Here is a 144,179-nt window from a genome sequence, read left to right as displayed (position 1 = left end):
AATAATATTGCTTAAATTATTGCTTTTCCTGCCATTAACATTTGGAATTTAATGTGGAAATGTAAAAAAATCAATTATTGCACTTCAACAGTAACAGTGCATCGTATTTTTAATATTTTTATATTGCCGATTTTCTAAAATATATGATAAATTCATAAAACAAACATGGATACCATAGATTATCTGTAACGAACAACTATGAAAATTGATAACGGGCTCATGACATGGAAACCCATACCACGTTTTTAACTCAAGACATTTGAAATTTTAGATTAGATTATCTCCCCTTACAGGGCTCTCATAATAATGATCCCCCTTCTAGACCATTTAAATATCATTCATATTATTTCTGTATTTTTTTCATTTAAATTCATTGAACACTTTAATAGTAGTTTGTCTCGTTGATTGTGAAATCTGCAAATCACCAATCTCCTATAGTATGCACTATTTTTTTTCTGATTCCTGATTCTGCTTTGGTTGTTTCTTCAGGATAATTTCTGTTTTCATTTTCTGATAACGAGCATTCTAGAAGGAAATGATGAATTACTTATTTTTTCCATAATCACATTTTGGATCCTGTGCTTTGTCAGTTTTATGTTGTAATAATTTAGGCTACAGTTGCCAGTTCTCATTTGTACAAGTACTTTGTTGCCTTGTTGATGTCTCGTATAAGATCCAAATAGTTCTTGATATTCCAGTTTAAAGTCAGAATTCATACAGCAGTCTTACTGTCTGATAGAATGTTCAGACTCTAGATCACTGAATTTATGTTTTCTGTGATAAAGAACTCGGATACAATGAGGATTGCTACTAGTTCTGCAATTTGTATTGAACCTATCTCATCTACTGTTGTGTGTAGCCTGAAAGACAGATTAAGATTTTCGCTATATGCAATACTTTGACTGCTGATCAATGGGCCCACTAGTTAATCTGCAACCTCTTAGCATATATGTTTCTGATAAAATTCCAGTATGATGGTCTCTTTAGGGTCATAATTGTTTTACAGGTTCCCTAGTAGCTTTTGATTGGATTGACACTCTCCTCAATTCATGGGACTATTGGAATAACGTCTGTTTCAATACTCCTCGGTCTGTCATTGAAGGCTCAATCAAGTACAAACTAAGTGCTTTCCGCGGTATTTTATCTAAGCCCTGGATGTTTGCTTGGTGTATGAGTTGCCATGTAAAACAGCCTTATTCTGTTATGTCTTAGTATTGAACATTTCAGACACAAACAAATGAGAAACAGAATGTAGGGGATGGGAACACCTAATTTTCCAACTGATCCAGTCAAACCACAGTAATCTCGTCCCGAATATCGTTTTTATAAAACATATAAATGCTACTCAGTGTTTCTCAGATTTCAATATTTTATTGACTCACTTTATTGTATAAATTGTATGATGATAGGCATATGGCATATACAACACCTAAAAACTGCTTAACAAATTTTAAATTTTCACGAAAAATACCTCTTTTTCAAGTGCATATAAAAGTATGAAAATTTAAAACTCAAATCTCGAAAATTTTTTGAAGCTACAGTGGTCTTTTTAAAGTGACATTATTTATTTGAAGCATAACTTCAGCTATGACATGCTTCCGAGTTATCCGTTTAAAAACAAAAGCAAAAATCATACAATACATATAAATTTGGCAGTGTGCCAATGTTCAATGTCAACTATGAAACTGACTTAATTTAGCTTAAAGAAATGTTTTCTTACACTGTTTCAAAATTAGCTTGTATTTAACATTCTAAAACTTTATTATTTTAACAATGAACATAGTCCAAATCTTATAATGAAAAAAGCGTAAAATCAACAATATTATTTAATGAATGTAACAATAGAAAAAACAATGTTTGACAAGAATAATAAGTATTTTATTTGGAAATGAAACATACCATCTTCTAACCCCATCATAGATTTTCACTCAATGCAAATAATGACTTTTGGACAAAAAATGAGTTTTTGTATGGTATTCTTAAGGATGCCAATCACAGCATCGGGTCTTTCCCATACAGAATTGTTGTATCAGTATGCATACCAACATTGTTCTCAATGAGACTAAATTGGCGAATGTGTCTTCTGTTACCAGGTTTATATTGCTAAGATAACTAAAAACAAACATGATTCCGTTATAAACAACTTTTAAGATGACATTTTTTGAAGAACTTCATGAATACATGTCATCTACTAGAATTTACTTCTGTAATTTTATTAAATAATTATAGTTGTGAGTCTTTAAAGATACAAGAACTAAATTTAATTACTTACGACTCTTATGTAAGTTCAATGTAATATACGTTTTACCTATATACAAATAAATGTATAAGACATAAACGAACATTGTCTTGCAGTAAGTCAAAACCATTTTGTGAATCTTGACTAGGTGATAGTTGCAGCAAATACGCAATTTACAATGTAACCAAAAAGTTTTTTATGCTTTGGTCATCATTTCAAGGTATTTGCTAGATTTATCAGCTTATGTAAGTAGATATAGCAATGCTTTATATATTCCAATCCAGCCATCCAGTTAAATTTTAGATTATGAAAATACTTACAGGTTTCGGAAAAAGTAAGATTTTGAAACATGCGATTTCCTAGTATACTTATTCTGTTATGACTGAGATATCTAAAAAAAAAGTAGACGTAATTTATGCATACATTTTTTATTCTTTTTTTCTTTGTGTGCACCATTCTGCTTATATGTCCTTTTACATGCATAGGAATAATATTTATTCGTCACTTAAAATGTCTTAGGTCTTGGTGTATTCATTCTAAACCACTGTTCAATTATCAATCGTGAAGGAAAATGGTAAAAGTAAGTGTAACACCCAATAACTCATTCTAAAGGAATGGTAATTAATAAAAACTTAATGTTATATTATGATCGTTCTCAATGCACTTTCCTGAGATTGTTTGCATTTCAATATGCATAAATTGGTTTTTGAAGGACCCAAAGAACATACATGCATTTGTTACACATACATGCCTAATGACTCAACACTAAAAAAGAGTACACATTTGTTATGAACTTTTACTTAAAACAATACACAAATGTAACACAAAGTCGTACTGTTTGTTCATTCATGTTGTTTTTACGCTTTGTTTGTTAATTATTAAAAATGTATATATGTTAAAAAATATGTAAAATATAGGTCTAAGAGCAGTACTTATACACTACCTGCATGGGATAAATTTCCCATTTCATGAGGCATGGGACAATGGGCATGGGAAATGGGGCAATGGGGATGGTGAAGGGGGAATGGTGCAATGGGGAAATGCGCATTGGGAATGGGGTATATCAATAAGGGCAACGGGGGATGGGGCAAAGGAATAATTCTTATTGGTCAATCAAAAAAAAAATGTTCTTGCCTTTTTCCGCAAGCAACGAACCTATCATTATTCTATGACAGTGTTTGAAAGAGTTTTTATTTTTAAAAAAGCTTGTTTAAGAGTATTTTTTAATGATTACAGGTGTTGCAGTTCATTATTCATTGACATTTTTTAAACATTTACCGGAAGTACAATTATAGATGTTCGCGCTCATACGATTTCTAAACATAATATGTCATTTTTAGAAATTTGGATTGAAATAATTTTGTCTCCGAGACACCCGGATGATTTTAATATTAACAAATTAAACATATTGAACAATAATAACAATACCATTTAAAAATAAATAATAAATATTGATCCCTTTCATTTGGCAGATATATGTCATTTGTTGCAATCTCGAAATGGATAATAATATTGCCATTTTGATATTTTAACAATAATTTTCGACCATTGTTTGAAATGAAAATTGCCTGCACTCTAACAATCTGTAGATATATGTCATTTTTGAGAAATTGGACAGAAATTAATGTCTTACAGCCATACATATGATGCTTATTTTGACCATTTTAACATTTGTAACAATAACAAGACCATACAGATAATTTCAAATGTTCGTAATCATTCAATTTGCAACAAAATATATCATTTTCAAGAATTTGGTGTGAAATATATGTATCACAGCCATCAACATAAACTAATATCGACAATTTTAACATTTTTTACAATAATTTTAGAATAATCGGTATATAAAAAGTGTTCGCACACACATATTTTGCGAAAATATGTCTTATTGAAGTTTTTTGACGGAAACACGAGTGTCGCAAACACTAACCGGATACTAATTTTGCCATTTTTATATTTTAAACAATAAATTTTGCACCAATTATTGATATTAAAATTGTTCGCACTTTAACAATCAGTAGAGATGTGTCATTTTGGAGATATTGGACTGAAATTAATGTGTTATTAGTTTAAAATTATTGTTAAAAATGTTAAAATTTTCAATATCAGTATTCTGTTGATCGTTGCAATTGATATTTGTCAAACCAAATTCTTGAAAATGAGATAGTTTTGCAAATTAAATGAGTGCGAACATTTGACATTACCTTTATGGTCTCATATTATGGTTTAAAATGTTAAAATTGTCAAAACAAGTATCATCTGTGTGGCTGTGATGCATCAATTTTTGTCGAATTTCTCAAAAATGATATATTTCAGCAGATTGTAAGGGTGCGAACAATTTTAATTTCAATAATGGTACAAAAAAGTTTTCAAAAAAATGTTTAGAAATCGTATGAGTGCGAAACTTTTCAATCTATAACCGGTGGGCACTCAACGTTGAATCAACGTACAAATATGGCAGGTATATATTGGTGACGTGGATCAACGTCAATTCCACGTAGAATCCACGTGAATAATTTCCAAGTTGATTGTTCGGACGAAATGTCTACGTTGTCTCTACGTCTATGAAATCGTTGTGGATGTGTCGACGTTGTATGAACATAGAATTCGTTTCAATGATTCCAACATTGTTTCATTCACGGTTTTTCGACTTCAGAGTCATCTTATAGAAATAATAAAAAAAATCTTACTGTTACAGAAAAGTTCCGTATTACAAACTGACTATAGTGATAGTTGTAAAGTTTTGTAGTGTTGTAAAGCACTGCAATTACACTAACACTGATTACTTGTCAAATGTGATAAAATAACCTTTTTAAATGATTTTGAAATTTACCGCCAATGTGTACTAAAAGCAATTGGAACTACTCGGCCTTGCAGTTTTTACGAAATAATCTAACGGAAATGACTGAGGATTTCCGAATTTTAAATTTCACTCCGTGCATGCGCTTTTCGACAGTATGCTTTTATTTCAAATCTGAAGATGTAAATAAACACGGATTGCGAAGAACGAGCACAAAACGCCGATTACATATCATATTGAGCATTTATTTCACAGTATGTGAGTAATTCTATTATATATATGACAAAATTGCTTATTTATAATCTAAGTTTGTGTTAATAATGATAAATTTAGCATAATTATGGTTATTCGAAAAAAAAGGAATCCTGTTTCGTTGATGCCATAAATTATGTGATTCAGATTATTGTAAGGTGATGTTGTTTGTTTTAATAGTTTATTTTGCTTTTAATCGAAATTTATCAATTTACCTTTACTTCCATGAGAATTAAGTAGTATTGAGTTGCTGAAAAGAAGATGCAGTCTTCAATGCTATAGAGAATAAAGAATGTACATCAAAATATGTAAATGTAGTAATGTTAAAAATCAGAGTTTATAACATTTATTAGATGTTTATTTATCTAAAGCATTGTTGTAAAGAAAATATACTTTTATTTCAGAGGTACAAGGTCAGAGTTTTCATATTGATTGATTAAGTAACAAGTTGTTACACAAGAACTTTTTATTCACAGATCTCATAAGAAATATTTTTGATACACGTACATTATTTTTCACATATAAACTTTGAAAGACTATTGCCGTTCATTTTATGTTGAACTAGTCAAATTATAACTAGTTATTACAATTTTTAAAAAATGAAGGTTTACAAAGTTAAAATATTGACATATCTGTTTAAATTTTCAAAGATATAAAGAATATACTTTCCTACCTTTAGTTATTTGTTGCTAATATTGCGATTTTGATTGGTATGCTGTAGACAGAATGCTGTTTTAACTTAAAGAAGAAGTATATTATTTCACACATGTTCCAAAGGCATGCGATGTTGAGTAAGATTCAATAAAATATACGAAATATTTTGTTATATCACTTACCTAAACGAGCAATGAATAAAAAAACGTCTTGATGATAACATGGCCTATTTCACTCAATCACTGCGGTTAAGGATTAGCCTTAATTCAACGTGAATATCATGTAAAGTTGCAACTTTCTTTATAAGTGGATATTAAGTCATAACGTAACATTGATTCTACGTTACATTTCTACGTCATTACAATTCTCATTTCAATACCATTTTTCAACGTTGGTTTCACGTTGAGAACTAACGTAATTTCAACATTAAATCCACGTGGCGTTCCCGCTGGGTAATAACCAGACATTAAATATTGTACTAATGTATTTCTGGTTAATCTAAAAAAAAATTGTCAATGAATAATGAACTGCGACACATGTAATCACTAAAACTTACTCTAAAACAAGATTTTAAAAAAATAAATTGCTGTAATAGAATTATCATAGGTACGTTGCTTGCGGAAAAAGACAAAACAATGTTTTTGATTGACCAATCAAAATTATTCCCTCGGCCCATTTCCTTTTCCCATATTCATATTATACCCCATTCCCCATTGCCCATGCCCCATTGCCCCATTGCCCCATACCCAATAAAATGGGAATTTTATCTCATACAGGTACTGTACAAAAAGGTATACTCACAATGTATTCAGTGAGACCAAGCTGTCGAATGTATCTTCTGGTACCACGGTTAAATTGTTACTGCTAAGATCCCTTAAACCACAAAAATGATTTGGTTGTTTATATAAATATACAATATGAAATTTCTGTTATTTTCGGAAGAATTCAAGGGGAAAAATAAGATGTATTATTCCAAATTCCCATTATCCGATGTTTTGAACAATATTTTAGGAGTTTTGAGTAAAAGTACATGTATATTTATTAACTTTTTTGTTTTGTTTTTTGTTTTTTGGTTTGTTTTTTGCAGAACGTCAGTAAATAGTATCGCCTATCATTTCATTTCTGAATAATTCATGTACATGTATGTCAGTTTTATAATTTTCAAAAGCTATATATTTGTCGTGTTCAGTTAATTATATCGGCATATCTAAGTAACTTATATAGTTTAAAAAACAAACTAAGAAATATCAAAGTAATATTTGGCATCTCTTTTTTTAAAGTGATTTTTTAAAGTGCCTCAGAGAAAACCATGCAAAATGAACAAAATCGTCCGAAAGCAAGGTTGACTATCATGCCTAGGAACTTAAGTAACAAAAAATTAGACCCTGAGAGTGTTCTATTTTTTGAAAGAAAGATTTCTATCTATAGATGCTTGAAACTTGGGAAATGTTTTTTTTTTGCAGCTTTTGAAAAAGCTTCTCTTTCCCCACCAAATATTTACACTCAAAATGAATTTTGTTGATTCAAAGTGGATTATTTAAGAAGTTTGGTGACTTAATGTGAGATTTACAAGCTTTAAAAGTCATTTTAGTCAGAATTGGCAACATCCCAAGTAATGGCAAAAACGGGGTGAATTTTAGTATTTTTTTTTTCACATGGTACCTTCAAAAAGGAATTTCTTCTAAGGAAGGTCGATTTTGTAACAATTCTGACAAATTTATATTGTTGGACAATCAACACCAAAGTATGGACCATGAATTTTAAGTTTAAATGTCTGATAAACGCATTCAAAATGGCCTTATTTTAAGGAAAGTTTATCCGTCTTTTTATTGAATATGCATGTGTACCAATATAAGTTTGAAGCTTTAAAATCTTAAAAAACTTGGTCTTTTTGAATCATTTATGTTGTCAGACTATGAAATGACATATAAGTTTAAAAAACAAATAGTTAAGAATGATTTTAATGATAAAACAAGGTCTCAGTTTAAGAGTGATGACATAAATAAATCATACAAATTAGACCGAAAAGGAAATAAGTTATATTTCACTGATCAAAGAGTTTTTTACACACAACTGGCCAAACAAAATGTTTGGAATATTCCTTTTTCACAATTCCATCTGTAGGGATATATCCGTAGAATATTAAATTTTAAGAATTGGATGAAATATGCCTTATAAAATCTGTTCTCACTCAACGTTCCTTTTCACTTGATCTAATAAATATTTTCAAATTACATTTTGTAAAAGTTTCTCTCAATAGTTTTTCTATCTTACTACAATCAATAATATATACTTTTCTCAATGAAACAAGTACTGACAAGATGAAATCAATACTCATTGTGCATGAAAAGGGAGTTGTGTCCCTTGTTTATTACTCACATGGGTTAGAAAAAAGTGATTGTGAGTTCAAAACAACCATTGCATAATCGTTAGAGCCTATTATTACACCTAAGTGCGCCTTGCATCTCACGCCCCGTTACTATGTGGAAAATCAACTAAGTATGAGGATGAAACATTAATTTTCCCTCTTTATCTTTGTCACTTTGTGACAAGGACACAAACTTCTATTTCCAGAGGCACAATAGCACATGTAATAACAATGTTCCCGAGTCAATTATTATCCTTTATCGGAGTAGTCTGTTTTACCATCTACTTTGAGCCTTAAGATTTGCCAAACACATCGTGATTATTTTGGAATTTATTGGAAAAGAACAAAAACGAAATGTGGATTCCTAAATCATCCAGCATCCAGTAAATGCAAGGCTGACAGAAGTGCATCAGTACAGGGTTGCAAAGAATACTTGATATCAACAAGGTAAACCCTCTCTGTTGGGACAGGTATGACAGAATTTTAATAGTTGTTATTGAGTCCATAATGCATATACATTTTGTACATTTACAATGTGTAACCTGATTTCGTTATCCATATACAAGTATTCTGCAAGGTCTGGCAACCTGCCAATACATGTACACATTGTTCACAATTTTCAATATTGTGAAATAATTTACCATTAATTATATAGCAGTAATTAAAAATGCTGGGACCATATGACATACATGTATATAATGATGTATATCATGTGAACTACTTGTGACCATAAATTCCGTATTGTATAAATTAAAATAAAACATGTTTGAATACTCACACATAATTTTTGACATTACAAAATACATGTACATGTACATTGTATGATACTAAATATGAATAGAATTGCATATCCCCCATTGAAATAATCGTTCTGCTTAGTAATAGCCAGCAGCGATATTATTTATGATTTTTACATACTCTATGTACCCAGGCATTGAAAATACCAAACATTTTTGCCCATGTGGCATGGCACTTGGATGTATACATTTTATACATAAACATGGCCTTTATAATACTTGTCAATATTTGCCCTGCAATGAAGTATCCAATAACAACCTAATATCTGATAACCTGTTTACACATGTGATGGCAGTGTAATTGAAATATTGATACGCCTTGCATGTATATATACAAATGTTCATGGACACAACGTAATCTCATATGACATCGTTTGAAATCTACATGTAGATGGGGTTTTTTTTCATGACATTGATTCTCATTTTACAGGGATTTGCAAATTGTGCTCTGCCAAGCTAAGAGTCTCCTTTCTCCACAGTGAAGTCACAATTAAAAATGTGTGTAGTTTACTAATCCTGTCTTTTTACCAAGATATTTAATGTTTCTATCAGTTTTCAACATTTTAATAACTGACAAAAATAAAAATTAAAAAGTATAAAAATAGAAAAAATTTATCTTACTTTTTACATTGGTTAAGTCACAGTGGAGAACACGAGTGACTCCACATTTCCATGTAATACAAACAGACTATACATGTATATGGCTAAAAATAAGGTCCTACTTGAAACAATAATAAGAATAAATACTTGTATGCATGTATAAGAAGGGTGGTTTTGTCAATACATGTATGTCAGACAATAGACTAGCTAGGACGAAAAGCTTCAGTCTAAGGTGATGCCTATAATGCAAAAAGATAATTCATATAAGTACATGTATGCATTAAATTCAAGTTCCTGTTTGCCGCAGACTTGTCTTTTTTTAAAGATGGTTATCCTATACAACATATGTATGAAATGTTTCCCATTAATCTGCAACTAAACGTCAAAGCCTACTGATACATTGTACATATACATTGTATATTGCATTACTTCATCCTGTCCAGCTTACATGTATCTTATAGTTACACAGTTACGAAAAATCATCAGCATTGTCATGTGTGAACAATTTCGATCACCTCATGTTTAATGATATTGTATTTAATTTCAGACATTTGCTTGAAAAAAAAGCACGAGTTGAGAAATGAAGAGGTGAAAAACAAAGATTCACTGAGCTCTGTCGAGTCGGATATGTTATCAGTAGGTTTTGGAAGTTATACTCTCAAAATTTATGACTGATAGATAGGTACTGATCATTAAAACAGGTTGTTGATCAGGTTAAGCAGTAACCAAAGTATTAGATAACAGATGTCAACCTATCTAATTTGATATGACAAAATATCATTATAACTCCACCAAAAATTTATATTTTTTCCTGAGTCATCATTATAAACACTTACGATGACGATTTATAACATTTTTTGCCAACGTGGCGACGCATACATGTACATAGTCGTAAACGTACAGGCCAAAATTTGCCCAACACCAAATTGACCGATGACAACAGATTATCTGATATAACAGATTATCTGATATTACATTTATCTGTGTGTTCAAACTAACCGTTGGAAATGGATTTGAAAAATATGTACCTTTATGTTTATGGTTTCTAGTACCTTTTTCAATTTCAAAAATCCATGCATTTGGATTCATTTTGAAACGGGGGTTGGGGGGTAAATTTCTTAGTTTCATAGTTACATAGTCTTATAGAGACACACTTAAATTTGCACTGCTATTTACTCTAAAAAAATTGGATTTATGGGGTTATTGAACATTGTTATTTAATTATTCAAATTATATGCGCTTATTTCACAGAATTGCATGAGAACCTAGAAATATCCGAGTCTGATAATGTACACAAGAAAAGGACATGCTTTCATGGAGTACAATAATGGAAAGTAAATGTTAAACAATGCATTGAAAATCTTTGTTCTTGTAGTATTGTCACTTTTGTCCAAATAGTATTATCATTTTCCACATACACGTTCATGTAATGAGGTTTACATTTGAGATGCACAGTCCATGCATGTCCACACCAGGTTTATGATTACATCCAACTTAGCTATAAAATAGCAACTGTATATACCAAAGTCATGTAAATATGCAAGTTTTCGGTCAGCATCCAGATAAAATTAAATCATAATGGCCTATTTGTTATAGTTCAGTGACTTGGTTAAGATTTACTCCAACTTAGCAATTTCTAAGTAACTACACATACTGAAGTAGTGTAAATTTGTCCCATGCAAGTGAATCCATGGTTGTCGATCAACATCTAAATAAAATTAGGTCATTGTGACTTACATTTTTTTTTATTTTGGCTTCGTTCACCTGGCCATAAATCATCTGAGCTAAAGCCATCTCTTGGCATCCGTCATCATTCTTCGTCAATATGATGTGAAGATTTTCGATCCATCGAAAAAACATGGTGGCTGTTACTAAATTTAGGGAATAAACCGAAGTTTTTCTGATATAATCCTTATGATAAGGCCTACAAGTCTGCATTCGATCAAAGATGTCACACGACTCCTTGTTACAGTTATTGTCCTTGAAATGCTAAAAATGACTGTTTTAGCAGTTTTTCAACTAATATCTTGAAAAGTATAATATATAGATGGAAACTCTTCATTGGTGAAGTGATCTTTATGATATGTCCTACATGTATGTATTTAAGTTCTTTTGAGTCCATATTATTGTACAACCCCTTTTTAGAGTTATTGCCCTTTGAGGCAAACATTGAACCAGGTGAGTGATTCATGCTCCTGGTTGAGCGTCCTTTTCAGCAACCACATATAATAGAATAATGTCCATTTTGTAGACTTTAAATTCAATAAATTATTTGATAAATGATAATTTACAAATAAAAAATACTTTTCTCTCTTTAGTATCACCACAGCAATCAAGTCAAAATTGATTAGAGACTCAAATTCACCTAGAGAGAAGCTGAGTTTAGCAATGAAACAACTTAATAAAAACTTTGAACCAATTGAATGTACATTGTCAAAGGCTTGGAGTGATCTGAGCAAATCAACCAAATGTTAAAATTTAAATAAAGGAATGTAATGCATTTCAATTATTCTAAAGATATTAGCACCTGGTCAAGAAGATACATTATTGCAAAATATGACGAAAGACCGCAACACACCAGAAGAGGATATGAAAACAACAGATACTGTGTTAAAGGAATATAAAAAATGTTACAGATAATAAAACAAAAACACAAATACTATCTGTTATTGCTAACAACTACACAGAAGGGGAATTTCAAAGAATGATCCCTGGTTTATCTGTCCATAAAATTGATAGTGCTCGAGAATACGCTAGGATCTTACGAGCTGGACATGTGCTAAATGCACATAAGATTTGCAGGATGCGGTTAACTAAATGTCAAGTTCAGCATTTTATTGAATTTACCGTGAACTCCATTTATTTTTCAATCGTTAGTTTTGGACAAACTGTGCTCAAGTTATGATCTAATGAGAAAATCATAGTGCCAAAAGTGATCAGAGACATAATCAATACAAGGATCATTAGTACCTATGACAAATATTGCAAGGAAGTAAGCTTCAAAGCCTTAAGCAGGGCATCATTAATCAGAATACTCAATGTATGTCGGGCATCCAAATTAAAAGCTCTCCAAGGACTTGACAATATAACAGCATCAGGGATGTCTGCAATAGACTCTATGTTAAAAATTGTATCTAAGATGGAGGCTTTTAGACTGAGTGTACAGAGATTAAAGAGTTTATCTGACGTTCTACATATCGTTAATCAATTGAATACTAGTCACATGTAAATCAGATTGATTCATGTGGTGATTATTGTACTAGTTTTGCATTAAGTGACCCCAAAAATGATAGGTTATCAACACGACGGTGATCATTCTCATAATGATATTTACGCCAAATGTTCTATGGTCGACAAAGTAGTTGATTTCATTAGACAGGAGGTCCTGAGATTACAAATTCCAGATACAATTCGTGATGAATTTGATTATGATTTGAACTATGCCGAGTGTTGTATTCTCTATTGAAAAAAAAATAAATAAAACCTCCTCAGAAATATCCACAAAGACCAGGATAAGAAGGATATGTTATGGTAAGCTCTAATTATAATCATAAATTGAAGAAAATTACCACTACTACAAAACAAAATCAAGCTCATGAGTAAAGTCACAATGATGGTTGTTAAAATCTTTTTATACTTTGCCACAGGTACATTGTAGTGACCTTGTCTGCTTTGTTGTTTCCAGTTTATCATTTGAAGATAATCAATGGTTTTTAAAAGAACGAAAGCTTTGTAAGTTTGCAAAATGTTACTACAAAGCCCAAATTCATTTTTAATGTTCCATTCATGCCTTTTTTCTATCTACAAGTTGAAGAATTTCAAACACCCAAGAACACATGTTATGTAATAGGGTGCAACCAAATAGCAAATCTCAAGAGAAAAAAACGTTACAACAAGACATCACTAACTTGTATGCATTTTGACCTTGAAATAAGAGCTCAAGGTCATTAGAATTTTCTAAATTAGAAATATTTACCTAGAAAATCTTAATGGTATTTAAGAAAGAGACACTTTATTGTCAATATTGAGTAGAAATTCAATCTATGTACTAATTACACACAAAATCAATACAAAAATATACCGCGTTTTTTTTTTTACAAAATGAGCATATTTGGATTCTGCCAAAAATATACATTTGGTTTGAATCCGCGATTGAAAGTTTGAAGAATACAAATATTAGCTTTAAATGGTATAACACTGCAGAATATGTTGCAAAAAATTTCCCACCTGAGAAGATGTAGGTTTTAGAGGCACCCATTAAAAAATGCCAAAATTACCATATTTTTTTCAAAAACTTGGCATATTGCCAATCTTCAATAAAAACAAATACTTGAATCTGATTTAGATAAGCCACATAATTAGAAATTACAAACATCTGGTATAATTTCGGTTTCAAATACTCACAGTCTTGTCAAGTGCAGTAAACTCTGAAATGTTTCAGGGTCTAAAACAGTTAGTGTTCACGTGCATTTGTATAAACTTTTAATCATTTACAAAATATTTTAAAGAATTTCTATAATGTCAGTAAGAAAAGCAATGTGTGAAAGCAAATCATTGCCAATTTATTGTAAATGTTGACGAAAAAACTATGGAATTGACTCATTGTCATATCTGATTAAAAATGAATGAGAAATTGAATCGTAAAATAAATATTACTCATATATTTAAGACTTAATGGTTTGAAAGGTGCCCATTAAACACATTTATATCCTACTGCCGTATTTTGTATATGTGCACATATTCATTACGGAGTTTCATTTCAAACTTTAAATTTATATATCAACGCATTCAAAACAGTACTTTAAACAACAAAGTAAACGCAGTTATAGTATAAACCATTAATCCATAAAAGAAATGGATTCTTATGTCATTGAAGGACTTAACAGCAGTGAAAATTACAAACCACAAACCAAAAATGACGGAAGATCTAGAGGTAGGTTGGAATGAGGGACGAATAGACATCCAGGACTATATTAATCAACTTGGGTTATGCGGAGAAACTAATCGAATAAGCTATACATTAACATAAAATGTTCTCAAAGAAGTGTTATTCCTCACTGTGTCTCTCTTGAATTCAAGTAGATTATTTCCATTCAAATATCTATATTATACAACAATAGTTATTTCACATAAATGCTGTGGTGATATACGACAAGGTTCATTCTCTCGTATAATACGACAAAAAAACGGTTGTAGTTTTGAGCCATTTAAAAAAGAAAATGATCGGCAGGTTTTTTAAAATGTATTTGGTAATATTACAAAAGTATTTATTACGGAAAAAAAAAACAAAAAAAAGAAAAAAGAAATTCGTACAATGTATTTTTAGGTAGTATGCACACATTTAAATATACTATTAACTGCAAATAATATCTAAAAATATTTCCGGCGATAGAAAAGAACAAAAATAGAGATCATGACGTCAAGATATTAATAGACCTATGGATGAATGACGAGAAACTGAGAAATTGTGCTCAATCCAATTAGCAAAAAGTAGTTGCTAACTAGTACCGGTAGCTCAACGTATAAGGGCAGGAACCAATAAGCAAACAAATAGTCAATCTAAATTAAACGGCGCTTATATCAAAATATATTCCCAGTATTTAAATCATAAAACACTGAATACTGTTCAATATGCTACGAGTATGCCATTTGTATGTATAAGTGTTAAATGCAGCAATTTTAACGAAATCAGAAATCCCTCTATTCTTTTTGTCAAACGATTGGTGGATGATAACTTTTCAAAAGACATTCATGTAGGTTACCGAATTAGAGATTTCTGCATTTTCAATGGAAATGTTTTCGTCAATTGTATTTTGCTATAACCTCGGTTCCCTTGATTACTCTTAGAAGAAGCTAAAAACACACAAATTAAGCCAAAATGTCTGCTTTATTTAAAAAAAAACTCCTCCTTGTTTTTTCGAAATCACATTCTTATATGAATTTATTGCATGACTTTTTAAAAATTGGTCGATGCAATGGAATGATTTATTGTTACGGATTGTTTTTTTATCAATTTGTCAGTAAAGTTGGCAGTCCTTTTTCTTATTATCATAAGTGCACATAATAATATTAAATCACAACAATTTCCAACTCCATACATGGCCCAATTATGATACGCACAAGTACTGTAGCTTTTGTAAACTATCAAAAGTGCCAATCTCTAAAGCTGTTATTGAATTATATCCAAGATTCCTGAAAAGATAAGTTATGATCTTTTACATGTAAATCAATATGAAAAAGAGTGCATTATTTCCTTTCAGTACTTTTAATTTAAGTTTTGAAGATAATCGTTGCTTTTGTGAGTGAAAAAACGCAGCATTTATAGTTACCTAAACATTACATTTAAAATTTTAAAGAAAAGAAATAATAAGTCATGCGTACATATTATCATTGGTCTTGTTCGGTTTCAAATACTCACAGTCTTGTCAAGTGCAGTAAACTCTCAAATGTTTCATGGTCTATAGCAGTTAGTTGGTTATTGTTAAGGTCTCAATAAAAATTCAGTTTTATAAATTATACAAAACAAACTTGTTGGTGAAAAGCATGACAAGTTTACTATGAACTATGTTCGTTTTTTAGTAAATTTTATCTGGAACTATAATATGCAATATACAATTGAAAGAGCAGGTGGCTTTTGCTCTCTATAAAATAATTATCCATATCAAATCTGTTAACATATAACGGCAAATGTAAACTAAGTATAAACTCCATACATTCTTATCAATAGATTACTTCTCTACTTTTTGTCGAAACGATGGTTGCATGACAACACTGTAACAAGCGTACATGTAGGTAACGAATTTATTAATCTTACGAGGAGGAAAGACCCAGCCAGCGGAAGCTGTATTTTATAAAGCCTTGTTGAGCGTGTTGCCTGGGGCGCTGGACTTTGTGCAGTCCGTGTTGCTATAGATGTCACAAAAACCAAACATTTGCATTGCAAATTTGATAATTCTAACATAGTTGGGAATTTTCCAGACCCTTCTATAAGTTTCTATTATCTTCCCTGTATCAATTTGATCCCATGGTGCAGTGTAGCGAGTACAGATTTGTTGTGAAATGCATCATTAACTTGATCCTCTATCCTACATAATAACACCTAAAGGAGCTGTCCCATACTACCATACATCGTGGACTAAGTTACAGCCCTATATTAATCCTTCGAGAAGGAATGACTCGGCCAGCGAAAGCTATATTTTTATATAGCCTAGCTGGCCGAGTGCTCTAGGGCGCTGGACTTGGTGTAGGCGGTGTTGCCATAGATGTCACAGCGGTATCAGTTCTGATATCGTTTGGAATTTTTCAGACCTTTCTATCTATCTATCTATCTATCTATCTATCTATCTATCTATCTATCTAATGCTGGGTGAAAGGTCAATGCAAACTACCGAAATGAGTATTGGAAAAGGATCTGAAGAGGACATTAGCGTCGAATATTTTTTTAAATATGAAAAGGTGTAGCAGCCGACAGCCAAGGCCCAGTTAACCAACTCGGTCTACGCCTATGTAGACAATTTTGGTGTGTTAAGACTTCCATAATTTTAAATTTACACAAATGTTTTGATAAAAATAGAAAACATATATACCATTCCCCGTTGTATATGTATTACCGATTTGTGTACATTTGTTCGTACTTGTTTTGTTTGCAGTCCATATTTTGTTATTCTCATATTATATTTAGTGTACTTTAACTCATACTAGAAACTTTGAGCTGAGAACACACAGGGCAATTTTGGTTATTTATTTTACGTAAATGTAAACAAAACATGCCATTATACAATTTCCTGCGCAATCTTTTATTGGTCAAGGTAAGTAAGCCTAAAACATAGTGTCTATGTCACTTACAATTCACCCTTTTTATGATATAGTCCATATTTATAACCTCAAAAGAATATTTCTCCGGCTAGTTTTAATTTCGAATTTGCCAGCTGAGTATCCCACAATACATCATTCAGATAAGGGGCTGTGCAAAGGATAACTGTAAAAACATTGTATTCCATAACATCCACAAAAGCTAAGATTCCCTAGGGACTGCACCTGAAATATCTGTTTAATAAAACATAACGGTTCTTGCAATATTTGTACTCAATTAAGTAATATGTGAAAGGAATTGTTACACTTGAACTGAAATCATCTTCAAAATTGAAAAAAAAAGAAAATGTGATATTTATTCTATATTCTTTCGATGATTTACTTTTAAAGAGTCATCAATTATATGATTTATATATGAATATGATTCCAATTAGAAGATAATAATCTTACATTATGATCGAAAGAGAAACTATGGACGAAGATATAGCTGTACATAAGTACAAAGTCCACACATAGCAACGGGAAGCACAAAAATAGCATACTATAATTAACCTGGAAATTACGTATTGTGGTTAAATGGCGCGTGTAATATTGCAGCTGATGAAACTAACTAATGTAAAGGTTTGATTGTTCATATTGTGATATCTTGAGTAGAACACGAACTTCGTTTAAGCTAAATCTTTTCGACTATTTGAAAATAATGTTAATACACTATGGTTCAAATGTTTTAAGCAGTATGAAGTCGTATGATTCATGTTGTGTACAAAACGTATATTGTCTATTTGTTTACAAAATACATCTCTTATAATTTTGTGCAAAACACGTGATATGAACATTATCAACATATTGTTTGTTATTTTTTAGTCTTTACTTCAAAGATGTATCTCCAATTACATGGATTCAGTTGTACTAAGACACATGTCTTACTTGTAAAACAGTTAAAAACTCATAACGTGTTAGGGAAGTTGTTAACTGATATAAACGTGTTTGTCTTTATTAAGGCCATTAGTTATTTAAATGAATCTATAGCTAACATGTAGAAATATTGGGTACTTAGGTATCCCAGAAGGGCGTTACAGTTATTTACATTTCTTGGTTTAATCTAAGACTATTTAGATATATTAATTTGGAAATGGATTCTCTAGTTATTTATATCTTTGTTCAATTGCATTTTATTATACAATACATAAAAGCAGTATGTGGTACATTATGAAACTTATTAATATAAAGGTCTGATTGTTAATATTGTGACATCTAAGGTAAAACACGAACTGCATTTAAAGCTTAATCGTTTCGAATATTTGAAAATAATGTTAATACATTTTTGTTCAAAAGTTTTAAGGCTATGAAGTTGTATGATTTATGTGTACAAAACGCATATTGCCTATTTGTTTATAACATACGTCTCTCATGTTTATGCGGAGTCACGTCATATGAACACTGCGAACATATTTGTTGTACTTTTTTCAGTTTTGACTTCAAACATGTAGAATACATACTTCTCTGATTAAATGAATGAAGTTGTGATAAGACACATGCCTTACTAGAAAAGCAGCTTAAAGTTTAAGGTAAGTTGTAAAAATTTGGGTTTGTGTATTATTTCATAATTCCCGTGCAATCGCGTGTTATGATATAGTTAAAATCTAATACATTTGAACTTGCATTTTAAAACTACAACATTTTTGTATCATAACAACGATTACACATAACACAGGTGTCTGTGTGCTACTTTTAGGTGCGGGTATCGATGTGATTGCATATATGTTTGTCAAATTGTGATTATGCAATGAATCTGCTTTATCCCCATTATTCTAGAAGGCATCCCGTGTAAATATATAGACTTTGGCTATTATCAGGAATGCAACAATATAAAATTTGTGCAATTAAGTAATTGAATATCATTTGTAGAGAGTGTCGAAAATCTTGGGTAGGAAATGTGATGCATTTGTAAATACAGGAAATAGATAAAATGTTCATATCGTGACTTAAATGGGAGGTACATAGCTATGTTTATCATTTATTAAAGCATATAGACAGAAAATGAAAATATGTGTTAATTTAGTGTGCGTTGTAAAACTAGTAAAGAATTAGAATAGAATTAGGATATTTTTATTTCCAAATTACAGGGCTCATATGTAGTATATACAATGATTAAAGTAATTAAGTAAACAATAAGACATCACACAATATTATAAGTATTATTTTATATTCTAAGCAAATAATATACATTAATGATAATTCTGATGAATTATTACGATTTGCATTTTATCATTTTTGGTTTGCATTATTAGTTATGCTAGTAATAAACCTGTTGTCAAAACGTATATTTGTGTACTTATATGACCTAAGGTTGGAAACACAATCCAAACAACAGTGGTAAATATTAACAAATAGTTAAATTTCACAAAACATGGTTATATCTATATCTGCGAAAAAAAACATGCAGACAAATAAGTCATAAGTGGGTAACTAATATGTAAAACATTATGAAAATAACTTCTATCTGTAAAAAAGTAAATTCCTCGTGTATTAACAACTCCTTTAACTGCCTAAGTAAATGTAAATGACTACAAATGATTGTGCTCTTGTACTATTTTACATTTTAAGAGCATCACCATTCTAAAAGTCAAAACATATGCAGCATTTTGGCAAATATCGCATTTAAGTAAGACATGTATTCAACAGAAATTTAAAAAAGCATGTAATATTGACTGCCTTTTTCAATATTTTGCGTATTGAGTAGATGTATACAATAGTTTTGATTAAGATTTTCCGGTGTATTTGGTTCCAATGACTCTGTTAAGAGATCATGGATGAAAACAAATGTACAGCAAAGTGAAAATGGCAATACTTATATGATTTTTTGTACTTGACAAATGAAAATATACTTCACTTTTAAACCACATCTTGTTTTATAAAGATCATTGAATTCCTACAATACAAAATTAATGTTTGTTTTTTCTTATGTTCATTGCAGGAAATAACAAGACAGCCATTAATGCCCTTTTAAAACCTGACAACACTTTGTTTATGTTTTGCCAGACTACACTTAGTAATTGAGACAGGGTTGTCTGATTTATACAACTGTTGCAGAGAATAAAAATAATTCGTGTAAAATACTACCTGTATGTACATTAAGACGTATATGAAACTATAGCTCTTACCATTTAACCGAAAAGATAGAATGTATTTCTGAGAAATGTAAAAGAGGGTGTTTTCAATATCCCAGCTTAGTACAAGTCTACTTGTGACCTGTGCATTGAAATGAACAATGCGCCGAGAAAATTATGATTTGTAATGGACAAAATCATAACGTACTTGTAGAAACAACTTCACGGAATACACTTAATACTTAATACTGAGAACAGTAAAATATGTTTTTATGGACTAGGGGAGGTAATAAATATTCAAGCCCACAGACTGCCCACGTTTTCACCCAAACCCACCACTTCTCCCATCGATCCCAACTCTTCATATGTATACAACGATTCTGCTGCTGTTTTGTTAATTTTTCAGAATTGATAGCCATGATCTCGATCGTCCTACCAGTGCAGCGCAAAAGACATTTCAGAAACGTGAAAATGAAAGATGAATCTAAAGACTGACAATTAGAAATTCGCTGCTCGAAGATTGTATCCATACCCATGGAGTTGAAGATTATGGACTTTACTTCTATGATGTGAAAGGTTGAATTTGGACGGTTGAAGTAAATGATGTGTTTAAAAATATGAACGTTTAATATTCCTAATGTTTACCAGAATATACATATACATTTATTATTATTTTTAATCATAATATATATGTCACATCTTTGTTCGGGCGATATAAGCCACAATAATATATGGGACTTGTCGGCAGCCCCAAAATTGTACAGAAGGTTATATTTTTTTGTTTATCTTGTGTTAACGCAAAGATTGGTATTTACTGTAATGTAAAATGGTGGTCTTCTTTGTTACCAGAGAGACCGGTTCCTGAATTGTTACCTATCGTCTGAATATAGCTGAAATATTGTTACTCGGACGTTAAACCCCAACAAACAAACCTATTCGGAATTTGAACTTCTTCGAAAACCCCGGAGAGTCCGGGTAAATATATCTATTGTATCGGGGTTTGTGTTCCTTGGTCTCTCTCTTACCGTATGTTATTATGGTAAGGGACCAAGAAGATTGTAGCTTTTACTGGTACCAGTAAAGGAGGTCTAGGCTTGCTCTATCACTAATATAAATGGGCGGTCTAACTTTTGTCATCTTGCCATATCCTTTTCACACAATTAATTTTCACTGTGGCCGTATCTTCCACCTAAAATTTGTTTTTTGTGATGAAAATCTTTCACAAACCCTCAATGCAGAGCTGAAAATCAAAGCACTTAACACATAATTACATTTCTATTGAAATAAAACTTCAAAATCTCCATATAATTCCATTGGTAATTTGCACTTAATGCCAAACTGTAATTCAACTAAAAAGCATTCAGTTCAAGTTTGTAATTTTAATGAAAACCATTGCACTTAGTTCCAAACTGCATATAACTTTAATGAAAAGAATTACACTACTCGACAAAAGTTCCAATGAAAATATTACTTAATTCATACCTTAAATTTCATTGAAAATCATACCTTTCATACTCCAAAGTTGCATTTAATTCTGAAATATTAAAACCAGTGCAGTAAATCTCTAACAATATTGTTAATTTGGAACTGATCACATTTTATAAAGCACTACATTAACAACTGCGCATCTAAAAATCATAGAACCTATAATATTCATGAAATTCAATTGGTATGCATTTTATACAACCCTTGTTCTTTAACAATAATAGGAATCGTACTTATTTCTTTAAAAGGGCACCTTGAAAGGACTACGTTTTATCATGTTACAGAAGAAATATGCGAAATGGGGTTGATAAATGTAATAATTTTAGTTTGCTTTACTGTATCATGTTTTTTTTTATTATTATTCTGCATTTAAAATAAAAAAAAAAAGTATGCATCATAATTGAACTCACCTAACAAATGGCAAATAGAACAATCAGAAGCTGAGTATTCATCAACTCTTTTAATGTCGCAACCAATAGCTTTATCTATCCTTTGCTTTATTACAAAAAATATCCGATAAAGTATAACTACTATTGAAAGAATGACAAAAAGTAATAACTGATTTCGAAATGCTGCCATTATAGCCGTTTGAAAAGACAAGTTTTTGCTAATTAGGAGAAAATTCCTGGTGTGTACATGTCACCACAAAACTAGTTATGTAGAAGTATTTGCAAGCACAATTGTGTTCTATAAATCAATGACCCTTCCACTACATTTTAGAGTATTTTTACCTTGATTATTGTTCTGTGTATGTTAGATGTCTTAACAACCGACATTCTACTGACTAGATACATTTATCAGATTAATTGCGAGATTGTTTTTTCTATATATGGTTGCCCTGTTCAATTTTTCATAGTTCTTTTCCAGGAAAGACCTGTTTGAGATTTGCATAATTTTGGAAAGGAGTAATCAAGGTCACCAAGCCTTAGCAGAAATCAAAAGACCGAATGTAATCCAGGGACAAAGACCAGATATGGAAAACAGACACGTACAACAAAGAAACAAAAGCATAAAATAGCCAAAACAGTACATACAATTTCAAGTAAGCCAAGTAAATGAGCAACTCGGAATCAACAAAATACTTGGAGCATGGACCAGACACCCCGGCACCCCGGTTGGGTAAGCGTCCTCTGCTTTACCAGAAACATCCAACGAGTTGCTCATTAAAAAATAAAAACGAAAGAGGAAAGAAAAACTATGACACGTTGAACAAATCGGTTTTAATGGTGCAGGTGTATACACCTTAACGATCCAAGATTTCATGATGACGACGATACAACTTCTGTAATGATGACTTCAATCTTGTAGCAAAATAACCCTATTCCAGTAGCCTAATTGTAAGAAGTCTAGAGCAATACAAAAAGTTTGCGAAGGTACGGCAAACTGTGGTATAAAGTATCAGTTGTGATATGAATACGCAATTGCTGAAGGGATGTTGCCACAGATGAAAGGAAAGTTGATAATACGGAATGAAAAATAATCGCGTTTGTCTTATAGTTTGGTCGAAAGTTTTGCTTTACCATCGATTGTTAAGTTATGGTCAAGATATGAGACTGACTTCACATTATCTGTAGTATCCTTTTTTAGCTAAAGTTATTTTGGGCAGATGCGATGACTGAAATCACCGAAACTAGATTTGTTTAACGATAATACGTCATCTATGTAGCTGAAACTAAGTTTAAATGATCTAGCTACACGATTTTCCTTCTTTTGGATCAGATAAGCCTCAAAAGAGTGAAGGAATAGGTCAATAAGTAGAAGGGCACATTTTGTTCACATCGGAATCCCGACCGTTCGTTGAAAAATGCATCCACCACACTGGACAAATATGTTGTCGACAAAAAATTCCAGCATTTTGAAAACATCTTCTTCGGTATATTTGAAAGATGATTTTGAATCATTTTACGAAGTATGAGGAATCTCTACCAAGAACTACATATTTGTATTTGATGGTACGTACGTTTTGCAGATTCAGCTATGTATGGAGTTTAGTAATCCAGTACATAGATGGTAAACCACATACATCGTATTTGGTAGAGAGACCATAAAAGTGACATTACTAAATGGAAGGTGTAAATGTTACCAAAATATCACAAGACATAAACATCAATTATCTGTATTTTTCTGTAGACTTATTGGGACCATATTTGTTTTTACTTTCTTTATCACTGTTTTAACGAGAGTTGGCTTGTTTGCAAACTTGCAATTACTGCAAATTATGAACAATTTGTAGTTACAACTGACGTGACTTTTTTCTCACTGTTCACATTAACAACTATAATTACAGTTTCTTTGTCCATTTACTCTAGGCTATCCTCCAATAATTCTGCTTTAGGATGAATCCAAATGTTTTAACGTTTATACATGTATAATTTCAGGAAAAAAAGCTACCCCTACCCCAAAACAAGACAGTAATTTTATGTATACAAATACTTGTTTGTACCCGTAAATAATGTAACTTCTAAAAATAAATTAAAACTAGATAACATGGAGTTAAAACATAAATTTGAATATACAAGACTTAATACAGTTTAAAATATGAAAGCATGAAAATGTAGCAACATTTTGAAAAATGATCAAATTTCATATTTAAGAAATTCGCACGAAGCATTGTTTTATAAATTGCTTTGACTTTTTATTTTGTTGTTGTTGATTATTTTACTTTTAATATAGATTTAAATCATATCTCATGTCGTTTCCAACCTTGGACTCGTTTTTTAGCAACTCGGTTGGTGTTTCTAGAAAAGCATAGAACGCTTACCCTACCGGCACTCTGCTTCTTACTCTAAGTTGTAAGTGGAGTCCGAGTTGCTCATTTACTTGTGTAAATTTGTTTGTATTATTTTGATTATTTTATGTTAAGTTGTTCTTTGTTGGGTGTCTGTTTTTCATGTCTGCTTTCTGTCCCGGAATTACATTCTTTTGGTTTCCACTGGAATCTTGGTTCCCCTAATTACTCGTTAAGCATATTAGAAGAACAATTGTCATCTCTTACGATGAATTTTAAATTTTGTTGTGGTCTTGGTACAACCAGTGTTTGTATAAATACAGTTAAATATTATCTCGAGTAGTATTGAGCGCATACTACGAGGAATAACATTAATTTATTTTTCATTTGTTTAATGTGATAGCAAAGCTAGAGTTTTGTTAAATGTCTAAATGCTGCCGATATCAATAATTTCATCAATTTTACGTAGTATTATAACAATATTATTTTGTTTTATGTTTTATTACTGTTTTGGTAAACATGAAAGCACTTAACACTTATACGTTTCTTTATTTTGACGAATTTATATTGTATGACACTTATCACCAGTTGACAAGTGATGAAAAAAATACATCGCAAGAACTGCAAGGTATATTTTTCAGGATAAAAAAAGATAAGAATTATAAGCAAATCGGTTCAGCTGTGTTTGAAACTTAATAATTCAAACTTTAATTATGAATTATCATTGAATTGTCGACCCAAGCGCAATTTGTGTTCACAACACTATCCTGGAAGCCATACCTTATAATATTTTCGAAATATACACGTCATCTATATTTGAACTGTAAACTGTACAATAATTTATTTTCGTCCGGATAAAAAATCGTGGTTTTGTCTTAGAAATTAATTTCGCGGTTACAAATTTAATAGGAGTTTCGATTTATTTTGTTAATTGAAATGCACTACTGATTCAAGTTCTTTGATTTCGCGTGTTCTTCCGTATAAAGTGCACAATTCCCAGTCTCATTTGGCAAGACATATTGTCGACTCGATTGAATTCAATATGTTTTGCTGATACTACGTTCAATAATTAAAATAATACGATGTTGGTTCATTTTATCTAAAATATTTAAGTTTCCTTCTCTTTCCGGTTATGTGCCAATCAAGAGTTTTACTGAAACAATTACATCGGCTCCGACATCGTCACAGTTGATGACAAAGTTATTTTGAATATGACAAGCTCATTTGTTAAAGTTTTGACATCTGCAGACATACAATTAAGTGGATTAAAGGATTAGGGAGAATTGTTTTCAATTTTGCAAACAATGCTTTATTATCTGCTAATTAGATGACAAAAGGCTTAAGGAGAGCTTTGCACCCCATTATTGTTTCTTTCACATTCTACCACACAAGTAGATGAAGTAAATTACGGCCGCGTGTTTTGAGGGAATATAATTAGAATAATTAATTTTATATACATAACAAAAATATGTATGGTGTAAATGACAAAAACTCCACTGTCAGCCCAAGACTACCCATTGAACTTCCATAAACGAGGAGGAAATCATCATACCACAGGGCCGGCTGCAGCTTGCCCCAAATATCATTATACACAGGTTCAGCGAAAGAGTTGCCGCTATGTACTCAAGTAACATACAAAAATATACAAAATATACAGAGGCCAGAAATTCCTGACTTGTGCCAGGCGAAATAAATGCGGCGGGGATAAAGTCTTTTGGTGTGATCACAATTTTCCCCTTTTAAAATCTGGCCACTGTGGAAAAAAAATATTTAACAATTAAACACACCTTAAAATCAGTTTAAAAAAGTCCTAGTTCCTTGTAACGACGGAAATAAAGGAAGGAACTGAATATGCACAAATGTACTAACTGAGGACTAGTAGCAGTTAACTGATATGCCAGCTCCAGACAAGTTTAAACCTACAAAAGGGTTATGTTCCCATCGTATGTTAAATCAATTCCGATTCTTGTCATGCAGGGTTGAGAATCACGGTACATCATAAGTCCTACAATAATGGCACAATCCATGTTATGCCAAAAACTGCTTTAAAATATAGTGTTTTAATTGTCTGTGTAAATACCTAATAAATCTGTGCTATCCTCTTTTGGTCTCTCTACCAAGGACGATGATTGTGATTTACCGTCTATGTACTGGATTCCTAAACTCCACAAGAATCCATAAAACGTTTCGTAGCTGCATCTGCAAAATGTACCACCAAACCTCTTTCAAAACTTTTAACTTCTATACTCACAACTGTCAAAGAGGGTCTACAGTCCTACTATAATACTTGTTACTCTTGTAGTGATATTAATTGAATGTGGATCCTGAAAAATTCGAAAGATCTTCTGGAGACAATCAGTTCAACACTATTTTCTGAATATAATAGCATTAAAACCTATGATTGTTCAACACTGCATACTTCTATTCCCCATATTCAGTTAAAATGCCGACTTAAAAACATCATACATCGTTTTTTTCCCAATAAAGATGGAACACCTACATACAAATATATAGTTCTTGGTAAAGATTCCTCATACTGTGTAAGAAATAATTCCAAATCATCTTCAAATATACAGGAGAAGATGTATACAAAATGCTGGATTTTTTAATCGACAACATATTTGTCCAGTGTGGTGGACGTGTTTTTCAACAAACGGTCGACATTCCAATGGGAACAAATTGTGCTCCTTTACTTTCTGACCTTTTCCGTCACTCTTATGAGGTTGACTTTATAGTTGATCTGATCCGAAAGAAAGAATATTGTTAAGCTAGATCTAATCTCAGTTTCCGTTGTATAGATGACGTATTATCTTTAAACAATCCTAATTTTGGGGATTTGATACATCACATCTACCCCAAAGAACATGAGATAAAGGATACTACAGACACTGTGAAGTCAGCCTCATATCTTGACCTACACTTAGAAATCGATGGTAAAGGAAAACTATTGACCAAACTATACGACAAACATGGTGACTTTTCATTCAAAATTGTCAATTTTCCTTTCATCTGTGGCAACATCCCTTCAGCACCTGCGTATAGAGTGTTCATATCACAACTCATACGTTATGCCAGAGCTTGCTGAACCTACGAAGACATTTTAAATCGCTCTAGAACTCAAACAAATAGGCTTCTGGGACAGAGTTATGTTGCTACAAGATTGAAGTCATCACTACAGAAGTTTTATGGTCGTCATCGTGAATTCGTGGATTGTTATGGTGTATCCATTTGCACCATGCAACCTAATTCATTCAACGGGTCATAGTTTTCCTTTCCTCGTTTGTCTATACCGGACTTTACTTTTTATGAGCAATTCGGCGGGTGTTTCTAGAAAAGCAGAGAACGCTCACCCTACTGGTGCACCTGGTCCATGCTCCCAGTTTTTAGTGGAATCCGATTTGCTCATTTGCTTTTGTTACTTTGTATGTATGATTTTAGTTACTTTATGTTCTATGTTGTGTATGTCTATTTTCCATGTCTTGTCTTTGTCACTGGATTACATTCTTTTGATTACCGCTGTAACCTTGGTTCCCTTGATCACTCTTCCTTTTATCGGTTGAAAAAAAATATACTTTTCACGAGCTTGAGATATCGAAACCCTTGACGTAGTAATATCTCTATGTAAACACCATATGATTGTCATAAATTGTATTTAAAAACGGATAGATTACAATACAGAAAGAAAAATCATACCTTTTATATTACATTTTATAATTGAGTTAACCTTTATGGATCAAGAAAAGGACATTCTTTTTTTTCAAGACAGTTCTAAAGGTTATATATATTTACTATAAATATTAAAGTCATCGTTGTTTACAACCAACATATCGTCCAAATATCTGAGGGTTGTTTGGAAGGGTCTTTATGTATTCTAGCCATGTAATTATGATTCGTAACAGTACAGAAAGAGGTCTGCAATAAGTGTTGCACAATTGATCCCCATGAGAATTCCAATAACTTGACGATAAATGGTTTCGTCGAAGCGCACAAAAATATTGTCATACAGGAATTCGAGTGCTGTAAGCATATTACAAAAAGTCCAATATACGTCGTTTTTTATGTTTTTCGTACCTAAAAATGATTTAAAAGAATTCGAACTGATATATTCACATCCCACATGTTTTTTGTTTAGGTATAAGTGCATTTGAATTATGTTTTATTTGAAATATATATTTAGAGATAATTTGTATGGTGGGGACTTGTTTTAGTGAATTTGTTCCATCCAGGAAATAAACGAACTAAAAATTACCAACGAAAAATTCTGTTTTTTACAGTATATGTTAGCTCCTGTTACAAATTTCGTGTGCGCATGAGTTTCTTGAATAAAGTGTTCAAAACAGTGTTCGTGTATCGTATAACACAAAATAAAATACACCATAGACATATCGACAAAAATAGAAATCCTATATGATAAAGGTAAAAAACATGTAAATAAGTAAGAGAGAACATGTGTTAAAATCATTGTTTGAAAGAATGAAACATAGAACAAGTATAAAAATAAGTTGATATCGTTTTATTATCATTTCTAAATATCAAACGTCATTTTTTAAAATTTTACATTAATACTTTATTCCTTGTTTTAATATATATCTTGATTGTCCATTTGTTTAATTTTGTGCAATTAAAGATACTTCATTTTTGTAACAATCCCGTTGTTCAAAGTATATCATAAATATCTGCTGGATAGCCTGATTTCTTAACAATGATAATAGCATTATGATAAGATTATAGATTAAAACATCGTTTCTTTAGCGTTGCCCAAGCTTTATCTCGAGAGGTTTCGCAAAAGGGCTGATCACAATGTCACCACTAAAAAAGTCATGTATTAATCTGTTTACAACTATAAATGTACAAGTAATGATTGTTTACCCATTTGTAGCTCACCTGGCCTTCGCCATCATAAACTCGTGGATCGTTACGGTGCAATCTGCGCTATGAAAATTGTTTTGTTCAACATGTCATAGTTTTCCTGTCCTCTTTCGACTTCCCCGGACTTGACGTTTTATGAACAACTCGGCGGTTGTTTCTAGAAAAGCAGAGGACGCTTTCCATACCGATGCTCCAGGGCAATGCTCCCAGTGGTTAGTGGAGTCCGAATTGTTCATTTGCTTTTGTTACTTTGTATGTATGATTTCAGTTACTTTTTTTTCTTTGTTGTGTATGTCTGTTTTCCATGTCTGGTCTTTGTTCCTGGATTCCATTCTTTTGATTACTGCTATAACATTGATTCCCTTGATAAATGCAATAACGTCGTTTAGGGGTTTTATAAATCATAAAAATAATGGTTTTTCAAAACCATCCAATACCGTTTGTTTAGTATTGTATATCCTTATGGACCCAATAAAAGACAATAAAAGTGCACTGACAAGTTATGCAAAGCATTTTCACCGGTTTGGGCCGAATTCGTATATTAAAGTTTTTGTCAAGTGAACGCACTTCATTCTCTTTATACTGCAAAAAGTTCTTTCAACTAAAAATGACGTTTAAGCAAAAGAAACATTTGTTATTCGAAGCGGCTGACATCCGAGCAACCTATAAACATTGTAACGTTTGTGACGTCACAACGGAAAGTTATATTCAGTCAGATGTTACTTTTAAATATACAGTCAATGCATTTTGACTGCTCAAATAGAATGGTTGCAGTATAGAATTAATACAACAAGAGGGGTGAAAGGTAACTATGTGCACATCCATATCCTTGGTGAAACATGTTTCAACATCTGCGACACAATGTGTTCATTTTCTTCCAGATCATTCTACTTGCTTTGCGTTTTTCTGATTAAGTTAATTGGACTTTGAACTGCACAAGGCAATCCAAATTTATCAATGCATAGCTATCAAGATGTAGAACATCCATATAGTTGAGTTGTCTAATCTTTATACGTCCAAAGTTTAATACATGTATTAAAACTCAAAACTATCTTTGATACTTTTACCAAATATATTAATCAGAAGTAGTAGTACTGCGTTATAGGCAATAGCAAATTTCGTCTTACAAAAAAAAAGAAAACACCTTAAATCGCCAACAAATATAAAGATGACGAAAAATTAACAATGGCCAGTCTATATTTCGTTTTTTTTTATAACGTGCACCAAAAATCTATATAAATTAAGTTTTCCTTTTTCATTGAAAATGAAAGTAAGAAATATTAAGACGAATATCAGCCAAAAGCAGTAGGTGTTCGGCCTAATAAAGCACAACAATCCCTTTATTTTTGTTGTGTTCTGTTGCCTGTATCAATTTTAAATCCTCGGGTTCGTTTATATTAAATTCAATGTCAGTTAATTGTCTTTTCTAGTGTTACTTGCTTGTCAATTTCCATTTTTTTTTGTCATTGCCTTATTAAGGTAAAGTTGAATTGTCAACTAAAGTGACTGAAAAAAGTTCCTTCCAGTATACCTCCGATTTTGTTATCTTAATGTATGAGTTAAACGCATTTGGAAATACTTTGTCACTAAAGCAAAACATTTGTGGAACTGATTTAAATGTATATGAATATATGGAACGTGTAAAAAGAACTGATGCGTGTAGGTAATATTGGCACTACCATTGTAAAGTGTTAAAAGGTCAAGTGATATCATATACAGTGAAGAGTAAGATATTTATTTTCATAATCATGTTTTCGCTCGAAAATATGGTATAATTACATGATCAAACCAAACAATATCTTAATAAAACACGAGAGGCACTTATTTTATTAAATTTCTGATGAAACAAAGTTATTTTTCAAAATATGTTGTCACTCCAAAAACAGTCATGTATTCAATATGATGATGATGAATGTACTACAGGAAATAGCAATCATCGAAAATTGATATCAATATGAGTATGAGTATTGTTTTGTTTTAGTTTATGTCCGCAAATATATCAATAAAGTAAATTTTCTGTATCCTGTATATACTGTAGTCCTTTATTTCCGTATGATTTATAAATCAACTAGAGAGAAGGGCTTACATATTTCTTATCGAATTTTATACTCTGAATTGGCAGGTAAGTTGAAAGTTGAATTATTTCTACAAAAATCAACTCCAATAAGATAACAAAATCTTCTTTCTAATAAACGTCGAGAAATGAACTGTAAAAACATCATTCTGATATTTGGAAAAGACGGATTCTGGAGGTCAATCATGGTGTATATGGCTTATAGGATATAGAAAAAAAAAAGATTAACTCGACAGTCTAGGCTAACAAGGCGTATTTCCGTTAAAATATGACAAGATGACTACTAAGATATAAATTCCTCTCAACATGATTTTCGAACAAATAATCACCAGAGGCTTTCAAAAAATGTATGTGAAAACTAACTTAATCTGCTTTTAAAACACTACAAAAGTTATTTTATTTTGTTAAATTTTAAACTTTTGCATAAACCAATTTTTCAGTTTAATTTAACCAATGTCTTTTATCATGAGACTGCTAATTTATCAAATATACTGAAAATTCCATTATGAGCGTTAAGCACCATATTTAAACACATCGTTAAGAATCAAGAGGAACAGTACTCCCAACGTCTGGAAACATTTCTGATACTTTGGAGCCACACTTTGAACATTCTGTTATAGCATGTCTTCCTTCTGTTAAATGTCCACATGGGAACAATATGACAGTCCTCAGCCTATGATTACTATATTGTTGAGTATATGAATACATTAGTCTGTTTGAATTTCCAGTCCAAGCTTCACAAAAAAGAACAAAAAATCAAATGACGTTTGAAAATATTTTACTAATTCAAGGAGTTTCTAATTTAATTTTGTTAAAAATAAAAGTTTATGTTTATTTTATTCGGATACAATAAAAAAACACGTTTAGTTACGATGTGTATCACATGATCAAATCAGTTTGTTTTTGCACATGGCTAATTCAACTATATAATAAATACTTCTGTGTCATGATTCTTTTGAATATTATTTCTCTTTTTGTTTTTATTTCCTTTTCAAATGTTACATCCTAATTAGAATTTGATGATTACACTTAAGCAAGCATTTGGTGAAAGACAATAGGTACAAATCTTCGAAAATACACGCATTTAAAACAATATGAATCCAAAGACTTTATGTTTTTTGTTGTGTATGTATGTTTTCCATGTCTGGTTTTTGTCCCTGGATAACATTCTTTTGATTACTTCCCTTGATTACTCTTTGTACATCTTGAACTTTCATATAAAATATGCATTTTCAATATGGAAATATTTGTTTTGGTATTGATGTGATGTTAAAGATCATCCATCTATAAATTAGTTCTTTAAAAATTTATGCGTTCAAAATACAAGCAGTTTTCTTTCTAAAAAGCCTCTTCCAAATTGGAGATTATTGAGAGTAAAATACAAATACCCTTTCCATCCGAAATTTGATGAACTACAATTTTTAATTTGAATATTGTTCCTTTAACATATAGTTAACATTATATTGGTTTTTCACACCAAATTTGAGATATTTATTAAATATGAAACAAAAACAACAACAAAAAGACAAAAACAAAAACAAAAACAAAAAACACAAACACAAAAAAAGGACAGAAAAGCATACACGGAAACAACAAATAAACTGCCACAAACAGAACAGAAGTAAACGAACAAACAAACGAAATGATCCAAAAAGAAATATTCCTTAATTAAATTACGTGGGCTGATTGTGTCAGAATTATTGAAGTAGGAATGGGTTTCATCATTATTTTTTTTAATGATATTTTTACTTTCCGTTTGTGTCTAAATATAAACTATGTGTTATTCAAAATATTAAATGATTGTGCGATTATTCATATTCAATCTTGAAGTTTGTTAGTTAGTTTGTTTGTTTGTTTGTTGGGGTTTAATGCCCGAGCAGCAATATGTCAGCATTATTCAGGGGATGAGCATGACAGTGATGATAAAATGAACATGCAAATATGATGATGAAATGAAAAAAGAGGATGGGACACAAGGATAATAGTGTTTACAAATTTTGATCGCCTCAAGATAAAAGGGGGATGGATAAGGTCGGGCAATTAGCCTCCTGTGGCGGAGCGCAAAGGTTCATACTCCTATCGAATACCACAGCAGGGTTCTTTAACGTGCGAGAAACATGGCATCTTTCCCAACGCGTTGTACCTCTATGCTTTTCCGTATTATAGCCTGAAAACCCCAGCATGTAACACGCCAGGGGTAGCCCATTCCACAATCTGGGGCACACATCCCAGTTGCTCTGTGGGCAGAGCGCCTAGCCACCAGCTAGGTTTCTATGCACTACTTGGTCGCCTTTTACGACAGGCTTAGCGCTGTTGCCGGCCTATTCTTTTTAACACCCGGACCTGCACGGGGCCAATCTTGAAGTGGAAAAATATTTGTTATATTTTTTAGATATTTGAATGGGAATGACTTGTCAGTATTCCATAAAGAAACATTGAGAAACAATTCTTCTCTGAGAACACTGTATGTAAATATACAGCTTATCTCATTATATTCCTGCTGAAGGCAAACCGATAATAAAAAACTCAGGATGTCTGTCCGTCTTTCCATCCGCACGATGATCAGAATTTTTGTAAAGAAATTGGACTTAAGAGAACATAATGTGGATTTTTAATCTAGCTGTTCAATCCTAATGTTTGTTTCAAGTGTTTGAAAAAGCGGTTTTGCAATTTCAGGTTTCATTTGAATGCAATATTTGGCTCTGTATGCCCAGAGTCTACTTTTTCGTTGTCTTAGATAGATGATAAAAGGCACTTGTTACATACTCACACATTTTCAAGGCTTTCTAGGTACCTCTACTACGCAATAAAACCTATTAAGATAGACTACACCTATTGCATCGACTATTTAATACTCATTCAACGATTTCTTCAAATAAAAATATGCATACGAAGAGGCAAACACGTGTTTCAGATGATACACAAATTTTAGTTTAATTTTGTTCTTATTTGTTTTTAGTAATTTATTTTTTTTTTAAGAATTATTTTACATAACAATCTACATTGATTAGTCAAAACATTTACTAAGGAATATGAATAAGTCAGCAAGCAGAGGAGCACAATTTGTTCCTATTTGAATACCGACAATTTGTTGAAATAACGTCCACCACACTGGACAAATATGTTGTCCATTAAATTGAAACACTGTTTATTTTAAGACATGCCTTTTTATACAAATCATGTTCTGGTTTGTTTTTTCATGATTTTTAGGGATCTCAGCAAAAATCCGATAAATGGTCTTGACCCTGAATCATTTGAAAGTTTAGCACAGTTGACAACCTTGTGATTACTTTAAACATAGTGTAAACTACAATGTTATGTCCCATAACCGAAATTTTTGTTTGAAGAATTGTTTACTTGCTTAATTATTGTTTGTACGGCTATGTCATTGGCAAATTTTAATCGCTTTATCTTCAAAGAAACTTCATTGTACAATAAAGAAATATTGTACTGGAACTATTTATAAGAGTTCCACATATAGATAAAATTAAAACGCTTTTCATCTTTGAACTTGCCCGTTTTGATCCAAATTGTTTCATGGTATGTTCTACATACTGCTTTTGTAGGAACCTTGGCGGTAACCATATAAATGATCTACACAACAAAACATTTGAGAGTTTAGGACAGTTGACATCTTTGTGAGTATGTTAAAATTAGTTGTTAACTACAATGGTATCTTTAAATAACCAAATTTTAACTTGATGACTTGTTTAATTTTGAATTGAGTTTACATCAGTTTGTTTTAATGATTTATTGGAGTCCCGCGGAGGGAACAACCAAAAATTTGCTTCGCAAATTTGACAGTTCTAACATCGTTGGAAACTTTTCAGACCCTCCTATAAATTTACGTTATCTTCCCTGTATCAATTTAATCCGATGGAGCAGTGTAGAGAATAGAGTCGTCACATTCTGAGACGTTGTATAATATTGATTTGTTGTGACATGCATCATTAATTTGATCCTCTATCCTACATAATTACACCTAGATGAACTGTCCCGTACTACCTTACGTCGTGTACTAAGTTACAGCCCTAGATTAATCATACGAGGAGGAATCACCAGGCCAGCGAAAGCTATATTTTATATAGCCTAGCTGGCCGAGTGGTCTACGGCGCTGGACTTAGTGCAGGCGGTGTTGCCATAGATGTCACAGCGATACGAGTTCGAGTCCCGCGGAGGGAACGACAAAAGTTTGCTTCGCAAATTTGACAGTTCTAACATCGTTGGGAATTTTTCAGACCCTTCTATAAGTTTACGTTATCTTCCCTGTATCAATTTGATCCGATGGAGTGTTTGTCAACTTTAATTAAAAATCAAATCAAAGGTTGGCTCGAAAACAAAGTTATTGTTTCCAAGAGAGAGTACTACTTAATTTTATTCACTCCCTTGTTATTTTTCCGACCTTTTAAATATCATCCAGTCAAATTCTTAAATTCATTAATAACTTTTTTCAACGTCATATCATGCAATGGTATATACTGTATTCAAATGGTAAGACGCCATATTTTGTTTTATATTTGTGTACAGTTTGTTGATCTATAATGTCTGAACATGTTCATCAGACAATATAGATCAGCTTAATTTATCATGTAGAAATATGATCTGATGTTCAGAACAACATGCCAAAACGCCATATCAATTTATGAACGACTACAATGTATTTATATAGGTAATTTTATTGATTGTTTGTGTTTACTAAATGATAAATAAAAAAAAACAAGTAAAGGTTTTGGCAATATTAACGACATGATGATAAGAAATCAGGAAGTGAGATATCAAAAGTTAAAATCAAGGAGAAATTGAAAACATGAAATTATGTTTACACTACATTCCTTATTTGGTACAGGCAAATCACAAAGAAATTACAAGCAGTATTCCAAAAGGTTCTGCTCATGCCAAATAAGAACTTTAATTTAGTTCTTTTCTTGCTGTTTGAATATATTGTCAAAGTGCAATATAATCCAAATGAGAAAAGCGCCATATAAATCAATCATTAGTTTTCATCACTTCCGTCGTATTATCAAGACCAATGTCGTCACGTCCGAAACATGAATAAGTATAAACAACTTGGATTATTTTAAGATTTAAAATTAAATACTTTTCCAACAATTCTTTTTAAAATGGCAAATATCTGCAACATGTTATGACTTGCTAATGCTATTTCGAATAAAGTCAAATCAGTCTGATGATGTATATATAATTTCTAAAGATATATTTCTTCTGTCATAACAACTAGAACTTTATTTTATCCGTTTTCCAAAAGAAAGACAACGCTATCACAGTGAGAATATATGAATTTACTTTACAGCAGTGCAGTAGGGATCACTCATGTTTGCTTAATTTCACTTTTTCAAATAATAAAAAAAGATAAATAAGATATGACAAAATCGCAAAGCCAGTTTCAAACAGTGTTATTTCAATAACCCTATATAAACGTTCAAAAGTCTGTTCAAAATTACGTTTATGCTCGTATATATAACAGAGGGATTTATAAATAATTAAAAGTAAATAACAGAAACTAAACTCTGAACATTGAAGTTAGTCTCAAGCATTTTTTTTCACTTGCAAAAATTAATTTGCCAAACTTTTTAGACGTTCTAGTACAAATGAATTAGCTTGACTTACCATCGATGATGGTAATACCAGTAGAATTTTGTATTAGTCCTGCTCGTCAACTTACTATTCAATTACGAGTATAAAATCCTAAACGAACTATATCTGTCATTTAATTTTGTGAATATGACTGGATTAAAAATTTCGGACTAAACCTTTGTGTAAACAACTGTTTTTACACATATATGCGGAAAGAAAACTGTTAATCAATTTTGGATGATTGTCATTTCCTTATGTATTGCCATTTTCATATTTATGAATATGCAAATACTGATGACCGAGAGTAATAAGAAATGTAGAAACAGTTTATATACATAAGAAAAAGTATGTAACCATCACGTGATATTCTATTTTAAAGCTAAATCATGAAAAATAAACTTTGTACACTTTGTTATATTTAAAAGTAGTAAACTTGACTATTTTGTCAAAACCTTAGCTACCCACAAGAGTTACTAAGATTTGATTAAAATGGGGATCAACCAGAAGCCAAAATGATATGACTTTGTAGCAAAAATATTTGTTAGAATACATTTGACCTAAATTGAAGCAATTTACAATAAAAATGCTTCCAAATTCGTCTCTATGCTCTAATATTGTAATAAACCTCTTAACAATTTTCTTACAGTCAAAAAAGACACTTAACCATATCCTTAAATGTATTTGCCCATCTCAGGGTGTACAAAAATATACCTGCCTGCCTGTCGTATTCATAGCAAACGTCCATCAAGGCAAGAAAGGTGCACAAATGACACACCCAACATGGTAAGTGACACAACAAATACAATAGATGAGGTCCAAGGTACAAATAACACGAAATGAATCGAATGTGGTGTTAACGAGCAGAACAAATTTAGACACACATATGCTCTCGAAGGGGAACAGTTTTGTGTTTGACCGGCCTCTGTTTTCCTTATTAACTTTCGATCACAATAAAAGTCCTTTTGTCATTTAAGTCAATCTCTCAAGCAGTCAAACGGACCATCTAGATGACGATAACATCTTTGAAAGAACGACCGGTCTTAAAATACATATGTGTAGGAAACACTTTGATATAAAAAATATCATTTATACCAAGACAAGAAATTGGACATAACTGGTCCTTTTTGGCTTAAAATACAACAACATTTTACCGTTAAGTGTTAAAACTGCTCACTGTTAATTTGGAAACTTGAATCCATGACAACGAGGGATGGTTACATGAAGTAGGGCTTATAAAGTATATAATGTGATAAATACTATGTAGTTATAAGTTTATCATATACTCCAAAACTAAGTCAAATGCATTGGAAAATATAAAGGAAGGCTCCCTCCATTGTGTCAATTTCCTAAAAAGTGTCTGTAAAATCGTTAATGAAGAATAAGTGGATACACTTACACATTCTTGTTATGATGACGTAGGGGCCTTATCAAACAGGCAATAACAGAAACAAGACAAATGAAAGTAAACAAGTGAAAAAAGTAAACAACTGCTTTTATATCAATATGTATGTACCAACAGGGGACCATGGGTAATCCGGTGTTATATCTATATGTATGTTCCTAAAGGGGACCAATGGTCATCCAATGTTATATCTATATATATGTTTCTTTAGGGGACCATGGGTAACACAGTGTAATATCTATATGTATATACCAACAGGGAATCATTGGTAACCCAGTGTTATATCCATATGTATATTCCTATAGGGACCATGGGGAACCAAATGTTATACCTTTATGTATGTTCCAATAGGGGACCATGGGTAACCCAGTGTTATATCTGTATGTATGTTCCAATAGGTGACCATGGGTAACCTAGTCGTATATATATATGTATATCTCTATAAGGGACCAATGTTCATCCAATCTTATATCCATATATGTTTGCTTCTGTAGGCGATGAAGGGTAACTAAGTGTTCTATCTTTATCTGTGTTCCAATAAGGGACAATGGTTAACCCAGTGTAATATCTATATGTTTGTTCCAATAACGGACCAATTGTAACCCAATGCTATATCTATATATGTTTGTTCCAGTAGGGCACCACGTGTAACCAAGTGTTATATCTATATTAATGTTCGAATAGGGGACCATAGGTAACCCAGTGTTATATCTATTTGTATGTTCCTCTAAGGGACCAATGGTCACACAATGTTATATCTATAAGTATGTTCCTACAGGGGACCAACGGTCAGCCGATGTTATATCTCAATATATATATAGTCCTATAGGGGACCATGGGTAACCCAGTGTAATATCTATATATGTATATTTCTATAGGGTACCCTGGGTAACCCAATGTTATATCTATGTATATGTTCCTATAGAGGACCATGGGCAACCAAACGTAATATCTGTATATATGTTCCTATAGGGGACCAAAGGTAACCCAGTGTTATATCTATTTGTATGTTCCTCTAAGGGACCAATGGTCATACAATGTTATATCTATATATATCTGTTCCTGTAGGGGACTATGGGTAAACAAGTGTTATATCTATATCTATGTTCCAATAGGGGACCATCGGGAACCAAATGTTATATCTATGTGTATGTTCCTATTGGAGACCAAAGGTCACCCATTGTTATATCTTTATATGTATATTCCTATAGGGCACAATTGGTAACCCAGTGTTATATCTATATGTATGTTCCGACAGGAGACCATGGGAAACGCAATTTTATATCCATATTTATGTTCCCATAGGGGACCAATGGTCACCCAATGTTATATCTATACATGTTTGTTCCTGTAGGGGACCATGTGTAACCAAGTGTTATATCTATATTAATGATCCAAAAGGGGACCATGGGTAACCAAGTGTTATATCTATATTAATGTTCCAAAAGGGGACCATAGGTAACCCAGTGTAAGATCTATCTATGTATGTTCCTACAGGGGACCAATGGTCAGCCAATGTTATATCTTAATATATATATGGTCCTATAGGGGACCATGTGTAACCCAATGCTATATCTATCTGTATGTACCTATAAGAGACCATGGGTAACCCAGTGTAGTATCTATATATGTATATTCCTATAGGGGACCATAGGTAACCAAGTGTTATATCTATATGTATGGTAAATGTTCAAAATAGAGGACAATGGGCAATAAATGTTATACCTTTATTTATGTTCCAATAGGGGACCATGGATAATTCAATGTTATATCTGTATGTTTATTCCAAAAGGGGACCATGGGTAACCTAGTCTTCTATCTATATATATATATATGTTCCTATAGGGGACCAATGGTCATCCAATGTTATATCATAGGTGTTTGCTTCTGTAGGGGATCAAGGGGAACTCAGTGTTATATCTTTATCTATGTTTCATTAAGGGACAATGATTAACACAGTATAATATCTATATGTGTGTACCAATAACGGACCAATAGTCACCCAATGCTATATCTATACATGTTTGTTCCTGCAGGGCACAATGGGTAACGAAGTGTTATATCTATATGTACGTTCCAATAAGGGACCATGGGGAACAAAATGTTTTATATATATATGTATATTCCTATAGGGGATAATGGGTGACAAAATGTTATGTCTTGATCTATGTTCCAATAAGGGACCGTGGGTAAACTTATGTTATATCTATATATATGTTCCCATAGGGGACCAATGGTCAATCAATGTTATACTTATCTATGTTTGTTCCTGTAGAAGACCATGGGTAACCCAGTGTTATATCTATGTGTATGTTCATAAAGGCGACTATAGGCAACCAAATAATATATCTATATGTATGTTTCAATAGTGGACCATGGGCAAGGAAATGGTTTATCTATATATGTATATTCCTATAGGGGAGAACGGGTAACCCTGTGTGCATATGTATATTCCTATAGGGGACCATTGGCAACCAAATTTTATATTTATGTGTATGTTCCTACAGGGGACCATGGGAAACCCAGTGGAATATCTATATGTATGTTCCAATAAGGGACCATGGGTAACCAAGTGTTATATCTATATGTATGTTCCTATAGGGGACCAATGGTCACCTAATGTTATATCTATATATGTATATTCCTATAGGGGACCATAGGCAACCCAATGTTATATCCGATAGGACAGCATGGGTAACGCAATGTTATATTCAAATGTATGTTCCCATAGGCGACCAATGGTCTCCCAATGTTATATCTATATATGTTTGTTCCAGTAGGGGACCATAGGTAACCCAGTGTTATATCAATTTGTATATTCCTATAGGGGATCATGGGTAACACAGTGTAATATCTATGTGTATGTTCCAAAAGAGGACCTTGGGTAACCCAATGTAATATCTATATATATGTACCTATAAGATACCATGGGTAACTCAGTGTAATATCTATATATGTTTATTCCTATAGGGGAACATGGGTAACCCAGTGTTTTATCTATATGTATGTTCATATAGAGGACCATGGGCAACTAAATACCTTTATTTATGTTCCAATAGGGGACCATGAGTAACCAAGTGTTATATGTATGTTCCGATAGGAGACAATGGGTAACGCAATGTCATATCAATATGTATGTTTCCATAGGGGATCAATTTTCATCCAATGTTATATCTATATATGTTTGTTCCTGTAGGGGACCATGGGTAACAAAGTGTTATATTGATATTAATGTTTCAATATGGGACAATAGGTAACCAAGTGTTATATCGATATTAATGTTCCAATAGGGGACCATAGGTAACCCAGTGTTATATCTGTATATGTATGTTCCAATAGAGGACCATGGGGAACCAAATTTTATATCTATGTGTATGTTCCAATAGGAGACCATTGGTAACACATTGTAATATCTATATGTATGTTCCAATAGGGGACCATGGGTAACCCAGTGTTATATCTATATATATGTCCCTATAGGAGACCATGGGTAACGCAATGTTATATCTATATGTATATTCATATAGAGGACCATGGGCAACTGAATATTAAACCTTTATTTATATTCCAAACGGGGACCATGGGTAACCCAGTGTTTTATCTATATGTATGTCCATATAGAGGACCATGGGCAACTAAATATTAAACCTTTATTTATGTTCCAATAGGGGACCATGGGTAACCAAATATTATATCTTTATCTATGTTCCAATAAGGGACCGTATGTTACCAAGTGTTTTACCTATATGTATGTTCTTAAAGGGGACCAATGGTCATCCAATGTTATATCTACATATGTTTGCTCCTGTAGGGGATCAAAAGTAACCAAATGTTATATCTATATGTATGTTCCAATAGGGGACCATAGATAACCCAGTGTTATATCTATTTGTATGTTCCTATAGGGGACCAATGGTCACTCAATGTTATATCTATCTATGATTGTTCTTGTAGGGGACCATGGGTAAATAAGTGTAATATTTATATGTATGTTCCAATAGGGGACTATAGATAACCCAGTGTTATATCTATCTGTATGTTTCCATAGGGGACTAATGGTCACCCAATGTTATAACTATATATGTATATTCCTATAGGGGATCATGGGCAACCAAATGTCATATCTATATGTATGTTCCAATAGGGGACCATGGGTAACCCAGTGTAATATCTATATGTATGTTCCAATAGGGGACCATGGGTAACCCAGTGTTATATCTATGTGTATGTTCCTGTAGGGGACCATGGGTAACCCAGTGTAATATCTACATGTATGTACAAATAGGGGACCATGAGTAACCCAGTGTTATATCTATATGTATGTTTCTATAGGGGACCAACTTTCATCCTGGTTTGAAGACTCCCCTTGTAACACATAATGCATGGCTCTATGGTAGGTTGGGTGTTAAAACTATCCCGTTGTTGGAGCAGAAAAACAATGCAAAAACAAACAAAACCAAAAGATATTATTTGGGTCAACATTTATTAAGGATCCATAACATGTATTATATCAACAAAATGCTATATTTAGCGAAATGAAATATCTCAAATTCAGACATAAATAATCAAATTACTGTTATTAATTATAACTTGATTAATATACACCCTTACATGTAATTTAATCATAGAAAATAACTTACAAATTCAGATTTTTTAAATTTTCCCACTTTTCAAATATTAACTGCTGATCAGAAAACATGGCTGACAAGGTTAGTCCTCGGTTAGTTGTAGCAGTTGGCTGGGAGGGAATAATATGTTTGTGGAAGAATTGTCAAATGTGTTTCTGGTTCATGCTCTGATGTCAAATTGATCTTTTAAGAGTCAGGTCATAGTATGAACACTTGCAAAGATTGCGGGGATAATGCATGCAAGTTGGGCGATCTCTTTAGATGCTTCTTTAAAATTATGCTGTATATTCGTAGATTCCAACCTATTGTTAGTATTGAAATGCTTGCTAAAGTTCATTCATCATATTTGAATTAGAATATATCATTTGAATGGGAAATAAATACACTTGACGAGAAACAAATATGATCGGGATGCGGAAGTATTTTTATATGGTTGGATTGGCCATATAGAAAGACATATTGATTTATAATGTTAGATACGTCCTAGAAGTTCAGACAAAAATATGCCAAATAACACGCAATTAATTTTCAATACATACACCAAAAATCCTGATGACTTATTCTATAAATATATTTTTGTAGAATTGTGTTATTCAATTTTTGTTGTCTGTTGTCATATTCTTAGGATTTAAATTCAGGTATTGAAAATCTGTTTCCTCATTCTACAAATGATCTCTTTGTCTTTACTTAACTTTAAACCTCGTTCTGATGTAATTTTATAATAATAGCCTTAAGAGAATATTTTATGAAACAAAAATCATATCTTGTTCGAATACTCTAATGCTGCGACAACTATACTCGAATTCACCTCAGCCAATTTGCAGTTGTTTTAGATTAATTATTTTATTACTCAAAAGTCCCTTTAAAAAAATTCAAAATTTATTTCTCCTACGAGAATTGTGCTCTGAACGTATTGTTTATCCGCCATCGTGTTTCTATGGATATTTTGATATGTTCCCTATTACCTCACAATTGAAGAGCTGAAATACCATGATTTCCCGCCATATTTCTGGTTCCCTGCCAATTCCATACTTTTGTGGTAAGTCTCATATTAAGTACCAGTTGTAGCATTTTCATTCGGAACTTCTGGTTTTTTTCTTTTACTGAAGATGAAGAGCAGAAATATGGCGGGAAATCATGGTATTTCAGCTCTTCAATGGTGAGGTAATAGGGAACATCTCAAAATATACATAGAAACAAGATGGGGAATGAACAATATGTTCAGTGCAAACTTCTCGTAGAAAAAATAAATATGGAAATATTTCGATCTTGGAGGTAAAAACGAGAAATAATTGTATGAAAGTTGTAGTACGGAACAACATGAATTAAATGGCAATTTTAAAAAAAAACTGATGAGTATCTTAAAAGATAAAAAAAAATGCGAACAGGCTGAGGATAATTCGAGTATAAGTTTTAAGTTAATTATTTCCGTAAAAAATGTTTGTATCAAGTACGTTGGTGTTAATCCAAGATGGATGAAAAAAATATCAGTATCAACTTACCATTTAATCAGAATAACTAATGCAAAAACACAAAACTTCTAACATGAAGAGCATTTGGACGTGTAAACGATCCATTCTTTTGTAGTTCAGGTTTTTGTATACCTAAAGTTTTTCTATCTATATGTCGCTTATATGTAAAATTTAAATATCTCAATTATATTATTTTCCAAAAAAACTTTCGAAAAGGCGTATTGAATTTTCTATGTCATTTAAAATTCATTTTGAAAATTTTCTTTAGATTTGTTTAGTGAATCATTAGTTATTTATATACAGAACTTAGTAAATAATTATATGTTAGTGGTATGTTAGGTTTCTGGTTTGTATACAGATTTTTAAAAAGGCATTTGAGCAAAACCAATATTTTAATATTGTTAACTGTATACTGTAGATATATAAAGACTCCTATATTACCCCTTCCGTATATCAAATTAATGTTTGATTTAACTTTTTACTCCGAAACTTATCTTAAAGAAGAGTTTGTTAGAGTTATCTTATTAAAGGTATTTTTATGTAATGGTAGCAATAACAAAATATTTTCAAATCAAGTTGAAATAAATTATGTGTATACGAAACGCATTCAATCCTGTATGCATTCGAACGACACTCGGGTTGATAAATGACTAATTCAAGGCTATAACTAAATATCTATGACTTAAAGTATGCATTTTGCAGTGGCGGATCCGGAAGGGGTCCGGGGTATGAAAACCCTTTACTTTTGGAAACGTTTCCTAACTTAATGCACAATTAGGACAAAACAAGCCATTCATACCTTGTAGCCCGCTTTTTCTCCCGTTCCCCCTCCCTTTTTTAATCACTGGAACAGCCGCTGCTGTCGCATTTATCTGCTTATCGGAAGAACTGCACATAATATGAGATTTAATATTGTTTAATATTGTCTCATTAATCTATGGAACAGATATGAATATACTAGATAGTCGTCATACATATTAGACACCCTTGTGAAGTTTACAGGGCTCTCTGATATAAGAAATGTCCACTCCATTTCAAAATATTTTCTTCTATATTTGATGTTTATTTCTGATATGGCGATTGTCACTTGAATTGTGAAATGCATCAATATTCACTGAATGATTAGCAATGAGAGATAAACTTTGCATTAAACCTTTTTTGTAATGCCTTATAATAATAGAAAGTTAAATTGTCCTTGTTTAGTGTTTAGTTAACTACATGTTATATTCTACATTACTTAATTTTATATTGAAATTAGTTTTAGTAATTTCATATCCTAGCCGTATCTCAAAATAGAATCTCCTCTGATTATATTGAGTTATAGTTAAAGTTTTAGTATCATAAATATACGTTTCTGATATAATTGTAGGCTGACCTTCTTGACCCTTTACCAAACAATGGAAAAACATTTCCTACTGCCAACAACGGAGGGGACCTTGGCTACACCGTAGGTAAGTAATCTTTAATTTTCAGAGGTTTTGTGCTGGTGCGCATACATAAACATCATAAGCAACCTCTTCGTATTGGTATTAACACGCCAATATACACGTAGTATATCTTTACTTGTACTGTGCCTTTCGTCAACATTTTAAGCATAAATTATAAACATAATATATCAATGTTAATAAAATACATTTTACTTATGTGCTACAACTGTCTTGCAGATTGGTAAATCAAACAAGTTGTATTATAATGTAATGATAACATAGCTTCACCTGTTCGTTTCTTTTTTTGTTTCACATAGCTCGAAGAAGAGTTAATAGTCCACGGACTACTATTGTGTTTCCGTGTGGGCATAGAACGGGATACAGACCTGCACTATGGGCAGAGTGCTCTTTTTGTGGATCCTCAATAAAAGCAGTATTTTCAGATGTTGGAAGCACTATCCCGTTCAATTCTTAGTCATAACTACAAATATGAGGCCATTAAATGGATGCATATATAGAGACGATCTAGGCATTTTAACAACTCAGCTGCCCGAAGATTAAAAGGACACACCAATAACTCAATTGATAGAAAGCAATAAGAATCGGTTGTAAGCGTTGAATATCATATTCATGACTTGGTTAAATTATAAAACAATTCAAAGTAACGCATGGTTTTCTCATTTTAGCTAGATCTGCAAAATGTACTACCAAACCTCTTTCAAAACCTGAAACTTCTATACTCACAGTTGTCAAATAAGGTCTCCGGCCCTACCACAAGACATGTTACTCCCGTAGTGGTATTAATTTATTTTGGATACTGATCTTCTGAAAATTTTCAATTCAAGATTATCATCAAAATACAATACTAGTAGCATTAACATCTACGATTTTTCAACTCTTTATACTTCTATTCTCCATATTCAGTTAAAATCCCGACTTTAAAACATTATACATTATTGATACTCCAATCAGACGGTAGACCTAATTATACTTAGTTTCCTCGTATTTTGTAAAAGATAATTTCAAATCATCTTCCAAATGTACAGAAGTTGCATTTGATTTTTTTTCATTGACAACATATTTGTCCAATGTGGTGGACGCGTTTTTCAACAAAGGTCAGCGTTCCAATGGGAATAAATTGAACTTAACTTCTTTTTGACCTATTTCATTACTCTTATGAGGCTGACTTTATAGCTGATCTGACCCAAAAGAATGAAAATTGTAGATCCTTTAATCTCAGTTGCCGCTATATAAATGACGTATTATTGTTAAACATGTTAGTTTTGTGGATTTTCGGTGATTTTATAGATCGCATCTACCAACAAAGAACTTGAGATAAAAGATATTATATACCCTGCGAAATCAGCCTCATATCTTATCCTACACCAATAGATCAAAGGTAACGGACCAAACTATAGGACAAATGCGATGAATTTTCATTCCGTATTGCCAATTTTCCTTTCATATGTGGCAGCATCCTTTCAGCACCTGCTTATGGAGTGTTCATATCCCAACTCATACGGCATTCATTGGCTTGTTTATTTACTTTTGTTTCTTGTATGTATTTTTTTATTTTTTTGGTCATTTTATGTTCTTTGTTTTCAAAGTTTGGTCTTTTTCCCTGGATTACATGCTTTTGATTTCCGCTGAAGTCATGGTTCCACGAATACTCTTGTTCTATATCCTGATCTCATTTTAGGCATATATTATAAACTTATGAATTTCCATAGGTGAATCCAATACTTTTTGTCAAATTATTAAGCATTTAAACTTTTAACTGGTTATGAAAACAGTCACTCATGCAGTGTTACCATGTAGTCGAGGAAATAACGATAACACAAGATTTGTATATTTGACTCATCTCTGTTGTTTATGTTTTCAACGGAACATACTGTGAGACTCGATGGTCACCGAATTTAATTCAAGTTTGATTCAAGTACGGGAGACAAAAATGATTAATTGCCTAAAGGTTTCTAAAATGTAGAAGTAAAGGTACGAATGCAGATATTTTTTTTAGCGCTGAGTGCTCGTTTGTACCAATTTGGAACTACCCAACGAACTATTTCATCAGGTACTTAAGATAATCGATATAAATATATGCGCTTATATGCCTCCTCAGTTTGAAACTTCAATGCTCAATTCATGTGCAGACATAAACACTACATAAAACATTTTTCTGGCCAATTCTAAAACGCAAAATCATTAAATTTTAACATTACATGCATGGTTTATTAAAATATAGTGTTATCAGAAGTCCATTCATCTTAATTTTTTTTGTCAGCAAGAGTATCGGATATTTAGCTGATTCATCAATTGGTGCATTTTGTATTCTCCCATTGCATCAGATGATTTCATTTTCCTCGAGGAGCTTCAGTTGTTTCGCAAGGCAGTTGTTAGGTTTTCAATTCGTGGTCAAGTCGTTTAGTATGTCCGCAAAATGTTGTTGAGCATATTTAAATCCCCTTTCTTTCACACGTAATGTTCCAGTACATCTGTTGTATTTCTACAATTTTTTACGTGCTTGATTAGGAAGGCTGTGACTCGTAAGAGTTTGAGGTAACTGCTATGTTTGTTATATATATTAACTTGAAAAAATGTAAACCTATGTTGTTTTTTTTTAAATGTAGATCGTATTATTTTGAGTTGCATCATCATCTACTAAATTTGCTTGAGTTAGCGTTTCGTTCCATGCTTGCCATTTTTTTTTTTTTTTTTTTTTGGTTTTTGTTTTTGTTTTTGTTTTTGTTTTTTTGGGGGTTTTTTTTGCTTTTTTTTTTTGCTTGTTATCCATTCTGGTTCTTTGAACCATAAGGTGTTCAGTGTAAGTTTGTCAGCTGTCATACCTCGTGTTAGTAGATCAGTAGGATTAGCAACTCGATTTATCAAATTTAGTTTTACTTGACTGTTTGTCCGATACCTTGTTAAATTTTGAATATTGCTATTCGTTATGAATTCTAGAATTCTGGCTCCAACTATGCTCCGATATGCTCAAGCTTAGGTAAAGTCATTTTGTTTGCCGTAAATAAAGAACTCTGGTCGTGTGTAGTTATATAGGTGCATATGCTATAGGCTTCAATGCTTGAATTAGTAAATATATGCAATATTTCATATGTTTTGCTTGATTCCATTTGAATATAAGAACGGGGTAGTTTCAAACTTGTCACATTCTCCGTGTCAGAGGCGATATCGGCCCATTCTTGCATAAGGTCTAGAGATAATGATTGGTCTCATTCGAGTACTTTTTTCCATAATTTTTGAATTATTTTGCTTCTTGTGTTGATACGGCTGATGAGTTGCAACGGGCCGTAGATCTTGAATGCTTGTTTCTACTCTTTTCGTTTTGCCATTCTTGTTGTATCAATTGGTTTCTGCCAAGCAAACGAGAGCAAATCGTTCTTTACATTTAAATACATGCCTAGTACTTTGGTTTCCTGATCGTCATCCAATACATTGTAAGTTATTGCTTTGTCTGCTAGTGCTTTGTCGTTGGACGCCCATGATCTAAGGATGAAACCAGCTTTCGCAAGTAATGTTAGGTGTTCTTTGTAGTAGTTCTCCAATAGCCCTATAGTTGGAAAACTCGACATTAAATTGTCAACGTCCAAGGCCTGTGTAAGTCTCTCTAACCATGGACAAGAGTTGTCTTTCAGGTGTTTCATGATTACGGCATTTAGAAAAAAAATGGAGAGCATTAGGAACTAAAGATAACACATTTAAATCTGAAGAATAATAATTCAAGTGTCGTATCTGTAGGGTTTTCAACCAGAAAAATTAAGTTACGTCCCTCTCCTCCTTTTCATGATCTAAATTTTCTATTTAGCAGTTGCGATGGCATATTAGTCACATCGGAATCTCAAAAGAATTGATGCAGCATCATTTAGTTTTGTAGGAATATTCATCAAGCCTCCTCTATCTTGTTCCTTGATAATCTCTCCGTAATTTGTAAGCATTTAAGGTTTATTACCTTAGACGTTCGAATACGTTTTCCTGTTCTTCGAATGGCTATTTGTCGGTTCACGTGTAAAACATCAGGATCTTCCTTTCATGGCAATTTGGCGTAATATTTGTTATCGTCTTTGCAGATTGAAGTTTTGTCCTACGATTTCTGAAACTCGGTGTTTTGTGTGGAAGAGTAATCACGGGAACTAAGACTCTAGCGGAAATCAAAAGAATGTAACCAAGGGACAAAGACCAGATATGGAAAACAGGCAAACACAACAAAAAACATAAAGTAACTAAAGCAATACATACACAGCAACAAAAGTAAATAAGCAACCCAGACTCCACTACAAACTGGGAGAATGGACCAGGTACACTGGTAGAGTAAGCGTCTTCTGCTTTTCTAGAACCACCCATCGAGTTGCTCATAAAAAGTCAGACCGGGGTTGGCTGAACGAGGAAAGGAAATAACCATATATTCAGCTCCCAAAAATTGAATAAATTAAACCATACTAGACTAAATCAAAAAAAATATTTCCCTATTTTTGATGAACCGCTGGACCAAGTGATCTAAAGTAATTAATTCCCTGGGAAAGCATGGTGCAGTTGATTTACTCAACAAACCAACATTCAACAGATAATGTTCTACGAAAAAACCCCATAAACCTTATTTTCATGATTTATTTCCATCAATGTTTAATTATTACCCCTACCCCTAGAAAAATGGTCTCAGTTTCAACCAAAATGCTCATTCAAAACATACCGACACGGTAAAACTCATTTGGCATTCAATTGAAATAATGATGTATCCAATATATTTGATCAATTCAGCCGATTAGATTATCCTTTTACGTTATTATAAAATGTTAAAAACGACAATTTTCAGAAGTTCAGATTTCTTCCTACATAATCTGCTATTGTCATTTTTGTATTAATTCAGTAGGTAAACAAGCCTTTGTATGACACAGTAAATTTATATATAGTATCGTATCCTAGCTTTCAAATGAGCCCAAGTTATGTATATATCCCCTAATTTCAGGCGCTCATATTTCAGTTTCAAGGTGAAAATAATGATTTTTCGGAATGTCTTATTGCCTTCCATTTCACCTGTAATGGGTAATTGTTTTCAAAAATCGTACTTCAGACAACAAGCTTTTGTATTTTGAAATGCATTTATACAGCATATAGCTTTCGAATGTGCCGAAGGTTGGTACCCCCTACCCCAGTAAAATCTGTCCCAATATGAAAGAAAATGATCGTTTTTAACGTACATAAACTGTACATAATGTCTTTCTGACATTCATTAAAAAGAACTTTAAATTTTAATGTGTCAATCGTATTGCCTAGCATACATGCTTAATTCCTCTGCTTCAATACTCCAAAGACTACATAATAGTGAAAAAAGGGAAATTTCAGACTTACAGATTATCACTTTTTTTAGTACATTGTTTTTTTTTTCCTGTGTCAAAACTCAGTTTTAATATGATTTTCTTTGCTATCACTATTTTGATAGCCTATTGAAATATCAATACCCGTCGCCTTTTGAAAATGCAAACCTAACACATAATAACTATATGCTTTTTTAAGAAAATCAAAGTTATTTTCTCATTCAGTCAATAATTAGAAAGCACATGTTTTCAATTAATTATTTTTGTCAGTTCCTTTTTTGTCTCATTTTCGTATTTAAGATTCACACAAACTGGGCAGTTTCAGTCTAATGAGTATAGGGATTTTTCTTTATAAATGATGAATGGACGACGTTTCAAATCATAAATAAACATGACTACCACGCTTCGACAAAATTAAAAAGCCGATTAAAAGCATAAATTCAGTGCTCATTTGCAATGTTTACTTTTGTTACTTTGTATGTATTATTTTAGAAAAACTATTGACCAAACTTTAAGACACACGTTATGACTTTTCATTCAGCATTGTCAACTTTCCTTTCATCTGTGATAACATCTCTTCAGCATCTGCGTATGGAGTTTTCATATCACAACTCATACGTTATGCCACAGCTTGCCGTAACTACGCAGACTTTTTGTATCGTGCCAAACTTCTTACAAGTAGACGTCTGGAACAGGGTTATGTTGCCACAAGAATGAAGTCATCACTACTGAAGTTTTATGGTCGTTACGGTTTATCCATCTGTGCCGTGAAATCTGATTTGTTCAACGTGTAATAGTTTTCCTTTCCCTTTTGTCTACCCCGAACTTGATTTTTATGAACAACTAGGCGGGTGTTCCCAGAAAAGCAGAGGACGCTTACCCTACGGTGCACCTGGTTGATGTTCCCAGTTTTTAGTGGAGTCCAAGTTGCACATTTACTTTTGTTACTTTGTCTGTATTCATGTTCTTTGTTGTGTTTGAATGTTTTTGCATGTCAGGTCTTTGTCCCTGGATTACATTCTTTTGATTACCGCTGTAACCTTGGTTCTCTCGGTTACTCCTTCAGTGGAAAATGAAGATATGGTTTTCACAAAAATACAGATCTAATGAAAAGGAACGTAATTGTTATGTAGATACCCAAAATAAAATTGTTTTTTTCAGTAATTTTTTTTCTTGCACCATGAACCACCTCTGCCATAAGCAGTGTCTATTCTTTTTTACCAAATTACTGAATTGTTAAGCAAACAGGAAATGCATTATTAAGCATGACAGTAATATAAAGTATATTTTTAATAATGCATTCATTTTATAGTATAATTAAATCCTCATAACGGATTACTAATAAACGTATAAGAGCAGGCATACAATATATTACTCCGCACAGCGATTTTTTCTTTCAGGAATAGGTCTATATCCATTTCAATAACTTTAAAATTTAAGTATAGCATAAAGCCATCAAAGAATAAATTATATATGTATATTTAATTGTAAAAATAATTTTAGTAAACAGAATCACTAAAATACTGGTTTTACCATAATCAAATTTTTATATTTTGTAATATTTTCAAAACGAATGAGCGAACACACCAGAAATATGAAACAATATGTAGGTGTGTTGCTTAACTATTTACAAATTCAGAAAATGCGTAGTGTTAGCAAATTGTTCAGGATTGAAATGATTGCGTTGTTGGATTTTAGATAGCCCTGCAGTTTAAGAATAACAATAAGCATTTTGTATTTTTTGGCTACTTTTTATACCTCGTTGAGGCAAAAATCTATTTTTATAGTTTTTTTTTATTCTACGAACTTCTTCTTTCTACAGAACGAAGTAAACTGACAAATGTATGTATCATCATGTAGCTCAATGTCTCAGCTTTGCAATAGTGCTAGGAAAATTGCGGTAACACCTAGGTTTTAGCGGTAAAGTGAAAAAATGTACCTCTTCTAAGCGAAAAATTGCTTAAATTGACTAAAAGGCATATTTAGTATTTTCTGTTTAGTATTTTTCAACGTCAAAACCCCCAGAGTATTTATGCTCCAGTAAAAAAAGGCTTATTTGGTATTTTCTGTTTAGAATTATCACATTTAATACTTCTGTTGTTTTTCTTTTTTCTTTTGTTTTTGTTTTTTGTTTTTGTTTTTTGTTATTTTTTATGAATTTTGGAGATTTTCGTAGTAAGAATTTATCAAAAAATGGGATTTACGATTTTTCGGTCAAAAGTCACAAAAATTCGACTCTACATTATATTCTCAAATAAAACGTCTTACTTTTGATATCATTCGATAGAAAAATTCAATTTCCTGCATAGATAAATCACGAAAAACTAATTTTCAAGAGTAAAATTTTAACAATGTTAAAATTATGACCTTACTCCTAGAAAACTGGTCACGGTATCAATCATAATTCTCATTCACAACATAATGACACCGTAACACTCATATTTTAGGCATTCATAATTAAGTTAATGATGTACCTAACATATCTGGTTTATTCAGATGCTTAGAGTTTCTTTTCGGGGTGACAATTACTATACATTTGGAAGAAGGGGAACTTTCAGAATTTCAGAATTTCTTCTATATCATCCGTTATTTTTACCGTAGCTCAATCAAGCGTTTTGGTGATACAGTACAATAATACGATGTCTTAGCTTCAAAATGAGCCCAATTAATAAATATTTGAACTTTTCTAAATCACGCTACCCATAAAAAAAGGCATCAACATGAACCTAAATGTTAATAATTAGTATATAAATGGTGTACAATAGACATGTGGGCACTTTTGTTTTATTCATCGATGTATCCAACATATTTCCTGATTTCAGGGGCGTATTGTTCAATGTGACAATAATGAGTTTTTCATAAAAAGAAGAATTTTCAGAATTCCAAATTTCCTTCCATTTTACCCATAATTGGTATTTATTTTTCAAATACCGTACTTCAAAAAAGCTTTGGTATATTCAAATACAATTATATAGTGTCTTAGCTTTGCAATGTGCCCAATTAATAAGCATTTGGAATTTTCCAAGTCCAATTAGGTATTTTTTTTTATTTTAATGTTTTCTTCCATTTCTCCTGTAATGGGCAATGTTTTACAATTATATAGTGTCTTAGCTTTGCAATGAGCCCAATTAATAAACATTTGAAATTTTCCAAGTCCAATTAGGTAATTTTTTTTTTATTTTAATGTTTTCTTCCAATTCGCCTGTAATGGGCAATGTTTTTCAAGTCCACTACTTCTAACAAGTTTTTGTTTATTCAAACACATTTATGTAGCATCTTATCATTCTAAAGACCCAAAGCAAAACATTATTAAACGTATTCCAGGCCATTTGGGCGAAAGAATGGTACCCCTACCCACTAAGATCTGCCCCAATTTTGAAAGGAAATAATCGTTTATAGCATACACGAACTGTACGTAATGTCTGTCTGGCATTTATTATGGAGATCTTCTTGTATAAATCATATTTTCAAGCAAACTTATGCTTTTATTGTCCCGAAGACGACAAAATATTACAAAAAGGGAAAATTTATGAATAAAAGAGATAATCACGCATTTTAGCACATAAATTGTATAGTTTTTGTTTAAAATATCACAGTTTTTACATGGTTTGATTTTGTTTGCTATCATTATTTTTATACATATATGGCTTCAAAGAATCAACTACGATGAATGATTGGCATACATATATCCAACAACATTTAAAAAATGCTAATCTACCACATACGTATTCTGGGTTTTTCACGGAACTTTTAGTGGGTATGGGGTACCATTCTTTCGCCTTTATGACTTTGAATTCGTTAAAGTATGCGATACCTTGGCTCATAATAAAGCTTATAAGCTACGTAGATGTGTGCGTATATACAAAATTTTGTTTGAAAAAAATGCCAATTACCGTTGCAATGGAAGAAAATATGAAAATCCGAAAATTTCAATGCAATGAAAAACGCATTATTGTCACATGAAACTGAAAAATACACCACTGAAATGAGAAAATACATCGATAATTAAAACAATAGCACCCAACATGTCTATTGTTTACCGTTTATACGCCAAACAAAAACCTTTTTAGTTCATGATGAGGCATTTTTTATCATAGGTAGGTGTGGCAATTTTCCACCAAACTTGTCTTAAACAAGTTCAAATATTTATTACATGGGCTTATTTTAAAGCTAAGACATTATGTTAATGAACCGTATCACACAAAAGTTTTTTTAAACTACAGTATTCTGAAAATAAAACAATGTCGGGTGATACAGTAAAAAATTCTAAAATTCTGAAAATTCCCATTTTTTCGATTTTATAGTAATTTCACCCCAAAAGAAAAATCTAAGCGCCTGAATTAATGTTAGGTACATCATTATCTTAATTATGAATGTCTCAAATATGAGTTCTACATTGTCAGTATGCTGTGAATGAGAATTCTGTTTGATACTGAGACAAGTTTTCGTAGGGTTGGGGTAATATTTTTAACATTTTTTTGAAAATCCTGTCTTGAAAGAGTAATCGAGTGAACCAAGAGTATAGCGGTAATTAAAATAATGCAATCCAGATACGAAGACTAGACAGCAAAACAGACATACACAACAAAGAACATAAAGTAACTAAAGTCATACATACAAAGTAACAAAAGCAAATGAGTAACTTGGACTTAAAAAAAACTGGGAGCATAGACCAGGTGCACCGGTAGGGTAAGCGTCCTCTGTTTTTTCTAAACACCCACCGAGTTATTCATAAAAAGTCAAGTACGGGGTAGACAAACGAGGGAAGGAAAACTATGACCAGTTGAATAAATCAGTTTTCATGGTGCTGATGGATACATCATAACAATCCACGAGTTCATGATGACGACCATAAAACTTCTGTAGTGATGACTTCTATCTTGTTACAATAGAACCCTGTTCCAGAAGCCTATTTATTAGAGTACTAGTGCGATACAAAAAGTCTGCGTAGTTTCGGTAAGCTCTGGCATAACGCATGAGTTGTGATATGAACACTCCATACGAAGGTGCTGAAGTGAGATGAAAGGAAGGTTGACAATTCTGAATGAAAAGTCATCACGTTTGTTGTAAAGTTTGGTCAATAGCTTTCCTTTTAATTATTCGATGTTTCATGAAATTGTGAAACCATTATATTTGTGCATTCTACTTTTTGTCTGCGTTGTATCATCGTTTCGTTGTAGCATAAATTGATTTAACCTTTTAGGCAATTGGTCTACGGTAATAGGAAATCCGAAAATACCAATATCTGTCAACAGAATCGCATATATGTCGGCTTTCGAAGCGGAAGTTTATGATTTAAAGGTGTGCCCGATTCTTAACTGTCAAGAGATGGCCTGTACAATTTTAAAAAGGGTCATCACATGTTCGTTCGGATCCTTCGTTTTCCATCTTCCTTATACATCTTTAGAAGACACCGTCTGCAACAGATTTCTACAATCTGTAAAAAAGACCTAATCGATATAATGGAAAAATGATAAAAGGGACAAAACGAATATCAATATACTGGAGTAATGTAAACGTGCATAATAATAACTTTTGTTATAAGAGGAATCTTTATATATCTTGTTCCATCGCACACAACTTTTGTGTGACAGAATAAAACATTGTAGTTGATTTGAAAAAAATCATAGTATAATATAATGAATATACAGTGGAGCCTCTGAAAACCGGCTGCCCATGGGACCAAAGAAATCGACCGGTTTTCAGAGGTGCCGGTTTTCGGAGGTTCCGGAAATTTTCATATCCGTTCCGTATATGGATACCGGAAGTACAATGTTATTGATCTTGTGATCGATCCGATCCTATTGATGATTATCTGATTGCACTGTTTGTATGTTTCTACACACATCCTTTGATAGGTATTTGTGTATGTTTGTGTTCAAATCAAGAATAAACGTAAAAGTTGTATAGTTGTTTTTAATTAAAGAGTAATCGTACTCTTTACAAGGTTCAAAATCTGAGCAAATTTCTGGAATACGCGAGCGATATTCATCAACAGTTTCTTCATTTACACCGGCACTTTCTCCACTAACGGTAAACGCTTTAATAGCATGGCGACTCTTAAATTTTTCTAACCACCCGTTTGAGGCTTTGAAATCGGAAATGTCTAACTGACTGGCAAATTCTAAGGCTTTGCTTTGTAAAATAGGCCCGGAAATCGGAATAGCCTTGTCTCGAGCTTGACGGAACCAGTCCCACATCAGATCGTTCAAATTGTCATGTTCACTTTTGTTACCAAATCTAAATTTCTTCAAATTGTCATTGTTATCATAATTTGCAAGATATTCTGATTTTCTCTTTAAAATATCGGAAACGGTCGTTTTTCCTACACCGAATTTTTCACTTAACGATTTCTGAGATGGTTTTGGAAAACTGTTTTACAGTTAGCATGTTTGTGGTAGTATGCATTCTGACATCAAATAAATAAGATAATTATGGAACATTTTTAAATTTATTTACAGTTATAGATTGGTTAATAGATCCAAAGCAATTTCATCGATATATCTTTCTACGTCCGTTGAGGTCTGTGATCTGAAAATAAAACAAGCAGAAAAGGTTTTAAGAGCGATGAAATACAAGTGAATTATATCATACAGAATATAACAAATGGGTTTTTATAGAAAACAAGGTTCTTTAAACTTACATTTCCATAAAAAGTTGATCCAGGTTTAATAGAATAATTATATAAAACGACTTCTCTGCTTATAATGCAAAGCGTGTAGATTTTAAGAATCTACATATACACTGTAAATATTGACAATAAAACAGATTACTTTTCCTGGTTATCTTCAATCGATGCAATGAAATTTATGGCAATTTAATTTTTCTCACGATTCTTTACAATGATCATTATTGAACTGGTTTTTAATAATAAAATGCGTATTACATGTTATCTCAATTATTTTCTCGAACGTTTTTTTTATATGAAAGTTTTTCTATGCAACAATATATAAGTGAAATTAACGTAAGTAGTAGAAAGCAAACATAATCAGAACTAAAGACAGAAATTATATTGCAGAGTAATTCTTAAACATTTATTTAATAAAATACGAACACAGTTACTACAAGACAGGACAGATGTAAACAGGAGATATGATGTCAACTTTCATTGGTTTAACCATAAAAATCAAAGCATCAAAATGTTTTGCTTATAGGATTGTTTATTTGCAAAACCCTTCAATTCTTATATTACTTTTTAAAAACTACTAAATCAACAAATTAACTTACTTGAAAGCACACAAAAGTTTGTTTGCTCTTATTTCATTCAGTAGTCGTATTTGTGTTAAATATCCACACATTTATCTGGGTAAACCGATTAAGTTTACAGCATTGTCAATAAAGAATGTTTGTTAAAAAATGTCTCATAAATCATGAAATACGTGTATGTAAACATGTCATATCAGATCACCAACCAAAAGGATATATCTGATCTTCATTTTAACTTGAAGCAATACATAAACTAGTGCTTAGAATAATGGAACTTACTAATTCATGAGGAATAATTTATCTTTTTCTTGAACAATTCATAAACGTTCTTAATTTTATTTTCAACTCATTTACGTTCTTGGAGACATATTAACTAATATGAAAAAGCAAATTAAACAAAACAAATTTAGAAGTTCAATCTCATCCATTATTATTTTTACCTTAGCATTGTTGAAAGTCGAATGAAGTCAAACTGGTAAATACTGGAACTTTCTGTCATAGCATCTTACAAGGAAACGGAGGGATATTACTAAAACATCATGACCTTTTTAAATATTAGTAGTAATATTTCTCGCAATTGAATTTTTAAACCGAAAATTTTGTTGCCAATTCACTACTCGCTTATTTTGTTAAGTGTTATGAGAAAACGTTACTGTCCATACATTGACACACCTGGGTCTTTGCGCATGAACCAAATTGAATTACCGCCTACCCTTTTAAATTTGGATTAAACTTTTTTTCATGTCTATTAAACATGAACTACAACTACCAAAAACAACAGGTAATGACGAAATACAGCAAACATATTAGGTTACTTACAAATATTTTAAACTTGTTAGGTCAAAGAATTCATCAGGTTTACGATTACTTAGATTGTTGCTTTGTAAGTATCTGTTTAAGTGTTGAATACTATCAGTATGATACCCTTAAAGGTCTTGAATGAATTCATATATTTTGTATATTGAACAACACAGCATAAAAAAATAACCATAAACATGTTTAAATTGTTCTTTGCTTGACACAGTTATGTAATAAATTTGAATATATCTAACATCAAAAATGTAACGCTTGTATTTGCCAGTACAGTTAGTAAAATGTGTCGAATATATTATTTAGAATCTATTCATAATAGTTTAAGAACATTTTTAATTGGGGAAAGTAATAAAAAATGAATAATTCAGCTTAAGCTTTATGACAACTATGCCTCACTTTCTTTTAAACATACAAAAGTCAGTTAGAATATGTATTGACGATTTTGCACTAAAATATTACACATTGATAAAAGCAATGAAACTTGTATAATTAAACTTGTATTTTTGTCCTCAAACGAGTTCAAAAAGTAGGAAAAAAGGTTATATCAAAATATCATTTTCTTCAACTTAAAAAAAAAAAACATTATCAAATGTTCAAGTATATGTGGGTCAATAGTCACCTTACTTAAAAAAGTAACAAGTACGCATGCTTAATATATCAGTTACATTAGAGCATCATGAACATGTTTGAAAATCAAATTCTCAGACAAAATGGGGCTATTGACCCAATGAGCAACAACAAAAGTAAATTGATTTTGAGTGCTTTCCTAGTGATATCGGGAAATCCAATCAACGCTGAGATTTTGCTTCTCTAATTGTAATCATGAAATAACATAAAATGCTAGCAAATATCTCTATCATAAATTTTTGATTGTATTGTAGTCGCTATGTATTTTTAATTGATGATGTACAATGTACGCTAGGTTATACATGCATGGTTAATAATGGTATACGATAGAAGATCTCCAAAGCGAATCTCGGAGGACTTCTTTTATCCACAGTAAAACTGTTTTAGCTCATAACTTTTTTGACTTTTCATTGATGATTAATGATTGGGGATTAAAAAGGGATTACCATTGGCATAGTACAATAGTTCAGAAAGTTCATCTGAAAGGGAAATATTTGTTGAATATTTATACTTGCATTGAGCATGTGAGATGTTTGATCGAGGTAATCAAGATTGTCTATTTGTAATTAACGTGGAAAATGCTTTTAGAATGTATTCAAGATTTTATTGTTATTTTTTAAGTTAATTTGCTGTTTAGCTGTATTTCAATTTGACGGAATAACGTAACAAGGGTGCACAAATGATTTCTGGTAATGGGCGTAAGTAAGACAGAACGAAGCGAAACAAGACAAACTTAGGGTAGAACTTGTGAAATTGCGTACTCAAAATCTACTCTCTATGAACTCACACCTGCACATGGCGGATCCGGAGAATTTGAAAGAAGTGTGTTCAATGCTATTTTTTCCCTTAAAATTAAACTTTTGCTTTGAATTTAGTAACATTTTCGAAAATCCCTTGAGATGCCACTGCATATGGATTCAGTTACTGTAAAATGCTCTTTTTTTAGTTGTTGAGTGGAATGTCAACATACATTTGATTGTTTTGAAGGATTGAATATTTTAATTTTTACAGTCTAAAATCTATTTTCAATTTAATTCCAAGAATCTATTGTAGGATTGATATGTAATTCAAACACTATTCAAGTGGTTATATGTCATTGAGACTTTTTATCGGTTTTTTGGATATATAAATACCCATGTACAGACCCTCCAAATCATATCTAAAATATACGTGAAATAAGCTGAAAAAACTTAGTCAAGTACTTTCCTCCGGAAAAATCCGATGCGATCTATAATTTTCTAATTAACAAACAATGCGGCATAGTATTCACTGAAGCTAAACACGACCAAAAATGTACATCTATAGGCGCAACTAAATCTTCCAAACTGTAATAACATGAAAGTTTTGTCTCTTTTCTAAAAGGGGACTTTGGTTTGGCTTTCTCCATAAATGGACGTTGGGTAACTTCAATAATGTTACACTTGTTGCTCACTCTGGTTGTGCTGAACGACATTAATATGGCAATGGAAAAACAGTTTGAGCCCGTTAGTAGTCATAGCATTTCCTTAAGTGTAACCCCGGTAAAGCAAATACATAATACATGGGCAGATCCAAAGACTCTGAAAAGGGGATCGAGCTAGGTAACTGGCTGTTGTATTTGCACATTTTTGCTCTAATTTTACACAAATTAACATAATTGTAACAATAAATATAGAGTATTACACTAAAACCAACGGTATCTGCCACTGGAATATGTCATAAGAATTACATGCACATTATTTTAGTAAATTCTCGAAACATCGGTTGTTGCCAGATTAACAGTCTAAGATGAGAAGTATAACTATAATGATGTTACTAATACATGCACCTTGCATGCGTAGGAATGTTGAATGTTGTTCTTGCTGAAATTTCTTTGAATTACAGGATGTCATACAATGTTTAATTAATACGTCACAAACGTTGCGTGTTCTCATCTCATGAATGGGTGAGGTAAATACATCTCACGTGGCTAGAAATAGGAACATAATTGTCTCCTTAGTGAGAAATATAAAAAGCGACAAATGTGTCTGAAAAAAAATATATCCCCTTTATATATCGCTGGGCTTTCCCTGTGTTTTATAAAACTATAAGATATTCAAACAATTGTCATCTCATTGATAGTAAACCAATACAAACATAGTTTAAACCAAATGCGTAAATTAATATACATAATTAACTCTTCGAATAACATAAAGAGATGTAAAGGGCTTGGTTTTTATACATGATGATATACCTTGAAGTTTGCTTTGTTTGCTATTTCTAGTTAGTAAATCAAATGATGATGTTACTTGATTTAATTGATAAATCAAGTATTACTTAAAAGTATTGAAGACCAGTCAAATTCTTGACTGCATGAGACATATAAAAAAGAACTAATTAAGAAGACTAAGTGGTTCTTACAGTTATGGTTAGTCTTTTCAATCTTACTAGTGTCAAGGTTGGAGTGTAGTGTCATTATCGATATCAATAATTAATATCAATATTTAGTATTATGCTAAAGAGGAACCTTCAACACAGATAAATAATTTAGTTTTCTTTTCTCATAAATAACAAATATAGAGCAACAGAGGCGGTCAAAACACCTTCCACAATACTAAACACAGCAGATAAACGTATCGACATTCGTGGGCGTGATTAATGAAATATTATATTTTTCCGCGTTGCTTTTATACTAATTTCTTCTTCAATTGAAATGCTTTTGATCATGTTTATGTCATTAACTAAAATTACATTGTTTTTATTGTAAAGTTTCCTAAATACATGGGAAGAAAAAAGCCGACAACATAAAACAACCAACACATTAGAAAGAACTGAGAACCCATAAAAAAACCAAAAATACCAATAGATAAAAAAAACCATAACAACCAGAGAGGTACACATGACAAATAAAAAATTGCATTAAAACCAAATATGGCAGTTCAAAATATACACTTTATTCTTGGTAAGAGCGTGAAAGGATATGAAATATTTGATTGACACACAAATTTAATGCAGGAGAAGCCCAATAAAACTTTACTAAATATTACAGTTTTTATGCAAATTTCAAAAGAAGTAAACTGCCAACCATATTCTTTATCATTTATTTCGATGTATACCATTCAGAAATGCTATTGTGTGAAAAATTTAGCAGATCTGGATACATGTCATTGTGTATCCAACACTGTGTATTTCATATCCACAACTAAAATAATCAATTGATATCAGCAAGTCATATTTATGTTATTCTACTACATTTTGTACATATGCTGATGTTTGTATGAAAGAGGAAATAGTGACACTTGTTTTATTTTTTGTTTTGTTCTGTTTTGATTGTGTTTTTATTTGCCAGTGTTTAGGATATGTCGTGGTTACAAAACATAAGCAAACTGTGAAGAGTACTTTCAAATAAACATTTACATTAAAGGAAACAAAAGAACGTTTTAACAAATTATACAATAAAATGTTGTTTAAAAGGGAAACAATATACTATTGCGACCCTCCGAGAAGGTGAATATCCAAAATTGTGAACCCAAGCAAGGGTTGTTTCCCTGAGGGCTTTAGCCCTAGGGGAATAATCTTAATAAGGTTGAGAACTTTTGATATTTACCGACTTATACTGCCGTAATTGTTTTATTATACCGAACAAATAAAAGACTGACAAAAAATGCATGGTTTCAAATGTGCCAGGCCATCGTAATTTGCAAAGATAGGCTTTTCACAAGCTCTTGTATTTTTGATGGGTTATTCACCGGTGAATGATAGGGTTATTCAATGATGGCATGAATTTTGGGGGTTATTCAACATTTCTTGCGATTAAACCAAGAAAAAAAATCCAAATAAATCTATGCCACGTGTGTTTATTTCATCCAATAGAATTAGTCCTTTATTATGTAGGGTATAATAATAGGTGATATTGTCTTAAATCCCGAGATTTTATACAGAAATTGAGTATAAATCATAAAATGACAACTTCACATGAACTAATAACAAACATTGAATTGAAATAATTTTACCAAAACAATAAATTAAATAAACTGAAAATACCAGTCATTGAAGAAAACTAATTTTACAATTATTTGCTAATGTTAAATCTGCTATGCATGAACTTACAATGATCGTAGATTTGCAAGACTGTAAAATACACCAGTGTCTAACATTCAAATTGTGTTATAATGTATCTATCTGAAAGTATTTAGTCAATACATCCGAATTATAAGATCACATTATCCGATAAAAATCTTAGAAAGTGACATTAACTGATACAAACATATCTAAAAATTCAGTCGTTATTTTAACAAACTTGGAAAACTATATGGACAATAACAAAAGCATACATTTTTGTGATTGTTTAGGGAACTGGAGCACCGATTTAAATGCATCCTATCTCGTTGACCAAGATTCATCAATGTAAACACTAAAAGTAATCGCTAATAGGCTATGGGTTTTCTGCGAATTAGTTTTGTTTGCTTAGACTTTTTAGGAAATTGCTTGCTAAGTCGATGATGCAATCATGCTTAGTTACGATGTTTGACAAACAAAATGCTGCAAAAGTATATATTGATGAATGTTGTAAATTTAACTGAGTGGCTAAGGCACTGTAAAATGCTGGAAATGCCTTTAAATTGTTTTAGAGCCTCTGCCAGAGGTCCCCCTATGCCCTGTTATTCCAACCGATTTTAGGCGGCATTAGTAAACATTTGCTGAAAAAGGACATAAAATGAAGTTGAACCATGTCTATACAACATTTTCATCAGCACCATTCAACTCAAAAGACCATATTTACTATATAAACCAAATATAGTTGATATCAAAGCAAGTGAAACAATTTGCGGAAAATGTCCGCCCAGAACAAACTTTCGTCATCACCATTCAACTTAGAACACATTATGTCCATAAGAATAAAAAATCATTGGAATCCGAGGAACTGGTAAAAATGATCATAAAATTTTGACCCACAAGTTTTTTTTTAGTAACGACGGCCATGTTTTTGACCGATGAAGATTTCAAACAGTTTGTGAAGGATACACTAAAACAGTATGCCGTTTGTCGCATGGTTTCAGAGATTTTCAAAGTCATACACGTAAAAAACGACAACAGAATCTGTTTCAGTTGCCATAACTACTACATCGGTTGACGAACAAAAAAGTAAAAGAAGTAAAGTAAGGATATGATCAACAATTTGAACAGCATATGATGGAAATGTATAACGATTGAATATTAAGGGCAAATTGTTTCGTAATTTGTAACATAATCTTTAATTTCGCTGCAAATCGTGACAATCTGTTTTTTAATTCTCTAATTTTCAAAACTTTACTATAAATTTTTTAAAGAATTTGCAGAAGCAGGTAATATTTTTTTTCCAAACGTATGATACAAAAATCATCTTTAACTCACAAGAGTCGACATAGATCATGAGATTGTCAAATTTTCAATTTTCAATTCTAAAAATGTGTTATTATCATTATGACTTAAAAATAAAGGACTATTCTATTGATTGAAATATGCAACTCGGCGGGTGTTTCTAGAAAAGCAGAGGACGCTTACCCTACCGGTGCACCTGGTCCATGCTCCCAGTTTTTAGTGGAGTCTGAGTTGCTCATTTACTTTTGTTACTTTGTATTTATGATTTTAGTTACTGTATGTTCTTTGTTGTGTATGTCTGCTTTCCATGTCTGGTCTTTGTCCCTGGATTACATTCTTTTGATTACCGCTATAACCTTGGTTCCCTTGATTACTCTTTTACCTCTGATAGTTTGAAGCGTAAATACTTTTAGCTTTCAAGTAGATTTAAAAAAACATTTATTGTTATTACCATTTTTTTAAATGTAACAAGGGAAAAAAACATATGTATTTTGTTGTCATATTTTCTTATTAGTGTAAGGAAACAAAGGTCAGATAACCCATGTAGCTTTATTGTCATTTTTTAAGACATGCATGTTTAGTAAACAAAATATTTATTGTCATTTTTCGTCATTATTTGTCTAATTAATGTGAAGAAACCAAAGTAAATTTTTTTTCAACCTCATGTTTTCTAATAGATGAGATGATACTCCAATAAATGTGAACAAACAAAAGAGTAATCAAAGGCAATTAAATAAAGAAGAAACAGAGAATAGAAATAACAAATGTAAAAAAAAACCATAAAATAATAACCCAAATATACAAAACAACCACACACACACATATAAATACCCAAATAAAAAAATGACAGTGAGGCCAAATGTAAAAATTAAAATAGTACAACATTTAAAGTACTAATACAAATAAGTCAACAGAATTACTGATACTCACAGGTATTGAAGAGAATGGAGATTTTTGAATACACTACTCCCTATCATGAATATTCTGTTGTTACTAAGATCCCTAAATTATGAACATTGTAGACCTAATAATTGTTTAGTAGAAGCTACTAAGAAAAAAAACAAAACAACTGTACAAAAGAACATGCTCGTTGCCAGGAACTAATTGCCCGAATTGGATAGTGTATTAAACAAATGACAAATGACCTCTGTTTATCATTGAGATTTTTCCTGTTTCACTGTAAGGGTTATTGAAGCACGGAAGAGCTATTGCAAGGGAAAAGAGCTGATTACCAGTCCTGACCGCCTAATATCATCTCTGTTAAGATGGGGTTTGCACTGTTCATGTTTATTGTATTTAAGGAGAATTGATATGGTGAATATGTCAAAGATACAATCCCATTGGAACCCCCTAACCTGATTGATAAAGTATGATATTTAAGAATATTTTAATATTATAATGTGACGAATCTATGATAAGCGAACTTAAATCACATTTGAAAGCTTAGTAATATGTAATCTGATTCATTTTGTGATTTCCAGAATTTTAAGTATGTATGATTTAATTTTCTTTAGGTGTGCAATGTGTCCTTCGTTTATGGTAATATTACTGTTCCCGATATAGGTTTTACCCAGCTTACCACTCGTTTATACCTCAGGAATTTTAATTCGTTTAAACTAAAAATTAACTTATTTATTTCAATTTTCATGATTATTTGTTGAACAACTAGCCAAATGTACTTTATTAGATCATTTGACTCATTTTGTATAACGATTCCATGCACATAGTTTTTAACTTTTTAAAGCACATGCAACCGCACAATATTATCTGTAGAGTGTGAGAACAAAGCACAAAATGTTGTAAATGAAAAAGTAAATGTAAGCATAAATAACATGATGTTTTAGTTAATCTAAAAGTAAATTACTATCTTCCACTTCATACGCCTATCCCGTTTGCTTTATCTCTGATGTTTTCTACAGCCTTTGTTGTGTGTTTATCATAAATTAAAAAAAAAGTAATTTGCTTCATTTTGAGATATTAAGGACTTTAAATACTAAAAATATTTTCACATTTAATGAATGGCTGTTATAATTTTTGGTCTATGAAGAAAAAAACATAAGCACGTTATACACACTAAATACGGCCATTGGCGTTATTACAAAAAGACCGAAAAAATATAACAGTCATTCCTTATTTTGAATTCTATTATCAAAATCCAACTATTAAATCGTAAACAAATGGTTGATGACGTCATATTTACTTTACAAAATTGTGTCTTTCAGATGATGGACGAGTTGTTTTATCCAACCAAAAAATCAAGTTTCTTCTGAAATTAAATCATAACACAATAACGATTTTTTTGTGTAGTGCAATATAATTGCATAATGATATGTGTTCTTGAATTGAAAGTCTGCATTGAGACAATTTGAAAACATTGTCTACCTGTATTTCTATATATATATATACTGCAATTCCTTTGTTTACTATTTTTCTTTTTCAACAAATGTATTTAGATTCGAAAGTTCGCGGCACATGGTCACAACACCACAGTTTATGTATCTCAGTCACAAAGTTTAAATGTTACCGGCTTATGGGCGATTGGCAATTTAACGACCTTTGAGTTATCTCCCCTTACACCGATTTTTAAAAAAAAAATTTTATTTTATTTTATTTTATTTTTTTGTATATGGAAAACACCGTTCCAACAGAGACAATTTGAGTGCATATTGTTTGTTTAGTAAATGGTTTGGTCAAAGCAATGAAACTTATCTAACTTTGACCGAAATCTGCTCCCTTAATTTCTTCATTTCGAAAACATAAGTCGTAGCAATATGATACTATCACCATTCATCCTAGGGGACATATGGTGTAGCCACACATGTATCATTCGATGACCAACGGTGACCCTGATCGCTGACCTTGAGCTACATCATTCAAACTACTTGAAAATCTGCAATAATTATTTCTATCATCACACACTTTTCGACCACTGTTAGTAAAAGATTGTCCATTAATAGATTTGTAACTCAAAACTTCCCATGTATAGAACCAAAAAAACAATACGAGATAGAGGTGTTATGTTAAGAACAATGTTTTCACTAAAAAAAATTTTTTTCAAGAACATTATAAGGTTTAATTCAGTATTTTGTAAACTGAAGAGGGTATGGTCGAACTGGGTAATGTTTTTGACTTGGCAACGGCCATATCCATTGGGAAAAGTACCTAGCATTTATGCACATCACAGATACAACGGCTAAAGATCAAAGTCATTCGATAATTCATAAAAAAAAAACATATCGAATAAGTTTTTTATTTTAAAAAAAAAAGATAAATGACTCTAACTGCTTCCAAGCGATCTTTTCTGCGTCGTTTGATATTCGAAACCGTATTCAAAGTCATGTCTCATACAAATTTCAGATGAGTACATGCGAAAAAAAAAGTTATTATTTAACGAATTTTAGAACCGAAACACATTACGGAAACGAAATGTAACATTTTGCAAATTGATAGTAATAGTACTGAAACGAAATACTGATATAGAAGGAAACCATTGTGTTTGGTTTGTTGATAAAGTAGTCCTCTACGGAATATTCCTTGAAAATGTTTTGATTTATAACACATCACTTAAACATTATGGTTCTAATTTATTTTTGGCTTAAATTTAATAAATCCCTGAAAGTCAATTGAATAAATACCTTCGCAATCGTTCACGAACGATTTTTTTAATGATAAATATGATTTGATTAGATCGCCCTAATTTATGTACACCTTGTTAGATAACTGTTAATAATGCCCAATCTGTATCGCAATAATTGTTCATTTTAAACTGCGGAAGAAAGATAGAAACTATATATTACATTTATAACAAGCAATTTATGGTAAATACTTAACAATATCCGTAATATATAGTTGGACGTTGAACTTCAAGTGATTAGCATATCCCATTCAATACTTCAATATTATTAATTCAGACAATGCAAACAAATACAGAATATGTGAAAGATGAAAATTTAATTTCTTTGTCTGTATAGGACGATTTCCTTAAAAGATGTTGATTTTCACAGAATTCGTTTGCACTTAAGAAAATGTTTAACTATTCAAATGAACAAAAACTAGATTTTGTTTGTTTGGGTTTAACGTCCGAGCAGCAATATTTCAGCTATATTCAGACGATCAAAAACTAGACAAACTTCTGTCAACACAAGTTGCAGGAAACCAGACAGATTACATTCTGTATGACCGGCTTCATGTTGCATAAGCTGTATTTACATTGACGTGCAATTATTACCAGTAGCAACAAGTAAGTAGCTTTTATCTGCACAAATAATCAAATAAATGTAAAAATGTGAAAAGATGTGCTCAAAAATCCATATACATACTTTCATTAGTAGAAATATTAATATGCAACAACTGTCATTTGTTCGTATATTACATGACATAACCGTTCGATATTAAGGGTGTCTACACAAGTGTGGTTGTAGAACAATCATAGCACTCTTAGACCAATAATCATAAGGTAGGATATTTTTCTTGTGACTATTCAACAAAGACTACATTGAGTCTATACTTTCTGCTCATAACGTTTCCAGGCCTATGTGAGAAAAAATGTTTCCCTTGAATTTCGTTGTTCTCGACAGACAATTTGTTTCAGGTCCACTGTAATATTATCAAATCAAATGGCTTCACTTGAAGGTTGGGTGATTTTGACATTACCTTCAAATTTCGTGTTATTTAAGTAAGAGGATAGACATTTTACGATATAATTTGTGCATTATGAATTTTCGCAAATGTTTTAATTATTATGTGGCGGTATTCTACTATCTCGTTAGGAGAATTAAGAAATAAATCAGAGAAAATTCCATTTTATCATTTACCTCGGGCGGGTAAAACAATGATAAAATGGAGTGTCCATGATTTATTTCCATTCTAAGAAGACTAGTTTCTCCATATTGTTGAATAGATGCAGGCTATGTGTCGGACGAAATGCTTTTTATAACTTTTATTGTCCATGGCTATGGTTTAAAAGCTTTGAAGCACTTTTGATTTTTTACTTGCTGTAATGAACTATACTTCTTGACCTTCCTACTTGGTCTTGAGGTTACTGTACTTATCAATTTTCGCGGTTGCTAATATAATTAACGCGGATCCTGTAAAGTGAACATACAGGTATTCGCAGGTATCAATTGTACTGTTTCAAAAATATGATTAACGTTATATAGTGTTAAAAATAAATTTTGCGTGTACATTTTTCACAATTGCAATTGATGTTTTTGTATTCCATCTATAACGGTACGATTTTACGTACATATCTTACTTTGCTGTTTGATATAGTTAATCTTCCAAACTTAAACTGAATAAAGACATTATCAAAATATATATTTCTTGTTTATGTTTTATGGATATATTGTTGTTTTTTTAATTGCACTTGCTCCTCGGTGTCTTTTTAAGATTTGATGTTGTTTCTTATTAGGTAGTAGTCTTTATTAAAATCATGCAGATTTTGTAATATTTGATACACCCTGAGAAAGGCTATTTATACGTATAGATCTTTACAATGAAATGTATAATTATTCATTCCAATCTGTCTGCAATTAGGAGATAATCCACAATGGAAATCAAACCGTTTCTATTGTATTTTCAGTGCTATTTACAGAGTTGTTCCCCTTAATGTTGAATTTCACAGTACATTCTATATATGTTTTTGTTTTTATCTCCTTAGGACAAGGGTTATACTTGTATATTATATATATGAAAAGCCACATGTTGATATTTGTTTACTATAACATTTTTAACAAAATATAATAAAAATAAAAATATGCTGGTTTTAACAACTCTGAATAACATTTTGCATGATTCTTCTCTTGAATGCTACTTAATAATTTGTTTCTTTTTACAATGTACAATCGCTTATAACTGATAAGTCCATCTATGGAAAATTTTCTGAGCAAATCCACTCATACAGAGATCAAATAATGGTCAAATAGAGAAAGCATTCTTGACTGAAGTTATATTATCAGACCTTTTGAATTTTGATATGCATGTTTCTGATTTTTTAAATTCTGTCTTATTCTTAAAACATTATATCTAACAAAATGGCTTACATATATGACTAAACATTATTTTTTTCACTTTTCACAAATGTACTTCCTGTGAGCCAATAGAAATATATATTCGAAAAGAACCTCACCAATGACATATAAAATTAATCTTTTTTTTTTTTTGGAAGTACTTATACATATATTTGATGCTTTATTAGAGCATATAAACATAAAACGTAATGTGTGACCTATAAGAAGCGACAAAATTTTCTTACCATGGTTCACCTTTTCTGTTTCCTTTCCTCCTTTAGTCTACGCCGGACTTGACTATTAATGAGCAACTCGGCGGGTGTTTTTAGAAAAGCAGAGGACGCTTATCCTATCGGTACATCTGATCCATGCTCCCAGTTTTTAGTGGAGTCCGTGTTGCTCATTTGGTTTTCTTACTTTGTATGTACGATTTATTGATATTTTCACGACGACCTTATTAATATGGATTAATGAAAACAAGAAGTAACACTCATTGCCATATAAGGAAATGCAACGACATTTTCGTAAATTGAAAATATATACAAGTGCCCGAAAAAATTAATACATCTTCAAAAAAGATAGTATATACGGTGAGGACTAGGCTACTTATCTGTGTATCGGTGCGATAATTGTGATAAGAAAGCAAGAATACTAAAGTTCATCTCGTTTTCTGTCAGATTTTCATTTTTGTCAGAAAAACATCTCATTGACGAATCCACAACCATTTTACACACTATATTTTAGGACTTGAACAGGAGGATGCAACTTAAAAATTGGCCATCTATATATCGTTCTTTGTTTGCCACTTCGTTATATTAATAATCAAGCTCTGTAGACTTAATTATATATGACCAAGAGAGAGCGTGGGCGACTTCTTTCATCTTTACAAGGTTTGGCGTTCCGTGACACAGGTGTCGACTTGCGATTGACATGCCGGTGTGTTACTTCGATAATAATTGAAATACAATTGAATTTCTTCTGTCCTACGGAATGTGTAATAAAACATCGAGAAATTGACATATTACACAGTGTATAATAAGTGACCTCCGGTGAGTTTTAAGGAACTTTTTTGGTACGAACAAAGTTTTCTTATAGGTCAGTTAAAATATTGACACGGAGAAGCCTCAGAACGATACCCTTTTGAGTAGATCAATTAATCATCAAAAACCAATGAAAATAACCAGCTTCGTATTAAACTTACATACAAAATCATCTGCACTCGTAAACTTGCAAGGAATGTAGACCTGTAATTAGATTTAATTGCAGGAGTTACATACAAAAAAAAAATGGAAAAACCAATATTTTCAAATATGATCGAGATTGGACAGAAGTGGAATTATCACAATGTGGAATTAGTGGTCTTCAAAAGAATGTAATCAAGGGACAAAGACCAGACATGGAAAACAGACATACACAACAAAGAACATAAAGTAACTAAAATCATGCATACAAAGTAACGAAAGCAAATGAGCAACTCGGACTCCACTAAAAACTGGGATCATGGACCAGATGCACCGGTAGGATGAGCGCCCTCTGCTCTTCTAGAAACACCCGCCGAGTTGCTCATAATGCACACATATGAAAATCGTTCATATGGGAAAATTCTAGTCAATTACCAATTATTTATTGGTTTGTTTATTCCTATTATTCTCTTGTTACTGTTCTAACCACCCTTTCCAAATGGTTTGTCTCCCACAGTGTTCAGTCTATAATTCAATTGAATTAAGTGTAAGTGTAAAAATCAGGCAAAACGAGAAAAATCAGAAACATGCATTTCCAAACCCCACCGATCTGATAATGTAATATCACTCAAGGATACTTGCTCTGTTTGAAATGGCCATTATTCGATCTCTGCATCACTGGCTTTGCGCAGATTTTTTCCATGGAATCTGAGAAAAATGAGGTTTTTGACAGCGTTATCTGCTCATGTAATGTTCATTTTCAGTGAATTTCAATGACATATTAACTCAATGGGCCAGCATGATATGGAGAATTTTGTCTGTTTTCTTGATTCTGGTTGTGCAAATAGTCAAATTACACTATCAAATGATAGGTTTCTATACCCTACTGCATGATTCTAACATGGCCTGACACTTAAATATCATATAATTGTTCATACTGGTCAGTAATAAAGCGAGAGGGCACCAGGCAAAAGAAAATATGGAGGATAAATAGCTGAAACAATAAAAACAAAATTAAAATATTTGAAAAAAAAAAGATTTATTTGAATATGTTTGTTTGTCCGTTAAAGGATATTTCTTTTAGAAATGATTGAAAATCTCAGAATTCGTTTGCATTATTCAGATGAACAAAAACACTAGACAAACTTCTGTCCCCACAAGTAGGAGGAAACCAGACAAATTCCTATCTATATGACTATTCAAATGTTGAATCAGGTGAATTGTGAGTGACGTGCATTTATTTCAAGTAGTATCAGATAAATAGCTTTTATCTGAACAAATAATCAAATAAATGTAAAAATGCGAAAAGATGTGCCCAAAACTCAATACATGCACTTTGATAAGTAGAAATATTAAGAAGCAACAACTGTTATTTGTTCGTATATTTTATGACGTAACCGTTCTATATCACAAGTGTCTACACAATGTGATTGTAGAACAATCATAGCACTCTTACACCAGTTACCAGAAGGTATGTAGAACAATCATAGCACTCTTACCCCAGTAACCAGAAGGTATGTAGAACAATCATAGCACTCTTATCCCAGTAACCAGAAGGTATGTAGAACAATCATAGCACTCTTATCCCAGGAACCAGAAGGTATGTTTTGTTTCTTGTGATTATTCTACATAGAACACATTGATTCAAAGTTCAAGGTTCTGCTCAAAACGTCTCCTGGCCTTTGTGACAAAAATAATGTTTCTCTTGACATCTTTTGTTTTTGACATATGATTAGTTTGAGATCTAGTATTATATAATAAAATCAAGTTGTACACTTGAAACATTACACACAAAGTTGGGAGATTTGGGACTTCATATTCAAATTTTCCTTTTATAAGTAAAATAAAGGGCGGTTTACAATAATTTTTTAATAATAATTTCGTGCATAATAAAATTTCTCATATCTTAACTAATATATGGTAGTATTGTAACTATCACGTGTGGAGAATTAAGAAATAAATGACGGAATCCAAGTTTTTCATGTTTTATCAGAGTAGTGAAAAACAATGAAAAAATTGGGTTTCCGTCAATTATTAAAATGATTCGTTTCTTCCTTTTTTGAAAAGACACAGCCTATGTGTTGCAAGAAATGTTGGTCATGTGTTAATCACTCTTTTACCATATGGCTTTGAAGCTCATCAAATTAGAACTTGGTATTTTACACGCTGTAATGAACTATACTTCTTAACCTTTCTAATTATTTTCTTTTGTATGCCACCTATAACGGTACGAATTTGCGTACATATCATATTGCGCTGTTTGGTAAAATAAGTAAACCTTGCAATTTGAAACCAAATATAGACATTATCACAATATATATTTCTATATTTCTATAGTATGTTTTAATGTTGATCGTAATTTTTTATCATTATTGTCGCTTGCCTCTCATTGTCTTTTCAAGAGTTGAGGTCGTTTCTTATTAATTATTTGATTTTTTTACAACAAACGAAGCATTAAATCTGTATTTCACAAATGCGTTTCTTAATTAATAATACCGATTTCTACTCTTCCGTGTAAGCCAATAGAAACATATCAGAACAGAACCTTACCAATCACATGTAAAATTGTTATCTTTTATTTTTTGAATTTTTAAATTATTTTGTTAATATTTATATTTGATAAATTGATGGTTTGTGAGTGTATATACAAATGAAAGGTAATGTTCGAACTGTATCAAGTGATAAATGTTCAAACTATCGTTCACCTTTTTTACTATCTTTTTTTTTTTTTTTTTTTGTTTTGATAAGTGTGTCTATTTTCCATATCGGGTCTTTGTCCCTGAATTACATTCTTTTGATTTCCGCTAGAATCTTCTTTCTCCTGATTTCTAATCAACATATTTATATAGACCGTTGTGTTCTTATTGACTGTTTTACAATTATTTGAAGCAATTTTGATATTTCATGTCCTTTGCTTATGTGATGCAAAAAATTCTCAATCTATCAAATACAGGAACTTGTTTTTCATACATTGAACTGTTAACTGTTTCATGTTTTTTATGACTTGTCTATTCGACGTAGATATATTTGACCAGGAAAAGTTGATTGATAACTACAAATTTCCTGAAAACATTTTATACTATAGAAAATGGATTTGTCGTATTGAATGACGATTTTTTAATATAAGACAATGATTTTGTATTATTACAAAATGTGACTGATTTTCTTATATTACAAAATGTGTGATATTTTATAATATTACTAAATCAGGAATTTGTAATATTAGAAAAAAAATTAACATAACAAAATGAAATTCTAATATTACACAATCTTTTCTAATATTAGAAAAATGATTTTGTAATATTAAAAATTCATTTTCTAATATTACAAACTATTGATTTTTGTCCACCTTGGCTTGCCATATACGTGTGTGATAATTTCAAGCGTTCACCAACATTTATTCCTGATATCTTAATTTTAGTATCAAAGTGAAAAAGAGTAAATGGGAAAAGAGAGTTGTTGAAGAGTAATTTAAGGGAACCAACATTCTAGCGGAAATAAAAAAGAATGAAATATGGGGATGAAGACTAGACTATGAAAGCAGACATACATAACAAATAGAAGGAAATAACCATAATAACACGTACAATAAACAAACCTACATGAGAAACTCCATTTAAAAATGGGAATATGGGTGTACGGGAGGTATTCACGTAGAAAAAGTTGGTTTATGATATAATCGACAACTTTTTTATTATCTAATCATAATTCGTGAAACTATTTTTAGGCGAAATTACAAGTACAAAGATGCAGTTCATCTACATTTGTCATCCTATGTTACTCCTAACGAGGACACTGCAAATCTCAGCATCAAACACCATCTGTAAAACATGTTATTGTAACAGTAATACAATAACTTGCACAGAGAAGAATTTAACCAGCATTCCGAATGATATAACGTCTTTCAAGGGCTTATTGTATTTGTGAGTTTATGATGAAAGAACATTATTTTATTATGTAAAATCTTTGTAAGAATCTGGGAAAATGTAAGAAATGCCCGCTAAAAGATTAACAATATGGTTCAGACGTTGTATGATTATTAATTGATTATTATGTGGTAAATATGAGTTTGTTACAAATATATTATAAGAATATGTAAGCAAGAAACGTTTACATATGATATATATATATGATTATAATATGGATATCATGTTTAAATTATCATTTAATCATCGGATGAATTTAGCTGTTAATGTTTTACAACACTTTTGTTGTAAACGATATGAGACAAAGTAATTTCTTCGGGCCAGATAATAATAGTATAATTAATTGGAATGTGAATAACCATAATGACCACGAGTGCCAAAAAACGCTAAGATTTAACGAGTGTCCGGAACCTGTTCTGTGCACGAGTAAAAAATACTTAAAAAGAAAACGTTCTATGCCATCTATATTACTGATGTCGTTTCAGTGACTATTTCATGGTCACCTATGTTACCTCAGGTTATATAGAGACAACGAAATACTAGCCTTTGTATACCGTAGTGCTGATATGGAACCACATAAAGCGACGTAGAATGGTAAAAAGGACAAAAACGCGTCTAATAAAATTTGATAAGATAATAATATAAAATAAACTGTATAGGTGCATAAACAAACATGTACTTGTAGGTATTTCGACGATAACCAGATATCAAGCATAAATGAAAACTCCTTCAAAGACCTCGCTAAACTTCAAGTTTTGTAAGTTAATCAACCTGGTATTATGATTGTTAAGTAAGAGACGTTTGTTTTCAAAGACCAAAATGCAGTACCTACATTTGAGAAAAATACAGAATAGGGATAGTGTTTTGGAGATGGGGATCTAGAATTTGGAGAACGGAGAAATTAACTTTTAATATATTCATTGATATAAAAAGTGTAATAATTTAAATAAAAAGGACACACAAAATGTCGAAGCCTTAAAAAATGTAAATTTAAACGTGGTAATATAAATAGTTGAAAAAGAAAAATGCAAAGGGGATTGGAATTTTTCAATTTATACTGGAGAATGGTTTGTGATATTAATATAAATGACAAGTTTATAACATTCAACATCTATGTCTAGCATCTATTACCCAAATTCAATTTTGTTTCAGTTCATAGACTGATTTCCATTCAGTACATTTGTTAATATTATCAGGATCAGTCCAACTGAATATCAGGAAGCGAGATTTTTGATGTTATAGTTCACAAACGTTCTCTTGCTTCGTGAACATTGGTGTACTCTTTACATCTAAACAGTAGCGACCAAGAATTAAAAAGTAGATTGATGGGGCGCACACAAATCTACCTGTAATATGTAATATTAGTACTTTAATATATGCCATATTAATATATTGAAACAAAGTGGCGTCCTCTTTCTGATCATACAATGTAAAAAATGATTAGCTGACCACTATTCACCAATAAATCATTATATGTCGAAGAAAATATAATAGTCTCAATGCACTGTAATTGTCAAATTAACATGAATGTGTTGGTGTATTTTAATTTGTTTTAGGTTCCTGGATAGGAACATGATATCAACTGTACCAAAAGATTCATTTAAATATTGCACAAGTCTAATAAATTTGTAAGTTTTTTTTCACGTTTTTTAGTTATTTTGGTTTTTTTTTTTTTCGTGTTTTGTGTACCTTACTTTATTTTGCATTTAACATTCGTAAGAATATTTCACGTTTTACGAAATTATAGTAGTTTTCATAGTAAATGCATGTATGAACTTCTGACTATCAAATATTCATCTCATTTAACACGTCTTGGAGTTTTCCATGAAAGTATTTGAATGGCAGCATCTAACATGGCGTTCGAAAATTTCAGACAAATTGCAGATAATCAAATATCCGATATAGATACAGATGCCTTCAGTGGACTTGTTAGTTTGAAATATTTGTAAGTGTTACGGTATATTTCACGACTCCTTTTAAAGGCAAATCTATTTGATTGCTTAAAAATGGGTTCGTTCGTTCAAAATCAAATTTGGTCATAAGAAAAAAAACCTTTGATACAGTTAACTCACGAATAACAATTTCACCTTTGTATTAGTTACAGTCACATTCTTTCAAATTTTTAGGAAAAGAAGATTGTAGCGTGGTTATCTGGATCGACAAACCATCAGCAAACCTATTTTGCATGAAGCAAAAATGATAAAATGTGTATTGTGGTATTTCGACAAGAAAACAGCTCGTTAATTTTTTGTTTGATTTCAGTAATATTTCCATCACAAAAATACAATAAGTCCTATGTGACAGTAAGCTAAAAGTTTTAGTCATTTAAAGGTCGAAAACTAGAACAAACGAATATACCCCTTGAATGCGTATCTTACAGATTAAACATTTATACCATAATAGTTTGAAATAAAATACTGAATTTTGACACGTGATAGAAATCTATTTTTATACACTGAATTTCTTACCCACTAAAACAACTGAAATTCTTCAAAATACTATAACAATACAAAAGCATATCCAAAAGTAGGTGAAACTGTATTACTTTGACAACAACACAGCGGATATTGAAACCATTTTTTTTTTATTTCCAGGACTTTACATAACAACCTAATATCTAGTCTTGAAGTTAAATGGTTTAAAGATCTAGGAAAGCTTGAATGGCTGTAAGTATAACTGATATACGACAAATTTGGAAGATTAAACGATCATATTACTGTTTAAAGTGGTATATCAAATTAATTGTTTTAATATAAAGTTACAATTGTATTCATGAGATAACGGGATGATGGAATAATGGCGTAAAATTTCAGTTTTGAAACTGGCTGACCGGTCATATGGTAGTCGTTTCAGCCAAAATATTTCTGTTAGTACATGTATATCTCTTTCTTTGTTTTTGAGTTATTCCTTGGTGGAAATGTTCTTATGTACTCTAACGCTGATGTGTCTAAAGGTTGAGGACTGATTACAATGTATTATGTGTGATTTAGTTGTTATTTCAACCTGAAAATGTCAAAAACAATCACCACCTAATGTTGAACTTAAAGTTATTTAAAGAAGTATTGATTGACTTTAATTTCAGGATTGTCGCTGGGAACAAAATTCCAAAAAGCAACCTGGACGTAATTAAATGTCTCAATTCTGTAACAGTAATGTGAGCAAATTAGAGATGAAGGGAAAATGTTCCATTGCTCTTTAAAAGAACAAAATCTTGTATCGCTGTCTTTTATTGTGTTAAGATTATTTCACAGTGGCTGTCAATTTCTTATCTCTTAAATTTAGTAAAAGCCAGTTCATATTTAGAAGTAAAGTGGTTGCCAAGAACACAAAAAAAAACTGGAGGATAAATGTTTTTACAGGCAACAATACACGTTATACGTTTATATATGAAAATCTAACCTAACATTGTGTCAAAATTGTAGTTTTATTCATTATTTATATGTTAATTTTTAAGACTTAATTGAGTAGAAAAATCTATTTTCAAAGATTTGGTCCTCTTAATGGCCCTGAGTCAGAACGATATGTCCCGAATGATGCCACATATAAATGGAAACAAAGTAGAATTTATATATTTGATCGACCGTTTCCTTGTCCATGTTCCCAATTTACAGTTAATGTCATGCTTTGTACGTAATATTTTGGTTATGTTATGTTCTTTATAATGTGTGTCTGTTTTCCCTAACTGGTCTTTGCCCCTTGATTTCATTCCTTTAATTTCCGCTAGAATCTTGATTCCCTCTATTACCCCTTCCGTCTTAAAATGTATTAAACTTCTTTCAAAGGAAGTCAAACTCTGTTCGTTTGATCTGTTTCTTTGTATTATGTCCTTAGAAATCGAGTTTCAAAATTATTTTCTTTGTCTAATTCATTTTTGCAAATCACTTTATAAGATAATACTATTGTAGATTCATTTACGGGAACCTAATTACCTGCGATAGTGCGATGATAGCATTCCTGGCTTGGTTGGATACAAATAAAAAACGAGCTGATGTAAAATGTGATGGTACGGTATTAAAAAGGCTGGATCCTTTTCCAATGAGAAAATGATGTTATCATATGTAAGTATCGGTCGGACTTTATTTATATTATCTCACATATCGGTTGAAATTGCAAGACGGTATCATCTATGTAAGTATCGAACCAAAATACACATGTAACTATTGGTTGCAATTATAACAATTTTTCCCTTATATATAGTATTTGATCTGTAATTATTGGTCGAAAATATAATGATTCGGCGAAAACACAATATATGATCAAATGTGTAGTGATTGATAGAGAATAAAATATATCATCACATATGTACATTGTAATTATTTTGCCAAAAAAATACAATACATTTTATTCTAATTTTTGTAGTTATTGGTCGGAAACACGATATATTACAGTACCTGTATGGGATAAACTTCCCATTTTATGGGGTATAGGGTAATGGGGCATAGGGAATGGGGAATGGGGGATGGAGTATATGAATAAAGCAATGGGGAATGGGGCGAATGATTGATCTGATTGGTCAATAAAAAATAATTGTTCTGCCTTTTTCAGCAAGCAAATTACCTATCATAATTCTATCCAAAACAGCATTCCTACGTTGGGTCAATGTAGGGAACCCAATATTGACTCAATGTTGTTAGTGCAAAGAGAGCTAACGTTGGCCCAAAGGAGGCAGACAATAGTTGGGGCAACGTTGACCCAACGTAATGCCAACATTAACCCAATGTTGACCCAACATAAACCCATCTTTTACCGAACCATATGGTCCGACGATTGCATTCCTTAAGATATTAGAACAAAATTGTATATTTTGCTTTCCTAGTTCTGTCGCAGAGTACTTATTCTATGCACTCCTTCAGAGTATAAGCGCTTAAAATTCACCCAGTTTATCATAAACAAAATTACAGGAACAATATACCAATGACAAGCTGATTTTAGTTTACAATATTAAAACAATAAAAATCTATTATAAAGTCAGCAGATACTACAAGTACATGAAGTATACTGAAATTGATATGAAAGTATTTAAAATTTCAAAATTGCTTGTCTACTAGAAACCATTTTGGAAAAATTAATCAAAAAGCGATATTTCCATAACCACCGACTAGTACATTGGACCGACGTTGGGCCAACGTCATCATGCCATCGCAGCTACCATTTTTTGTTTTTGTTTTGATAAGCATGTTTTAGAGTAATTTTTAATGATCCCAGGTGTCATAATTTGTTGACATTTTTTTTTTTAATATTTACCGGAAGTACATTTTATTTCCGGTCATTACAGATTGAAATTTTGATTCCCTTTCAATTGGCAGAAATATGTCATTTGTCGCAACCTCGAAAAAGATAATAATATTGTTATTTTTATATTTTTAACAATACTTTTGGAACATTATTGAAATTAAAATTGTTCGCACCCTAACAATCTGTAAAAAATAAGTCATTTTTAAGCAATTAGACTAAAATTAATGTGCCACAGCCACACATACGATCTATATTTTTGACAATTTTAACATTTTAAACAATTATATAAGACCATAAAGGTAATTCGAAGGGATAACACTCATTTGATCTGCAAAAATATCTCATTTTCAATTATTTGGTTTGAAATATACGTAGTACAACCATCAACATAATATGATATTGACAATATTAACATTATTGAATATACTTTTAGACTAATATGTATATTAAAAGTGTTCGCACACATACACTTTTCAAAAATATATCATTTTGAAGATTTTTGACTGAAATATGAGAGTCACAACCACCAACCGGATACTAATATTGCCATTTTTAATATTTTAAGCAATAATTTTGGACCATTTTTTAAATCAAAATTGTTAGCACCCTTACATCTGCATGAGAAATTGGACTGAAATTGATGTGTCACAACCACATATATGATGTTTATTCTTGCCATTTCAACATTTTAAACAATGATATAAGACCATTAAAGTAATTTCATGTGTTCGCACTAATCTTATTTGCAAAAATATCTCATTTTCAAGAATTTGAATTGAAATATATGTATCACAGCCATCAACATAATACTGATATTGACAATTTTAACATTTTTTACAATAATTTTAGACTAACAGGGACATTAGCTGGCCGGGTCATTCCTTCTCGTAGGATATAGCTAGGATATATTAGTGGTCTAGGGCGCTGGACTTAGTGCAGGCGGTGTTGCCATAGATGTCACAGCGGTACGAGTTGGAGTCCCGCGGAGGAAACGACCAAAAATTTGCATCGCAAATTTGACAGTTCTTACATCGTTGGAATTTTTTTCAGACCCTTCTATATATATACAGCATGTGACGACTCTGGCGGATCAAATTCATACAGGGGAAAATAATGTGAACGTATAGAAAAGTCTGAAAATTCCAAACGATGTTAGAACTGTCAATGTTTTTGTGGTTTCCCCCGCGGGACTCGAACTCGTACCGCTGTGACATTTATGGCAACACCGCCAGCACAATGTCATAGACCACTCGCACAGCTAGGCTTTATAAAAATATAGCTTTCGCGCTGGCCGGGTCATTCCTCTTCATATGATTAATCTTGGGCTGTAACTTAGTACACGATGTATTTTAGTACGGTACAGCTCATTTAGATGGTCTTATGTAGGATAGAGGATCGAATTAATGATGCATGTCAAACAAATCAAATCAAATATATATATATGTACGTCTCAGAATGTGACGACTCTATTCGCTACACGGCTCCAACGGATTAAATTGATACACGGAAGATACATAAACGTATAGAAAGGTTTGAACAATTCTCAACGATGTTAGAACTGTCAAATTTGCGATGCAAATTTTTGGTCGCTCCCTCCGCGGGACTCGAACTCGTACCGTTGTGACATCTATGGCAACACCGCCTGCATTAAGTCCAGCGCTCTAGACCACTCGGCCAGCTAGGCTATATAAAAGCACAGCTTTCGCTGGCCGGGTCATTCCTCCTCGTAGGATTAATCTAGGGCTGTAACAGTATACGATGTATGGTAGTACGGGACCGTTCATTTTATATGTTATTATGTAGGATATAGGATCAAATTAATGATGCATGTCACAACAAATCAATATTATACAAACGTCCCAGAATGTGACGACTCTATTCGCTACACTGCTCCATCGGATCAAATTGATACAGGGAAGATACATAAACGTATAGAAAGGTCTGAAAAATTCCCAACGATGTTAGATCTGTCAAATTTGCAATGCAAATTTTTGGTCGCTCCCTCCGCGGGACTCGAACTCGTACCGTTGTGACATTTATATATATATATAGTTTTAAGAATATTTTGGATGATAATTTCTCATGAAAACAATACAATTATCGCGTGATCTCGAACTCGGCAAAACTTTTACATCCTTATTCATTATATGTGTTTGATAAAACATTTATTAACTTTCTGTTCGAAATGCGTCGATGCAATAGGAGATGGAGCAGTGGGAGAATGGGCTATTGGGAATGTAATATGGGGCAATGGGGGTTGGGGCTATGGGGCGTGGGACAATGGGCAATGTGTTATGGGGCAATTGGGGAACGTGGTATTGGGCTAGTAGAAATTTTGTCCCATACAGGGACTGTTTTTCATATGTATGGATTTGTCGAAAATACAAAATATAAACTCATATGCAATGAATTGTCGAAAATACAATAGATTTTCTCATATACCACAACAATTGTAAAATTGTCCCTCCGTCATATATTTAATTTTTTTTCTTCTTTCTTTTTTGGTTTAGAGAAAGTGGATCTACGTCATCGATTGAACAGCACAAACACACTCCTTTGAGCATCCACGTTAACGTTTTCACCTACTGAATTTGTATTTTGTAAACTGATTACATGCCTATCAAATATCTGCTTTGATATCAATAAACATTACACTGATGGAGATGGATTATAAAACGCATAATTTCAACTTCTTTCAACTTCTACTAAGTCATTGTGATTCATACTGATATAAAGATTTATCACAAAACTCATTTTCAAGAATTCATTTTTTTCCTTACTTTTCCTACTGCCTGAGGCTTACTAAATCCATATTTAGTCAAACGTGTTTTGTTTATGATTTCTTTATGAAAATGTCAGTTCACTTTACACACATATTGTCCGTAGTTAAAGAAAGGCAGCAAGCAAGCTGGTTTCAATACATGTACCACACATTATCATGGTAAAATTAATCTTAAGTGGATAATTTAACATTCTAAACATTTATGTGAAATCTCGTACAGAATTAGAATATGAAAGATGGTAAATACTTCAATTTCACGTACAGACATATTGTCCATTTACAATCATGCTTTTGGTCAGAACTTATCCTCAATATACCCACCAGAGATTGAGATAAAAGAAACAGCTTTTTTCAGCAACTTTTATGGAATAACAACTCGAATTCGACAATAGTGGTCATCTCAGTAATAACATTAATGGAAAAAAAGAGACGACTTTAGTTTAAAATCATAAATTGTCTTTACTTGTGCAACAACATACCTTCATCGCCTGAAAATTGGATTTATATGTTACAATTGACTCCTTGCCCTCCAGTGAGTACTAGCTACTCTGATTTCATTGAACGTCATAAATATATACGAGTAACAGACTCTTGAATCATGATTCAGAGGTATGAGGAAAAGTGCATTTTATAATTGTTATTTAATCACCACTGGTATATTCATACCTCAATGGGGTTTTGCATCGTAAAACTTAGGTTTAACCAAACTGTTTGTTTGAAATGCTTGCACCAAGTCAGGGTCATTGCGGTATCAGCTACTCCAACGTTGTAGTGTCTATTATGTCTGATTTAGATCTTGACGTTGATTATGAGTCGGATGGTGATATTGTTGTTCTCTTATTGATATGATGAATAAAAGCAATGTTGTTTCTAAAACTTATAATCAAGACAATAATGACGACATTAGTGTCAATTTATATTTAAAATGTCTTTGTAATTCGGAAGAAAATGTTTAAAAAAAAACTTTCTCAAACATTTTCTTTACTCGAACTTGATGATTTAAAAACAAGCACAAGGATTTTATGGAACTCTCAATTTGGTATTTTATAAAACCAATACAAGACCTATTTAAAAATAATACCACCCTGTACTCAGCTCAGTCGTAAAGAGACAGCTCTACATTGAAGAAAAACGCTCAAGTGTAATAATTTATGGCATGCATATTTGTTGATATAAGTGATATTCTATGCTAACTCAGTGTACAAAAAAATGCGTCGATGAGAGGTTAAACCTACATGTAGGGTGCTTCTTATGTGCGCCGGGATATGTCATGTTTGATAAATTTGTCTACCGTGCTCCAATAATTCTGAATAATATTATATATTATAATTATCAATCAAGTTATTGATACCAAACCCTGACACTCTTCAGAATGAAATACGGAATTGGCAAATGAACGGAATTTTATTGATATGAAGTTAGTTACATTCTAAAATGCAACATACGAAAGAACAGGCCACAATACACTTGGATAAAATAGTAATGAAAGAAAGAAGCTGATTGATTTCTAAACAAAAAACAAAGACGAAACATAAAAATAACTCAAACAGAATAAAAATTAACTTGAACTTAGGTGATCCGAAAGGGATTTAGTTAATGCAAATTATATTCCTCAAATCGAGTTTTTCAAACTCCTGTTTTCTTTTTTTATGCTTTACTGGATAGTGATCTAGCTGGTCGCAAAGATAATACAATATGGGAAAAGAGGCCGTGAATACATCGAGAAATAGGATGGTCGTGAACAAACTAGACAAAAAAGAGATAAATATTTACGCGGACACCTTGGAAACCAATATTATGTAAGCAACATTGTTTCAGAAAAACTGGGAAATAAAAATGAGTATATGATATATAGTGACCGATGAGTATACGACGTCGTCATTCGTAAAAACGTTTGAAGTGATGACTTCTGAATTATTCCTAATGTAATGTAATACAAATGTATGTTATGTAGTAGAGAAGTTTGTTCAATTACTGCTGTTGTATACCAGCAATAAGATATGTTTAAATTAAATTAGACAGACGCCAATGTTTGTAGTTCAACACTCAATCAAGTAAATGGTTCACGATGCAAATATATTAATCACCACCTTCACCATCATTGTACGTATAATTCGGACTTTTTAAAAGCTTATCAAAATAATAAAAAAACAATATTATATACCATATCTTACATGTCATTCCTCAATAAAAAAAAACACGGACTGTAAATCTATAATTGCCTGCAAAGTTGGGGACAATTGTAGAAATCTTTATTGTAGAAAAAAAAATATGTTCATTCTCATGACAAAATGCATAGAGCGAAGTTTGAGAATGCACTTTCAGAAAACAAAAAAACAAAAAACAAAAAACAAAAAAAAAACAAAAAACAAACAAAAAAAACAAAAAAAACCCACATTTTAATCAAAATCAAAAAAAGTATGATTTTCTGTACTTCGGTGATGGTTGTAATTTCAACAGACACAGTTGTTTTGTTTTTTTATAGTTGTATTTTGCTTTCATTACTGATAAAGGATACAAATGAATTGTAAAGCTCCAAATTAGTGGTTAACGATTCTTTTAGTACTTGACTCATATCATCGATCAGTTCACGTTCATTTCTCTCACTTGTCAGTGCGACGGGGGTGCCTATAATATGTTGTTATTCACAAGAAACCTAACATCCTGTCTGGTAAAATAAATATATTAATCAAAAATAAAAGTAGATATTTGGAATTACAACAACAATTAGGGAATGTAACGGAGCCTTGCGGTTTCAAGAGAACGCATCTTGCACTCTTTTGAAAAATATAGCAATTGTGAGATAAAGCTTAAAAAGTTAACAGTTTTGTTATCTTTTTGATAGTAACTTTATTAACATAAATATTTTGTTGATCCTTCCATCAGAAGAAAATGTGAAATATGAAATAAGTGCTACTGATTACACTTGTGTTGTGTATTACATTTATATATATGTGCATTTAATGAATATCAAATATGACAATTAATCTTCAATATTCGTACCATTTAGAATGTTTTTAAATTTTCTTAAGCCCTGATATTTTAAAAGACGAATACTCGAAGAATCATTATTTTCAATGAAAAGTTGTCATTTTTTAAAATTCTTTTTAAAATTGCAGTTGGTTCAAATATCTAAGTCCACTTAAGGTTCCAACATTAAGTACAGGAAGCCTACTGCTTTGACGATACCTTGAATGAAAGTAACATTTATATAATGCAGATGAAGAGCAAAACAAATATTTCTGCAGTGTTAACATTTTTTTATCGGTACACTAGTACTGAGGAATTAATCTTTGCATGGCTTTGTGTAAATTGTATTCTTTATCTAATCAACAAGTTTTTATCTCATAACAGACGTGTTTCCATCGTATTGGATATGCAATAAACTAACGAAACCATGATGACTAAAATGCCATTTATTAAAATTTAATGCACGTAAGTATCTTGAATCATCTACATTAAAACCTAAACATTATTTTACGAAAGTTTTGATAATTCATTTAACCGTGAAGGTAGGTATATATATTTGGCACTCTCAGTTGTCCGTTAAACATTAGATTAAAATTTTACAAATATTTATTTTTAACACTTCTCATACTTAGTGTTTACGTAAAGATATAAGGTCCCTAAAGGTTCCATCGTAAAGTACGTTAAGATATAAGAGCCCTAAGGATTTCATCGTAAAATACGTACAATCTATTGTTATGAAGGTATCTGAAACAAATATTTAAATTCTAAAACTTTTTTGTTTTGCATAATGCATACAAAATTTAAAACTCTAAAATTCACCTTCGGGTGCTCCGTATTACTGAAATTTGAGTTGAGAAAGGATTTGAGGATTTTTCTTAATTTGAGAGTTTTTTTTATGAAACATGCGTCTTTATTACTGTGTTTTTAATTTCGAATAAATTTGAACAAAGACGTGTTCTTGATTGTCAGAAATCAACAACCGAAATGTAAAAACAGCTCATGTCTCATTCTAAAGGAATCATGGTTCCTTTACATTGGCAGAATTGTAATTTTTCTTCAGATTCCAAGTCTTACAAAAATGAATATACGATTTTTTATTGTGTTGTCAAAAGAGTAATCAAGGGAAATGTGTGACGAATGGATTTCCATAAACATAAGAAATATTATCATTTTAAGCAAGCTACGCATTGGGTTAGAAAACATAATTTTATGAACTTGTTATCACTTTACCTTAACTAAATGGTGTTCCAATTGTCCAATGGTTAACATGTACATAAGGGACAACTGAAATCAGTCTAAATATTTTTAACAGAAAACACGACTGGGTGTGAAATATTCATATAAATAGAGTCAGGTCCTAAAATTAATGCCAATAATATATATTTACTACACTCATGTAACAATTCAAGCTTACTAAAGGCTCGCTAATCAACAGATATAACATTGTTGTAAAACAAGTACCTGAATAATAATTCGAAGTACATACATATTTATGTCCACGTTTAAGACTTTTAGATGACAGTATCACTTTTAATTGATATAGCTTGACAGGTATGGCGGAGCAGCATTATTTCCATTGTTGCTGTTGTTAGATAATTATCTTATTATAATCACTTGCAATGTGACGGGTGACGATGGTAGAGCAGGACATGCTTACTCTTCCTAGGCACTTGGTACTCTTTGTGGAAGTTCATATTTCTAGTCCTTTATTTTTTGTTGGACCTCTTGTTTCCCATATCTTCCGTTTTTAGGTATAATTTATTATATTCGGTTTGCTACATTGACGATCGTCTATGGTTTATGTGTTCACGTTTAAGCCACTTTTTATGGTTTTTTTTATAATCATCTCAATACTGAAGTGTCGGCATTTTTTGCCGATATTTTGAACACGAAGTTTATAATATTAATCAAAAGCAAAATTAAGAGCAATTGCGGCATTAAAACATAGAAAAGAACATATTACCCCACCTCAGCACAAAAATATTACATTTATGGACAATATGTTATCATCAGTATGACACTCGTCTTCTCATGTTTTACGTATCTAGGTATTTCAACAGCTAGCTAAAGTCATTGCTGGTATATCATTTAGAAAGAAGGATACTGTGTCAAATTAAGAAATCTGAACTCTTGATGGACTTTCAAAAGATTTAGAAACCAAACCATGTATACTGTATAGACTTTATCTGATAATCTTATTGGAGATATTTTCACTTCTTATTGTTAATTCTTTTGTCATATTTAGCCAGGAAGAGATAGAATAAGACAATTTTGTATTTATAAATGTAAGACTCGGAACCGCGATGGGGAGCGGAGGTCCGATGGTCGCGCGAAAGTGCGATGGTAGTACGCCGAGGTGCGTTTATGATCAGGCTGAACTGCGATGATTAGACATGATTGTTGACTGCCAATAGCAACGCTGCAATGCGTTGGCCACTACGAGGAGGTGCGTTTTTTCTTGTGTGCTTCGCTAAAATGTTTTGAATATCATGTAGATTTTTTTCCGTTGAAACCGTAAATATACGATTATCTGTAAATTCGACAGATATGATATTAGTATGAATGCAATCAGAAAAGCGTTTGCTTTCATTTTATTCATACTTCCAACTACTGAGAAAATCTGAAGAAATTATAGAAACAAAGTTAATAATTTTACTTCATTTTTTCCTACACCCGGTGGAAATTTTAAAAAAAACTTGTAGTCTCTTTTAGAGGACGAGTACTCTTAAATATATTTTATTACCTTAGCTCTGAACGTTTGTGAATAGCTTTAATACTTCTGTATTAGCGTATAAACTACATGTACTACATAAAAGATATCAGATCGATAATACCTGTAGAAGTTGCAAATATAAATGTAATGTAGTATAAGACGGTGCTTTTCTCTCTCTCTCTCTCTCTCTCTCTCTCTCTCTCTCTCTCTCTCTCTCTGTGTGTGTGTGTGTGTGTGTGTGTGTGTGTGTGTGTGTGTGTGTGTGTGTGTGTGTCATTCTATACACTGGCTAAGGTTATCAAAGATTATTGATGCTACAGAGGGTCTAGATTTGATGGATTAACGGACTTGACGTAATATGAAGAGAAACGTGCTAGTCTGGTCCACCGGAACTTAATTCGTGTCTTCGACATTCTAATACTCTCTTTGGACTCGTATATTGCAGTTTCTATTTCACCTTTCAACTATAGAATACGCTCCATGATTCGGTGTCTTTCTTTTCTAATGGTAAAAATCCATGATATCAAAATTGATAAAAAAGCAACATTTTTCAGATTTTCAAAACAATAATAACGAAGTTGTCCCGGTAAATCTTTCATAGTTTCCACGACTTTCAGTGTCCGCTATCTTTTGTAACCCGTACCTATAGTTTACGTTTCTCGAATTACCTCGAGTAACGTAACGTATATTTTAAGTTTTGATACTGCATTAAATACATGTAATGTTAACACTCAAAATTAGTAATTATGTACGCTACGTTTGTTTATACAGGCAACAATATACTAGCTACTTTCATGACTTTCCTTTCAGTTTGTTATTTTTCTCTGTAATGTTGTACGCGCTTATGGACGTAAAATTTCGTAGCAATGTTGAATGGGGTATACCAACGCACTTCCGCGCCTTTGCGTTAGACATCCAACGTACTACAGCGTTGACCATCGCAGATCAGCGCGACCATCACACTTCGGCGTCCCCATCGCACATCCGAGCATATATATATATATATATATATATATATATATATATATATATATATATATATATATATGGAAAGGTATGTATATAGCCTAGTTGGCCGAGTGGTCTAGGGCACTGGACTGTGCAGGCGGTATTGTCATAGATGTCACTGCGATACGAGTTCAAGTCCCGCTGAGGTAACGACCAAAAATTTGCATCACAAATTTGACAGTTCTAACATCGTTAGTAATTTTTCAGACCTTTCTATACGTTTATATGTCTATCTTCCCTGTATCAATTTGATCCGATGGAGCAGTTTAGCAAATAGCGGTCGTCATATTCTGTAGGGTCTGTTATTATGTAGGATAGAGGATCAAATTAATGATACATGTCACAACAAATCAATATTATACAACGTCTCAGAATGTGACGACTCTATTCGCTACACTGTTCCATCGGATCAAATTGATACACGGAAGATAACGTAAGCTGGTAGGTGGGTCTGAAAAATTCCCAAAGATGTTTTTTTTTTTTTTTTCACAGTTAAGTTTTTGTATTGCCGTTTTGATATTCTATTTCTTCTTTCTGTGTCAGTGACTATGACATAATGTTACATAACATTTGCAATAGGACACTGCCATTGACCAAACAAACTATAAGCAGAAATGAGGCACACATGTGATTATCTTTCTTATATAATCGGTAATACCCGCATTTTAAAGAGTTTATACCATCAGCTAGTTGATATCTTTTCATACCACAAGTTCGAAAAAATTCTTAACTTAAGTATTTTTCAGATTACTGTGAATATGGTTTAAATGTTAGTGTTTCTTTAGGGGGGAATGATAAAAGGTTCTTTTTCGGCGGATACAGTTCATTGCATTTTTTAAATTGCTTTTAGAATGAAGTAGAAAAAAAATCCAATCTAGTGGTGTATGGCATGTGTAAGTCGTAAAAATATTGACCGCGTCTGAATTGAATTCGGAAAATGACTTTTACTCCCGACTTTACGAATTTTTGGAAGAGTAATCAAGGAAACCAGGACTCTAGTGGAAATCAAAAGGATGTAATCCAGGGACAAATACCAAACACGGAAACAATAATTACATCGAAGAACGTAAATTAACTTAAATAATACATAAAAAGTAACAAAAGTAAATGAGCGACTCGGACTAAAGAAGGGTGAATAACCAATATATGATCACGAATGCCAAAGAATGGTTAGAAGTAATGAGTATGGGAAACTTATTCCGCTAACAAGTTAAATTATAATGCGTTCTTGTCGCGAGTGATCATATTTTCGTTATTCACGATAACCAATCGATTATCCTATTTATCAATATATTTTCACCGTTATTGGTAGCTGGTTTCTACCTAAATTGTACCAAACAGGTACAAATCACAAAACAAATTTGAATTTGTTATTGGTTCGTTGCACTTTTGAGATAAACATCGTATATTATAAGCATTAATCTGGCACTTTGCAAGAATTATCTTTTCATAATTTGTTTAATTAAAACAGTAGACCTGAGTGCCACCAATATTTTTCCATAATGTTTGTACATGATGTTAAACTGATTGTACTACATCTTTCGGTAATTGATGCTGATCCTCGTCGTGCATGACATGTATCTACATGGTAATGTACTAGCAAGTTAAAATGGTAAAGTTGCCTCACTCCATTAGACTTCTTACATATACTATATACTTATTGTGGATGTAGTTGTATACTGTTACAAATCCTAGAGCATTGGACTAGGTGCATGCGGTGTCGCCATAGATATCATAGAAGAGAAGGGTTCGAATCCCGCTTAGGGAGTGACCATATTTGCATCGCAAATTGGCAACCTTGCATCGATTATAGAGTTGGCGTGTAGTTCGGATCGAATTTGGTACAGGGAAGATAATGTAAGCATAGAGGGGTCTGAAAAATTCCCAACTTTGTTTGAACTGCGAAGCCAATTTTTTGGTCGTTCCCACCGCGTGCTGCTGTGACATATTTTGAAAAACTAGGCTATATAAAAATAGAGCTTTCGCTGGTTGGGTCAATCCTCCTCGTAGGATTAATCTAGAGCTGTAATTTAATTAACGATGTATGGTAGTATGGAACAGTGCATCTAGGTGTTACTATGCGGGATAGAGGATCAAATTAACGATACATCCACAACAAATCATTGTTATACAACGTCTAAGAATGACTTAAGATTTCAACTGCCTGGAATTTACTACATTCACTTTTTTCATTTGAAGAGAAATATTAATACTGTGTATCTTCGAAAGCATTTTAATCGATATGTAGTTCAAGTGGTATTCAAATAATCGTCCCTCTCTGTTTTTAACTGTGAAGTTGTGTTTTTAATAATTTATTTATTTTTCCCAAGTACCACACATATATATAACGTTTGTCATAGCAAGTGTCCATTGTCTGCCTGGTTGGGTATAAAGTGATAGATTTGGCTTTGAGTTCTTCTTGTAAACAATTTTGGTTTAATTTAGGTCTTCCTTTGTATTTGAGTATCATATTCATAATGGGAGGTTAAACCTTGAAACATGTATACGGCAAATCAAATTGATTATTTATTTATCTTTCTACATTGCTTCTACCATAAATTGTGGTGTTTTGTATGCACTGATAAATGTACACTGCTCTTTTAGTTAAATAACAAAGACATACATATGTACTTCATTCATTCCACACTTTTAATAGCTATAGATTGTTGTTATGTGTACAGTTTATATTGAACGTTCTCATAATAACATTAAAATATAATTTAAAAAGGTAAATACAGAAAAAAAAACAAATGTATTACTGTAGTTTGTTATCTCCTGAAGAAGTACATTTTGTGTGAAAATTCTTATTGGAGTATAAAATAATAAACAACAAAGAAAGTTTATTCCAAGAATAAGTCTTACATGTGACTCTTGGGCTTTTACTTTACTGTATCAAAGGCTTTTTTAAATTCTTTTTTTTTGGAAGACCTGACAATTTTGTTTTCCTATTCTAACTTGTCAGATTGCCTCTTTAGTTGTCAAAACTCGAAAATCCACATACGCCATATGTAAATTCACGTTTTTATCATTAAAAAATATCGTTTAAGGTGAGGTGAAGCTTTGTCTAATTTGTCATTTGTATATTCCATTGATATAGAGCACAAGCAACAATATTCTTTTGCATCTTAAATGATATAGTTATCAAAGTAGCTGGCAATCAGTAACAAAATTTTAACTGTATAATAAATATTCCTATATGAATCATGTATATCCTAGTCCACTTCACGTGGTAAATAGTAATTCTGCAGCAAATTTTCAATTTGAACTGTCTAATAAGTTCAAGAAAGGCTTGCTAAACATTATTAAGAGCATATGTGTCCCTTAACAGATTTATAATGAATCTCCGTGTACCCCGCATACATACTTGATTAGTGATTCCAAAAACAATTGTAGACATTTGAAAACTTAAAAATCAAGTTTCCACTCATTTTAGCAGGAAAGCATTTTACTCCAAACTGGCACATACAGGTTCACAAAGCTAAAAATGAACTCACTTTATTTTCTTCTATAATAATAATAACAATGAATTGAACAAAATAACAAACCAGATTGTTTTTTTTTTTTATTTTCACAGAATTCCAATTTTATCATTGTTTGTCTGAATTGCTCTTAGATAGACAGCTATTTAAAGTGTATAAATTATCTAACCCACATTTATGTATAAAAACACAACAAAATGCTAACACTTTTTGTAGAGCATATTATTCAACTCTACCGGATTAATTGCTCTAAATAAGTTTCAATACTCAAGTACATGGCAAATCAGTTTGTGAATATAAATTAATCACAAGAAAAGCATTCTGTATTTGAAAGAAATAAGTTCTGATAGTATGCAATGATATACTAGAAATGCATGATAAATTACCACAAGTTCTTAAGTTGACAATAATATCGCAAAATCGAGTCATAGGACGTGTTCTGTTTAACATTGAACAAGTAAGTGATAACTGCACAACCAACAATCATTGGTATCAACATAGCAGCAGTTTTGTAACCCCCTCCCCCTAGCAGGCCTTGCATCTAAGTTCTGTTTACTTTAAAATACAGTTTAAAACAAGTATTTCGATACATTTGCAAAATTCAAAACCATGATTTTCTCATCAAAAAGATAAAGATGTTTTATAATCTTCATATTATAATTTTTTTTTAAGAACAAACATAATATTTAATTTTCGATGGATAGGGGGTGGGGTGCTCATTTATACAAGGAATGATCTAGGTCAATATGACCTCTGACCTCAGTTGAATCGACACAATTAAGTGAAGTGTTTTATTCTGGATTACACTATCCAAGGACCGTTTGAAAAAATTGTTTTGTGACACTTTTTTTAACAAAATAAAATCCAGTCTAATGATGGTAAACTGATATTCACCCTTATTCGAAAGTAACCGGTCGACGCCATATGCTTTATTTTAATAAGCAGGGTAAGTATTCTTTAAAGTTTTTCTCTTTTTATACAGACTTGTTGGCTAACGTTCTTGCATAATACAACTTGATATAGATTCATCATAATACTGAGAAATACTGGCTTTTACTATGCATCTTTCCATGCATCTGCAAATCCAATGTTAGTTTTAAAAATACCTTTTGCACAATTTTGTTTATATCCAAATTAATAAGTTTCTACTATTATCAGTTATGTATCTGGTAATTTGAAAAAGGATAACACAAATTTGATTAAAAACAGCATTGTGAAAGGCAATACTTGAGAAAAAGGCGAGCGAATTAAATAAGCAAAACTGCAACTCCGTAGATGCTCTATTGGTCAAATTCTACCATAAATTGGCATTGACCCCTTACTTATTACAAAAACTATGCAGGACTTTTATTTTTATGTATTTTATGGACAGAAATACTTTATTATGGTGGTAATTTATTAAATGTTCCAAAATCATATTTTCTGAAACCAAAATAAAAAAAAATATGAATACGTCTTGAACCCCTTTTATTTAGAATTTTTGGAATGCTTGGACATTTTTATGGTAAAGATATTTTTTCAAAATTTCATCAGCTGACCATTTTCCCAAATTGCAACATAGAACGCCCTTTAGTATATTTCTAATTTCTAACAAGTTTTGATATTTTGATAACACAAAGAAGTACATTTTACAATGTTTTCCATGTTTTCGCAATTCCGAACGCCATTATACTTGGATTCGTCCCGCGATTCAGCTGACTTGTTAAACATAGTTTTTGTAATTCTATTGAAAATGTAAACTTCGTTCCCCTCGCATGATTTTTTTCTCTTTAAATCATTTGAATATCAGTTGAATAGATCATTATTGTCGAAAGTTTTTTTTTGGTTTAAATTTTATAATTACTTATATAAACTGTGTACAAGATATATCCAGTTTAAAGTTTTATCTACAAAAAAAATCAATATCAAATTTTAATTTGGAAATGAATCCACATTGCTACAAATTTTGATTGAGATTAACTTCAACACATGAAATGCGCATCATGACTATTTGGATGGATATATATTTTTATGTTATTAATCGTTCAATGAATTTTTTTTTCTCTTTTCTCGTTACATTTTTTTTTTTCTGAATTCTACTTTTATTTTATGGGGTATGCATTTTTGTTCAACTACATATATCCATGGTGTTTTGGGAGGTAAATGTTCTACTCTTAACTCATATCGTTGCAGTCTTTGAACCGATCCGTGCAACGATTTGACGGAGGATCGATGGCCGCTGACTGATTAATCGCTGACGGATCGATAATCGGTTACCGGTGACCGATCTGATCGCAAATTGGTTATCTTAAATGACGGATGATCAGTTGAAAATAAAACAAATGTAAAAATAAAAGTATAAATTGTTGTTTTAATTTATTGCATTATGTCTATATGTGCAAAATTGACAACAAAAACAATGGAAACCGTAAAATACATAGACCGCTCTGTGGTCTCGGGATTCGATCACCGGTTTTTTGGATCAGTTGGACGGATCGATGACTGATCGGTGATCGATGACGCATCGCAATTTTACTTGCACGGATCGGTTCAGGTACTGTATCTGATTTGGTATACCCGTTTCTAAAAATCATGTCAAGTGGGTAGTTGAAGTCTCCGTTTTATTTCATCTGTATATTTAATGGTAAGCGTGTATAAGCACCAATACCGTTGCTACATAGAGAACACATTCTGTCTTGTCTATTTGCAGTGGTCCACCTTCCTGATTCTATCGGATTTTTTTTCAATTTTTTTCATAAAACTGACCACGCAATAAGTTGGACATTTAACTAGACCATGAAGTAATGAATTGATCACATAAAAGTTTATTTAACATAATTTTTATCAAAATATCCGTCCTAGAATGAAATTTTGACTAAGACAAGCATACGTAAATACAGGGTCCACGATGCGACTCTATTTAGAAATGCTCTGACATTGACGATGCAAGCTAAACAAACGTTTATTCTCTAAACTCCTGAGCTTGTTATCATTATTAACCAGTTTACAACAAAATGACAACATTCTGATTTTATTTTTTTTTAATTAATTGTGGCTTACCAAATAAAAACCGTTAAAAGTTGTAACGTCACCATGCGGGAAACGTCTTTAATGCTAGTGCCATCATATATTAAAGGCAGAAAGTAATACCCTAGGAATACCAATAACAACAAAAGTTCCAGTCAGCTATAAGATGCAATAATAAACCTGTGTGTTTCCGCAAACTGAAGTACCCGATACTTATTTTTTACCCATCCGTATTCCGCCCAGAAACTGTCTCAGACATAATTTAAGTTACACTGTTACGTAGAACCTTAAAAACACATATTCGATCTATTAAAAGGTTGTCCATGAAAAAGGCAGACAAGTGTTTTGATCTTAGTGGCATTGTTTTTGTTCCAATGCAATTTATATATCATACGTTTTTCAAATAAAAATTTGCTTTAAATCGAAAATGGATGGCTAAGAAAATGTTCGTAAATTTTCATACAATGCAACCAAAGATGTAGGAGCATTAAGCAATAAATATTGCAAAAAAAATATCAACTTAAAAGTCGTTCATAACATAGTATACAAACATAAGAAAAAATAATCATTTGTGGCATTAGTTTATTGTAATGACGTCATAAGGGTGCCATAATCATACGTCATTTAGCAAAAACTGCTGAGAATTGTAAGTTTTTGGAATCTTTTTTTCAGACATATTTTATATCCAGATAACTATGCCCTCTCCCAAAAAAACCCAACATATTATTTTCACGTATGATAGTATGATAAGCTATGTAATAATGAATGTGAATGTATTTACTAAACGTGAAGTTGTTTCTTGAATGTGGACACATAGTTCCTTCCCAAAATATGACAAAAATTTGGCAGTACATCTGAATATTGGTAAACTTCTAGTATTTTTCGGTCTATTTAATGCAAGAAATATCTGAGGTCCTTATATTTTCTCATTCTTGATAGATTCAAGTCTCCAACTTTACAATTAAATCAGTCAACACTTTATTATAAATTTTAGTTGAATTTTAGGTCAATAAGACCCTTTATCACCCCTTCTCCTTTTGTTCAAATTAAAGAGTAATCTTTTTTTTTCAAAGAATGTCATTGCATTCTGTGTAATTTATTTCTTTTTAGTCGTTGAACTTAATCAAATGTTTTGAGAAAGGATGCATTTGTGATAAGAAATACGGACAACCATTTTGAAAACAAAACTTGGCATGTGCCATCAACTGCCTGGTTTTTGCACGGACATCATCTAAAATGTTATTGGTATTAATTTAAATATTGTATCATTACTTGTATTTACTTGTATATTTGAATATGTCAGAACGTAATTTGTTTTCATAAAAATCATAAATATAAGGGAATTAACGTGAATATTGCACAATATTTAATATTACAGGCTGAAAGTCTGGATCCAATTCCAGAAAGACGAATTACAATTCCAAAACTAGGGCATACTATACCGGTTCTAAAAACAGGACATTTGTTTAACTCTGGTGCTTACAGGTGCAATAAAGGTTAGTTTTGAATAAACTGTAAATTATCTCTTTCATGTTTAAATTCAAGTTATGTATAGTTTGGAAATTAAAACAAACTTCCGGAAATGGCTAGTTTTTATTGACACATAGCAAATCGATTTGCTCGAATTGATGTTACATGGCTTTTCATCTCATTTTCAATGGATATTTTTAAGACGTCAAAAAAATTATAGTTCGAATACAGACTGGTATATTCCATGTGTACAAGGAAATAGACAATGTGTCGGGTTTCTTATTTTTGTAATGTTTTATCAAGAGTTGTGTGACGGTGGTTTCCTCTCGCTGGATTATCTATGACATGAAGCTTTATTCAGAATAGATTCTAGTCACACGTCGCGTCACGTGAAACCACTGCCAAAGAAAAAGTAAAAATACATAGTTTGTATAAATTTTAGCATATGCTCCTTTATAATAAGGAAATACACTCCTTGAAACGTTCAGGTTTCCCATTTTAGCGTTCGTGCATCATTTATCGTGCGTTTACACATCGTTTTGCTTTCGTTTAAAAGCAAATAAACGCACGATAGAAGCTTTCGTTCAAACGAACGATACAAGCGTTCGTTTATTTTTGTACTTTGATTATTTTCTTGATTTAACTTTTATTTTTATATTGTTTGCTATTACTAATCTTTATATTCTCATTACTTTCAATTTCTATTTTTTCTTTCGTCATTATTTTTTATTATTATTATTTTAATCGTTCGTTTATCGTGCATGTAAACGTTTTTGCTTTAGTTAATTGTAATGACGTCAAAATGGTATCACAATTTTACGTCAATGAGCGGAAATGGCTGAGAACCGAAAATTTTGTTGTTTTCTGGACATATTTACATCTAAAAAATTATGCCCATTCCAATGAAACAACTTTAATTTTTCACATATAATAGACTATATTATAATGTATGTATTCACTAAATATGAAGTTCTTTCTTTGGTGCGGTCACCATTTCTTTGCCAAAAAACATGACCAGAAAGTGACCAAAGGTATCAACTTTGAAGAAAAGATATCTCGATAAAGTTCAAGCAAATTTTCTGTCCATTCAATACAAGAATAATCCTTATGTTTTCACATTTGTGACTGGTTAAAAAAATATAATAAATAATAATTAAATAGATTTATTTTCAGTCCAATTTTATGCCAATAAGATCCTTTATCTCCCCTTCTCCTTCCATCATTTTGGCCAAATAAACACTTTTGTTTTTCGTACAGGTATATTTTAATTAACTTCCTTTCAATTATGTATACATATATTGGTGATTAAAGAATAACGGAAAATAAATACCATACTAAACAAGTTACAAACTATGTTTTGCTTAGAATATCACCTCTCAAACAGTCATTTACCCAACTGAAATTATTTGAGAATTAAACTTGCCTTGTTTGTGTCTCTGGATTACATTCTTTTGACCCAACCATGACCCAGTATCTATTGTTTTAATAAAAAGGACAAAAGGGAACAAAACTATAATGAGCATGTTGTGTTGGTTTTGTTACTTTGGAATTTTACTTGTAGAGGAAAAATTAATTGTATTAATAATAAAATAAATGAATAATTGATACTCCTCCAGATCATCGTTATTTTTTGTAAGCCTTGAATAATTATACTAATTTCCATATCAAATTGTTTCCCATGTGTTTGTGAAATTTGGCATCCTCGTTTTGACCCAAAGTTCATGTAAAACTCTAAGGAATTGCAAAGCCCACAAGTAACCACCATTTCATCATTATCATCATCATCATCATCACGCAAAAATTTTTTATGTTTTCTGTACAACACTGCAAAATAGACTTTTGTTTTACTAGAGGTTTTTTGTGCATACTAAAGGGTTGGTTGAAAAATAATTTCGAGGTTTTCTGGGATCACCAAACAAAGTTTTTGCGAGGTTATGAAAAAAAAGTCATGTTTTATCAGGCGAATAAGGAAACGCGAAATACTTATACTGCAGTGTATCATGTAATGAATAACAGTTCGTTGTTGGTTTTCAGTTTATATACGGGAGGGTAAGCTGGAATCTCAGGCATGGCGTTCAATGTATTTCTTGACTATATAATATCTCCCCAGTCGTGGATCAACTTAACATTTTACACGAATAACACTTAATAACTTTTCAAACAGAATCAAAGATAAGTTTCCGATCAACTTAGTGGATGGCTACTAAAATAGATAAATAGCTGAAACAAATCAAATATAAAAAAAAAAAATTTATTCGTATAAGCTTGTTTACCTGTTCCGGAACATTCGCTTTGTTTAAAAATAAATGAATGTTTCCGAAATTGCATGTGCCTATGGAATTTAATGAGCTTTAAAATGACTTTAAAAGACAAACAACTGTCAGCATCAGTTTCTTGAAAACAGACGTATTCCAATCTGCTATAGTATTTGAACGGTCAAATGTTGCATGAACAGAATGTTCAATTAATTTATTTCAAGTAGCAACAAAATGACAGCTTTTATTGCATATACATGAAGGTTAATAGAAATCAATACATATACTTTGAAAAATAGAAATATTATCAAATTGCAAAAAAAAAGTTATATGCAATATTTCTTATTTGTTCGTATATTTCATGGCATAGCCGTTTGATATCAGGTTTTTACACAAATATGGTTGTAGAAACATCGTTACAATGTATACAGTACTTGTATAGGGAAAACTTCCCATTTCCATATGGCATATAGGGGATGGGTAATAGGGGATATGGAATGCAGATGGGGGATAAGTTTTGAAGAATTTAAAAAAAAAAAAAAACATAATTCAATATGATCATGTAAATGTTTGATAGGAAATACGCAATTAGGATTCAATGGGGGAATGGGGATTTTGAATTTTTCACTGGGGAATAAGAGATGGTATATGGTGTAAGTGGGAAGTTCATACCATTCAATATTTGTACATGTATCTTTACGACTTTTATAAACATTACGCACGCTGTATTATTCTAAATTCGACTTTTTCTTGATTCGGTGATCATCGAGAGTGTTCCGCTGAAAACGGAATAAACAGAGAAGAGACAAAAATACAAATTATGTGTTACCGTTGTCTCCTGAACTACATGGTAGCACTGCTTGAGAGACTGTATCTTCAACATATACAGTTATAGTCACTGATGTTTATTGTACTTAACTACTCACAAATGGACAGATAAAAAGATCCCTGCTGTAATGTGCTTAATATTTTAAATTTTTAAATTAAAAAGGTGCAATATAATTTATTGGATTTTCGAATTTTTTTTTTTTTTTTTTTTTTTTTTTCAATAATAGATTGAAATGGATAACTACACATTTCATCACATACACCCAAAAAGTACCTTACTGACAAAAATTGAAATGTGTTGCTTGGGGGAGGAGGGGTAATCATATATCTGATAATTTGCATGATTCTTAGTAACACTGCTACTTAGAATATAAACATAAATATATATTTAATATATATAAAAATTCAGATTTTCAGACATTACGTACATATACAGTAATACATCAGGAATTGAGTAGCTTGATCTTGCTGATCATAAAGAAAAATCATCTATAGAACAATTGACAAGTGGTAAGAAATAGAATGTTGTTGCTTCTGTGTGTATTAAAAGACTTGGGAGGCCATTTCACTTATCAACATTACTTTTCCTCCATTTCTGTCACTCAATTACAATAAAAATATTTATCGTCAGAGCCGTTTGGATAACTGTTGGCACCAAACGTTGATACAAGGTACTAGTACTAATAGAAAAACTTCGAAAAATTCATTGCTTAAGATTCATGGTTTGAAAACCTAGTAAACAAAAATTAACATGTTGAACATCATGGAAACTTTTTTGTAAGAGATACAAAAATATAATTGTATTGTAGATTTCATAATTACGAGAAATAACCCTGTAAATGACACTGAAATACAATAGAAAGAGTAATCAGGGGAACAAAGCTTCCAGCGGTAATCAAAATAGTATAATCCATGGACATGGGCCAGATTTAGAAAACAGACATACACAACAAAGAACATATAGTAACTAAAATAATACAAAGTTTCAAAAGTAAATGAGCAAATCGGACTCCACTTAAAACTGGGGCCAGGTATATGTGCATCTGTGGGAAAAACGTCGTCTGCATTTCTAAAAACACCCGTCGAATTGTTCATTAAAATCAAGTCCAGGAAAGTGGAAAGATGAAAGGAAAACTATGACATTTACTTGAACATACCAGTAAAGTGAATCAGAAAAAACTACCTTAATCAGTGTTCTAGGATTTTTCAGAAATTGAGGTTTCCTCTGGGAAAAATCCATATAAAATCAACCTTCCCACAGTCATTGACTGTTTTCCGAACAAAACAAATCCATACAGTATATAAAGTTTTCAACTTGCCACGGGAAAGTGTAACTAAGTAGCTAAATTTCCCTGACCCAAATTTCACTTGCCCCGGGTAACGGGAAATAGGAATCCTAGAACACTGCCTTAGCGCTATTAAGTCAATTCTGCATTGTTTAATCTCATTAAATCTGCTATTAATAATCTGCGTTCACTTTCAATGAGGATATCTTTAGGTTGTGAGTAGTAAATTATAGCTTTATCATCAGGGTGCAGATCTTCATTCCTTTTCAGTTTCTGATAATGTTTCCAAGTCATCTCTAACACAGTAAAAAACACCTACAAAAGTAATATAATAGATTCGTATAGTGAACGCCACATAACAGTAACTATGGGCAAAAGTAACGTCTTCACAGAACTAGGGGCTCTAGCGAGCTTGAATTGCTCACCTGGTCAAAAATAGTCTTTACAGCTTTCTAAAGTTAGACTCCTGACCTTACCCCACTTTTGCCAAAAGAATCATTTCATCAATACCGACCACCTTAATTATCCACCCAGTTTTCATATTATAAAATAATCTCTGATAGTATTTTTTTACTCTTCAAGGGCAATAACTCCAACATTGAACAACAGATTTTTATGAAAATTTCGGCATAGGTCCGCTTTACCATGCTGATCATTTTTTTCCCCTAGACAACCAGGATAAACCCTTTGTTTTTTTTTTTTTAAGTAATTTCAACAAGTCGTCAACTTTAGTAGTGGTGGCCATGTTTTCAACAGATAACAAATTGTTAAAGATATCCTAACATATATTAATGCCATATTTGGTTTCAATCCATCCAAAAGTTGTCTGAGAGGAGATTTAAAAAAAAATAAAAAAATCCATTTCAGGGCCAATAACTCGTTCATTCTTCAAAGGATATTTCTAAAAATTTTGGCATAGGACAATCCCATCATGCTGAACATTTTACACCCTGCTGAATTTAGCTAAGATAAAAAATTCCCATGCAAAGATTGTTAAAAATGTTGTTCTACATAACATTCAAGCATAGTTATGTTTCAATCGTTTCGGAGGAAAAGATTTAAAAAGTTAAAAATGTTAAATTGGGAAAAAAAGAAGTCCATTTCTTGACCCACAACTCATTCATTCTTCAACAGATCTTTCAAAAACTTTGGCATACGTCCATCCCATCATGCTGAACAATATTACCCCCTACCAGATTTTAGCTAAACATTACTGTTTTAAGTTATCTGCATAATTCTACAATTTGACCCCTATGGTCTATTTTTCTGTAACTGTGGCCATATTTTTTGCCAGATCAAAAATCCCTACAAAAGAATTGTTGAAATACCATAAGAAACATTCAAAAGTTTTGTTAAGATCTGTTGGGTAGTTTCAGACGAGACAATGTTTGAAAAAATAAGTAAACAGACAAAGACGGACACATGGTGATTGCAACAGCTCATATGGCCTTTTGGCCAGGTAAAAGGGTGCACTGATTCGCCATTCATCTAACAGTATTAAGGTCATTAACTTCTTTGCTTTTGGGTCTTAATGTAACGATCAAAATAGAACTAGTTTTCGGCTTGCATTACTTTCTTTCATATTCTTATTTAGTATGATGGTGTTTTTTTTTTTTTCTTTCTTTGTAGTGGTAGGACTGGAGACCCTCCTTGACAGCTGTGAGTATAGAAGTTAAAAGTTTAGAAAGAGGTTTGGTGACACATTTTGCAGATGCAGCTATGTAACGTTGTGGCTACAATTCAGGAGCTTTTTCAAATGTTCAATATCAAACTGTTATTACCTGCATTCCTAAGGAAGGGAAAGATAGAAGATTCATAAAAAAATGGAGACCAATCAGTGTGATGAACACTCATATGAAAATAGCATCACCTGTCATTTCCTTTTGAATAAAACAGGTTCTTTCTTCCATTATTTGTGATTCTCAAAAAGGGTTTATGAAAAATAGTTCATTGGAGAGAATACCAGATTACTTTATGACCTGATGCATTTTTTTGAAGAAAATAATGAGGAAGGTCTATTGTTACTTATTGATTTTGAGAAGGCTTTTGATTCAATTGAATGGGATTTCATTAAAAAAGCACTACAAAGTTTTAATTTTGGTGAATCTCTTTGTTACTCATGGTTGATATTTTATATAAAGGGGCAAAAAGTTGTGTGATAAATAATGGACACTTATCATATTTCTTTGAATTAGAAAGAGGTTGTCGTCTAGGTAATGCTCTCTCACCTTACTTGTTTATAATTGGAGTCGAACTGTTAGCTATGAAGCTTAAATTAACACTGGTATAAAAGGAGTACATGTGCCTGACAGTAAACCCAAAGTAAGCCAATATGCAGATGATACATTTTTATTACTAGATGGTAGATATTCATCTTTAAGAGAATCACTAAAATGTTTTAATGATTTTTATTTGATATCTGGGTTAAGAATGAACACTTCAAAGACAAAAGTGCTATGGGTAGGTAGTAAAAAGTTTTCTAATTTGATATTATGCCGTAACATTAAACTTGATTGGTCTATTTTAAATTTTAGGTATCTTGGCACAGATTTTTCATTAGATTTAAGAGGTATTATTGAACTTTAAAAGGAAAATAAGAGAATTAAAAGGTTTACTGAAAAGCTGGCAACATAGAAAGCTGCCACTTCAAGGTAAAATCACTGTAATAAAACATCTTGCATTTCCAAAGCTTATACATTTATTTACAGCATTGCCTAATATAAATCAATCTTTGATTAATGACTTAGAATGTTTTACAGTATTATATGGGATGGAAAAACAGAAAAGATAAAGCGTAAAACACTCATAGCTGACATAGAAGATGGGGGATTGAAGATGGTCCATCTACATTCTTTTGTTATGTATTTGAAAATTTGGTGGGTGAGAAGGCTCTTTTTACAAAAAGGAGAGTTGGAAAGTTTGCTTAATATTGAATTAAAAGACTTTTGGGAAGTTGAGAGCCTTTTCTTTACAAATGGGGAAGTTATTAAAAGTATCAAAAAACATTAAAAATCTGTTTTGGAAAGATGTGTTTTATGCCTTATCATTATCTCAACCAATACAAAACCTGATAGATATTAATGAGTGCTTAAGCTTAGATATTTTAAATTTTAAGCCTTTACAAGATTTTTCTTACTTTATTAAGTGGGAAGACTCAAACGTCAAATATCTAAGTGATGTATTTGATATTGTGAGGAAAAATGTCCTCACCTTTTATGGAACTGAAATGCAAGGTACATACACAAAATTTTGTAAAATATTTTTCCTTAATATCAAGTATTCCGTCTGATTTAAGACAATTTATTTAAAAAAATATAGACAACACAGTGATACACACTGTTGAGGATTCATTTTTGAAACTGCTTGTTAATAATAAATGTATTAGATTTATTTATCGTCATTCAGTGAAATTACAATGCTATCTTCCCAATAAAAAATTATTGAAATGAGAAAGTGAATTATATACTGAAATTCCAGATTGGAAAAAAAATATTTTGTCCTGAATAAGAAGTATTGTCGTAATGATTATCTTGCCAAATTCCAAATTTAAGTTTTTACATCGAATTGTACCTACAAATATGTTTTTGTACATGTATATGATTCATATAAAATATTCTAATTTGTGTTCTTTTTGTTATCAGAGTACAGAGACTATAGAACATCTGTTTTTGACTGCTTAGTTACTTCAAATGTCTTATATGATTTTCAGATTTTCTTTAGAAAACACTATTCTGATTTTGTAATGAAAAAAATCACTTTCTTTTTTTTTTGGTGTTCCTGAGCCAGATATCAAATTAAATCTCTTGTTACTTTATTGGAAAAAAGTACATATTCAAATGCAAATTGGCAGAAAAACTGCCTAACATGGTTGGTTAAAAACAAAGAATTCGACATTACTATCGTATTGAACATTTTATTGCCAAGAAAAATAATGTTTTGCATCAATCTGAGAAGATATGGGCCCCTATTACAAATATTTCAGATATTTGATAACGAAAATGTGTTTATTAAACTTTAAAATACAAGACAGTATATTTCGTCTTTTTTTTTTTTTTTTATTTTAAATTATAAATTGAAATGTATATATCATAGAATGATTGTCTTTTGAGCATAAGAGAGTGTGAGAGTGAGAGTGGTTAAGGATAAGTGTAGTCTTTCAAATTATTATAATATAGTGAGGATTATATTGATGTTTACAATACCCTATTACACTCTAGTCAGGTAGTGATGTAGGGGGATGTTGTAAAACCCTGACTATATTCAAAAAGAAATAAACAACAAAAAAATGTAACACTGTTTGTATGGATTCTTGTAGAGTTTAGGAATCCAGTGCATAGACAGTAAATCACGATCACCGTCTCTGGTAGAGAGACCAAAAGAGGATAGCAGATGTATAGTTTTCCACTATCTCCTCTTTCGAGAGTGTAGTTGCAGTATAGGTCTTATCACTGGTAGTATTTTCTATGTCTACCTATGATAATAAACAATGAATGTAATATGTTTTGTAGACAAAAACAATGTTGTGTTTGGCTTTGTCTGCTGGTACATCGGCATATTTGTCATGTATAGTAGACAATGTTTTACCTACATCAGGGTCTTTGAAAACTGATGTAACATTGACACTTATTGACCTACTTAAAGCTTTCATTCGTTTCTGACAAAGAACCAAAGTCGTCTTGTTCTCATTTTACCCATTTCTCATGTAGTCCACGGCATCCATAAGAAAATTAAACCTATAATTCTAATTTATGGAGCATGATTCACGGTACTTGGGACCTTTAGTTTTTGTTGTCAACAATGCTTAAATCTCCTGTAACAACAAGACAGGGAAGTCACATAGTCATTGCCAATTAAATAAGGACGAGATCTTGTTTCCCACTGCATGTTATTGTGAGATTTCAGTTCGTTTCAAATCTCTTTAATTACAGGTCTATGTTCACGCACATTCAAAATTTTCTTTCATTTCAATTTTTTTTACAATTATTAAAACTGGTCTAAAATTGAAAAAAATTATTTTTGCAATCAGAATTACAATCATTATTAAGAAAACAAACTCCTAGACAGATGCTCTTAACTTCCTGTTTATCAATTATAAAAATACTGACGAAAGAATGAAGATTAAGACAGATAACTGTGTTAAATAGAACATGTTTAGCACCTCTAATGCTTCTTGACACATTTTGCAAAAAACAAAGTTTTCCAAAAAGCAAATTTATAATTAAACATCATTCATGGCCAAAATTAGAAAAAAGAAGTCCCTCCAATATTCATTTGTTTTAATTGGCATTTAATATAACTAAGCTAAATGATTGCCTGATACATTTTCAATGATTTTGAAAGATATAAAAGGAATTATACATGGACTAAGTATTCTGTGAATTGTCCAGAAACAGTAAGGAAGTTCCTGACAAAAACGAGCAACATAAAGTATTTTGAAGGACCAAAAATCCCAAAACAATTCTATGGACAGACGCCTTACTGAACCTTGACCTTTAGCTTTCTAAAGCAATAACTCATATTTGTACTCTTGTCATTGCTGTACTATTGTCATAAGAATCATTCAATCAACAGAGAGCATCTTAGTTTATCATTGTTCATGATCCTGTTTTTCAAATTACAAAATAAATCTCTAAAGATTAGTCATTTTTTGACTCTCCATGGGCAATAACTCTTAACATCGGTCAACAAATCTTTATGAAAATTTAGGCATTGGTCCATTTCACCATACTGATTACTTTTACGCCAAAAGAATTTTGTTATACCTGTTGATTTTTGACTTATTCCCAAAAAATCTTCCATTTGATCCCTATTGCATATTTTCAGGAACAGTGGTCATGTTTTCGCCAGATCAAAAATCACAACATACTGATTGTAAAGGACTTTGCAAAATTCTGTAAATTTACCCTCATGGTATATTTTTAGGAACAACAACAATGTTTTTTTTTTTGTTTGCTAAATCAAAATTCCCAACAAACAGAATGCAGAACCTTCAAGCCAAGTTTGGTTACAATTGTTGAGAAATTTCAGAATTTTTGTAAAATTCAAAACAAAAATCCATTTCAGGAGCCATAACTTAAACATCTGTTGGCCATGATTTTTGCCAGATCAAAAATCCCCATACACAGACTGTTTAACATTCCCCAAGGAACATTCAAGCATTGTGCTAAAAAGACAGCATACTATTATCTAGAAGGTTTACACTTTATGGTTATAAGCTCCCAGGTGAAGGTCTATGACTATTCAGCCAGTCTACTGAGTGTCTAAATTAGCATATATGGTTACGGCAGCTTACAATATTTTGTGTACAATTTTGCCTATCTATGTTATGGGAAAATGAATTAATCTTTGTATCGAACTGTATTTCTTCGAAGTTATTTTGGAAATCATTCAGTGGTTACTAGGTAAAATGGTCTATTTTTATCTTGGCATCCAGGCCGAATATACACACTGGCCTGTACTTTTTTTTGTTTTTTTTTTTGGCCAGTGGGGTGATTGAACTAATCAAGTCAAATTGTTTAAAAGTGCATGCTTAGGCTGCAGTGTTTCATTAATAGAACTGTATTAAGTCTCAACATCGTTCTTCAACTAATGTTTTAATTGCTGGATGGATTTTCCTTTTATGGTCATTTGCATATAGTTCATTCAAATATTTTCATCAATAGTGGATGGATTTTTATTTATTTGCATACTGCTGCTTCGGTTCTTTGGACAAATGGTTTTTATCCAATATCAAGTGGTCAACACAGCCCAAAATTGTACAAATCTTGTTGACCTTCACTTATGACATCATTTGTATTATTAAATACTCATACAAACACATGTTCAAATCTAGGTTACTTCTTTTCATGATTTAAGTAGCTGTCTTTGTAAGAATCATGCAAAATCTGAAAAAAATGTGATACACCTTAAAAAAGGCTACATATTTTTATTTTTGTAATTAAATTGTTTTATGGGTCTGTACTATGAAATATGTAATTATTCATTCAAATCTGCCTGCTCTTAGGAGATAATCAGCATTGAAAATCCAGTAGATTCTATTATATTTGAGCATCATTTACAGAGTTATCTCCCTTAATTTTGAAATCTACAGTGCATTCTATACAATTTTTATCTCCTAAGAGAACAGGTTATATGAAAAACCACATGTTAATTTCTGTTTACTAAGACATTTCAAACAAAATATCAAAAATAAAAATATGTAGGCTTTTTACCCAGGAATCACATTTTGCATGATCCATAGCTGGAGTGCTACTTAATATGCATGAACTTGCATACATTGTCATACTAAGGATACCCCCACTTGTACAAGAAGTTGAAATTGGATAGCACCCAAAATTACTTATAACATATGCCCAGTCTATGTACAGCAACATACTAAATCTGAACAACTCCATCTACAGGGAAATAAGATAACTTTGACAAAATCTGAATGAACAGACAAATGGAAAGATGAAGGACAAGGCAAAAAGCATTAAAACTAGAAAGGGGAGGCCATCATAAATGACAAAGTCTTATACCAAAGATGAAATATTTTCCTTCAGTAGAAGTTGATTAATCTTTTAAGAAAATGGGTAAAAGATAGATGGACAGATAAGATGATTGCAATATAGCCACCAATCATTGAGTGGAGGTATAAAATTAAAAAAATAGATGTTTCATACTACTTACACTTGTCCCATCAACAATCATGCCAAAAATATTAAGATTTTTTCCTCCTTCATATTTTCCTTCCTCATCTTTCCGATATTTATCATGTAGATCTAAAAGAAGCTCTCCAGCATGTTGCCCAAGGACTCTGTCATGAAGTTGTAATTCTATGGCGTCCTCTTCAATAATTTTAGACATGGAATCATGGTCTCCAGTATCTGAGGAAGATATTCTATGACTTCCTTTAAATTTCTTTCTTGGTGGTACCATAGGCTCTGGACTATAACAGGAGTCTAGTTTTACCTAGAATTAAACATAATAAAAGAACAACATTTCGTGTCAACTGTCCAAACTTGTCAATTTAAAAGTAGTATCTGTAGTAAGGAGTTGTCATAAAAAAAAAATTTGTAGGCCTTTTCATTTCATCATTCTTTCTGTCAAGGTTTTCCTAGCACTCTGATAAATGTATGCTTACAACCTCAATTTTTTTGGAAAGGACCACAACTGAAGTAAAATTTCAGTGATATTATAAGCAAAAAAAGTCGAAAAAGGGCATTAACTCTATGGCTTTATAGATTAAAATGAAAATTAGACCACAGATACATGTAGATCTCATGCTGAACACTTTTACCTAGTCAGAATTGGCTAAACCTAATGGTTCTGGAGATACATGTATATTAAGAAAACTACTGTCTAACCCATATATTCTACTTTAAATAATGGCATTTATGTGTTTCGACAAATTGAAAATCCCAATGAATTTCTATGCAGGATACCCCAAGAAACATTTATATTAAGTTTGGTTCCAGTTGGTCAAGTAGTGTCAGGGGGGAATATTTTTTAAAGAAATACCATAAAAATAGCAAAACAATATCGGAAAATGGCAATAACTCAAACATGGCTTTACAGATTAAAATGAAAATTTGACCATAGATACATGTAGATCTCATCATGCTGAACACTACCCTATGCCAGAACTTGGCTAAACCTAACAGTTTTGAAGATAAATGCAAAAAACTACTGTCCAACCCCTATGTTCTATTTTTAGTAACAGCAGTCATGTTTTTCATCAGATCAAAAATCATCCTAATCAGAAGCGCGGAAATTGGGAGTAAGAAAATAAAAAAAAAGAATAATAATAATCAGAATAAATACAAGGTTTTTTCCAATGAAATGACTTTCATAAACAAATAAAAGGTCAATCATTTAAGAGCAAGTAAAAGGTCTTTCTCAACCATTGACCTTTCCCAACCAACGCTAATCCTAATAAATATTGTGTTCTGAAACACATAACATATGGCCCACAGTCATATTGGCAAAGGGGATAGCTCCTGATGTATATAGATGTTATGACTTATCTCATGCATATATTTTTAAATTGTAAGGTTTATGACAATTATCTACATTACAAAATAAGAAACATAATTGAAGTAGGAATGTTAATAGAGCATTTGGCTATGTGTACGTATAATGATTTAAGATATTTTTAAAAAATTAGATTTTCTGCTCTCAGACAGACAACTGTTGATTGACAAATGATCCCATTTCAGTGGGTGAATTTCAAAGTTCTATCTTAGATAGCAAAATCTTGTCTTGATGCAATTTAATCAGAAGCTGGGGCCCCCGCCTCATTTGTTAGTAGTGATTTTTTTTTAGTAAATCAAATGTGTCTGTAAGACACTAATGATGCCCCTGTTCCCTAAATTTGCCAAATTAGGAACATGTTTTTTTTTTTTAATGAAGACATGGTTTGCAGATTCAGAAATCCTTCCAAGACTTGTGTTACTCATGGTCTGGGGATCAATTTGGGGATCAGAATTTCCTAAATATATGCATATCTACATACTGTATCCTGGCAACATAGTGTCATGAAATTCTGTTTGGTAGTGTCAGACTAGCTACGATGGAAAAAAGAGGACCAATGGACGTATTAATGGACACATAAAAAATGTTAATACCCCATAACAAATCCCTAACTTTGAAGCTTGGGATATATTTGTGACAAAAATAAAAGAGTCTAACTATCACCCCGTTCAAAAGTATTTCATGAAAATCAAGATCCTATGACCTGGCACACCATCATTATGTGAAGAAACATCCTGCAAAAAACACTTTAGATGACGAGAGAACCATACAATCCATATAGTCCTATTTCTGATAAAATTGACTAAGTCTAACTTTCACAAATTTCTGTAATATTTCACAAAAAATCAAGATCCTATGACTTTGCACACCATCATTATGTGTAGAAACATCCTGCAAAAAATATTTTAGATGTAGTTCAAAATTTACAGAAAGAGATAGCCTGACAAGCCGTATAGCCCTATTTTTGACGAAAATAAGTAAGTCTAACTTTCACCAATTTCCTTAATATTTCACGAAAAATCTAAATCCTTTGACCCTATGCACCTTCATCATGTGTAGAAATATCCTGCAAAATATTTTAGATGTAGTTCAAAAACTGTAAAAGGAGATAGCCAGACAAGCCATGATCCATATATTTCTGAGTAAAATGACCAAGTGTAACTATCACCAATTTCCGTAATATTACACGAAAAATCAAAATACTTTGACCCTGTACACCTTTATCATGTGTAGAAATATCCTACAAAATATTTTAGATGTAGTTCAAAAACTGTACGAGGAGATAGCCGGACAAGCCATATAGCCTTGTTTCTGAGTAAAATGACTAAGTGTAACTATCACCAATTTTATACTATTTCATGAAAATCAAAATCCTTTGTCCATGCACACCTTCATCATGTGTAGAAATATCCTGTAAAATATTTTAGATGTAGTTCAAAATTGTACGAGATGAAAGCCAGAAAAGCCGTGATCATGTGTAATCCGGACGGACTAAGACGGAAGAACCGACAGACACACTGTCGTGGGGGCATAAAAAAAAAATAGTAAAAATTAGAAGAAATACAAGAAGGTCTTCCCCTTGAAATGGGAAAGAAATTTGGTATGTCAACATGAGAACAGTAATGGGGCATCTCAAAATGAAAAATAAAAACATTTAAGAATACAAACAACACAGAGAAGTGGGTGTGGAATAAATTCTCATTTTTGGTCCCTTTCTATGCCCAATGGATGACATTGTGGTTTTTACCTTCACCAGTGCTAGAAGTGGTATGGAATAAAACACTTTATAATTGAAATATTGACTGCAGGTTTGCTTTATGTGGCTTCCTGATCGCAATATGTTTATGCTTGTGGAACGGTCCATTTATACTCGAATACTAAATTGATATTCCAATTCTCACCATAGATACATGTAGACCTCATCATGTTTGCCATGTGTGGGTTGTATCGAATCTTGAACATTTATCGTAATTTTCTCATTTGATTGTGATCTCAATTCTGACAATTTGAAAATTGTGATTGTGTCACATTAGATCATATCTTCTGGTACTCATAACCAAGCACATCTATTCACAACACAATTCTATAAAAAGTTTCAAGATCACTTATAATTTAACAACCATTTTGCAATTAACTGCACAATAGTAAGAACCTAGCATTAATTAAATTCTGAAACTTTTATATTGGGGTACATGTATTTACAAAAGGATTTCATAAATGGCGATAATTTTTAGATTATTTTCGTCACTTAAAATTTGAAAAGTGTATAAAAAAATTCCATACAAAAAGTATTTCAGATAAATTTAGAAATTACCACCCAACAGTTTGACATCATGGAGCAACCACTTATAGAGTTCAAAATTCAAAGCAGAATAGAAGCTAATTCTATTTCTTACTTAAATACAAGATACTATCGAAGAAGTTTACAAATGCTACCATCATTCATATAAACATATGTCAGAGTTAAAAGCTAAGACCACTATTTTTTACAAGGCAGAAAAGAGGATTCAACAGTCAGTGATCTACAGTAACAGAAGTCAAGTAGTCCTCTGCCACCCTAATATAATGAAGTTACTGATGTGGACAACATATAAAGTGCAGAATCATTTTAAGGTCTCCTTCTACTTCTAAAAGGCAAAGTTCAATATCTTTTTTACCTCGACTACAGATATCATGGTCTCAGAATAGGTATCATCAAGTCCACTTTTGAAGAGTCGAAGATCTGGTATTGATGTGACTTTTACTCCTCTTAAATTTTCCCAAACCACCTGGTGTGCGTTATTGCAATATCTGAAACAAGAGACTCCAAGGAGCCTGAATCGCTCACATGGTTGAATTTTACCTTTCAAGGGCAATAAATTTAACAAGTAGTTGTCCAACAATTTTGATTCAAAAAGACTTTGATGGGACTTATCATAAGGATCATTTCAACAATTGAAAGTTTCTTTCTTTCTATCATTGATTTGAAGACATTGGCTGAAAACTGTTAAAAAAAGATAACATCATTTTTCACCTTTCAAGGTCAATAACTCAAACAAAGATTCAAGGAGTCCTCTGACAACTTTTATCCCTGAAGACTTTGTAGTCCTAACAATAAGGATCATTTCAGCTATTTGAAGAATTTGGGCTAAACCTAACAGTTTTGGAGATATATGCCAAAAACTAATGACCCCTATATTCTATTTTTAGTAACCGTGGCCATGTTTTTCCACAAATCAACATTTGCCAAAGCAGTTCTATGCAAAATATCCCTAGGAACATCCGTACCAAGTTTGACTTCCGTTGGTCAAGTAGTGTCAGAGAAGAAGATTTTTGAAAGAAATAACAATAAAAATAGCGAAAAATGTTGAAAAAGGGCAATAACTCCACATGGCTTAACAAATTAAAACCAAACTTTCACTGCAGCAAGATCTAATCATGTGGAACACTTTTCAAACAGTCAGAATTCAGCTAAACCTAACGGTTTTGAAGATATATGCAAAAAAACTACTGTCTGACCCCTATCTTATATTTTAAGTAACTGCAGTAATGTTTTTCAACAGATCAAAAATCCCAACCCCAGACAGATCTCATCATACTGAACACTTTTACTTTGTCAGAATTCAGCTAAACCTAACAGTTTTGGAGATATATGTGAATAACTATTGTTTGACTCCAATGTTCTATTTTTAGTAATGGTGGCAATTTTTATTTCCATGGATCAAAAATTCCCAAATCAATTCTATGCAAGATACCCCAAGTAACTTTCATATCAATTTTAGTTCCAATTGGTCGAGTGGTCGAGTAGTAAAGGAGAGACTAAGGAGAAGATTTTTGAAAATTGTAAACAACAAAGACGATGACAATGGACACCAAGTGATAGCAATAGCTCACGTTGCCCTCAACCAGGTGAGCTTATAAAAGCACTGGCTATTGACAGTTTGTAAGGTTATCTAAAATAAGATCTTAATACCCTTTGTTTATGCCTTCGGTCCAGGTTGAGCTGAAAATTTGTATGCTACCGTTGCACTGTTTTAATAAGGAAATTAATAAAGTTATTTTAAACATACAGGAAAAAGACCAAAAAATACAAGCTATGTGTAAAATAACAACAGGCTACTTACAGTAGCTGGGAATTTTGTTACGAAAAAGAATGTATTACAGAATGACAGATATGAGTAAAATAATGTATTTAAAAGGCCTAAAAAAACACAACTTTTATTGAATACTGTAAAGTAGTTTCTGAAAAGAGATTGTTTAAGGTACACTGCAATAACACCAAAAAAAGCAAAAATCGTCCAAAAATCATAATCATTTAGTTTTTTGACACATTTTTTACAGGTGAACAGTAACTGGTCGGCTGGAATTGAGAGACTGTTTTTACTTGAATTATGTATCTAAAACTGAATATGTATATGAATATGTTTCTCTGTATATGCAAAAATCTGCCACCTGATCCCTATGTTTTATTTTTAGTAATGGCAGCCATGTTTTTTCATGAATCATTAAACAAATCAAAAATCAAAAGAGTCATTTTGTGCAGGATACTTGTAGAAACAGCCATTTTTAGTTTCATCCAAATCCATTCAGTAATTCCTGAGGAGAAAATGTTTGAAGAAATTGTTAATGATGAAAATGACAGACGCCAAGTGACGGCAAAAGCCCACATGGCTTATGTCCCGGTGAGCTAAAAAGGTTGGGGACAACCATTTCCATAACCAATACCTACTGAACATCTAAACAGCATAGGTCAGCAAATTTTCCTATGAAACCAGAGATTAATCCTTCAAATGGGTGGGTCTTCTTTTTATAGCCCCTCAAATTCTTGAAAAGAATTCGAAGTCCCCTAATAAATGCTTTCAGTTTCATAACTGACCATGACCTAAAACAAACATAAAAAAGCAGCTGAACAGTAAAAAGAAGCTCATGTAACACCTACATGTACCCCTACCATGAAACAATGTTAATTGTAAATAAGACTGTGGTCAATTACATGCAAAGGTAATTAATTTCAAATCAATTACCCATCAAACTCTTCAATTAAATTACAATTACAATAACACAAAATGTGTAAGGTAACTAATTGAATAACAATTACTCTGGTAATGTAATTTTACTTCTCAATTACTGTGCATTAAACGTGACTAGTGCATACCCTTACATCAATTTGACATATTTTGATCTGTTTTGAAAATCTGTTAATGTTTTCTGAATTTTATGACCTTTCTCATCTTGTATTAAAGAAATATCCACGAAAAGTTCTCTATGTTTCTTCTGAGACTTCTGTAGGCATTATCACAAAAAAATCCCTAAAACTAACCATTATGGAGATACAACTGATTAACCTATGTCTAACCCGTATGTTCTATTTTTAGTAATGGATGCCATGTTTTTTTTTAAGGATCAAAAGTCAACACAAGATCTACGCAGAATACCAAAAAGAACATTCACATCAAGTTCAGTTCTAATTGGACAAGTTGAATCAGAAGAGAAGATTTGTTGAAGAAATAACATTAAAAACAGCAAAAAAAAAGTTGAAAAAGAACAATAACTCAAACATGACAGAACAGATCCAAACAAAAGTTTGATCACAGATGCAGTGAAATCTGTCCAAACTTTTAAATTTCAATTATATTGTCCAATGATAAAACAAGTTATGGCCGTCCGAAAAAAGCTGATTTAGCAATTCAAGAAATTTTGAGATTTTCTGATGCCATGCAACTGACAACATATTGTTTCACTTATTTTTGCACTTTACCAAATTTCAAGTATAGTGGAACCTATTTAAGTAGGAGTTGAAGGGATCATGTAAAAATGTTGGAGTAACATTGTATCCGAGGTTCGAGTAATCTGAGGTAAAGGATAAACCAGAAATACTAGAAGTATGGTCAATGATTGTTTCTGCATTTACATCATTTGTTCAGCTTGTACATAAACATGTACTTCACTTTACATGGTACTTCATGATGTCATGCGTTTCATATCGATATTATTTTTGTATGTTGTATATCATGTTTGAAATACTCAATGGCACGGAGTGTTTTAGTGAAATTTCCTTTTGATTTTTTCTACATCAAAAACATCTTTGTTCATAACATGCTGCTATGTTTGACCCACAATCAGGAGTATCGTAAAACAATGTACTCTAAATTATTACAATAAAATTTCAAATTTACTAGCGAAATGAATGTTATCGTTGAAATACACTTACTATCGTCTGTTTGATGTTTCATTTAATAGTCAGATACAATTACAATTCCCCTGTTGTTTTTCTTTTAAATTATCAAAATATCTGTTATCACTGTTAGTATGAACTCCGACATGTAACTAATAAAATTCATTTCTTTTCAATACACTCGCAATTTCAAATTAATTAAATACACAAATCAAACCATAAAGATTGTCAACAAATTATCAAATTTTAAAAGCCATGCTAATCGTTGTTAAAACACATTTCGATCATGGTTTATAAAAAGCAATAAGTTTTCTGATTACTAAGTTGACTGCGAGACATTTTTACAAGTTTTGCATTCGGCACTTTGGAGATAAATGAAAAAAACTACTGTCTCACCCCAAAAAACTATGTTACTAAACAGCCATGTTTTTTGCAAAATCCCCACATCACGTCAGATTTAGTAATTTGGACCTTTGGTGACAGGATGAACTGGACCAAAACAAAAATGGACCATTACAAAATCGGACCATCACAAAATCAGACTAGAAATTAAAAAAATTATGTGCGTGTTCTACTGACATACTTGTATGTTTGTATATGTAGATATATATATCTCTTTTAAATAAAGAGTGAAAGTTAACATCAAAAGTCGTTGGCTAAATGGAACCTTGTAAAATAAAAAACAAATCATCAATAAGAAAATTTTGAAAAATTTTATACAACTTACAGAAGTTAATTACTTAAAGTTTTTTTTAAATTACTTCAATTTTTTTAAAGAAATAACATTAAAAATAGCAAAAAAAGTTAAAAGTGGGCAATAACTCCATTATGGCAAAATAGATTAAAATGAAAATTTGATTGCAGATACACTTTGCAGATCTCATCATACTGAACACTTTCACCCCCGTGTCAGAATTTGGCTAAAACCCAACCCTTTTGGAGATATATGCAAAAAACTACTGTCTGACCTATGTTCTATTTAAGTAATGGTGGCCATGTTTTTTGACGGATCAAAAATCACCACTTCAGTTCTATGCAGGATTCCCCAAGGAACATTCATAGCAAATTTGGTTCCAATTGGTCAAATAGTTTCAAAGGAGAAGAGTTTTGAAAAATTGTTAACAACAACGGATGACGACAATGGACATCAAGTGATGGCAATAGCTCACTTGGCCTTTGCCTTTGGTCAGGTGAGCTAAAAATTGGTCCGATTTTCCGATTTTGTGTAGTCCGATCTTGTCATGGTCTGCTTAGGTTATGGTCCGTTTTTGTTTTGGTCCAATTCATCATGCATTTGGACCATTCAGTATGAACTATTTCAAATGTATGAACAGTAACATTGAGAGCTACTTACTTTTGTTTGGCTTGTAACAACTCAATATTTGTTGCACACTCAATAATTGCTTTCTCTGCATAACCGCTACTATGGTAAAATTGACTTAAAGACAAATTGAAAGTCAAGTACTTGTTTACAAAATCAACATATTCTTTTTGTTCTTCGGTTAGTTCTTCAATAGATCCACTCAATTTGAGGTCTTTCGGTTCTGGAATGTATCTTTTAGCATAGACGATGCCAAGAATGTTTTCAGCATGTTTCCTATTCCACTTCGACACATTGTCCGGTAATAAAGATTTCGATCGAACGCCGTAAACTCTTTTTCGCTTGGAACTTGATCCCGACGACGTTTCGTCCGAACTGCTATCCATAAGGCATAACCCTTCGAATAGTTGGAGTATAATTATTAGCAGGGGATATCATAGGGAAAGGGGAAGGAAACAGAGAAATATCCCGCAAGAAAATGGCATTTTTGAAGAACCCAAAGCTTTTCCGAGCATATAATAATATAATATATAGAAATATGTAAAGTAACGCTGTGTTCTCGCTAACGAGATGTTCATTTCATTGGCTGTAAACTTAGCTGAAACATAACGAATATTGTAATTAGCCAAGTCAATAACAGCTGTGTTCTTTTTTAGGTTAAACCTCTACATGCTGTAGATTCGGCATGCTTTACATAATAATTTACAAATAATATTAAAACCGTAGACATTTCTTTATTTCTTTCTTTATTTATTTTATTTGAATTTATTTTTGTTATCAAAAATGAAATATGGGGTACTGTATATACAAATAACAGATTCTTGTAAGGTTGTATTTGTGTTACTCTATAATCAAGTAATTGTACAACTCAGTCATTGACTCAACGACAACTCTTCATGTCTTTATAAAAATGTCTGTGAGACATGTATACAGAACATGTATAAGGCTTAATAAAGTTTTTTGTGTACCATATCTCCTGTAATTTGAACTGCACTCATTTACTTAGACTACAGCTAATGATTTAGACAAATTATAATTAACAAATACATGGTATATGACAAACACTACTGTAACTGTGTTCGAGCTAAATAAAATATTTGTATTTGTGTTTTCATCATGGGGGCACTGTAAACAATAATGAATGTATATCATTAAAGTTCGTCCGTTTTGCTAATGAAATTTTTGACATATAAAAATATAAAAACAAAAAAAATATAGCAAACAATTGAAATAAAAACAAACTGTCATGTTCGAAATGAAAAAAAATACTCAAATAAAACATTATTTTAGCGACAAATATTCCGAAGTTCATAAGCATGCTGCTGATAAAAAACACAATAAAGAAAATTTTAAATAGTTTGGTGTTTTTAAAAGAAGGGTTGGTATGGTCTCAGACTACGATTTTTAGATTCATTAGTATTTAACTGATTGTGGTACTTATTTCTTGTTTGAATAAATATCCATATGAGAGTACACGAAACTCAAATTCAGACGACCCCCCAATCTGACGGCATGGTTTTTCACAAAATACCGTTCGGAAGTCTGACTTTAGTTCAAAAGTCATGTAAAAGTTTGAGAATCCCGAACTCCTCTTTCCATGGCCTATTATTAGCGAATTTTCATGACGGAAGCCGGACAACTTGGGTATTGTCTAAAATTTGTAACCGTACCCGTATCAATTTTACCCGTACCCACATACTATTTTATCAATTTCTTCATTATTACATGATATTTCCAGCGGAAATTTGGTACATATCTACAAAATCATGTGATGGTTAGGCTAGATTTAAGGACCTGTCAAATGTTTGTCGAAAAAAAATGATTTTATTAGATTTTCACTTTTCAAGAGGTATAAAATGTGTAACCCGAAATTCCCGTCCCCAAAATCAAAGTCCGGTATTTTTGTTATCTGTACAATATTCATGCATATTTGACATGAGAACATCATGATATTATCAAAATGTTCATTGCCGATAAATCAAAATCGCATCAGACTATGTTTATGAGACTTTTTTTCATTCTGGATAAGATCGAACCAATGCTCTCCCCTATTCATCTTTCAAGATATCATTACCAAATTTGAACCATCGATAGAGCTCATTAAGGACTTTTACCAGATAAACCTGTGAAGAATTCCATTAGGCACGAACCATTTTCTTATGGTGGGGGGGGGGGAGGCTATTTTTTGATTTTTTTTTTTTTAAATATTAATATAATATAAAAATATTTTGAAAAGAGCTGAAAAATATAAAATAATTCAGAATTTTCAAAAAAAAAAAAAAAAAAAAAAAGAAGAGGAGGAAGAAGAAAATGAAAAAGAAGAAGAGGAAGAAGAAAATGGAAAAGAAGAAGAAGAAGTGTGTTCAGTGCATTAAATATAGTTATTAAATTTACCACGTGTTAACTTTTTTTACTTTATTTTCTATAGGGGTCCATGTTACTCATGTTTTTTAGTTCTATGTTGATTTTAGTTTTTTGTGTGCTTTATATGTGTTTGTATACATGCATGCTGGTTGTTTTATCTGATTTGCAGGCTATCGTTCATTGAAGATATATAGGTCGCCTTAGGCTGTCGATTTACCATTCCGGGTTGAGTGGATGTCTCCTCGACAAATACCCGATTTCCATTTATTTTATACCTTGGATTTGTAATCTCTTGATAATTTTCTGTTTTTTTTGGTTTTTTTTGGTTTTTTTTGTTTTTTTTTTGTTTTGTTTTGTTTTGTTTTTTGCACCTAGCCTTTGTAATATACTAAATGATTGTACCATAGATTTAATGATTGGATATGAACTGAACACAAAACCAATAAATACCAAACACAAAACTGAAAGAAAAACATAATACTTTAATATTTCAAAAGAAAAACAAAAAAGTAGATCACAACATGTGATTTTGACTAGAAATGAAGGAAATTATTGTAAATGTCTAAAACATAGTCTTCCAAGCAATGCAAGACAATGGCGGAACATAAACATTTTTTTGAACGTTTTCTTTATCTGTTGGTTTTTTTTACTAGGAAGCGGGAAATATTATCTGTTTGAACATTGTTTTGTTTTTCTGGTCTACTACATTTTAAAACTGCTCGAGTTTTCCTCTTCTCTACTTTTTCTTGTTTTTTTTTGTGTGTTTTTCTAACAATCCCCTTTTCTCTAGCTAAAACACCAGACCTTTCAATGATTTTTTCTTCATAATTATATGTTCAGCTTTATTATATTAAATAGCTAAGTTTAGCTAAGATGATTGTCACGTAGCTTTTACCTATGTTTTATTAATATCATTTTATACTCATTCATGTATACATATATTATGGTACAATTTACATTATAGAACTATTACTATTGACGCTAAATATCTCCAGGGATCATTTGTTGTCACTGTTCAAACCTGATATTCTCTGAAACAAAACAAAAATAATGCAAAAAGATGGTTGAGTATATATTTACGTATGATTTTTTCAGGTATTCCTTGCTTGCGATAACATACGGAAATGGAGGACATTTTTAATTGCAACATGAAAATTCAAGGATCTTGGTATCTCTATGATGGTCTAAGGGAGTACCATAGTGAAGGAACTGGCCTACAGAAACTATGCTCACCAAAACCAAGACAATGCTATAGACAAAATTGTTTTATATTACCGTAATAAAATATCACCTTGAACCATGTGCTTTATAATATACATTTTTCCTATAAGCATACGCTTGGATATTGCTCTTGCAGAGATCAAAAAGCATACATTTCAGGAAATTAAAAAAAATAGATTAGTTGCTCAAAAAAAAATATTTGCTGATAGTGTAAAAAAAAAATTCCAATTTAATTTTGGTCTGAAAAAAAATTGTAAAATTAGGAAATCCCAGCCCCCCCCCCCTATAAGAAAATGGTTCGTGCTTTATCCATTGTAGAAGTTCTCTTCCTTTTATTGGCGTTTTTTTTCAACATGGTCCCCCGAACTCATTTTTCAGGATATCATGACCATATTTGGTGAACATGTAGATGTCATCAGGTTCAATTAGGATCATCTGAAACGGACTTAATACCATTAACATCAAATTTTGCAAGTACCCCTGCAGGTCATTTAAGTACATAGAAAACAATAAAGGATACAAATGTTCCCCTTGTCGCACACCAATTTCACTAGCAAATGTATCGGAGACGTTGTTGTTATGAACAATACATGATTTAACATCACTGTACATATTTTGGATTATTTTCAAAAAATTACCATTGACATTATTCAATTCCAGTTTCCGAAATAGAGAGTTTCTGTGAACTAAGTCAAAAGCTTCTTTAAAATCTATGAAAATATAATAAAGTTTTTTCTTCTTTAGAGACAATAATTCAAACAAAGCATACAATGAAAAAAAATATGTTCTGTTGTAGAGTACCCTTTTGGAATCATACACGCTCTCTGTCCGTCTATCCACTTGTCAGTCAACATATCGTATTGTTTGATTGTCTTCACACTACACACAGTTGTATTTACAGTTACAATTAATGGTTTAGAGGTCATAATTTGGTGAAATTCTCACTTTTCTTGACTTCGAGCTTAGTTTAGTAATTTTATATAACCACGTCATATAGCTGCATAAATTAGCACCAACTAAAATTTTACAAAAAAAAGAAGTAAGCCAGGAGAATTTCTAAAGGTATGCATGATTTATGCCTAACAGAACAGTCAAACATTCAGTCAGCCCTTGAAAAGATTGGTCACTCAAGGTCAATTATAAAATAACAAGCCCTTCGGCATATAATGGGTATATACATGATGTCTTCCAACTTTTATCCTAGATCAGGGTAAGTTTAGTTTCGGTCATTGGAATAATGGTGTACATGTAATTATATGCTTTTTAAAATAAACTTATGATATTTAGCACTATTCAAAAATCTTGATGAAATTACTCTATTTTAGGAATCCGCTACACTGCTTTGTAGGGACTTACAAGTACAAATTAACAGTGGTGTCAGTGTATATCAGTGAATATTGGTCCAGAACATACTACCCCATTGTTGAAAATTCTTTCTAAATAAAGCTCAAACTTTTACTTAGTTTGTTTCCAATTGTTATTTAAGAAATTACAGTATAGTACATTATTTTCGTGGGTTGCTAATTTTGGCTTATTTTAGCTGAGCGTCTAAAAACACCAAAATAAATTTTGTCAAATACAGTCTCTTAATTGGTGTAAGTACTTAGCGCACCACTCATCATCTGCAGAAATTGGAAAGACAATTTATGTATATATTTTCGTTTCAAAATCGTTAAATTGTACACCCTCCAAAATAAGGTATTCTATGAACTCAATATTGTCATATATCAATTGAAGAAAATTTAAGGGACGACCTTGCGTAGGGGCTGGCAGATTTTGAAAATGAATAATCTGTCTCTGATTATGTAGGAAATAAATATTCTGGCATCATCATACAAGAAAATAAATTGTCTGACTTTGCAAGTTGCTAGAAAATAAATATTCTGACTTTGGTAATGAAATGAAAAGAAATATTCTGATCCTGGTCACTAAATTGAAAATAAATATGACCTGTGCGAAACATTTTTGAAACGTTTGGCTCGCTCGACTTTCCACATCCTCCTGGCAAGTCAAGGTTTGAGTTCACCTTCGCTCCCTATGAGGGACTAATAACGTTTCCACAAGTCAAGTTGTCATTGGTGATGTATCTATTAATAAAATCATGTATGCTGTAGCCATTGTATTGTTATCAGAAAATGCAGAATGGTTACAAAATTGTCTTGATGGACTGTTTCTTTATTGCTCAAAATGGAAACTTTAAGTAATTGCCGATAAATCCAAAGTTATAGTCTTCAAATCAAGTGGAAGGACATTCTTAAATAAGTTAAGATATAAAACAAAAAATAATAGATTAAAATTTACTAGTACAAAACTCCATTTATACTTCAATCTTCAAAATTAGACTTTTTTCCGAACCACATATAAGATGGGACAAAGACATATGTACATATTGTTGTAAACGTTTCACAACGTGAGGCTATTTCAAAAATACGGTCAAGCTCCTATTGTCTTACGATAGAAAAGGGATGACTTGGAATGTGCGTGTTTTAGAACGTTTGTGTAGAGTATGCAATTTAAGTCATGTTGAAAATAAGGAAATTTCTTACTTCATAGTCCTCATTATGAACAAGAAAGACAGAAATTAATCGAAAAAGTAAATATTTTGGTTCTTGGCTTTACAGATTTCAATACTAGATCTAAAATCAATATTCTTTGAAATAGTAAATCACAAACTATTTTGAGAATGTCCTCCTCCACATTTACAACAGAAATATTAACCAATTATAATGTTATTATCATGTTTCACTATGATGTACATTTATTGTTGTAATAGGCCATAACCATGCACTGTAATTGATTTTGTACCAATAAAGTATTTGTATTTAACTAAAATTAGAATATTTGTAACTCATCTGATGCATTACATATGTTTTAAATCTTTATGATTATTAAAATACAAGAAAATTTGGATGTTCTTACTTAAATTACTAGTATATTAATCCTGCCATTCTGTCACTAAAACATTTGTTATATAGGATATGTAAGTCTCGTTCTAGTTTCATTTTCTTTACAGGAATTTACGACGTGGAACGTACTGAAACCGAAGACCGATCTGCAATTTATTGTCTACTTCCGGGTACTGGGAACGCTGTTTAACAATGCAAAATCTTCTATTTTATGTTTTTTTCGTAATACCTTTAACATGTAGAAATAGATATTTGTTGTTTTAATCGGTATTTTTACACGAAAGATGTTTTGCCCTCAACACTGAACTCAGTGCTCTCTAAATGACAAGTATCCATGCTTTTGAATGGTAGACTAGGACCCGATCTCATGAAATCACGGGGTCACATGAGGATACTTATATACCCTATATAGCAAAGACCTGCATTAAATAATGTACAGTTCATAAAATGCATCGGAAAATCAGTATCACCTAATTTAAGCCCAGGCAACTAGAAAAAAATTTAAATCATCAACAAAACCTGTTAAAATTAACATACAGAATCCTCTTAAGTATGTGCAAGGGGTATATTATTTTGCTCCACATATCATTCTTCACAAAGATTTGCCGTTTGTATGTTATCGATTCCATTTAACATCAAACACTTTTGAACTCTAATAAAACTACTTTACCACACACAAAAAAAAAGATGACAATGATAAGTATATTACATATGAAACCAATTAAATGTTAACTTATCTATAATATAATAATTGAATACATATTGAAAACTATGGCTTCAACGACTATGGCCGAGGTGGACTATGGCCGAAAAGTGCCATTCGCACCATATATTACAATTCAAGATGGCGTTAGCCACGGCCATATCCACATTAGATAAGTTGTTGTCAGCTGATTATGTTTACTTCGGCGACTTTTGGACCATTCCGTATCTACATTTAGGAGTGAAAGACTGCAATGCGAATACATTCGCAAATTTTTCAACGGATGTTACGTTGACATTAGATATTTCTTCGAAATATTCCGAGCGTACGTATTTAGGAACATATTTATCTGAGATCTATATGAATGGATTACTGAAAGTCTTGTGTAAAGCAAAAGGAAATTACTCAAATATTGTCAACCAAAGCCAAAGAAAAGCTGTAGAAGGTCTTTTACAGTATGTGGAAGTTCTGACTTCTGGTAATTATTGTAAATATAAAAGTAGGGAGGTCAGTCAAAATATGAAGTATGTAGAAAATGTACAAGTTTATATTAGTTTGAAAGAGCCCAACAAATGTAACTTTTTGGTGCAAAAATTTTTAAAATCGGTCAAGGGGTTCAAAAGTTATTACAATTTAAAGTTCAAAATTTTGGTCATTTTTCTTGCGAAGGCAATAATGTCACATTTTGGGCACTTCTGTGGCCCACATAAGTCAAACAGGTAAAGAAATTCATACATTGTGTCTTAATCATATAAATAAAGCCATTTCATACTTTGATTTAAGCCATTCAGGAAAATTGTATCTTAGATACAAAGAAAATTACACTTTTTTAAAATCGGCAAAAAAACACTTTGGACTTAGTTTTTTTTTGCTATGTGTCAACAGCATCATGAATTAAAGTGCCATTTTTGGATATTCATATTTGGAAATTGGAAGGTAGTAGAATTCTGATACTTTGCTATTCTTTCAAGAGTAATCCATTAAACAGAAATAAATAAACAAATATTATGTAAAAACCTCTGATTTGTTTTTCATTGGAATCAAAAACGCTGCGGCAGACCCCCTTTTTTTTATATGCGTTTTTTCAACAAAAAAATACATTTTTGCTTACTAAGAATTCAAAAAAAATATTTAATTTTTTCTGTCACTTGTTTTGTGTGGCAATAAAGTTGCTTGACTTGAAAAATCATGTTTTTCTGCTCAAAAAAATTTTTTGAGGTAGAAAATTTACATTTTAGGGTAAATTTTAGAGCTATTTTCAGTGCAAAAAATGGCGAAAGGTCAGACAGAAAAAGACATTTTGAATTTAAAAGCAGTTTTTAGCACATGACAGTTATTGTTATTGTGATTAAATATGTAAAAACACATTTTTATCAAGAAATAATTGAATTATATTTAAAAATCAACAAGCAAATGTTGAAAAATGGGGGTAAATCGAACATTTTTGAAAATTTCAGATTTAAAAAAAAAAACGCATATTTATGCTAATATTGATCAAAATATCAACCTACCATATACTTATGTGGTACCATTTTAAAGCTTAGAATCTAAGCTATCACATGAAGATACTTTCATCTTATTTTGCTATAAAATGTTTAATGTGGATGAAAATTTGTTAGGCCTATACCTTAAATGAAGCCAGACGATAATCAAAATAAACATACATTTTTGCTGCAAAAAGTGGCAAAATAATATTATATCAAGGTCTGGTCAATTCTAAGATTCCTAATGTAGTCTTGTAATGTTTTCTTGTTTAAATAGGGTCTTTAAACATAATAATAATCTCATGATTATGTTAAAATTGAATAAAATTTCAAAAACAAATGCTGTTTTCCCAAGAAATTGAGAAAATTTTTATGAATACATTGACTTGAACCAATGCGCATCCTTTCACTATGGAACTTTGAAGCCCTAGCTGTTTCCTCATGTGTACTATTATGTACATTAAATGATAATAAACAAAATATCATCATTTGATTAAATTTAATGAACTTTTCGAAGTTTCCATTTCAGGCCAGAAGGGTTTCTTCACCAGGATCTACTATGTCTGCCAAATCTACAAAAGAGATTATGTACATAAGGACATTACACCTATTAACATCATTTACCTTATCAATTTACTTACAGTTAGTTTACTTTCTATTAAATCATAATCTGGTTTGCTAACAATCTGAAAAAATGTAAAACTTTATTTGATGTTGGTTGCTCACAAAGCGGTTGACAAAAGATGTGGCGAGGAGTTAAAAACACCAAACTTCCTTTTCCAGAATAATTATCTTCATTTCAAAACAAGAAGATTGTTTTATAAGGTTATATTAATGTTATGTTAAATAACTTAATATGAATAATTTCGCTGCGTGATCCGTCTGGTTCTTCTATCAAGTGTTGAACTCTCTTACCAATCAGGTTATCAGGTTCAAGTGTGTCTGGAACTACCCTACTTACTGTACCCCATATGGTCCTACCTCAGACAGCCCATATTCGTCTCATAGCATAGCCCACTTTGCTCCTCAGGCCATCTGAAATAAACAAGTAGTGGAATTCAATGAATATGTACTGTGAAGCAGTTTTAAAGCAGAGTCTAAACACAAAACTAATCGACAGTTCTTGTAAGTAATATATGATTCAAATGTAAATGCTTATTTGTTACCATAATTAAAAGACTCAAAAGTTTTACTATTAAAATAAATAAAGCTACTAAACTAAATCAAAGTATAAAAACTAACTTACCATAAATTCGAAACATCTCCAGAACTCAACAAAATGAAACTAAAATGATGAAAAACAAACAGAAAATAAAACTAAATCATAATAAAATTTACATCAGTGTTTACTTTTTATATGACAAAATAAAATAAATATTTAGGCAGCCTGTTTACTAATACTTTCTTCTGAAATAAATCAATAATTAGAAGAAAAAACATAGTACAAGTATGTTTCATATACATACAACAAAAGATTGGTATTATGAGTCAATCAATGTGATCCTAAAAAGGCAAAAAAAAAATTAAACCATAATTAATTAAAATTTAATGATAAATAATGTATATTACTAGGATTTTAAACCTTTTCCAAGCAATTGTACATGTATATGAATATTAAATAAGTAGAGCATCTACAATCCTCTAAAAAATGAATATGTAAGTTAGCTGTTAAAAATTGTACAATATGAATATATAAAGTAAACTTAAGAAGATGCAGGTCATATGTAAAATATGCAATTGCCACATATATAAATCTCATCAAATAAGTTCTATTTATCAAGTAAAGTACAAGCAGGGCTACATGATAATTGTTCTAATAAAAGTCATAATTAATATATATTAACTGATAAAATGAAAACCAGAAAAAAAGTTGTGTATCATTTGAAGAAGCAATTTAAGGTTGATTTTTTTTCTACATATGATAATTTTGGATAAATAAAACAGTTAAAATAAATATAAAGAAGGTTTATGCTTAAACATGTGAGTTTCATATAAATTGGGCACTACATATAAATTAAAATTGAATTATCAAGAAAATTAAATGCAATATGTGCAAATTCTCCCAACCAATAGAAAAAAAGCAAGGTAAAATACAGAGACTTCCGATAATATAGGAAAGTCGATAAAGTCCGAAAGATTTTGAATGGATTGCAATCAAACGTTGGGAGAATTTACTTCATTACATATTCATCGTTTAATAAAAATGTTATGGAAACATATTCCAACTAATGCTAAATGAGTGTAATCTTTTTTAAATCAGCTCATACAGAATCAAACGAAAATCAGACCTTCCAAGAAGGTGAATATAGTTTTTAAGCTTGCAGATGATAAAAGGTCATTCTAGAATTTGACCTTACGGAAACAGGGCGATTAGGCTTATATTAGACATAATTTAGGTACTTACCGTAAGTGATTGGCCTCCATGGCCTAGGTCCATCGTTGTCTGCACCACCAGTCAAAAATCCGTCCAGAAAACAGTCGGTAAAAGGCATTTATCCACGAGTGTTCGAAAATCTTAACAGAAGCTATGGCGGATCAGTAACATCCGGTTAGCAAGAACGATAACCGGTCCCGCTTTAATTTTTGTGAAAACCACGCCCTGACCACCCTAATATCCAATCGATTCCGCAAGCTATTATTGTTTTTCTTCTGAAACCAGGGTTACGGATGGACGCAGATAGGATTAAATTTTCGGAATCCGACTGTCAGTGCATTCCGGGTACGCAAAAACTATTTTTTTTCAACATGTTTTTCCTTAAAATTACGTAAAAAATATGTTTTGTAACCAAAAAATTAGCCTGACAACCGGATTATCAAAATTGAAGATATTTCCAAAAATTTAAGCCATAAATGAAGAAAATCGGTCCAGTAATAGCTTGCGGAATGAATTTTGAAATAGGTATGATCTTTGACACATAGTTTTTCAGGCGGCCATTTTTCTCAAAGTATCGTCACTTCAAACGTTTGTACCAAATGACCATCAACTCCAATAACAATTAAAGTTGTATATTTAGAAAGAGAAATGTCTCATCTTCAATTACATATATTTTTTATTGTCATGCAATGGATTTTTAACCATTTTCTAACGTGTTAAAGTTGACTCAAAATTGAGAATTTTGCTCTCGCAAGAATATCGATAAACGCACTACCGACCTCCCTAATAAAAGTAAAATCTAACTGTTTTTCACCTTTCAAAATCACATTATTATACAATGAACATAATAAATGCACATGTACATTGTATATTTTTTGTACTTCTGCTAAAATGGCAGTCTCTAGCTTACATTAAATTTCAATTAAAGTGTAATATGTCACTGTTTACTGCTTGGCTATCACTTGATTAATGATGATTTAATGAATATACAGTCAAAGGTACAAATGCATCAACATAAGATTTTTATACTTCTAATGAAATCAACACAATAAACATTCAAACTCCAAACATGTATTTCTACATTGGCTTCCGTCCAAGCCTTATAAGTGAAATAACCCTAGTATTCCTTTTTTTTAAACTTAACTACATGTACATAGCAGTTCTTCATTGGTAGCTACTATACACCTAAAGAGTATAGATTCTCATTAACTCCCATTTCGGAGTCATTTTTCTGAAGACTCCAGGTAATTCCCCAAATTGCCTTAAAAATCCTAGACTGATCTTGGCGTACTTCCTCCAAAAGGCAATAAAATACTCCTAGCCCCGAGTTTTCTATAGCCATGATTATCCTTTGAAGCACCACCTACATGTACATGTACATCCTGTGTTACCTTATCAGGTGAACATGATAATAATAATACACGAGGTAATATAATACCTGGAGTGACTCCGAAATACTCCCAAAAGGCTATAAAATACTCCCAGATGGAAGACACCGCTTTGAAGATTTTAGGAGTGGACTCTGTAAAACTCTGTGATCCACTGGACTCAGAAATAAAAAGAATCCTCCCTCTCTGGGTGGATTGTACAGTACGTGCATAGCTTGGAGCTTTATTCATATTAACTTTGGAGAACCCATTTTTCTTTCAAATTTGCTTGCAACATTTCTTTCTATAAATGTACTCTCAAGCAATATCCTTTTGTCTTTGATGTGCAACTTCTTTCTTTAGGACAAAATCTTTGTCATAGCTCAGTTCTTTTCAGTTTGTGAGTGATGATGCTTTATTACTGTTAATTTCATTTCAGGATGAACTGAGCATAATGCAATCAATCAAAGACCAGATGGTATATTTATCACCTACATGTATTTCACCTTTTTCTTTAATCCAAACATCAGTGTTCTCCCCAGGATTTTTGGATAGCACTGTATTCAGCTCACGTGACACAACATTACAAGGTCTTGTGTGGAAACATGCCACTTCAAATTTAATGAATTATTTAAAAATTGATCTGTGTACTCAAAATGTACATTGCTGTTTATGTTCATATGAATTGTATATGGGTACGTCTAAACACCTCAAAGACCACGCAAGTAGCTCTAAGACCCATAAGATGACATCTTTCCGAAGTTGAAGTACTGTTTGTACATGTACCTCCACAGGGCATAATCTAGGATTCAGTGAATAGGAGAAGTGACTTCTCCCTTCCAGAAGTGAAAGGGAGAAGTGAGTCTGGAATGGGGAGAAATCATACTTCACTGCTAGAATATTTTATCGCATTGATATGAAGTTGTATCTCAAGGACGTGTATTCTAATATATTGTAAGTAATAAACAAATAAGATAAGTTCAATTCTGTAATTCCATCTTCTATACTTGCAAATGAATAAGTACATTGTACATGTATAATAAGTAACTTTAATTGAATGTAGTAAGTGATCAGATTGTCATTGAGAACTTGTTTCTTATAATAACATGTCCTTAAAGTCTAAGAATGATGTGGTCTCTTCTTCAAAAAGAAAAAGACAATTCATGTAAATCATCCCTGTTCAGGGATCAAATTTAAGGGGAAATACTCGCTAAATGCAAGTTGAAAATCAATTTTGCTAGTAGGAACTATTTCCACTTGGTAAAACTTGTTAGTGGAATTCTGTATGTAATATAGGTAAAGTCCAGAAATAGCCTAAAAAACTTTAATTTAGCGAGTGTAAATTTTCAGTACTTGCTAAATTTAGCTAGTGGAAAAAAATCTGAAATTCAATCCCTGCTGTTCTGACATTATGATGAGTACAATTGAATTGTAATTGATACAAAGCACAAATTAACCTGTACAGACCTGCATGTACATGTACATTGTTTAGTGGGTTATTTTCAAATAATTAATAGTTATGATTTAAATTGATAAATGAATGACTTCATCTTGATATATCACAATGGTAGTCTATTATCCAATAAATTTCCCTGACTTTTTTTTTAATAAGTGATAATAGTTAGCTTAATTATCTTTATTTTTTGCCTTATCCAAACAAAGTGTCACTTCAAACCCACATGCACTCATACACATACATGTAACTGTGATTCAAGCCAAACTTACTAATTATTAATACATGTATATCTCCAAAATCATTAGGTTTAGTTAATTTTGACATAGGGTAAAACTGTTCAGCATGATGAGATCTTTCAGCGGTCAAATTTCCATTTTAATCCAGGTAGCCATGTTGGAGTTATTGCCTTTTTTCAAACTAACATTTACTTTTTTTGCTATTTTAAATGCTACTTCTTTCAAAAGTCTTCTCGGTTGACACTATTTTTCCCAATTGAAACCAAACTTGGTACGAATGTTTCTAGGGGTATCCTGCATAGAACAGATGTGGGGATTTTTGATTCGTGGAAAAACATGGCTGCCGTTCCTAAACACAGAACATAGGGGTCAGACAGTAGTTTTTTGGAAATATCTCAATAATGGTTATGTTTAGCCAAATTCTTTCAATAGGTGAAATGATACTTGTTTTTAGGACTATAGAAGTCTTTAGGCATAAAAGTTTTCAAACGACTCCTTATAAGAGTTATTGCCCTTGAAATAGGAAAAGTTATCTTGAAAACTATGATAGATAGAAAGAAACTTTAAATTGCTGAAATGATCCTTTTGATAAGTCCTACGAAAGTCTTCTTGAGTCAAAATTGTTGGAAAACTTCTAGTTAACTTTATTGCCTTTGAAAGATAGAATTCAACCAGGTGAGCGATTCAGGCTCCTGGGAGCCTCTTGTTGTTCTTAGTGCACTAAGACCGGTCTTTGGGGTATTTAGATTGACCAGGATTATTCATAGGTAAATATTTCAACTTTTTTCTTCAATTGCAGTAATTATAACTTTAATACTGTTTTTCCTTTTTATATTTAACCAAGAAGTTAAAATCTATATTGAACATCTTGATTTAACACAAAAATTGAAAAGATATTCAGTCAAATTATGAAATGTAATTTTACATGAACATTTCCTCTAATTCATTCACACTCTGGGTTTTTCATTGATGTTATACCTGTAAATTTTTGCTGACAGCAGACCCATTGGGAATTACGATTTTTCATTTGTTTTGGGGCATCAAAGGCTCATTTGAATTTGATATTCATTCAGTTAAAAGCATTCTGAATTAAATTTTTTTATAGTCTTTGTAATATTCAATATACTTGTACATTTTGTATTTATAGAATTTTAATTACCTAATCAGGTACATGTAATAGACTACTCAGGCTTTAAAATTCATGTTGGTCAAAACTCAGGTAGTTAGTAGTGTGGAGCTAACGTACAAATGTACATGTAGTTACATGTACCAGGAAAAAAGAAGTCTTATTCTTGTTTTTAAAGTTGACACACTAGTTGTTCTTGTTGTTGTTATAATGAACTTTATCCATGACAGAAACCCCACATCATGATTTAAGTCCATATTTGTTCATTACACATGTGGTGCTATTTTTTAGACCGGGGAAATTTTATTTCTTTACTGATTCTTCCACCAAAAACATGTGCTCTTGATACACAACCACCTTGCAATGTAAACAATCTGGAATTTTAAACTACAATTCTGAGTAACAGAAGTTAGTTAAAAGATAAAGGTCTAAAGCCTAAAAACACTCTTATTCCTTTTTTTATTGGGGCCCTTCCACATGTATTTTACGAAAAAAAATTATTTTAGTATCCAACATGGGAATGCGTGGGGTCTTAAATTATAATGTGAATACCTGATGGAAATCTGAGATGCCCTCTATTGATTATACATGTATGATTCTTATGACAATAGACTGGTACAGTAGAGTCAAGAGTCCCAATTTGGAGTTATTGTTTTAGAAGGTTTGAAAGAATATTTTTGATCAGGTGAGCCATTCAGTGTCTCTAGAGCCTGTAGTTTGAATTTTTGATATCACATTTATTACTTTACTACTAGAAAGCATTTTTTTAAAATGAAAGTTGATACATGTATGATGATTCCATGGTACATGTATAAGCTTTTGAACTTTTATTTGTGAAAAAACATGGCCACTCATACAAAAAAATAGAATGTTGCTTATCAAGCGAGGTGAGCGATTTAGGTTCTTTAGAGCCTCTTATTCCTCATGTTAATATACATGTAATTTGTTATTTTCAGGAGGGAGCCATGTACAGTGTTTGAGAAAATTGCAGTGCTTAATTGATGACAATAAAGCTCTTGATGAAGAATCACTTAAGCATACAGAATCAGTTATCCAAGCAGTTCTTGCCTGTCATGTTTTTTCTCCACTTCTGTGTGAAGGAAGAGTGATTGTTGATAATAGATGTTACAGATCCTCTCATGGCAGTTCTGATAAATATCCAAAACCTGAGACTGAATGTATGTTTTGTAAAAAATGCATAAATCAGGCAAATACAAATTTCGGTAAGATACATATGTATTTAGCTCACTTGGCGAAATGCCTGTATGAGATATCATACATCTAATACATTCTATAATTCTTTAGGTTGGCTAACTGCTGAGAACAGAATTATAAATCACTAGAGGCTATTGATCTTCAAATGTTTATATTGGCTAACTCCATCTTGTTTAGAAGATAGAATACCATATAGCGGGAAATTTTAGCGAGGTTTGGGGAATCGTGAAAATAAAAGATCGTCAAATTTTAGTCCAGATATTTCACAGTTATCTCCCATAGACTGAATCTTTCATCTACCCCGGTATCTTTTGTCTCAATTTCATATATTATATCTTTAGGGCTTTTGGATTATCGACAAGTGAACACTTTTTAAAACTGCATATATCTCATACATGTAGTACTCTTTAATATCAGAAATTTTTTGTGGTTCAAACAGTCAACATGTCCTTGTTGAAATTTTGACAAAAGACAAAGAAAAGAATCAAATTCCCGATGGACCGCAATTCGATCAAACTAGGGAGTTTTTAGACAGTGCCAAATCCCCAACGTCATCTAAAAGAGGATCATATAAAACGTATTCCCCCGAAACAGAGATTTGATATTGGGATATATGCCGCCGAAAATGGGAATTCTAGAGCTTTGACAAAGTTTAGTCCACTTCTCGAAAAAAGTTTGAGTGAGAGCACTGTAAGGGATTCAAAGCTCAATATCGATATTGAGGTACAAAATTTCTTTCAAACTAATTATGAACACGCTAAAATTAAAGATCGCAGAAATTTAATGCCCCCCCCCCCCCTTTATCAAGCATATCACAAATTTTGCCAGCCGCAAAAATTACCTGCAATACGGTAAAATTTGTTTCTGAATTAAAGCCTTACCACTTACAAAATGCCATAAACAATGCTCTTGTTATTCCTAAACCTAAAACAGAACTATTCAGAACTACTTTTGTTTACTCTGGCCTATCTCATTGGATATTCCATCTCAAATGAAATAAGAAGTGCCTATGGAAAAAGTTTTTTAAGCAGAAATTAAAAATCATCTTAATGGAACAACAGGCTGAAGAATTATTCAACTGTTTTTACATGTACTATAATGTAAAATGATAAATTTGTTTGCATGCATTTATATATTTTTTAATAGTACTCATTTATTGGCATTAAAATTAACCCCATTCTGTATTTTAAGCTCACTTGGCTGAAGGCCACATGAGATATTGCCATCACTTGGTGTTCATCATCGTTGTCATTAACAATTTTTCAAGACTCTTCTCCTCTGACACTACTTGACCAATTAGAACAAAACTTGGTGTGAATGTTCCTTATGGTATCCTGCATAGAACTGATTTGGCAATTTTTGATCCGTCAAAAATTTGACCGCCATTACTAAAAATAGAACAGGAGTAGGACAGTAGTTTTTCATGTATATCTCCAAAATCCTTAGGTTTAGCTAAGTTCTGACATGGGTAAAAGTGTTCAGCATGATGAGATCTGTCTGCAGTTAAAATTTCATTTTAATCCATTAAACCATGTTGGAGTTGTTGGCCTTTTTCAACGTCTTTTGCTATTTTTAATGTTATTTCTTTCAAAAATCTCCTTCTCTGACACTACTTGACCAATTGAAACCAAACTTGGTACAAATGTACCTAGGGGTATCCTGCATAAAACTAATAGATCTGGAGAAAAACGTGGTTGCCATTACTAAAAATAGAACATAGGGTCTGACTAGTTTTTGGCATATATGTCCAAAACAGTTAGGTTAAGCTGAATTCTTGCAGAAGACTTAATTAAAAAACATAAACATGTATTTTGTTATCAAACCATACAGGAGTTATATCCCTTGAAATATCATACTTAAGTTTTTGAAAATTCATATGTCAAGAACTGAAATTGTAGAGACAAGAGACCTTCATCAATAATCTTTGGTGCATGTGATCTTTGATTATCATCCGAGGTCAAAGGTCACAGAGTGCTAGTTTTTGTTTTGTTCCAACTTTTACTTTGACATGGCCCTGTTTCGTAATCTTTCATGATATCATTTGAAGTTCAAATTTGGACCATCAATTGAGCTCATTTGTGACTTAAACAGGATGACGAATTTCATCAACCATTGTAGACATTTTCTCCAGTTTATTAGCAATTTTTTCAAAATAGTCAACATGGTCCCCCAAACTCATTTTATAGGATATTTTGATCACACTTAGTGAACTTGTAGGTATCATCATGTTCTATTAGAAAATGACCCTGCTAAGGATTTCATTATCATCTTTTAGAGTTATGTTCCCTTAAAACAATTTCTTTCAATAGCTCACATCTTGAAACCATAATAAATAGAATTAACCTGAAAAAAGTTTCATGCACACCAACAGAAGACCTAACAAATAAACATGAACATGTATTTTGTTATCAAAAGCTATGGGAGTTATATCCCTTGAAAAATCGTACTAAAGTTTTAAAAATTTATATTTTGAGAACTGGAAGTTGTAGAGACATGGGACCTTAATCAATGATCTTTGCTCCAAGTGACCTTTCATTTGCATCCTAGGGCAAAGGTCACAGAGTGTTAGAAGGTCTTCTCACTGCAAAATCCAGGCCTTGATATTAAGAAATATTAAGAGATAAGTGCATACATACAGTATATGAAATGACCCTCTAGATAAGCCTTTATTTTGAGACTAATTTTACATCTGTCAGACTTTCTGTTCAAAGGTTATGACAATTTAAATGTTTTGTGACCCTGACATAATTGTCTGACCTTGACCTTATGATTTAGTCAAGTAATCTTAAGATGTATGGTGGTAGTTTCAAGTCTGTACGACTTGGTTCTGAAGTTTGTTATTGCATCTTATTTCAATAATTGTTGTGCTCAAAATGAACTCAGCAATTGCCCAAATTGCTTTGTAATTTTCTTGCATATCTTCTGTAAATTATCATACAGTTTTTAGATTTGGGAAATATAGTCTAGTTTTGGATCTATTGAAATTTAATTTTTCAGGGTGGGAGTATATATTTTAAAATGCACAATAGACACATAAATGATCAGTACACAGAATGAAAGGTCTGCTCTAGTACAAATGTTTGACAAAATACCAAGGACCAATATAAAATGCCAACGATACTGGAACAAATTAAAATTTTCATACTTTCCAATGGTTTTATATATTTCATCAATACCTACCAGTATTTATAGGTTTGATATTTCATCATTTTTTCAACTTCTTCATAGGGAGTCATGTGATATATCATTTTGAAGGTTAAGTGGGCACATTTAAAAAATCAGAGTTTCAACATGGATAAGTCATACATGTTCAAAGAGTAGGGTCATTAAGTACAAGAAATTAAAGTTCTTAGTGGGTAGTGTTGTTGCATGTCAAATGAAAAGTCTTGAAACGTACATTAGTAATATTGATGTCTTGTCTTGAAAAAAATGAGTTTGATGAGGTCAGTGAGTGCAAAACTTAAGTTTTTTACATACTTGTAGTTAGGACTCTGATATCAAATTAAAGGTCATAATGTGAACATCTCAAATAATCTTTTTTAAACAGAAAAAGAACCCAGTTCGGGTTAATAACTTAAAAATGCTTAAGTCCCCAGAAAGTAAGGTTCTTGTATATCTAATGAAAGATCTTCAAGTTTACATTACACAAATCCTGATTGAAACATCGAAATTGCATTTGACTAGGTTACCAAGTGCAAAAAAAAAAACAAATCTTTGTAGAAGGTTGCATGTTATGTATCAAACCAATGTCTTTACGTGTACATTTATATGACAGAGATAGTTTTCAAGGAAAAAACCTTTTAATTGCTTAACAATTGACGTACTAGTTAATTTTTTTTCTGATTTCGGTGTATTTTTTATTGAACTTAAAAATTTTATATGATCCAGAAAAGACTGTGGTCATTTAATATTATGGTGCAGTTGTCTTTGTTGATTTTTCACTAAAATTTCTGTTTGCATTTTTAATGTATCAGACATTTACTTTCAATTAATATGAGTCTTCAATTGTGGTTATTTGTGTCCTTATCTGTCACATTCTTTATTTATTTCATTAGGTTGTAAAGATTTGTGGCATGGAAGAGCTGATATAGTAATCAAAACTGGGAAGTTATCCCAGATTGTTAAAGTAACTTGTAATTATAAAGAGATGGAAGAGGAAGATGGATCTGGTGAACCTTCATCAAAAAGTACGAAGCTAGAATCTGCTGACTGCTCAACAACAGGAGTTCAGCCAGAAACCTATCGGTTTTGCCTAGCTGAGGTGAAACCTATTTTTGATGAAGATTTTTGTACATATTTAACTAGAAAGGCCTATAAGCAAGTGATAAGTCAGACTATGATTAATTCATTCCTTGCTTCAAAACTACATAGTAGTTCAGGAAACCTGCTTGTTCCTTCTTTTCTGGTATGTCAGAACAGTGTATTTATAAATTTTTTTGATGCAGAGAATGATGTTCTGCTTGTTCAGAGTAAGCCAATGCATTTCTTTGAAGGAAAAGATGAGATAAATATAGATGCCTTTTTTTCTCTGTGGATGGCATTAAACTCTGCACTTTTTCCATCAGAAATATGTGCAGATTTTTATAGAACTGCAGAAAAGTCAGGGTTTAAAGTCTTGCTGGAAAATTTTGGTGTGTTAAAAAAGTATCAGAATGAAATATGCTCTGGTTTTCCTAGAGCACAAGAAGTAAAAGCTGAGAAACTACCCCAAAAATATGGCATAGATCCTGACAAACTAAAGCTTATTGAACCATTTTTCACATCATTAGTGTGAATGGTAAATATCCATAAATGTTGATCAACATACTATATTTATTTTTACACTATCGCCTGAATATAGCTAAAATATTACTGCTCGGGTGTTAAACCCCAACAATGAATCATTCTTTTTGTATCTATTACATGTTTTATAATGATTATATTTTATAAATAAAGAAGTACATTATTTTGCTTTGGTAATCTTGTCCAAACAAGTTATTCAATTATTTCTCAGCGAATCAAAATTCACTAAAAATCATCTTTGAAATGAAGTGTGTGCAGTTTGTAATCGTATACACAGAACTGCTCTCCACCAGAGGGCGAAAATTATTCAGCTGCATACAGTATTCAAGGAACAATTTTAAGAGTGTTTTCCACCACCAGTAAATTCAGTGTCCCCAGTTCTTTATAACGATTGGAGGCAAATAAAGATATAATATGCCTGCTAGGTAAAGATACTTAGTATGGCAATATTTGTTGAACCATGCATATTGAATGCACATATGAATTAAAGATTAATATATGGGTCATCATTCTAGTAGACTATGTTTGACTGATAAACTGTACCGGATATCATTCCAGACTAGAGTTTATCTGAAGTAGAACTGATTGCTGTCACTCGGGCCATTAGCTAGAATGGTGAATATAAAGACCATCAAAATTACATGTCTGATGTTGAGGGCCTCTCAGGGTGCACAATACTATTTTGTTTCATCGGTTTGATTGATGTTTGATTTGGAAACACTCAATAGAAATTTTTAATACAGAGGTGTACAATACTCAAAAGGGTACCCCGAAGTAGGCCCTATATGCTGTAGGGCTTCTTCATTTCTTTTATAACTTTGCGATCTTTAACGTTAACCGGTCTATTTCGTTCTTGTTCACACCTTAATAATAGACAACAACGTTACCCTTAACGTATATCGTCAACATCTTTCAAGACATTTAATTACTTGTAAATCACTATTCACACAACCAACAACCTACATAACGAATATCTAATCGAGGAAACAACGAAAAATGTAATAAAAATGTAACAAATATACCACTTTCGTGCCCAAATTCTCCATGCCAATCACATATATATGATGCGGCATGAACTAACATTGTTATTCTTTTCTATATAAAGATCACTTTTCTACCCAGAACATACATGCTCTTAACATTTGATGCAAACCGTACCGCTGACATGGCCATGCTACGTAAAATAGCACTTTCCTACCGAAAATGTGTATGTTCATTATATATGATGCTTATTATTGCCGAACTACATCATATAACACTTTATTACCTAAAATGGTTCATTTTCATCACACCTGATACAAAGCCTACTCTTCACATGGCCATACGAGTTGAAACCGCAATTTATTCTTGCCACATCCGATTCCAACCGTACTCTTAACATTGTCATAGTCAGTAAAATAATACTTCAACCCAAAATCATTCATGCTTATCACATCTGATACGTATTGTACGCTTGACATGGCCAAACTATTTCAAATATTTCCCTGCAAAAATCTAAAATGTTAATCACTTAAGATGCAAACCGTATTTTTTATATGGCCAAATTACTTAAAATATCCCTTTTCTACCCAAAATCATTCACGCTCATAATGTTTGATGCGTACAGCTCCCCAACATTGACATTTAACAATTCCAGAGATAAGGTTGCGCTATACAAATGGGATTTAGGAGCGCTGTTTCGTACACAAAACTGACCCCGTCTGATTTTGTAAAACTTAAAAAAAGAGGTGAAACTTGGTGGAAATATTGATTGTGGGTAGTAGAGCAATAGTACATAAATAGATCCAATACTTGTGAAGGTAAAGAGGTGTTAAATGCATGCTTTAATCTATCCGGAAAGATTCAGATCCTCACCGCATTGGATCCTCTTCCCTGTACCAAAAGGCTGTTTTTCAAAAATGCAAAATTTCGCACGAATAAAGCTTTATTTCCACAAATTGTCATACAGTTATAGGCAGTGACCTATATATATAGTGGAACCTAACAATACTGTGTGAAATACAATTGTTGTATCCACATTCTCCATGCCAATTCCATATGACGCGGGCTAAACTAAAAAATGGTTATAATGTTTGAAATAGCACATTCTTACTAGAATCATACATGCTCATCACATCCAATTTGATATGTACCTTAAATATGACCATACTACGTGCAATGACAGTTTCCTACCTGAATCATACATCTTCAATCATATCTACATTGTAATTCGTACTGTACTCTTATAATATGACGTTACGACTTGAAAGAGCATTGTCCTACCTAAAACATACATGCCAATCTTATCTGACGCAAACCGTACTGTATACATGGCCATGCTACTTGAAAGATCACTTGTATACGCAAAACATACATGCTTTTCACATCTGATGCAAACCGTAACCCTGGCATGGTCATGCTACGTAAAATAGCACTTTCCTAACGAAAATGTGTTTGTTCATTATATGTGATGCCTATTATGGTCGAACTTATAAGGTTTCAAAGAAGCAACGACGATGAATGATTGGCATACATGTATACAACATCATTTAAAAATGCTTATCAACCGCATACGAATTTTTGGTTTTTCACGGAAATTTTAGTCGGTATGCGGTACATTCTTTCTCTTGGTTTTTGTGCGATAACTTGAGTGTTAATACGTTGTTTTTTTTTAAATAAAATTTATACATATAACGATAAAGGAAACAAACCACCAAGGAGGTTGGTAATG

The 144,179-nt window shown here is 31.9% G+C and overlaps 2 protein-coding genes, 8 long non-coding RNA genes and 1 pseudogene across 18 annotated transcripts in view; 6 read left to right on the top strand and 5 right to left on the bottom strand.

Moving 5' to 3' along the window:
• The window catches only part of LOC148612141 (uncharacterized), a 9,860-nt gene extending 71 nt beyond the window's left edge, over positions 1 to 9,789 (bottom strand). The window contains exons 1-3 of the long non-coding RNA XR_015924330.1: positions 6,747 to 9,789; positions 2,560 to 2,630; positions 1 to 860 (exon numbers count right to left, since the gene is read on the bottom strand). The exon at positions 1 to 860 is cut by the window's left edge and continues 71 nt beyond it. This is a non-coding gene — a long non-coding RNA (uncharacterized LOC148612141). The remainder of the gene's footprint in view (positions 861 to 2,559; positions 2,631 to 6,746) is intronic.
• A 1,208-nt stretch (positions 9,790 to 10,997) lies between these two features.
• On the top strand, positions 10,998 to 13,245 carry LOC148612140 (uncharacterized; annotated as a pseudogene).
• A 4,791-nt stretch (positions 13,246 to 18,036) lies between these two features.
• On the top strand, positions 18,037 to 23,122 carry LOC148612138 (uncharacterized). 2 transcript variants are annotated; one of them, XR_015924329.1, is made up of 4 exons: positions 18,037 to 18,137; positions 18,993 to 19,090; positions 20,500 to 22,430; positions 22,985 to 23,122. It is a non-coding gene; the product is annotated as an uncharacterized LOC148612138 (long non-coding RNA). The 2 variants fall into 2 exon arrangements; XR_015924328.1 differs by lacking the exon at positions 22,985 to 23,122 and having other exon boundaries at positions 18,063 to 18,143; positions 20,500 to 21,317.
• LOC148612139 (uncharacterized) lies at positions 21,737 to 22,991 on the bottom strand. The gene is made up of 3 exons (XR_015924322.1): positions 22,528 to 22,991; positions 22,139 to 22,166; positions 21,737 to 21,872 (listed from the first exon to the last, which is right to left on the bottom strand). It is a non-coding gene; the product is annotated as an uncharacterized LOC148612139 (long non-coding RNA).
• An 8,592-nt stretch (positions 23,123 to 31,714) lies between the features above and the next one.
• Positions 31,715 to 46,974, top strand: LOC148612136 (uncharacterized). Of its 4 annotated transcripts, XR_015924325.1 has the most exons (5): positions 31,752 to 31,836; positions 34,999 to 35,070; positions 35,355 to 35,426; positions 46,252 to 46,333; positions 46,627 to 46,974. It is a non-coding gene; the product is annotated as an uncharacterized LOC148612136 (long non-coding RNA). The 4 variants fall into 4 exon arrangements; XR_015924324.1 differs by lacking the exon at positions 34,999 to 35,070 and having other exon boundaries at positions 31,715 to 31,836; XR_015924326.1 differs by lacking the exons at positions 34,999 to 35,070; positions 35,355 to 35,426 and having other exon boundaries at positions 31,738 to 31,836.
• Positions 31,879 to 45,082, bottom strand: LOC148612137 (uncharacterized). Its single transcript, XR_015924327.1, has 2 exons — positions 44,913 to 45,082; positions 31,879 to 32,522 (listed from the first exon to the last, which is right to left on the bottom strand). It is a non-coding gene; the product is annotated as an uncharacterized LOC148612137 (long non-coding RNA).
• A 48,795-nt stretch (positions 46,975 to 95,769) lies between the features above and the next one.
• Positions 95,770 to 103,154, top strand: LOC148612135 (uncharacterized). The gene is made up of 3 exons (XR_015924321.1): positions 95,770 to 95,849; positions 99,288 to 99,405; positions 102,872 to 103,154. It is a non-coding gene; the product is annotated as an uncharacterized LOC148612135 (long non-coding RNA).
• LOC148612133 (uncharacterized) lies at positions 101,615 to 120,816 on the bottom strand. Of its 2 annotated transcripts, none has more exons than XM_088593296.1 (5): positions 120,269 to 120,816; positions 117,469 to 117,621; positions 115,418 to 115,550; positions 111,417 to 111,698; positions 101,615 to 104,063 (listed from the first exon to the last, which is right to left on the bottom strand). In XM_088593296.1, the coding sequence occupies exons 1-5, from the start codon at positions 120,619 to 120,621 to the stop codon at positions 103,881 to 103,883; spliced, it is 1,104 nt and encodes a 367-aa protein (XP_088449422.1). In that variant the 5' UTR covers positions 120,622 to 120,816; the 3' UTR covers positions 101,615 to 103,880. The 2 variants fall into 2 exon arrangements, with proteins under 2 accessions (XP_088449422.1, XP_088449423.1); XM_088593297.1 differs by lacking the exon at positions 101,615 to 104,063 and adding an exon at positions 108,800 to 110,632 and having other exon boundaries at positions 120,269 to 120,768.
• Positions 105,374 to 118,914, top strand: LOC148612134 (uncharacterized). Of its 3 annotated transcripts, XR_015924320.1 has the most exons (4): positions 105,374 to 105,407; positions 106,283 to 106,399; positions 116,522 to 116,648; positions 118,141 to 118,914. It is a non-coding gene; the product is annotated as an uncharacterized LOC148612134 (long non-coding RNA). The 3 variants fall into 3 exon arrangements; XR_015924319.1 differs by having other exon boundaries at positions 105,400 to 106,399; XR_015924318.1 differs by lacking the exons at positions 105,374 to 105,407; positions 106,283 to 106,399 and having other exon boundaries at positions 116,447 to 116,648.
• A 6,725-nt stretch (positions 120,817 to 127,541) lies between the features above and the next one.
• Positions 127,542 to 141,638, top strand: LOC148612131 (uncharacterized). Its single transcript, XM_088593294.1, has 3 exons — positions 127,542 to 127,907; positions 136,429 to 136,695; positions 140,743 to 141,638. The coding sequence occupies exons 1-3, from the start codon at positions 127,571 to 127,573 to the stop codon at positions 141,459 to 141,461; spliced, it is 1,323 nt and encodes a 440-aa protein (XP_088449420.1). The 5' UTR covers positions 127,542 to 127,570; the 3' UTR covers positions 141,462 to 141,638.
• On the bottom strand, positions 129,396 to 132,079 carry LOC148612132 (uncharacterized). 2 transcript variants are annotated; one of them, XR_015924317.1, is made up of 4 exons: positions 131,318 to 132,079; positions 130,160 to 130,198; positions 129,895 to 129,948; positions 129,396 to 129,485 (listed from the first exon to the last, which is right to left on the bottom strand). It is a non-coding gene; the product is annotated as an uncharacterized LOC148612132 (long non-coding RNA). The 2 variants fall into 2 exon arrangements; XR_015924316.1 differs by having other exon boundaries at positions 129,396 to 129,948.
• Positions 141,639 to 144,179: the final 2,541 nt, after the last annotated feature.

This window comes from Perna viridis, chromosome 7 (genome assembly GCF_037379345.1).
Source record: "Perna viridis isolate PV_CMFRI_1.1 ecotype Kerala chromosome 7, ASM3737934v1, whole genome shotgun sequence".
NCBI classification, from domain to species: Eukaryota; Metazoa; Mollusca; class Bivalvia; order Mytilida; family Mytilidae; genus Perna; species Perna viridis.
The sequence above is the reverse complement of the archived record's forward strand: the minus strand, read 5'-3'. Positions and strand labels throughout refer to the sequence as shown.

Bases quoted from the DNA above. Each gene is read 5' to 3' on its own strand.
- LOC148612131 (XM_088593294.1), top strand. From the start codon at position 127,571: ATGGCGTTAGCCACGGCCATATCCACATTAGATAAGTTGTTGTCAGCT. The intron at 127,908-136,428 runs GTAATTATTGTA...TGTTATTTTCAG, and splicing joins TGTGGAAGTTCTGACTTCTG to GAGGGAGCCATGTACAGTGT. The intron at 136,696-140,742 runs GTAAGATACATA...TTATTTCATTAG, and splicing joins TCAGGCAAATACAAATTTCG to GTTGTAAAGATTTGTGGCAT.
- LOC148612133 (XM_088593296.1), bottom strand. From the start codon at position 120,621: ATGGATAGCAGTTCGGACGAAACGTCGTCGGGATCAAGTTCCAAGCGA. The intron at 117,622-120,268 runs GTAAGTAGCTCT...TGTTTGTTTTAG, and splicing joins TTGTTACAAGCCAAACAAAA to GTCATGGTCAGTTATGAAAC. The intron at 104,064-111,416 runs GTAAGTAGTATG...TTACTTTTGTAG, and splicing joins TGATTGTTGATGGGACAAGT to GTGTTTTTTACTGTGTTAGA.